General features: G+C 47.1%; 1 protein-coding gene and 1 long non-coding RNA gene across 6 annotated transcripts; one reads left to right on the forward strand and one right to left on the reverse strand.

Annotated features, from left to right (window-relative positions):
- Positions 1-9,191: 9,191 nt before the first annotated feature.
- ALDH16A1 (aldehyde dehydrogenase 16 family member A1) lies at positions 9,192-99,002 on the reverse strand. Of its 5 annotated transcripts, none has more exons than XR_013623395.1 (18): positions 98,359-98,954; positions 86,235-86,343; positions 82,817-82,943; positions 67,659-67,834; positions 67,431-67,505; positions 66,867-67,063; positions 66,303-66,449; positions 65,990-66,184; positions 65,784-65,885; positions 52,615-52,742; positions 50,686-50,749; positions 48,793-48,917; positions 48,511-48,660; positions 48,140-48,359; positions 43,405-43,525; positions 36,827-37,009; positions 36,200-36,325; positions 9,192-9,770 (listed from the first exon to the last, which is right to left on the reverse strand). XR_013623395.1 is itself a non-coding variant. In XM_078777504.1 (18 exons), the coding sequence occupies exons 4-18, from the start codon at positions 82,867-82,869 to the stop codon at positions 9,600-9,602; spliced, it is 2,112 nt and encodes a 703-aa protein (XP_078633630.1). In that variant the 5' UTR covers positions 82,870-82,943; positions 86,235-86,343; positions 86,602-86,894; positions 98,359-98,441; the 3' UTR covers positions 9,192-9,599. The 5 variants fall into 5 exon arrangements, 4 of the variants coding, with proteins under 4 accessions (XP_078633630.1, XP_067974044.2, XP_067974045.2 ...); XM_078777504.1 differs by lacking the exon at positions 43,405-43,525 and adding an exon at positions 86,602-86,894 and having other exon boundaries at positions 98,359-98,441; XM_068117943.2 differs by lacking the exon at positions 43,405-43,525 and having other exon boundaries at positions 98,359-99,002.
- Positions 99,003-102,800: 3,798 nt separating this feature from the next.
- LOC137428028 (uncharacterized) lies at positions 102,801-121,610 on the forward strand. Its single transcript, XR_010984635.2, has 4 exons — positions 102,801-102,832; positions 119,556-119,688; positions 120,906-121,048; positions 121,318-121,610. It is a non-coding gene; the product is annotated as an uncharacterized LOC137428028 (long non-coding RNA).
- The last annotated feature ends 4,430 nt before the right edge of the window (positions 121,611-126,040 follow it).

Raw genomic sequence — 126,040 nt, forward strand, 5'->3', positions numbered from 1 at the left:
CAATATTCTGGCTAAATTATAACATAGGATTATGCCAGGAGCTGAACATTTCCACCAATCAATGACATCAAATCAACAACTAAATGTCCTTGCTGTTACTTGTCACAGTTCACAGATCAAGTCTGTTTGGGGGTTTTGACAGTCTTCCACTGCGGGAGAAAACGGCTCCTGTGTGAGAGAGGCTCTTTGACCATCGCCGGTGTTGAGGGTGTGCTGCAGGTCCTCCCTGCTGGTGTGCTCACTCTCACCAAAGTCTTCTTAGCATTGCAGCCCTCAGGCTCAATGGCAGTTTTGTCTTCACTTTGCACATCCGGTCTTGTGATGCTCTGGTTGTGCCTTTCCTCCGCTAGCAAATCCGAGGGCTGTCCATTACAGGGAGGTGGTGCTGACTCAGCTACTCTCAGGTCCACGCGATTGCGGCGATACAGGGCACCCTCCACATCCACGAGATAGGAGCGTGGGGCAACCTGTTGCATGCAGGTTCCTATTTTCCAGCGACCAGTTCGGTCCTCAGGCAGTGTAGTGGTTTCATACGGATGCACTCACCAACTTTTAGCTCAGGTAGGTCTCTGGCTGACCTGTCATAGCCGAGCTTGGATATCTGCTTTTTTTGACGCAGTTTCTCCAAAACACCTGGCACCACACAAGGCTCGAGCAACTTGTCGGTCACAGGTAAAGGTGTTTTCAGCCTTCTTGACATCAAGCGCTGCGCTGCTGTCCATGCCCTCAGTTGGTGTGTTCCTCCACTGGAGTATGTAGTCAGGTGGCTTAGCAACAATTTTTAGGCGTAATGTTACAAGCCGGTCAAAAGTCCCAAATTTGGTATGGAGCTTCGTTTGGACCTATCAATTGATTTTAGCCTAGGAGCCATCCTGACCGTTTCAGATTTTCCAAGATGGCGGCCAAAATTCAAAATGCCGCCAGCAAAACTGAAATATCATATATCTCTGGCTGTAAAAGTCACAGATAGACAAATGAGGTATCAAATCAGCGGTTTTTGAGGTCAGTGAAACTGATTCAGGGAAAGGTACATTTCATATGTCACTTATTTTCAAGATGGCGTCCAAAATCCAATATGGCCGCCGAGGAAAATCATACTATAATGCAAGGACTTCAAAAGTTTGTTCGCCTAAGGCTCAGGCATCGAAGGATGGATTAACTTGACACTTTGCACACCTATAGATATCGTTTTTGACCGTGTCAATGTGGGCCGTTTTTTTCGATTTCTATCCTAATTTGGGGGGTACGGGGAAAGTAACGTTACTTTGCGGGGGTTCGGTGACCCGGATACGCGTCACACCCTCAGGTCATATGGTTTATTTACAAACACCATGCTTTGATGACGCATGACGGGTACTATCCGTCGTAGACGGGTTCTATTGCTAGTTAAAATGATGATATGAGAGTATTAACAGAAATTATCTATTTGTGTCTTTTCAGATAAATCAACATGGAGCTACCTGTAGACTTTAGTCGCTGCATTATCTGCCAACAAGAAACAGATGAACAGTTAAAATGTCCACTTCTCAGTCCTGGACCAAACGCTGATAATAAGACATCTGCCTACCAGTCATTCTTGAGTAATGTCGAACATTTCCGCGAGATTGATCAGCTCCCAACTGAACTGAAGTTTGGGAGTGATCAAAGTGTTGACGAACTTGTGAACAATTCTGCATTGTGGCATAAATCGTGTCATTTAAAATTCAACAATGAGAAACTGGCAAGAGCAAGAAAGCAAAAGAAATCCAATCCCGATGGTAGACAACAAATTAAGCGCCGGACAATAACCATGATTAGACAATGTTTGTTTTGCGAGAAAGGCGCAGATGAAGGTGACCTCCATCTGGTTTCACCATATGATATGGATGCCAGTCTAAGAGCTATGATCAACGAACTGCAAGATACCCAACTACTTGCGAGGATTGTTGGTGGAGATCTCATAGCTATGGATGCGAAGTATCATCTAAAATGTTTGACTAACCTTAGAAATCGGTATCGCAGTCACATGAGACAGTTACACCATGCAACAGTAAACATTGATGACGTAATGAATGAGTCTAGAGCATTTGTTGAACTCACCAGTTACATTACTCATGTCTGTTAATGCCGGGACTTTCATCTTCAAATTATCCGAGTTACACTCACTGTACGTGAATCGGCTTGAGGCGTTGGGCATCAAAAAGACTATCAAGAAAACCAGATTGAAGGAACAGTTACTTGAACGATTTTCTGATGCACAAGTGCAACATGATGGGCGGGGCATCGTTCTAATATTCAAAGAGGGAATGAAAGACATGATAAAAGATGTTATGAAAAAGCGTGACTTTTCAGAAGATGCCCTGATTCTGGCACGCGCGGCAAACATCGTTAGAAAAGATATCTTCCATCATGAAGGATTCAAATTCACTGGCCAGCTTCCACCAGGTTGTCAGGAGAACTCATTACCCTCTAGTCTGAAATTTCTGGTCTCCATGATTCTCAATGGTCCTAATCTGAAAGACCAAGAGAGTAATGAGTCACAAGTGTGCCTAACTATTGGGCAAAACATCATCTACAACGTCAAGAAAAGGAAACCTAATTCGCCTGTGAAAGTCCGGCACACTCTTGACCGAGAACCTCCGCTAACAATTTATATTGGCCTCAATATACATGCGCTGACTAGGAGCAAGAAAATCATCCAACAGTTACATACAATGGGTATCAGTGTTTCCTACGACAGGGTGATGCAGCTTGAAGACTGGCTCGCCACAGCTGTATGCGAGAGGTTTGAAGATGATGGTGCAGTAGCTCCGACTATTCTTCGGGAAGGTCTCTTCACTGTAGGAGCTCTTGACAATCTCGACCATAATCCGAGGTCAACCACGTCAAAGACATCTTTCCACGGCACGGGAATAAGTCTTTTCCAATTCCCAAGTGAGAGGGAACCTGGTGTGACTAGACAGCCTGTTGCTATACCACCATCTGGGTCACAGACTCATTCGCTTCCAGACAGTTATGCCTCTGTTCCTGCTGTTTCGCTGAAGAGCACCGATGTTGCTGTTCCACAGAATAATGTTCAACCCATCAAATCTGTTTTACCAGATGCAAGACGTGACGAATATGGCTGGATAGAACATGGTCTTCAACTTGTCAATGATACGGAACTGAGCAAGGATAATTCGCTTACATGGTCTGCCTATCATGCCTCTAAGCAAGAGGTGACAGTAGAGCCGTCAGCTGTATGTGCACTACTTCCTCTGTTTTATGAAAAGTCAGCCACACCTGCAATGATTAAACATGGCATGGATGTCCAAAGGCAAGCAACAGAGTACCTTAACCCAGGACAAATCCCAGTCACAACATTTGATCAGCCGTTGTTTACGCTCGCCAAGTACGTACAAATGGAAATGGCCAGATACGTATGGAGAGAAAGTGCATGTGGTTATGATGGGAGGATTGCACATTGAGATGGCTTTATGGAACACTGTTGGAGATTTGTTACAGGGCTCCGGGTGGACAGCAGCCCTTACTGAAGCTGAGGTAGCCTCATCTGGAATTGCTGATTCATTCCTGAAAACAGCTCACCTGACCAGAACTAGACACGCTCACCAAGTTACACTTTTGACCCTTAAGAAGCTTATCGTCGAGGCATTCAACCAGGATCCCAGCAGTGTGAATGATAACAACAGTTTTAATAACTGGCATGAGAGAATGTGTAAAAACTGTCCCACGTTCAAGTTCTGGGATTTGATTACGCAATATGAGATCCTCATTCTCATATTTGTAAGAGCCCACTGGGAGAGGAACTTCACACTGTACATTAGCGTTCTGGAGGAGCTCGTACCTTTGTTTTTCGCATTAGATCATGTGAACTATGCTAGGTGGCTGTCCGTCCATATCAGAGACATGAAATCTCTGCCGAAACCAATCAGAGATGAATTTGAGACTCGCCATCACTGGGTAATCTCGAAGTCAACCCACAGATATTCTGCTATACCCGTTGATCAAGCGCACGAGCAGGAAAACAAAGTTGTGAAGGGTTCTGGTGGTGCAGTAGGACTAACTGAAAATCCAGTCGCCTTCAAACGTTGGATGACCTCTGGACCAGAACTCCCCAGACTCATGAAGCAATTCGAGAATGAATATATTCTTGATGATGACCCGGAAAACCCTACGAATTTCGAGCACCATGAACAGGGACTCGCCGCACAGAAAGCGTTCCAGCAACAGGTTGATAGCCTATCTAAAGTCATACAAAAGATGGGCAATCCTTTCCTGGATGATTTTCCCGAGTTAGTAACTCTTGACAGTCGTAACTGCACGAGTGAGACCGTAGTGAATACAATCCGTACACTGGAAGACATTGGTACGAAAAAGTATCAGGACTATGTGACAACAGTCCTTGTGGATCGCACTCACTCCATACACAATCCGATGTCAAAGAATTCGCTACCCTTATTCTCGACAAAAGTCAAAGCTAAATCCAAGGACGGCAAGAAAGTGAAAGTGCTTGAGAACAATATGGCACTCTTCGGACAGTTATACATCTCCTTGCAAAATAGGGATGGTGATATCAATGACTTCTTCGCACATGAGGTTCAGTCATATCCTCCTTCCCTGTCTGACTTTGGCAAGCTGAACCTGCCAGGTACAAAATCTCAATTGTTGCAATGCATCGAGGAGCTAAACCAGACAGAGCCACCTGCATCATTTGACTGCAAAGTCCTGGACGGTGCTGTGATTGTGCACTGCTTGCCTGTAACACATGTCAGAACATTCCACGAATATGCAGACAATGTGTTCATTCCCGACCTGGAACGACAGCTAAAGACCACCAAACGACTGGACCTTGTGTGGGATACATACATACCGAACAGTTTGAAGGAGTCAACCAGGGAAAAACGAGGGAAAGGAACGTGCAGAAAGGTATCTGGTGACACCAAGCTGCCAACAAACTGGAATGACTTCCTCCGTGATCCTATCAACAAGAAAGAACTGTTTGAATTTCTTTCCTCAAAGGTGGCAGAGTTCAACTGTCCCGCAGGCAGTTCGGTATACATCACAGCTGGAGAGAATGTTATATGCATTGGAACTGAGATCGAAATGTCCATGTGCAATCAGGAGGAGGCCGACACGAGGATCGTGGTTCACGTGAAGCATGCATTGGAGAATGGTTAAAAAATTGTCCAAGTGCGCACCGTGGACACAGACATTGTTGTTGTTATTACTGGCATGTTTCATGATCTTTCACATATTAACTCAGATGTAGACCTATGGGTAGCCTACGGTGTGGGAAAGAACTACACACATTACAGTATCAATGCCATCTGTGCACGCCTCGGTGAACCTAAATCAAGGTCCCTACCCATGTTCCACGCCTTCTCAGGATGTGATACCACGTCAGCATTTCGAGGGAAGGGAAAGAAATCATTCTGGCAAGCATGGCATGCATATGATGCAATCACAAATGTTTTCGTACACCTGGCCACACATCCATTTGAGCATGTTGATTTGGAATCTGAAACATTTAAGAAGATCGAGCGACTAGTTGTCATAGTGCATGACAAAACAAGCAATTTGACCAATGTAAACAGTGCACGTATGGAGCTCTTCTCCCAGAAGAGTCAAGCTGTAGACAAAATTCCACCTACTCAGAATGCACTTCTGCAGCACACAAAGAGGGCAATGTACCAGGCTGGCATCTGGGTTACCAGCATGTTAGCACAACAAAAACTTCCAAGTCCAGCTGGATATGCTTGGAAAAAAGTCGCCGAATCTTGGGAACCTGTCTGGACAACAATTCCCGAAGCTTCTCGTGCTTGCAGAGAATTAATCAAATGCGGCTGCAAAAGAGATTGTACAGTGTGCAAATGTAGCAAGGCTAATCTCCCTTGTACATCTCTTTGCCGGTGTAAATGTTCTACCAGATCATACGGTCAGTCACAGCAAAAATACTGGTCTGATGCCATATTTGAACGAATATCATATCATTATTTTAATTTTTTTTGGCGGCCATGTTGGATTTTGGACGCCATTTTGAAAATACGTGACATATGCAATGTACCTTTCCCTGAATCGGTTTCACTGACCTCAAAAACTCCTGATTTGATACCTCATTTGTCTATCTGTGACTTCTACAGCCAGAGATATATGATATTTCAGTTTTGCTGGTGGCATTTTGAATTTTGGCCGCCATATTGGAAAATCTGAGACGGTCAGGATGGCTCCTAGGCTAAAATCAATTGATAGGTCCAAACGAAGCTCCATACCAAATTTGGGACTTTTGTCCGGATGGTAACATTAAAGTTGCTAAGCCACCGCACTAATGGCCTTCCAGGGGTCATTGCCATCACATGTAGCTTTCTTGCACAGGTTCTTTACGATTTTGACGGCAGACTCAGCTTTGCCATTGGCTTTTGGGTGTCGTGGAGAAGATGCTCGAATTCCCATTCGATGGTAAAGCGTCTGAATTGCTCGCCGGCAAATTGAGGCCCATTGTCGGAGATTACACGGTCCGGTTGACCGTGACGTGCGAATTGTGCCTTGCATCGCCGGATTGTCGTCTCAGCAGACAGGTCTGGGAGCAGCTCTAAAATTGTCCCAATTACTGCTCCAGTCACCACTCATTTTCATCGTGTCCGGGGGTGGAATGTGGGCAGCCATGTTGATCAAGGCCTATGCCCGAGGCGTTTCAGCACAGCACGTTGCGGCGGGAGATCACACTTATTCACTCACTTTTGTACACGCGGTGGTGCTTGAAGGAGTCCGCTATGGGGTAACTTGCATCAAGCCACTTCTGTCACCATGTTTCAGACGCTCGTATAAAAGGACACGGAGCGGTTAGTAGTTCGAGCAATCCATGTTCCGCGTCCGGCACTCCCGGCCCGGAGGTGACTCCGGAAGTACATGTGCACAGTACACTGGGCGGTGTTATCAACACAAGCCAACACCTGTAACACCTATCTTCCAATGGTAAAAAAAATCCTTCAAAAAATTCCTGGATCGGGAAAAATATCCTGAGGTTCACCAAAAACTAATCAACTCTTCCTTATCCCAAGGGCAATCATCCCACCAACGTTCATCCAAATCCGTTCAGAACTTTTCCAGATATCTTGTTCACAAACACACACACACACACACACACACACACACGAGTGAATGCATTACTCCCTGGCGGGAGTAAAAATGGACAGGCCTAATCCCGGCACGTCTTGCAACCAGGCCATTGAATTTATTAATTTGAATTGGAGTCAATCCCTGCATGTTGATACGGATAGGTCTAAAGAACCCTCTCTTGGAAGAACAGCCTCTGCAGTATGGATCCCGGTCCTCAGGGTGGTCAGATCAGTGTCGCTAACCAACCACCTCTTCGTTTTCACAAATGAACTTTTTGCCATAATTATGGATCTAGAAGGGGTAATTGAATTTAACCCTCTCAGTGCGGTCATCCTCTCTGATTTGCTTTCTGTGTTAAAGGCTTTGGAATCACTGCAGGATGGTGGCAGATATGACCTGGTCCTTGAAGTGCTTCACTTGTTGAACATTGCGAGGTCGAGCGGGTCAGTGATCGACCTGTGCTGGATCCCCACACATGTGGGCATTGGTGGGAATGAGCCTTGTGATCGGGTGGCAAAGCAAGTCCTTAAGAGTGAGTGATCAGGTGGCAAAGCAAGTCCTTAAGAGTGAGTGATCAGGTGGCAAAGCAAGTCCTTAAGAGTGAGTGATCAGGCGGCAAAGCAAGTCCTTGAGAGTGAGTGATCGGGTGGCAAAGCAAGTCCTTAAGAGTGAGTGATCGGGCGGCAAAGCAAGTCCTTAAGAGTGAGTGATCAGGCGGCAAAGCAAGTCCTTGAGAGTGAGTGATCGGGTGGAAAAGCAAGTCCTTAAGAGTGAGTGATCGGGCGGCAAAGCAAGTCCTTAAGAGTGAGTGATCGGGCGGCAAAGCAAGTCCTTAAGAGTGAGTGATCGGGTGGCAAAGCAAGTCCTTAAGAGTGAGTGATCGGGCGGCAAAGCAAGTCCTTAAGAGTGAGTGATCGGGCGGCAAAGCAAGTCCTTGAGAGTGAGTGATCGGGTGGCAAAGCAAGTCCTTAAGAGTGAGTGATCGGGTGGCAAAGCAAGTCCTTAAGAGTGAGTGATCGGGTGGAAAAGCAAGTCCTTAAGAGTGAGTGATCGGGTGGAAAAGCAAGTCCTTAAGAGTGAGTGATCGGGTGGAAAAGCAAGTCCTTAAGAGTGAGTGATCAGGCGGCAAAGCAAGTCCTTAAGAGTGAGTGATCAGGCGGCAAAGCAAGTCCTTAAGAGTGAGTGATCAGGCGGCAAAGCAAGTCCTTAAGAGTGAGTGATCAGGCGGCAAAGTAAGTCCTTGAGAGTGAGTGATCGGGTGGAAAAGCAAGTCCTTAAGAGTGAGTGATCGGGTGGAAAAGCAAGTCCTTAAGAGTGAGTGATCGGGCGGTAAAGCAAGTCCTTAAAGGTGAGTGATCGGGTGGCAAAGCAAGTCCTTAAGAGTGAGTGGGAAGGAGGAGGAGGAAGAAGAGGAGAGGGGGGGAGGAGGAGGAGGAGGAGAAGGAGGAGAGGGGAGGAGGAGGAGGAGGAGGAGAAGGAGAAGGAGGAGAGGAGAGGAAGAGGAAGAGGAGAGGAGAGGACAAGGAGAAGGAGGAGAGGCGAGAGAGGAGGAGGAGGAGGGAGAAACAGAAAGAGCAGAGGGTGCAAGGCCAGACAGGAGGCAGTAGAAGACAGAGATTTGTCTGCGATGGGCCCCAAGACAACTTCATTGCAGGACATTCCAATGATTTTGAAAGCCATGGTTTCCACGGCATGAAGCGACCTGGCACAAGGGCGGCGGTAACCTTACACTGTGGTTCAAAATAATATTTCGTTCGACACCACGTCGACCCAACTAAGTTTAGTCAGTTCTTGAAGCAAAAGGAAATTGGTCACAAAGGCCGAATTGGGGTCTCGAGGACGATTCCACTAGGGGGTTTACCCGACCATACCTGGGGCAGGAAGAGACAGTTGGATGAACCTTTGATCAAAATCAATTAACTGAATAATTAACTTCATGTTATCGATTATTTTATGACTATAGAATAATAACGTTTATGTTATTAAAAGTGCATTTTCCAAAGCTTTTAAATATTTATTTATCAAAAGTAAGATTTTTTTTTTTGATGATAAAAACGTCGGAATCAGAAAGCCCTGCAGTAACTAGGCCCAAAGCCTGACTGGACAGCACACTTTAATGACATTTTCAGTCATTTCCTCTGCACATAACGTCATAGTATTTCGATCCTCAAAAGATTAATCTCTCATTTGAAAATTGAAATTGGTTGGTTCATGTATAAAATAATTCATCTTTTAAAAAATCAACAGTCCTCTCTGTACTCCATGTTGAGCAAATCGTAATCATCGGTGAATCCGTGCCACGTGAGTCGGAAACCTAAAGAAAACACTTTGTGCTTTGTGAAAGGTCCAAATTAATCCATAAATACATTTATCACAATCTCCTCAATTTGTTTCATCAAGATTTGGAGAAGCAAATGTGCTTTTGTTTTTTATCAAAATCCAGAAACCCTTCCATCATCTCCCACATTTCCCAAAATCATTCATTTTAGACTTCCTTTCCACCTTCAGTTCCCAAAAAAGCCTCCACAAGGCAACACAACAGTCTTTGTGCGTGAAGCATGGTGAAGGAGCCGAGTGTGGGACAGGCGTGTATCCGGCGTCCAGGCCCAGGGACACTCCACTCCGCTCCAGATGTGTTTGGGGCCGCAGGCGGCACGCCGGACATCCATGCAGCTCTGCCCATGGAACAGGAGACAAAACGTCGGTGAGCAGAGTGTGACCAAACTTTGTGAAACATTCCAAAGGATCGAGCCAAGCATTCCTCATTGCATCGACGTGTACAGAAACTCTACGAGCAGGGTACATTTTACCCTGCCCTCCCCAAATCATATACAAAGGCTCTTCTGGCCATTATCTCTGGCACCTTTTGAGCTCGGGAGCTGATATTTGGACATGACAATGACCAAGTAATTTGGCTGCAAAGGCTATTTTTGATTTATTGATTAATCTATTAATCGATAAATTATTTAATTATTCCATTAATGACGATTAAAGAATTTTTTTAAAGCGACAGATTCAGATGAAATGGTGGTGGTTTATGGATTCCATTAGCCAATTGATAAATTATCGATTAATGAGATATTAAATTAATTTTCAAAAAGTTACAGCTTCGGATGAAGCACTGGTGGTTTAGGTAGCTATTAGCCAATTGATTAAGAAAATATTGTGTGATCTTTATTTGTTGATTTTAATTGTGTCCATATGTTTTATACCTCTCCCACTGCCCCTTCCCATGCCACCCCCCCACCCCCCCCAAAGCCTTCCGCCTCCCACAGATCTCTCGATGTCCCTGCTCTCAGATGTTGTTTGTGTTCCTCCTCCTCTCGCCCCATCTTGTCTACCGCTCCCCATGTCATATGTTTTATGTGTCGGTTTGTCTTTCTGTGTGATTAATGTTAGCTCTTTCACGAGCCTCGATCTTGTATAAAAAAAAAAAAAAAAAAAAAAAAATCTATTAATCGATAAATTATTTAATTGTTCGATTAATGACATGATTAAATAATTTTTTTAAAGCGACAGATTCAGATGAAATGGTGGTGGTTTATGGATTCCATTAGCCAATTGATAAATTATCGATTAATGAGATATTAAATTAATTTTCAAAAAGTTACAGCTTCGGATGAAGCACTGGTTGTTTAGGGAGCTATTAGCCAATTGATTAAGAAAATATTGTGTGATCTTTATTTGTTGATTTTAATTATACAATTAATCAATCAAATATTGTCCACCTTTCCCTCCTAATATAGTCTTTATGAGCTGCACGGCGGTATTGCCGGTCACTGAAGGCACCCCGGCAATGCCGCGCTGTAGGATATTTATTTATTTGGAATGGGGCCGGTGTACTTTGAATGTATCTGTACTTGTTTTGTTTGTTTTTATGTGGATTGTTTTGTATGCTACATGATTCTCAAGGCACTAATTACATTATTCATATTATCGTGATCATCGTCATAATGAGGTCCATTATCGTGACATAGGTGTTTCCATTATTGCCTGGGCATAAAAAAATAAAAAAAAATAAAATATATATATATATATATACAGTATATACAGTCACGTGAAAAAGTAAGTACAAAACCATGTAAAGTTTTGACTTTTTCAACATATTTCAACATACAGCTATTCGATCTTCATTTCAACAATATTGATAGATAAAGGTGATATAATATAACAAATATCATGAAACATTAACATTTTGTAGTCCATTGTATAATTTAAATAAACATAAATGCAAATGTCGCATGTGGAAAAAGTAAGTACACCCCTACATTTATCACTACTTCAAATACCTAAAATTAGAATCAGGTGCACCAGCTCAGGTGCACCAGCTCAGGTGCAAATGATTAGAACATCGTTAGAGAGGATCTTGGAGGAACCTGTCTTATTTAAACCTCAGACATTTCGTTTGGTTTGCTCTTTGTTGTTGAAGTGTGCGGCGTCACCATGTCTAGATCAAAAGAGCTCTCTGAGGCCTTCAGAAAGAAGGTTATAGATGCCTGGGAAGGGATTTAAAAAGATCTTCAAACAATTTGAAATCAATCATTCGACTGTGCGGAAGATCATCTACAAGTGGAGAAGATTCCAAACAACTGCCAACTTGTTCAGGCCAGGCCGCCCCAGCAAGTTCAGCCCGAAAGCAGACCGCAAGATGCTGAAAGAAGTCTCTAAGAACCCCAGAATGTATCACGGGACCCATAGGTAGCTCTTGCCACTGTCGATGTCAAAGTGCACGAGTCCACCTTGATAAAGAGGCTGCACAAATTTGATCTACATGGGAGGTGTGCCAGGAGGAAACCTTTTCTGTCCAGAAAGAACATCAGGGCAAGACTAAAGTTTGCCAATGAACACCTAGGCAAAGACCAGCACTTCTGGAACAATGTGCTCTGGACAGATGAGTCAAAGGTTGAGCTATTTGGCCACAGTACCAGAAGACATGTTTGGCGAAAACCAAAGACAGCATTTGACCACAAGAACCTGATACCAACTGTAAGGCATGGCGGTGGCGATATTATGGTTTGGGGCAGCTTTGCTGCATCAGGGCCTGGGCAGCTCACCATCATCGAATCTACTATGAATTCTTCATTGTACCAGAGGGTGCTTGAGGATAATGTGAGGCCATCTGTCGGAAAGTTGAAGCTCAACCGAAGGTCGACCTTGCAACATGACAATGACCCTAAACATACCAGTAAACCCACCAAGGCATGGCTGAAAAGAAAGAAATGGAGCGTTCTGAAATGGCCAAGTCAAAGCCCGGATCTAAATCCCATCGAGATGTTGTGGGGGGATTTGAAACGAGCTGTGCATGCAAGAAACCCCTCAAACATCGCACAGCTGAAAGAATTCTGCATGGAAGAGTGGGCAAAATTTCTCCCAGTCAATGTCAGAGACTGGTAGACGGTTATAAGAAACGCCTACTTGAGGTTGTTTCTGCCAAAGGGGGCAATACCACCTGTTGGAGCCAAGGGTGTACTTACTTTTTCCACATGCGAAATTTGTGTGTGAATGGAGTGTGTGAATGCCGGGGGCAAACAGTTTGAACATTTGAGGGATTAATATGTTTATTATTGATATGTTTATTATTGATATGTTATTATTGATATGCTTGTATAATCAATAAAATACGTTTTGTGAGCACGTTTTGTTTTTCATTACTGTATACCTATCTTTTGCAGCCCCCTGTATATCTATATTGTTGCAGATCTCCAACGTCGGCCTTCCCCTTACCAAGGGGGGATTAATCGCCTTGTCTTTTTACTAGCCGACGCGATCCGGGGCTATTACGTTCCTTCCGGTCAGCGCTGAATAGGGTGGTAGGTCGAATTGGTCCTATTACCTAAGTACCAGCGCCTTCCGGGAAGCAAGGAAATAACCCCACCCGAACCACGGTTTCAGTGGACACGCCGAGCGAATGCGAGCCGCGATTCGGGCCGTTAACGGGAACTAACCCGATTGGAGCGGTTCCTGATCGTGCCACGCTTACCCAATGGAGAAATCACTAAGACGGTCGAATTAAGAGGAAAACAGGAAGAACAAGGAATTTATTACACACTTTGTACAAAGAAGAGGAAGAAGAAGCAAAAATGTACAGTGAAGAGGAAGAAGCAGATACACAGGGCAGCCTTATACTTATCCCCTGGACATGGGCCTGTTCACACTCAGTCACACTCTAAGACTCACTCACACGGTGTTTATAGATGGTCAGGCGATGGTCCCAAGGATCTCGTTCACAGCTCGCTCCGGTCCCCGACTCGTACCGTGGAGGCGATGGTAGACGGCAGGCAAGATCCTCGCATGTCGGTGGCGTGGATCGGACAATTACATCGGGGAAAGGTAGGCTGGCTAACGGTTACGTTGTGGCTCACGGCCGCGTATGTAATAGAAGGACAGGCGCTTGATACACGCTCCCCGTAAGCCCACAGCCAAATTCCCACCGAGCCCTTGCAATCGATCAGGATAGCACGTCTCTCCCAATAGTTCACAATGGCGCTTTCCCCAGCGAGTCCTTGTAACCAACAATGCAATGCGCTCCAAACAAGTCCTTGTAACCAACAATGCAATGCGCTCCAAACCAAGTCCTCAAGTCCTTTGCCACTGCCGTATGCACGTGAGTCCTCTAGTCCTTTGCCACAGCCATATGTACGCGAGTCCTCCAGTCCTTTGCCACTGCCGTATGCACGCGAGTCCTCTCGAAGTGCTTTGCGCGCTGGGTTATATCGCGCCGCTTCAGCCAACCCTCTCGAATCTCCAGCCACACTCTTACCACGCCCTATCAGGCCATCTCACCCGAGCCCTGGTTGGTTATTGGGGTCTTACCGGCTCCGCCTTTGATGTCTGCTTGACGTGGCCACACCCCCGACCTCGCGCTCCGCCCTCTTTTCGGGCCTTACCTCATGGCATCTGGGCTGGTTCGAGCGAAAGCCCGAGAGCAGCGAACGCTACTGGCAAGCAAGGTGCAACAACTGCGAGCATCCTAATGCGAGGGGCATTGGGGTGCAGACTGGATGGTATGCAATGGAGTCGATTGGAGGGAGGGCTGCAGAATGAATGGGGCCTACTCTTATCTGTTTTACACAACGCAGATGATAACGAATGGAAATGGCCTTATCTCACATATACTCAGAAATAACTAACGTTCTAAGGTGACCTACGTGTTGCATGTGGCCCAACTATGGGGTGCAACCTTTAACCTTTAATTATGTTACCTGTGTGGGTTCTCAAAACCACAACACTGCACCCCTCCTTTGCCAGGCTCATCCCTAAGCCGAACCCACATACCAGTGAGCCCGACCGGTTCTGATGCAAGGGTCAGGACTACTTTTTAACAATTAGTGTGACACTTAGGTGTGGTTACCCTCTACATTTAACCTAACACCCTGAGTGCAACAGTTTTAAACACTAGATATGTCCCACCTACTGCGTTGTGTACTAACTAATCAGACTCACGCCCACAATTAACTGAATTACGGAATTCTTTTCAAACTACACATAAAGCCGGTGGGGAGCATATTATTTACAAGACTACTAATTATTTACAATACTACAACCCAGGACCTGTTTCTTTTAAGGGAAGAGAAGGAATTTTGAAAAGAGGAAACACAAATGCAATGCACTGCACCAATACACCATACACCAATATGCACCTAAATAAAAAATAAAAAAATGCACAATCATCACACATGCACAAAAACCATTTCATAAACCATGAGGTCTTGTGCTTGGCTGGCTGCTGGGCTGCGACATCTTCCTGCACATGTTCTTCGGTGTACCATCATCAAAACCTGAGATCTGCTTGTCCTGACACACCAAAGATTAATAAAAAGGCACAAACCGTGTCCGCTTTTTATTTCGGCCAGCAGGGCCAGCTTAGGTGGACCGACTGCATGGCATTGGGGCCACTTAAAAAAGTGGTCCGCAGGGCAAGGTAATGTTTGCCGCGATTGTCTGCCCAGGCAAAGGTGCCAGGCCACAGAACGTGTGGTCCATATGGTGTACCGGTGCAGGCAGCAGGCAGCAGGGTGCAGCGCAAAGGTGCAGCCGCACCGCTCAGGGCACCTGCACACTCCCCTCAACAAAGAAAATGGGTCCATGGGTGGGGAGGAAAGACAAAGCAGAGGTTAGCGGGGCAAGGGTGCAAGGGTACACGTCATCACAAGGTAATGCGACATGAGGGGCGTGGGCGAGCGAGCGGAGAAAGCTCGTCCCTACCCGTACGTGACCCCCCCATGTCAACCTACTCTACCCTTGCCCCTCCCCGTATTTACACAATTTACAAATTCGTCTCTACCGTCTCGTCTCCCATATCTCCCCCTAAACCAAATTCGTCCCCAATCCCTCCCAAGAAGGAAGGGATAGAATCACACACAATGTCTCACCCACGTCATGACGCGTCTTTCCATCCGAACATTTGCAAAAACCCGGTGTGGAGTTCTGTGACCTCGGTGAGTGGATGTGTATGGTGCGAAGAGATTTCATCCTAGCTATCCTTCTAATTGACATTAACTCTTTACTCTACCCGGGGTCTTGCCCTGCCAATCCAATTGGCCTCTTTACACTATGTGGTTCTAAAAACCAATTCCCATTGACCATCCTGTGGTGCCTACCAAATTTGGGGTCTCACTCCCCCATTTTTTCTATCTGTGCCCTCGCACAATTTCGGGGCTGGGTCGTGTGGCTCTACCAGCAGGTCCTACTTACCTGCGCACCTCCGCCACTGAAGTCGCCACCCGAGCTTGCCTAGCTCCTCAACTACCCTAACCTGGGGAAGGCCCTCCTGGCTCTCTCACCCCACTAATGCCCTCTCTGGCATTGGGCTACCCGGGTCCTTCCCTTGGATCCGCGGGCCCCACTGAACAACTCCCGACTACCCTAACTGGCTCCCAGAGCCTACCTGCGGCCTCACCTGGCCGACAGACTACCAGTGGCGGAGTGCTCATTTAACCATACTCACTAATTAAGCCCACACGCCCAGCCATCTCCACAGACTTATGCACCCCTCAAAGCAACAACTTGCTACTACTCACACCACAGATGTCAATATCCAACAATTTACCTACTCCCTCTCCCTAACTTAAAACTACCCACCCCAGGTATTCGTGAAGGGGTCCATCTTCCCCCATCCACTCCTTCGCACCATGCACTCCACACCACTCATTCCACACACCATTTACTCCAAACCATTTATTCCACACCATTTATTCACTTGCACCCCATGCAAGTCAATCACTCAACACACTTACACACATCCTCAATACACCACTCATACACTTTCTCCGGTCATCCCAGACCATTGCCTCATTTGCTCACTCTCACCACAAAGATTCTCATTCTCAATTCCTCATTTGCGCCTAAAGCGCATCCTCATACTCACACACACAGCATCATCTAACTATCTCCTTCCCTCTAATACTTGTGCTTTCCCCGTCTTCCCTTCCACTAAGCACATCCCTCGTCATTATCAACCAACTAATCTCTCTACGTCCCCTCTACCGGTACAAAAGTCACTACTTAAATCTCACGTTTCCTATGGTCATCTCTAAATCCCTAACAATATCCTAGCCCACCCTGGCTAGTTCACACTGCCAAACCCCATACTCTAATGCTCCTCTGCCCCAAGTGTGTGAGGAATGGTGAAACTTCCATTCCGACACGCAGAGTACCATTTCTCAACACTATTGCTATTCCAGTCCTCTATACTCGAGCCTCTCGGGGTGGAAATACATTTTCACAGCTCGGCTTCGCAAAGCCGAGCAATGCATACTGGTGGCCTGTCTCCTGTTAGTTGGGTCCGTCCGGCATTTTCGATTGTGGGGAGGAGGCATACTCGGCCCGAGGTTCCAGGCGCCATCTCGGCGCGGAGCCTTCCGGTCTCCGCCACGATGACCCAACCTCCCCCGGCCGGAGCACCGCGCCCGCCAGGGGGCGAAGGTCCGACCTGGCCGACCCCCCCTCAAACCGTGCCGTTCGCCTTTTTCGTCAAAGCGCGGCACCGACCATACAGGGCGGGGACCAGCCCAAATCGTGCACGCTGCGGCGTCAACGATCCCCGCCGGCCCCGCAGCACACAAAGAACACCACGCCCCGGGAGCTCGCGTCGGCTGTACGTCGGCCTAAACGCTGTCCCGGTCTGCGTCGATGCTCGGATCTCATTCTCACATTCACACGCGACCCTTTCTACACTTACAAAACGCGGCGCTCCAGCGCCTCCCATACATCCCACACATTGTCACCGCACTCGCTCGTGCATACCACCCAGGCACACTCATTCTACTCGCACACTCTGTTACATACTTCTCTTCCACGCACTCCTCTTGTGCACTCTCTCCCATTACATCCTCTGTAACAACCATGGGTGTGCACTCCTGCATACACCCACTCAGCGCACACCTACCCACGGGTGTGCAATCTCCTGTCACACACCCAATCACGCGCTCTGGTGTGCATTCCCGCACACGCTCCTCAATCAACTCACACTCTGTCGCACTCACTCCCACACTCCGTTTCAACACACTCTTCCCACATACACTCCGTTATACATTCACTCTCACTCTCGCACTCTCCTGTTACACACCCGCGCTTCGGTGCACACTTTTTTCTCACCCGTGCGCCATTCGCTTCCACACAGCGCACCACGGACCTTCCACAAGCGCCCGGGTGACGTCGCGATCCCAAGCGCGCGAAAAATCCTTTCGCGCCAAACCTTTTCGCGCCATACACAATCCTGCTCACCTTTGGGACCCTTTTCCGCAGCAGCGTCTGCAAATTCTCATTGGGGTTAGACAGCACGACATCATAATGCGAATGCAGACTTTGTATGCATTCCATTCCTTTCTTCGATAATTCCTCTATACCTGCCGTCTCCTGAACCCCAATTTCCACTATCATTTATTTTTCCTTATTAAGCTCGACGACCGCTGGCGCACATAAAATAAAATTTTCCAATTCAGCGGTCGTCGGCTTTTCTATTCCCCGTGTCGCGATTTCTACCCCGGTCCACTTAACTTCGCTTTGCTCCACCTCGCTTTCCCCGCATTCCTCAAGTTTCCCCACGTTCCCGCGACCGCCTTGGCTTTCCCCGTGTTCCTACCCCGTCGCATACCAATGTGCCTTTCCCGCTCGACCTGCGGTCAATGTTCTCCCCGAATTTTTTTTATGTGGCCACCCATTCGGTTTTCAAACCCCGCTAACCCGTCCTTCATTCCTTTCATTTGATTCTCTCGGGTGGCCATCCTGTTTTCCAACCCCGTCAAACCCTCGTTCATTTCTCCCATTTGGCCACCCACGTCCTCCAATTGGGCCCCCAATTTGCTTTCTAACCCCCCCAATTTGCTTTCCAAGTTATTTATGTCATTCTTTTAGGCGTCAATTATTTCCCTCTTTGATTTGTCACTCCGGGCATCCAATTTTTCTGTCAATTTACCAAATTCTTCTCCCATATACGCCCGGAGTTGCATCATAAAAAGGCCCATATCTATTGGCGCTGCGGGCTCGGCTGCCACGACCATGTGCGAGGCGCCGCCATTTTCTACACCTGCAACCACAACTGTTGCACCCTCATCAGTGTCCTCTTCCATTTCTCCCAATTGTCCCAAATCTTCCCGGGGATCCTGGGTTGACTCTAATTCCTCCTCTTCTACCCCCACCGGCATCCGACCGCCTTGGCTATCCATGGCACGATTTAATTTGAGTTTCTAATAAAATTTAGGCCGCTCGTAATTTTGAGTGCGCTAGGCGCACTTCGGGTCAAATCCCACTCCTGACACCAATTGTTGCGGATCTCCAACGTCGGCCTTCCCCTTACCAAGGGGGGATTAATCCCCTTGTCTTTTTACTAGCCGACGCGATCCGGGGCTATTACGTTCCTTCCGGTCAGCGCTGAATAGGGTGGTAGGTCGAATTGGTCCTATTACCTAAGTACCAGCGCCTTCCGGGAAGCAAGGAAATAACCCCACCCGAACCACAGTTTCAGTGGACACGCCGAGTGAAAGCGAGCCGCGATTCGGGCCGTTAACGGGAACTAACCCGAATGGAGCGGTTCCTGATCGTGCCACGCTTACCCAATGGAGAAATCACGAAGACGGTCGAATTAAGAGGAAAACAGGAAGAACAAGGAATTTATTACACACTTTGTACAAAGAAGAGGAAGAAGAAGCAGAAATGTACAGTGAAGAGGAAGAAGCAGATACACAGGGCAGCCTTATACAGTCTTATACTTATCCCCTGGACACGGGCCCGTTCACACTCAGTCACACTCTCAGACTCACTCACATGGGGTTTGTAGATGGTCAGGCGATGGTCCCAAGGATCTCTTTCACAGCTCGCTCCGGTCCCCGACTCGTACCGTGGAGGCGATGGTAGACAGCAGGCAAGATCCTCGCATGTCGGTGGCGCGGATCGGACAATTACATCGGGGAAAGGTAGGCTGGCTAACGGTTACGTTGTGGCTCACGGCCACGTATGTAATAGAAGGACCGGCGCTTGATATGCGCTCCCCGTAAGCCCACACCCAAATTCCCACCGAGCCCTTGCAATCGATCAGGATCGTGCGTCTCTCCCAATAGTTCACAATGGCGCTTTCCCCAGCGAGTCCTTGTAACCAACAATGCAATGCGCTCCAACCAAGTCCTTGTAACCAACAATGCAATGCGCTCCAAACCAAGTCCTCAAGTCCTTTGCCACTGCCGTATGCACGCGAGTCCTCTAGTCCGTTGCCACTGCCGTATGCACACGAATCCTCTAGTCCTTTGCCACTGCCGTATGCACGTGAGTCCTCTAGTCCTTTGCCGCTGCCGTATGCACGTGAGTCCTCTCGAAGGGCTTTGCGCGCTGGGTTATATCGCGCCGCTTCAGCCAACCCTCTCGAATCTCTCGCTACACCCTTACCACGCCCTATCAGGCCATCTCACCCGAGCTCTGGTTGGTTGTTGGGGTCTTACCGGCTCCGCCCTTGATGTCTGCTTGACGTGGCCACACCCCCGACCTCACGCTCCGCCCCCTTTTCGGGCCTTACCTCGTGGCATCTGGGCTGGTTCGAGCGAAAGCCCAAGAGCAGCGAACGCTACTGGCAAGCAAGGTGCAACAACTGCGAGCATCCGAATGCGAGGGGCAATGGGGTGCAGACTGGATAGTGTGCAATGGAGTCGATTGGAGGGAGGGCTGCAGAATGAACGGGGCCTACTCTTATTTGTTTTACACAACGCAGATGATAACTATTGGAAATGGCCTTATCTCACATATACGAAGAAATAACTAACGTTCTAAGGTGACCTGCATGTTGCATGTGGCCTAACTATGGGGTGCAACCTTTAATGATGTTACCTGTGTGGGTTCTCAAAACTGCAACAATATATATATATATATATATATATATATATATATATATATATATATATATATATATATATATATATATATATATACACACACACACACATATATATATATATATATATACACATATATATATATATATATATAAAGTAATGACTTGCGGTTGGGATTAAAATCAAATGAATCCATTTTTAGTTCTCCAACCTTTAATGAGCAAACAAACAACTGCGCTACGTTTCGATCAGCAACACGGATAAACATGCATCCACTGACCTTTCTCAAGAGTAAAGCAAAACAACTCTATACCCTCCCTTATACAAGGATATATACCTTATATAAGGGAAAAAGGGGTGGGGACACCGAACCACCAATCAATGCCCTTCTGGAACAACTCGTGCCATTCAAATTTAAACTGTCAATCAAAACCATTGAAACAACTGAAACCACACCTTTGGATGTTACATCAAAACAAAATGTAGCATAATTCAAATAAATCGATGAAAATAAACAAGATGATTAATTGCTTCAAGTGATGGTGGTAACTTAAACGAATTAAGCTAAACGGATACATCGCAAACCTAAAGTGAGAATATATACCCAAGTGACAGCAACAGAGGTAATAATTTATATGCTTGGTGACGCAGTTTCTCTGGTACATTTCTGCATGAGAGGGCCAAAAGCTACTGGTAAGTCCAACACTTCCTCTGTGAGCGATACAACAGACTCCTCCACATGCCATGTCTCCAAAATCCTCCTTCTTCATTTACTGGGGGTTGCACCCAAAATGCTGGCATTATCCCATAGGGGAACATGGCCAGCCTTCAGACCATGTTTGGCAATGGCAGATCTCTTTGGAAAGTTGCACTCAAAGGCCTTGAGGTGTTTATTGACCCGTTGTCTTAATGTTCTCCGTCTCATCAATATATTCAGCCCCACAAACACAGGGAACCCTGTATACCACCCCTACCTGGTCATTCCTTGGAAGTTCATCCTTAACATGCATTCGTGCCTGTTTCATGGTGAACATAGGTTTGTAACTTACCCTCACTCCTGCCAATTTTAACACTCTGCCAATCCTTTGGGACACCCCCCGGCACAAAAGGCAAAACACAATAACCTTTTGGTTGTTCCTGTCGGAAAGACCTGTTGCGAGGCTTTGCCAAGATCGCATCCCTTTTTGGTACTAATCTGTCCAGGTAGCCATTGGTCTTCAGTACATCTTGTAGATGTTTTACCTCTCTCCTTTTATCTTTGATTGTCGATGGTAAATCACGTGCTCTTTTAAGGAGGGTGTGCACAACAGCTCATTTGTGGTCCATGGGATGGCAAGAGTCAAAATCCAAGTACCGGTCAGTGTGAGTGGGTTTCCTGTACACGGTGATGTTCAAATTTCCTCTTGAACCACTTGTCACCCAGGTGTCCAGGAAAGCGATGGATACATTCCATTCCTTTTCAAGGGTGAAACTAATGGATGGAAAGGTCTTCCCAATAGCCTCATGTATGATACTAATTGACTCACTGGAATAGATGATAAACGTGTTGTCCACGTAACTATACCATACACTTGGCTGTGTTATGTGAGATGGGATGGTACATTCCTCCAACTCCTCCATCACCATGTCTGCCACCACAGCAGATACAGGAGAGCCCATGGCGGTACCAAACACCTGTTTATAATATATCCCGTTAAAAACGAAATACGTGGAGGACAGGCAAGCATTGAGAAGACGACACACATCTGTGTGATTTAACATGCCACCTGCCTGTTTCCAGGAATTGTCTTGCAATAACTGCCTCCCGGCCACCTCGACCGCCAGAGCTATGGGCACGTTAGTAAACAAAGACACCACATTGAAGGACACCATGGATTTGTGTGGTTTGATGGTCACATGCTTCACTTTCTGAGCAAAATCGGAGCTGTTGCGTAAAGTTATCTCTGTTTCTCCCACCAAATGCTTAAGAATGTTAGAAACCTGGACAAAGCATATGATGGTCCATTGATGCATGAGACAATGAGACGTAGAGGAATCCCTTCCTTGTGTACTCCCCTCATCACACAGATGTGTGCATCACACACTTGCTGGCCTTTGTGATCACCAGGTCGGTGGTATCAGCGGTAGTTTCCAATTGCTGTTCCGGTTACTTTTATTTATTGTTATAATGCATGCCGATTGTCTGGCTATGTGTGTGGTGCAGTGTCAAAAGGAACAGAGGAGAAATAGCAGAGGCAATTACATACAGGGGATTTACCATGAATCCCTAACTAATTAACATAACCCCACCCCTCGTCATGGGAACAAAGATACACTCGTACATGACATACGATCCAACGGATCCCCACTTATGGTACATGGGGTTTCTTCCTCTTCATCGTGACATTCGGCGCATGGTAATCTATACACTTCTACCTGGCCCGATGGTATTCCATTGCCTACCCCCCCACAAACGTAACAATATATATGTGTATATATGTGTATATATGTGTATATATGTGTATATATGTGTATATATGTGTATATATGTGTATATATGTGTATATATGTGTATATATTATATATATATATATATATATATATATATATATATATATTGTTACGGATCTCTACGTCGGCCTTTCCCCTTAAGAAGGGGGGATTAATCCCCTTGTCCGTGACTGACCGACATGAGTTCTGGGGGTCCCAACGCTCCTTCCGGTCAGGAGCAGCCAGGGTATTTGGTCTACAAAAAGTCCCAAGGACCTGAGTGCCACTCCTGACCGTGAAGCAAGGGAGGGACTCCCGCTCGAACCCCGGTTTTAGATGGTCTAGTTGCCGAGCGGTTTTTAGCAACCCGAAGTTCGAGTCATTAGCATTCACTAAACCCGATTCCGAAACGTTGGCCAAATCGTGCCACAGGTATTCAATGGGGAAAAGACAAAGACGACGGATGTGAAGAAGAGAAGACGAAGGCAAAAGGTTGGAAATACGACTATAATTTATTACTACTATTTACAAGACCAAAGAAACCAAGGAAGAAGGAAGGATAATAAAATAATGTAGAAAGGGGGACGGACCAGAAGGACACAGTGCAATTCTAGCTTAACTATACAGCTTAACTTATTCCCAGGGACAAGACACACAGAACAAACTCACGTACACAAAAGGATGGAAAGGCAGGGATGGTTTGGGACGGCAGAGGAGGGTCCAGGCAGATGGTAGGCGTCGAGGTCCGGCTCCAAGCGCGCGCTCCGATCCACGCTTTGGGGTCGAGGCGAAAACCCGGCAAACACAGCCTCGCGTCTCACCGACCGGCAATAGGGCCTCGAGGGTATCGGCCTATTGCCGCAATACAGGCACCCCCTCACGTCTCTCTCTCTCAGTCCTTGCTAGATCACGCCTCTCGTTCATGCCTTCTCACCGACCTTGTACCTACTTTGTCCAACTCCCATGAACCTTCAAGCAACTCCCTTCACAGAACTCTCACTTCAGAACTCCCTCTGCAGAACTGCTCGTGGGGCTCCCTCACTCATCTCAGGCGCATCTCTCTGGGGGACTCAGAACTCATCTGCTTAAGCAGTCCCTCTTGACGCATGCGCCCCCGTTTTATATCGCGCCTCCACCTCTTTCCGCGAGCTCTCTGGGCACGCCTACCGGGTCGCTACTGCAGTGCCGGTTGGCTCGCACGGCCTCTTTTGGCTCCGCCCTTGATGACGAGGGCGGCCAACGCCCTGGATTCGGCGGCTCCTCCCCCTCTTCTCCGAGCCCACCTCGTGGCTAATGGAGTCGCGGTGGAAAACCGCCCAGCAGCTGCGGCGAAAACCCAAGCCCGAAGAAACAGCGGACTGCAGCAAAACCGCGCAGAGGAATTTGTAATGCGGCTGACAAAAGGGGATTCCCATGAAGGTTCTGGGGAAATTGAAAGGGGATGCTACCTATTTGAATTCGGCTGCAATGGAGTATTAATTAATGGAAGACAAAGCATAACCTAATACACAGAATAAGGAAATAACTGTCAACAAGGAGGAAATTTATGATTGGCTAACGTGATTGTATATGACCTAACTAAGGGACGCCCTATGACCTTTATACACAACAACTGGAGGAAGGAGGGTGATATCTTACAATTTATTACACAAAAAAAAACACAATTCTCATATCCACAACAATATAATATATATATATATATATATATATATATATATATATATATATATATATATATACATATACATATATATATATACATATACATATATATATACATACATATATATATATATACATATATATATATACATATATATATATATATATATATATATATATATATATATATATATATATATATATATATATATATATATATATATATATTGTTGTAGGTGACGGGTCGCGCCTCCCGGCACGGCCGTCCCACGGGTGCAACGCCAGCTGGTTCGACACAGATCTCGGGTTACGCGCCTCTATCGCGATACCAAATTACACCTGTGCCTTGCCAGTTGGGGAGACACCCGTCGCTACAGGTTGGGTTTTGTCAGAGACCGAGCGAAGTCTGCCGCAACCTGTAGCCAGCTTGGTTTTAATTACAAATCGAGCGGATTGCTCTTCAATGCGACACAGATGAATGCAGTGCGGCAACTTCCATACGAATCAACCAGATTTAATGGGGGAACATTAGGGTACACAAAACAAGCAAGGCGTTCACGATAACATTATAATTCAACTATGAGTAATAACCCGCTCTTATCTAGGGAGCTACGATTAAGGGTTTCGCGGGGTGACCCTAACGAGATAAACCTTAGGCCTGGACAACATTCATACAAGACAGGGGGTACTTGGTGGTGTTGATGGACGAGAGGTGAAGATGTGAAAAGGGCGAATGCAGCTCGTAACAAGCCGATGTCGCCGGATTCGAAGGCCCCACTTGGGCCTGCAGTCTGCCAAATGGCGGCCCGCCCTAAGCGTCGCGAAATGGCGGCCACCGGCTCTCCTTATCGGCCACGCGATCAGCACGATTGTCGAACTCCCTTCTTCCGAGAGAGAGAGAACTCCGTTATTCTCACTCGCCTTGGTGGTTCTCGTTCTTCCGGTTGCACTCGCTTTCAACCCAACCGTTCAGCAAACACATGCACAGCTCACTCCAAGTGCCCCGTCGAACCGCCGCGTGCTTTTCAGCTGCGCGCGCAACGTCACCATATGGCGCACGCAACGTCACCAAATGGCGCCCGCGATAACCCGCCGACTCCTCCACGCGGCAGCTCAATGCTCTTTTATCGACGTGTTAACATCCACCGTCGTCCGTCGATGTTCAACGCCTCGTTCGACCACGCTATCGATGCGCGCTCGCTCCCGTTCACTCGGGCTGCAACTGCGCGAGAAGCAGCTGCTGCGCGGTCCGTTCGTTCAACACGCGCTAATGGCGCGTCTTGTTCCCTCTCTCCGCTCGATGTTCAACACCGTGTACAGTAGCGCCATCGATGCCCGGCGCTTTTCCGTTTCTCCCGCTCAACCACGCACGGAGAGAGCTCTCCGGCAGGAACCCGCCGCGAAGGCCTGTCCACACGCCATCCGCGCATGCGTATTTTCCACCTCCTCTCTCGCACGTGCTCAGCGACTACCTGGAAGCGCCGCTTCCGGTTTTTGACGGCGCTTGTCGTTTTGCTAGCAAAATCGCACTTTCTCACGTCAATCCATTGCCTCGATCATGGCATTGCAAACGAGGCCGGTCTTAATGGAACTTGCACCTTGTTTGATTGTCAAGATGTAATTAAAAGGGAACCGTCTCTTGTACACCACCAATGCACCACACAAAACAGCCTGCTACACCTTCCGACACAAAACTACCATCCCAGTACAGACGATCTATGGTAAACATACATCTAAGAGGGGACCTGAACTAATTCTATATTTAATAAACCACTAAGGGCCATTTCCGCAACACTACCCCCACCTTTCTCCCGAGGCTCTCCCGAGCCTCCACTAGGGGCAGCCCGCGGGAATGGCCCGGTCTAACGTACAGCACAAATCTCCCATTTACTCTAACCCACAACATTGCAAGCACTTAACTCCAAGAAGCAAAGTATCAGTAAGATTGGCATGTCCCTATCCTAGTGTGTCGGATCACTAATCTAACAAACACATCCACACTCTATGCACAATACTTAACATTCTAATTATGCATTTGCGCAGGAGGGCATTCAATGTTACTTTCAACACCAATATTCACATCGGAGCAAGACATTCAGAGTTTCAAAGCTTCTTGACGTGTTCGCTCCTTCACGCCTCCTCCCGGCAGTGTTGTGTCTTCACCCCAGAGGGGTTTCCTTACTTCGTGGCCTTATTGGCCTCTCACCGGGTGAGTTCATTCGGCCCAGTGGCCTAATCTCACAAAGAGTCCTTCGGCCCACTGAGCCCACAAGACGGCATGAATCTTCGGCTGCAACAGCCCGCAAAAGCACTTTGGCCTCCATGGCCCACAAAAATGCTTCGGCCCACATGGCACACAAAAATGATCCGGCCACATGGCCTACAAAATGCTCCGGCCACATGGCCCACAACCGAGTAGCAGCAGGCAACAAGCCCTGCCTTGGACAGCAGGTGGCACAGTTCTATCGATGGTAAGCAAATGCAGTCTGGAGGCATTCTTGAGGGTGCAAGTGGGGGTGATGACCTCAGCCCAGGCAAAATGAAGAGTACCCTTAACCTTCCTTGCCTGACTTATCTTGGTACGACTTGTTTTAGTATGGTCTTCTTAAAAAGTCCTTTCACTTTTTAGCTGACAGGATGGTGTGCTTCTTAATCAATTGTTATCTGTGTGCTCATGACACACTGGTGGCTTCTCTGGCACTTGGAGAGGGCGACCGAACCTGGCCCTTGTTCACAAATTTCCCATCAACACGACTCGTACCAGGTGTCACACATGAATGGTGCGGAGGAGAGTTCATCGAACCTAACCTTTTACTTGAAGCTCTAACCAATGGCACAAACCCTGCCATTGCCACAATGATCCTAATGACCCATTTTTCCCAACATGGCACACTGTTCCATTCTTTTAAACCTGGGCAAGGCCCTTATTTGTCTCTTTTTCTTCACTTGGTGGTGCCAGGCATAACTCATTGGCTGGGGAGTGTGACTACAACTAGGCCTCTTTGCCTGCTTCCAATAGGTGGTGGGGGACACCCAGCGACCTCGGGGTTCACCTGAGCGCGCCTCTGGCGCTCCTAAATAAGGGGTGGCTCTCTAGCCCCCACACTGTGCTCTCTTAGCACTCTAACCGGGTGGCTCTCTAGCCCCCGCACTGTGCTCTCTTAGCACTCTAAACCCTACTGTCTGGTGTCCCCTCCCGACTCACCAACTTCCAATACCATGTCACACTCCCAGCCAGTACCACCATACCTTGGCTGCACCTACCCCTAGCAGTCCGCCTGCACAATGGAACAGCAGCCAGAATCCACGTCAAATCCACTAAGTCCCCCTAACCTACACTCACTTGGTTAGGAGACTCCTACCAACAGGGTACATTGTTCATTCCACAGTGCCACACACCCAGTCCACAACACCATCCAACACCTTCCACTTTTTGCAGGGGTGTTTAACGCCCTGTCTGTCATGTCCCCACTATTTCTCTTTTTTTTTTTCTTTTTTTTTTTAAATAGTCACGCACATCCACTTGTGCCACTCTTGTCTCTTCTGTCAGTCTCTCAATTTGCAATCTCTCTCGATATTATTTTCAGTCAAGAATTCCTTTTTTTTTTCTTTCCAATCTGGCCTGCTTCTGTGGCTCATTGGAAAGGGAGTGAGGGAAGGAATCCCTCATTACCCCTTACATGGCCCCGCCGCCTTTCCGCCACGGCTCATAAGGGTCACGTCTCAATTGGGGTCGTGGTCCACCCCCTCCTTTTCTCCAGGGTTCGCGGAAGTCAGGTAGACCCCACTTGGGGGAGCGGCCTCCCCCTCTTCTCTTTAATTCCCTGAAGACAGGTAAACCCCATTTAGCTAGCCGAACCCCTCGTGTCCTCAGAGAGGTCCGATGACCAAGGGACACCTGGCGGTGTCGTTGCTGGGCCCCTCTTGTTCGAAAATGGGTCCAGGGAGTATGTGACGCATGCCAACGCCGCCTGCTACGCATCTGCGCTCTACCTCGAAGTTCCTGTGAAGCTGAGGGAGAAATTACAATCCCCTTTCTAAAGCCTGCTCCTGGATGCAGCACCTCTAATTCTGTAAGAACCCCTGCGGAGCTGTCCATCATGGTTTCTGTCCCCTGTGTCAAGTCCTGTCCTGGTGGAATTTCTATTTCCCCTTGCACCTCGAACCTATTTCCTACGTCACCACTCATTCCATGCTCCGCACTCACACACGTTTCGGCCTTGACAGCACACCCCGGTGCTGTAAACTGGACTATGGGCTCACAGCATTCATCCACAGGCATTCCATCCACACATTCAGGTGTCACGCATACGTGCACCCCATCGGACAGAGTCTCTTGATTAACATCAAATCCAATTGCGAACTTAAGCTCATCGTCCGCACCATGTATGCAGATGCCCACGTACCTGCTTCGTTCCAAAGTCACATCGGTCCGGTCGCTCATCATTGGTTCGCCACACTCCTCTGGGGCTGTCAGCTTCACTTGCTGGACCTGCTCAAAATGTGTTTCATGAGTCAACAACCCCGTATACTCCCTCCATGTCTCCATCACCAGGGTTTGCTCCAATTGTTGTTTCATTCGACGAGTGATGCCAATCAAGTCCTGCACCACTAACATTCCTCCCTGTGATGACGTCACACATCCTACATTATTGTGCTGCCCTACTTCCTGGCTCCATTTTCTTTCCCAGTTGAGTCGTTCTTCCTCTCTGAGCCTTTTTAGTTGTTCGTTACCTTTCCGGAGTCTTTCCATCTCTGCGGACTCCACCCTTGCTTTCTCCTTTAATTGGTCAATTTCTGATTCATATTCCTCTTGTTTCTTATGCCACCGTCTCTCTTGTGCTTCATTCTCCAATCTCGTCGTTTCTCTCAATTGATTGATTTCCTTCTCCTGCTTCATTCGTTGTTCTTTCATTACGCGTTCATCCATCTCATTCTTTGACCTTGCTTTGGCTTCTGCCTGTTCGATCTGCACAGTGTAGTTCCTTTTTAGTTGATCAATTTCAAATTCATATTCTTTTTGTTTCGTATCCCATCGTCTCTTTTGTTCTTCATTCTCCAATCTCGTCGTTTCTCTCAATTGATTGATTTCCTTCTCCTGCTTCATTCGTTGTTCTTTCATTACCCTTTCATCCATGTCATTCTTTAACCTGGCTTTGGCTTCCATCTGTTCAATCTGCACAGTGTGGTTCCTTAACATTTCACTCTCCATCCTCTCTTTTTCCTCACTTATCTCCTCTACTCTTTCGCATGCTTCCTCTCTCCTTTTGTCCATCCTCTTCCCGTATTCCTTGCTACTTTCCATTTGCCGTGCCAGTTCATTTCCTCTGTACTCTGATTCCCGAAACTGGCTTGATTTCTCAGACAATTCTTCCTTCAGTTGTTCCAATTCCAAATCGTGTTCCTCTCTTTCCTTTTTCAAGTTCTCCCGATCCCGGGAGTTTCTGCTTTGTTCTTTCTCTATTCTCTTGTTCAGTTTGCTCTTCTCTTGTTCCATGTATTCCTCCCCTCTTTTTATCTTCTGTTCTAGGCTTTCTCTTGTCTGATCACCGGATCTTACCTTTTCCTTCAGTTGTTCCAACTCATGGGTACTCCCCTCTACTTTCCTCTTTTCTCCCTGTAGTACCTGGACTTTTTCCACCAATTGATTCCGTATGCCTTCCAATTCGAGAATCCGTGCTCGTTCCCATCTGGAATCTGTGTTGTCTCGCAATGCGCCGGCCAAGGCCATTTCCGTCCAGTGAATTCGTTCCTGTGCATCGACCAATTGTTGTGACTCCCTTTGCTCCTCATTTTCCTGAACCTCACTTGCCTGTTGTAGTGCCTCATGCAATTTCGTGTGTAACTCCCCAATATAATCCTCCTTACACTCCACCTGCTCCCAGGCATCCTCCAATCGTGCATGAAGCTCGTTAATGTACGCATTGTCGTCCTGCTTATTTTGCCATGACGCATGCTGTGACCACGTGGTTTGGATCGGTGGGTGGGAGCGTTTTCTTCGTGATGTGCGGCTCGTTGCACTCTTAATACCGATTCTCTCCCACCTCGTGTCACGCTGCTGAGCCGCGCAGCCATTTTGCGACTCCATCTTCCTTTATAAATTACGAAGTTTGACACCCAATCCACTCAAAATAAAAATGAAACCAAATTTGGAATTTGCGAGCGACGTGTTTTTTTTTTTGTTTTTTTTTCTTTACGCGCCTCTCACAATCGATGTTCGGGGTGCGAAATGCACCCCAGGTCCAAATCCCACTCCTGACACCAGTGTTGTAGGTGACGGGTCGCGCCTCCCGGCACGGCCGTCCCACGGGTGCAACGCCGGCTGGTTCGACACAGATCTCGGGTTACGCGCCTCTATCGCGATACCAAATTACACCTGTGCCTTGCCAGTTGGGGAGACACCCGTCGCTACAGGTTGGGTTTTGTCAGAGACCGAGCGAAGTCTGCCGCAACCTGTAGCCACCTTGGTTTTAATTACAAATCGAGCGGATTGCTCTTCAATGCGACACAGATGAATGCAGTGCGGCAACTTCCATACGAATCAACCAGATTTAATGGGGGAACATTAGGGTACACAAAACAAGCAAGGCGTTCACGATAACATTATAATTCAACTATGAGTAATAACCCGCTCTTATCTAGGGAGCTACGATTAAGGGTTTCGCGGGGTGACCCTAACGAGATAAACCTTAGGCCTGGACAACATTCATACAAGACAGGGGGTACTTGGTGGTGTTGATGGACGAGAGGTGAAGATGTGAAAAGGGCGAATGCAGCTCGTAACAAGCCGATGTCGCCGGATTCGAAGGCCCCACTTGGGCCTGCAGTCTGCCAAATGGCGGCCCGCCCTAAGCGTCGCGAAATGGCGGCCACCCGCTCTCCTTATCGGCCACGCGATCAGCACGATTGTCGAACTCCCTTCTTCCGAGAGAGAGAGAACTCCGTTATTCTCACTCGCCTTGGTGGTTCTCGTTCTTCCGGTTGCACTCGCTTTCAACCCAACCGTTCAGCAAACACATGCACAGCTCACTCCAAGTGCCCCGTCGAACCGCCGCGTGCTTTTCAGCTGCGCGCGCAACGTCACCAAATGGCGCACGCAACGTCACCAAATGGCGCCCGCGATAACCCGCCGACTCCTCCACGCGGCAGCTCAATGCTCTTTTATCGACGTGTTAACATCCACCGTCGTCCGTCGATGTTCAACGCCTCGTTCGACCACGCTATCGATGCGCGCTCGCTCCCGTTCACTCGGGCTGCAACTGCGCGAGAAGCAGCTGCTGCGCGGTCCGTTCGTTCAACACGCGCTAATGGCGCGTCTTGTTCCCTCTCTCCGCTCGATGTTCAACACCGTGTACAGTAGCGCCATCGATGCCCGGCGCTTTTCCGTTTCTCCCGCTCAACCACGCACGGAGAGAGCTCTCCGGCAGGAACCCGCCGCGAAGGCCTGTCCACACGCCATCCGCGCATGCGTATTTTCCACCTCCTCTCTCGCACGTGCTCAGCGACTACCTGGAAGCGCCGCTTCCGGTTTTTGACGGCGCTTGTCGTTTTGCTAGCAAAATCGCGCTTTCTCACGTCAATCCATTGCCTCGATCATGGCATTGCAAACGAGGCCGGTCTTAATGGAACTTGCACCTTGTTTGATTGTCAAGATGTAATTAAAAGGGAACCGTCTCTTGTACACCACCAATGCACCACACAAAACAGCCTGCTACACCTTCCGACACAAAACTACCATCCCAGTACAGACGATCTATGGTAAACATACATCTAAGAGGGGACCTGAACTAATTCTATATTTAATAAACCACTAAGGGCCATTTCCGCAACAATATATATATATATATATATATATATATATATATATATATATATATATATATATATATATACACAAAGAATTAAGTTAAGCACCCCTACACAAAGAATTAAGTTAAGCACCCCCTAATCCTGTCCTGAACCTGAACCCCCTCGAGCACGTTTGGGACATGTTGGGACGACAAATTGCGAAGATGGTCCCTCCAATAGCCAATCTGGATGAATTGGAACGTGCATTACATCGGGAATGGAACAACCTGCCACAGCAACGCATACGACGGCTTACAGGGTCTATGAGACGTAGGGTTGAGTCAGTGATCCGATCACGTGGGTCCTACACACGTTATTGACGCAAAGATCGCTAGAGGTCTTCTCAGAACAATGACTGTACGTTAGAAAACATAAACGTCATCCACACTGTCCATGATGGACCTATAGCTCCATACTTAAATTGAGGTGAAAATATGCCTAAAATTCCCAAAAAATTTCACCTTAAATTATTCAGAATAAAATATTGAAAACGGCATGATTGTTATGTTGTTATGAGACCATAATATCACTTCTCCAGAAAATATAGCAATATCATGGGTATATTACACTGTTTTGACGACAACAAACTTGTAATGTGCGAGGTTGTAAAAAAACGGGGGGGGTGCTTAACTTAATTCTTTGTGTATATATATATATATATATATATATATATATATATATATATATATATATATATATATATATGTATGTATGTATGTATATATATATATATATTGTCACTGTTCTACGCCACCCTTCTTCCCCTTACCAAGGGAGGATTAATCCCCTTGTTCTTCCTGGGCTTGACGGAACCGAGACTTGCAACGTCCCTTCCGGGCAAACGCAAAGTAGGGTCTCGGGACCAACTCTCGCTCGTACCTAATTCCCTGCGCCGCCACGGAAGCGAGGAAACAAGCCTCGCACGAGCCACGTGTGGTTTGCGTACGCCGAGTGGATTGAGTACCACGTGGTCCGTGCAGTTTGGTAGTGGAACCCGATTCGAGCGATCCTATTCGTACCACGCTTAGCCAATGAAGAAACCACAGGAACGATCGAATGGAAGAAAGGAAGAACACAGGTTTAATTATTCCCACACATATGTACAATGATCGGGGACGCAGAGACACAGAGCAGCACTTAGTCAATCTTATCTTATCCCCCGGACTCGGGCCCGTCACACTCGCACAGGGAATTGCAGATGGGTTGATGTTCAGCCAACGCATCGACGCGGTCGTCCAGGAACGGCCACGTCCGGCTCTCCACGGTCCCAGCACGTCCCGCGAAGATGGCAGCAGGCGGTGGAAGGAACCTCGTAGCGTGTCTCCCGAACAAAGGCAGCCGATGAGGTGGAACGGCAAATGCGGGACTTTCAGCGCGGCTGGCGATTACACAGCCGTTCTCACTCGCGCATCTTAATGCACTGTATATCGATCAGCCTCCAACTCAACCGAGCGTCACTTATACAACATGCATTTTAAGGCCATGTTCCCTGCTAGAGCGGGGGTTAGCCTTGCGGTCCCCATGACAATCTTCTCCATTTTGCCCTATTTTCTGCATCTCTCCTTGTTAACCCCCTTGCCCGCATTTCTTCTTCCACCATCTTTAGCCAAGTCTTTCTCGGTCTTCCCCGTACTCTACTTCCTTCTACATTAACTTCCATCACTCTTCTCAACCAGTCACTTTCATCCTTCCTCAATACATGACCAAACCATCTCAACCTGTTCCTCTTCACAGCATCAATCACAGGCAATATTCCCATCATCTTTCGCAATTCATCATTTGTCTTCCTCTCTCTCAACGATACTCCGCACATCCATCGAACCATTCGCATTTCCACCCTTTCCAGCCTTCGTTGCTGCTCTACATTCATTACCCATGTCTCGCTCCCATAAATCATAACACTTGTCACACATGCAGCATACACCTTTCCCTTCAGCTTCAGCGACACTCTCCTCCTCATCAGCACGCCACTCAGTTCCCGAAACTTCTTCCATGCACATCTCACTTGAGCAACCGTTGCCGAGTCTGATCCACCTTCTCCATTCAGCATGTCTCCGAGGTAGCAAAATGTTTTCACACCTTCCAGCTTCACGCCGTCTCCAAGATCCAACTCAACATTTCCTCCATCTGCAGCTCCCTCTGTGCACACCTTACATTTGAATGTAGCTGCCACACTGGTTAATGACCCTCTCAGACCACTACATTTTTGATGAACCCACTCAGCGCACATTGTACACTGAATGGAGTTCACTCCGACACCCTTCCTACACACAGCACCCACTTCCCAGTTCTTTCCACCTCACCACATGCTTTACCACTTGCCATCACCTTTGTCTTTCCGATATTCACCTTCAGACCTTTTGTCTCCATACATTCCTTCCACTTGTTCATCTTTTCCTTCAGTCCATCCATACTTTCCGCAATCAACACCAGATCATCTGCATACAACAACTCCCATGGTAAACCCTCCTTTACGGTCTGAGCCAGCACCTCCATCACAGCTACAAATAGTAGTGGACTTAGTACCGACCCCTGATGCACTCCCACCTTCACCTCAAACTCACCACTGTTCCCGTCCTTCGTCCTTACAGCTGTGCGTGCTCTTTTGTACATTGCCATCACTACTCTGATCAACCATTCCTCCACTCCTAACTTCCTCAATGCCCATGTCAATACTTTGCGTGGAACCCTATCGAATGCTTTCTCCAGATCAACAAACCCAAAAAACAACTTCTTCCTCTTATCCATGTACTTCTCCTGCAACTGCCTCACAATGAAAAGCGCATCTGTCGTTCCTCTTCCTGGCATAAATCCAAACTGCATTTCGTCGATCTTCACTTTCTTCCTTATCCTCCTCTCCAACACCCTTTCCAATACCTTCATTCCATGCTCCAATAACTTTATCGCTCGGTACGAGCCACACTCCAGAGGGTCACTTATAAAAGCGCGTATTTCGGTTCATGTGCGACTTGCTTCGCCCGCGTATCTTTCACAGTTCTCTGATGCTCACAACTCCTCTTCCACGATTCCTCCACGTTGGTTAGTGCGCGCGAGTTCTCCCTGGGCAGTCCTATCGAGTCCCTTCAGGCAGCAGTCCTTTGTTCAACGAGTGTCCCGCGCTAGCCCTGCTGGGGGCTTTGCGCGATGGGTTATGTAGGTACGCCCCCTAACCTTCTGGAACCCTCTCGAACCTTCTGACCACGCCCTGTGACGCCACGCTGCCGCCACCACCCCTGAGCCCTGATTGGCGGCTCGTGCTTACCGTCAGCACTTCTGCCGCTCCGCCTTCGGCTCCGCCCAGACCCTCCTAGCCTGCCTCGTGTTAATTCGCACAAAATGAACCAAAGTTAGCGCAAAGGGGCATGAGGCTAGGGAAGCTGGAAAGTCGGTAGAAGTAGGGCCTATTCTCCTGACTCTACTCAACGCAGAACTAACAATGGAAAAGGACTAAGCTCACAAATACTAAGAGATAACTATACTATCGCGAGGCTACATGTTGCTTGTGTGACTAACTATGAGGGGGAAATTTTAACCTTTATTAAACTCGCTGTACAAACTCAAAACCGCAAATATCTATCTATCTATCTATATATATATATATATATATATATATATATATATATATATATATATATATATATATATATATCTATATCTATATATATATATATATATATATATATATATATATATATATATATATATGTGAACACACACACACACACACACACACACACACACACACACACACACACACACACACACACACACACACACACACACACACACACACACACACACACTACCTCGAGTGAACCGCAGAACCACAAATTATCCACAGCATGGTGCTGAGCCAGTTGCAAGGCCAGGGATTGACAGGGACCAGTGATGATGTTGATAATCCCAGGAGGAATATCCAAGCTCCCCATGAGCTAGAGAAGACAACGTTCCATTAAAATGATTTATGTTAACATAGAATGGCCTGTTCGCATTCCCAACTGAATACTAAGACTCTAGGTTCAAATCCCATAAACATATTTTTAAAATCCATTTTCTACTAATGTACTTGTAATTCATGTTCTAGTCATCTTGTGTCTGAAACATCTGCAGACTTCCCGACAGGTATTCCTCTCAATTTCTCGATTCTCAGATAAAACTGTGTTGCCATGTTAACGAGGCTCACACTATTAACCCAAAAGGTCAAACAGTTCAATGTCCACATCCCAAGCCAATCAACTTTTGCAAACCGATCGTTTTTGGTAATTTTACACACTCACACACACACACACACACACACACACACACACACACACACACACACACACACACACACACACACACACACACACACACACACACACACACACACACACACACACACACACACACACACACACACACACACATCTCTTTGAACGGATCCCAATTCTTACCTGACAAAACAGTAAGACCGGAAGTGGGTTGTGCTCGTTGGGAACCAGCACGACTGTGTTTCCAAGAGAGATTGCTGTGACCAAGGCAACAAGCGCCGACAGAAAGCTCGATTCAGAAAGGGATACGACAGCCAGAACTCCAAAAGGTTCCCGTAGAGTGAGTGTCAGTAAGGAGCCCAGATCCTGCAGGTAAATCATTTCATACCTGGATCATAATACGGATAACATTCGCTCATTAACCCTCATTATCCGAGAGGTCATTTGGATACTCATTTGATGAGTGATTTTGAACAAAGTGAACAAGACGACGATGATTTGCTAGTTTGATAATATTGAAGGAGCTGGGGCTCCCACGTCGATCGGAAGAATGGACGCGACAAAAAGCTGGAATTCATCCGAGTTGCTTTAATCAAATCAAACACTCAGGCACTCTGAAAACCCGTTTATCGGGCAGCAATATATATACCTATTATCCCGGAGCGTTTGCCCAGGCCCGGCGCCAGGGGGCGTGGCCCAGCGTCCTGGCTGCGGCCTGGCAAGTTGAGGGCGAGCCTGCCCGGGCATGCCCGGGCGTCCCGACCGAGGCCTGGCAAGTTGAGCGCGGGCCTGCCCGGGCGTCCTGGACGAGCCCGGCATGGTGATCGCTCCGCGTCCTTGATAGGTGCAAGGCGATTGTGAAAACCCAGCGGCAGCCGCTACACACGTCCCCCCAGAATCGACTTGCACCGGCAGGGTCAATTTGAGGGGGGTCCTGATGACCCGGCCGAAGCGACCCCTGGCGGGTCGTGGGAGGGGGTCCGGTGAGGTGGTGGGCGGTCGAGTGGGGGGCACCGTGGACGGGGGGTGGCCTCGCCACGGCGGAAGGGCCACCCGTGGTGGGTGGTCGACGTCCACGTGCGCCGGCTTGAGGCGGTCCACCGCAATCCGGTCCGACCTGCCGCCGATGTCGATGACGAACGACTTGTCGTCCCGTCGCAGCACCCGGAAGGGCCCGTCGTACGGTGGCTGGAGTGGCCACCGATGTGCGTCGTGACGCACAAAAACATACTCCGCTGTGCGGAGTGCTGGGGGGACGTAGGACTGGGGGTCACCGTGGTGGGATGTTGGCACGGGGGCAAACCGTCGGGCGGCCTCCTGGAGGTCCGAGCGCTGGTGAGCTGCGGACCAGGGACTGGTAGCGTCGGGCACGAATTCGCCCGGGACACGTAGCGCCTGGCCATAGACAAGCTCAGCGGTGGATGCCTGGAGGTCCTCCTTGGGGGCCGTGCGGAGGCCCAAAAGGACCCACGGCAGCCGGTCGGCCCAACCGCCGTCTTGAAGGCCGGCCATGAGCGCGGCCTTCATGGAGCGGTGGAATCGCTCGCACAACCCGTTTGCTTGGGGGTGGTAGGCCGTAGTACGGTGGAGCTTGACCCCCAGGTTGCGGGCGACCACGCCCCACAGCTCGGAGGTGAACTGTGGTCCGCGGTCTGACGAGATGTCCGCCGGTGCGCCGAAGCGGGCGACCCAGGTGGCGATGAAAGCCTGCGCCACGTCGGCGGTGGTGGTGGAGACGAGGGGAACGGCCTCCGGCCACCTGGTGGTCCTGTCCACCATGGTGAGCAGGTGTGTGAACCCCCGTGACGGGGGGAGGGGGCCCACCAGATCCACGTTGACGTGGTCGAAACGTCGTTCGGGCACGGTGAAAGGCGCCAGCGGGGCCTGGGTGTGTCGGTGGACCTTGGCCCGTTGGCAGGCCGTGCAGGTGCTGGTCCAATCGCGGACGTCCCGACGAAGGCCGTGCCAGACGAAACGCGCCGACACCAGCTTCTGGGAAGCTTTCCGGCCCGGGTGGGAAAGGCCGTGGAGGGAGGCGAAGATGCGGCGTTGCCAGGTGACGGGCACGATGGGGCGAGGCTGGCCTTGGGAGACGTCGCAGAGCAGGACAGTGTCCGCGCAGGGGATGTCGGCCAGGCGGAGGCCCGTGTCCGCCGCCCGGAGGGCTTGCACCGTGGTGTCGGTGGTTTGGTCCGCCGCCATAAGCGCAAAATCCACGCCCAGGTGGACCGCGTTCGCGCTGGCCCGGGAAAGACAGTCGGCCACGGCGTTGTTTTTGCCGGCGACGTGCCGGATGTCCGTGGTAAACTCCGACACGGCGGAGAGGTGGTGCTGTTGGCGGGCCGACCATGGCTCCGTGACCTTGGCCATGGCGTAAACCAACGGCTTGTGGTCGACGAACGCCGTGAAAGGTCGGCCCTCCAGGAGGTGGCGGAAATGGCGGACGGCCAGGTGTAGACCGAGGAGCTCCCGGTCAAACGTGCTGTATTTGAGCTCGTTCGGCCGGAGCTGCCGGCTGAAAAAAGCGAGTGGCTGCCAAACCCCGTTCACCCATTGCTCATGTACGGCGCCCACCGCGTAGTCGGAGGCATCCGTGGTGAGGGCGATGGGAGCGTTGAGCACCGGGTGAGCGAGCAGTGTTGCGTCGGCGAGGGCCCGCTTTGAGCGTTGGAAGGCCGCATCCATTGCTGCGGACCAGGCGATGTCGTGCTTGGCCGGCTTGCCCCGGAGGGCTTCGTAGAGGGGCCGCATGAGTTGAGCAGCGCGGGGCACGAAGCGGTGATAAAAATTCACCATTCCCAGGAATTCCTGCAGGGCCTTTATGGTGCGGGGACGCGGGAACGTGGTGATGGCCTCGACCTTGGTTGGCAGCGGCACGGCCCCGTTCTTGGTGATGTGGTGGCCCAAAAAAACCAACGGCCGTCGTGCCGAAGTGGCATTTGGCCGGGTTGACGATGAGGCCGTGCTCGCTGAGGCGCCCGAACAATGTTCGGAGGTGGAGGAGGTGCTCGGCCCGGGACGTGCTGGCGACGAGGATGTCGTCCAGGTAAACGAAAAGGAACGGCAGGTCACGCAGCACGCCGTCCATCAAGCGCTGGAACGCCTGAGCCGCGTTCTTGAGACCAAACGGCATCCGCAAGAATTCGAATAAGCCGAACGGCGTGATGACTGCCGTTTTAGGGACGTCGGCCGCCCTGACAGGTACCTGGTGATATCCCCGTATGAGATCAATTTTCGAAAAAATGACCCGTCCCGCCAGACGGGCGGAGAAGTCTTGGATATGCGGGATCGGGTACCTGTAGGGGGTGGTAGCGTCATTGAGACGGCGGTAGTCGCCACACGGGCGCCATCCACCCCCCGGCTTGGGCACGATGTGCAGTGGCGAGGCCCACGCGCTATCGGAGCGCCGCACGATGCCGAGGTGCTCCAACGCGTCGAATTCGGCCTTCGCTACGGCGAGCTTGGCTGGGTCGAGGCGGCGGGCCCTGGCGTAGACCGGCGGGCCCGTGGTTGGTATGTGGTGCTCGATCCCATGCCGTACTGCGACGGCCGAAAACGTCGGCCGCGTGAGGGCCGGGAACTCCGTGAGCAGGCGAGCAAACTCGTTTGCCGCCGGGACGGTGCATGCCAGCTCGGTCGGCGCGGAGCTGCTCAATGTGCATACCAGGGAGCTGAAGGTTTCGGCGTTGATTAAACGACGCTGTTGGACGTCCACCAGCAGTCCGTGTGTGCAGAGGAAGTCGGCGCCGAGCAGAGCCATGGGCACGTTTGCGGTTACAAACGTCCAAGCAAAGCGTTGGCCGCCGAAGCAGAGGGTGACGTTGCGCGGGCCGAAGGTGCGGATGGTCGATCCGTTGGCCGCAACCAAGGAGGGGCCGCAAACCGCGGATTGCCTGTCCTGGTCAGAGGCGGGTATGACGCTCAGTTGGGCGCCGGTGTCGCACAGGAAGCGCCGTCCGGACGCTTTATCCGTGATGAACAGTAAGTTGCCCGTGTGGCCGGCGCTCATGGCTGGTAATGAACGCCGGCCCGGCCGTTTCCCGGCCTGCCGAAGGTGCACGGGGGTCGGCATGTCCGGGCCTTCTGTCCGAACCTGGCATGATAGTAACACCACGCTTGGTCAGGTGGAGGCCCCGGTCGTCGTGCTGGAGGTGGTCGGCTCGGTGTAGCGGCCGCCAATTGCGTCGGCAGTTCAGCCGTCGACCGTGCCGGGTGCTCGGGCGCCATGGGTGTTGCGTCGGACGGCGGTGGGTCCCATGTCGCCGCTGCGACGCGCTGTCCTGCGGCGGAGATCTTGTCGGCTTCTCTGGCAAGGGCCCGGGGATCTGTGATCGTCGTGCTTGCCAGGGCGAGGCGTACCGGGTTAGGCAGCTGATGGAGGAACAGCTCCCGGAACAGGAATGCCGGAGAGTGCTCGCCGAGCAGTGAAAGCATGTAATCCATTCGCTCGGAAGGGCGCGTGTCGCCGAGCTCAGGCAGGTCGAGCAGGCGCCGTGCGCGTTCCGCCGATGGGAGGGCGAAAGCATCGAGGAGAAGCTTCTTAATCGCGCCGTATTTGTCAGCGGCTGGCGGGCTCTCGAGGAGGCTCAGGGCGCGGGCTGCGGTAGCCGAACCGAGCGCAGCTACCACATGGTGGAAGCGGGTGTCGTCGGCCGTGATGCCTCGCAGGGCGAACAGGGACTCCGCCTGTGCGAACCAAACCGCCGCGTAAGCCTCCCAGAAGGTAGGCAGTTTAAGGGCGACTGCCGTGTCCATGTCGATAGGTCACCAATGAAGGAGCTGGGGCTCCCACGTCGATCGGAAGAATGGACGCGACAAAAAGCTGGAATTCATCCGAGTTGCTTTAATCAAATCAAACACTCAGGCACTCTGAAAACCCGTTTATCGGGCAGCAATATATATACCTATTATCCCGGAGCGTTTGCCCAGGCCCGGCGCCAGGGGGCGTGGCCCAGCGTCCTGGCTGCGGCCTGGCAAGTTGAGGGCGAGCATGCCCGGGCATCCTGGACGAGCCCGGCATGGTGATCGCTCCGCGTCCTTGATAGGTGCAAGGCGATTGTGAAAACCCAGCGGCAGCCGCTACACAATCTCAATACAATCGTGATTTTACATTGTATTTTGTTACATTAATGGTATCGAATTAATTTGTGATTGGAATGGTGTTTGGAATAAAAAATATGGAGATATTTAGTTTAAAACAGAATGAGGAATGACGTACACATGAGGGGTTCCACCACTGACATTCGCCATTTGCAGTTTACCATTGACTGGGGATAGAAACATTCAGACTGGGTACGTTTTTTGTGCAAGCCATTCACGAACCGGCTGCCCATGCCTGATGTTCGAATGAAGGTGGCACAGGAATGTGGACTTTATTGGTTCAGTTTCTGCATTGTTTGTTTGCTTTTGGCTTCTCAACTGTGCATAGCACAGGTATCTCACTAGTACTGTGCGTCGTAAAGTGAACAAGTACAAAAAGTTTTAATTAAAATAAAAGCCGCGTCGATGTTACACAATGCCTAGATGCAGCTGTGCCTATAACGTCGATGTTATAGGCACAGAACATTCCTATTGATTCGATTACTTGATGTTATTTTTGTGCAAAGTGAAAATATATCTCGGCAATTTCCCGTGTGTGGCGACGAATTTTTAATATATCTCGGCATTTTCCCGTCTGTTATTTCAGGCGGTGTATGACTGACCATGCCGCGATTAAAAAAATATATATCTCAGCAATTTCCCCGTGTGGCGACACGTGAACGAAGCTATGCTCCTCTCTCCACATTATTGTGACGACGTATAAATTAAATATTTCATCGTGACGATTGTCATCAAATGGACGAATTTTTAATATATCTCGGCATTTTCCCGTCTGTTATTTCGGGCGGTGTATGACTGACCATGCCGCGATTTAAAAAAAAAATATATATCTCGGCATTTTCCCGTCTTTTATTTCGGGCGGTGTATGACTGACCATGCCGCGATTTAAAAAAAAAAATCTCAATGGACTTGAAGTTACAGGCCTTTGAGAATTCATTTCGTTCTATAAAGGGCACCTTTCATCGGATTTTCTTCCCGTTTTTTTTCAACCGAGTCTAAAACTGTTAGCGACTGTGAAAAATGAAATGATATATCGAATTTGATTTGAAATAAAACTGTGTGAGAGAGGAAGACACCACAGGCCTACAAAACAGGCCTCAAAGCTATGCGAGTTAATAAAATGGTGGATATTTGTTTATATGAAGGCTCTCCCAGAATGGGTGGAGCTATGGTTCCCAGAATGGGTGGAGCTTTGAGGTTTTGTCTTCTCTGCAAGAACAAGAACAAGAAGAACAACAACAACAACAGCAGAGGGCACTCTATGAGCAGCGTCTGCGACGCGGCTAAAATCACGAGGCAGTCGCACCAACCTAGACGTCCCATCTGCTCGTACACAATTGTGATTTAAAAAGAAAAAAAAGAAAAAAAAGAAACGGTGTCGGGTGTCGGGTGACAACGTCACAATTTCGGTCTTCGAGGCCGGCCGATAGGCAAAGTGTGACCGGAAGGGACGAGGTTCTCCTGACCACGTGGCCCTTGACTTGGACTTGGTTTGTCCACACAATGTGGGCGCTTTCAGGATGAACTTTAGCCGGGGAGCGTTAGGGTATTATCAATAATATAATATAAAATGTACAATCGTACACAATTGTGATAATGACAATGTAATTATCGGTTGGTTAAAAAAAAGCAAACAAACAAGTCATCATGTTTAAAATTACCTGCCAGGTAACTTGTAATGTGGTTGAGGTACTGGCAGACAATGGCTTTAAAAAAACCTGACCAGGGACGCTAACAGCCATCTCCACATATAATAGGCGAATGCTGTCTGTCTGTCCCACCCTGAAACACAAACACTCCTCGGAGAGAAAACCTCAAGAAAAAGTTGCTTCAAATTCATCCGAACTGACGGGAAAATTATATTTTTTTCAATCGGACCAGAAATTGAACCTGGATGGTGTATAAAGCAATGGAACGTTGCTTCGAACACTCCCGAATTTTTTTCAAAAAGAAATTTGCTGTTAAGAAATATGTCACGATATATTTGCTGTGAAGACATGTGATGATTTTGGAGTTTCACAATATTCTTTCCAGTACATTTAAAAGGTTAATACTGCATCCGTTTCCTCCTGAAACACGGAAATGATCATCGGAGACGATAAATTAGGTTGAGGTTGCTTAAAGTAAATCCAAACATACGGGAAATATATAAGTATAATACTGCCTCAATTTGGTGAATGGTAAAGAGGAAGTATTGAATTTACTTATTTACACGAAATAAGTAATTTAGTGCTTAGACAGGTGGAATGGCGGTTGGACCACGTGACTCAGCGTTCTGTCGCATTCAAAACACTTGTATTAAGACTGCGAAGCTTTGGAACGATCACGTCATGGACCTTTGTAACGGTATGGGCCTCATTCTTCAGGGAGGCCTTTGGCATCAAGTGCATTTGGAATCTATCCGAGCTATATAACTACCATGATTGATATATTATACTAGCAAAGGTACTCGTCAATGACGGGGGTGCATAAATGTCTTACCTGAAATGAGCAATTTTTTTGGAGTGTGTATTGATAGAAACTGGAATTCAGTGTAAATATTGAGTAAACAGATATTGCAATGGGTGCAGCTGGTAACCTCGACAACCTCGTTCCATTCTATCAGCTAGGATTTCCAATCCATGCTTGTACCTCAGAAGTACTGCTCAGAAGTGCTGCTCAGGAGTGAGGGTGATGTGATGAAAGCTCAGCTGGGAAACGGGTTTAGGCGTGTTTTGGGCCTACAGCCTGATGGAAGATCACCAAAGTTCTTTCCAAAGCAACCGACTACCTTCAAGCACCTATCCCTCTCCACATCATTTCTTCAGCTCCCACCTTCCTTCCCCCTCTCTCGCTATTCACCATCGCTTTGCTTTCAGCAATTTCCCACAGCATTTCATTCTGGTTTCCCATTCGATGATCCATAGATCAGTAGTTTCAGTTTCGTTTTGGGATATCAGTTTAGATTTGTCATTGCAACTTGTGAGGCGACGTGAATAGTGCACAGAAAATGGATGTAAAGGGTCGAAAGGGGTGAAGGGGTGTAAAGAGTCTAAGCTAAGGCATGTAAAGGGTCAAAGATGTCTAAAGGGGTCTAAAGGGCCAAAGGGGTGCAAGGGGTGTAATACAAAGGGGTGTATAAAGGAAGTTGCTGAGGCAGGCACCACTGGGATTTGGGGAACTTCTGAGCTGGCTATGTTACGTCCTGGCACTCCTTCACACCTGACATCCAAATGGCGGTTCAAGCCCGAGAAAACACCCCTCTGGATGCAGGGTGCTATCCGTGCCGACAGTAATTTTTCCAATTAATCCGTATGCGTATGGTCAACATTGGGGGGAAAAAATGCGGGTGCATTGAAGGAACCCAGGATGCGAGAGAGGGGAGTGGGGGTCTGGGAGGGGTGGGGGCAGGAAACGGATGGGTGTGTGGGGGCGGCGGGAAGGAGTCTGGGCGGTGTGGGGGCCAATGGGGTGTTGGGGTCTGGGATCACAAGGACAACGGTCTGGGAATGGGTGTTGAGGATCTGAGAGGGGATGAAGGGTCTGCGAGGGGTGAGAAGATCGGGGAGGGGTGGTGTGATGAGGATGGTGGAGGGGGGAGGGAGAGGGGAGAAGGGTTTGAGGCATGTCTGAGGGGGGTTCCCCACTCCCCGGTTAGTGAAATTTTGTATTCCAATATGAACCGAGGATCGGAACTTTCATTGTGTAAAATGAACTAAGGTACCAATATGAACCGTGGATCTGTACTTTTATCATGTAAAATGAACTAAGGTACCAATATGAACCGAGGATCGGTACTTTTATCATGTAAAATGAACTAACGTACCAATATGAAACGAGGATTGCTGCGATATATTTGCTGTAAAAAAATGAGTTTTTTTTTTTAGCTCTTTCAATCAGTGCAAGAATAAAAAGTGTCCTTTTTTCATTTTTCCATCATGGTATTTTACCACGGCCTTCCAACCAGTTAACGACATAATATTCCTAGCAAGAACTCCTGAAAATTCCAAGTAATGTAATATGTGACTTCAAGTCCTGAACTCCTCTGCCCCCCCCTTCACAAACCCAAATCCTCAACCTCCGCCTCAAATCCAAATCTTCAACCTCCGCCTCTCAAATCCAAATCCTCAACCTCCGCCTCCCAAATCCAAATCCTCAATCTGTGCCTCTTAAATCCAAATCCTCAACCTCCGCCTCTCAAACCCAAATCCTCAACCTACGCCTCTCAAATCCGAATCCTCAACCTGCGCCTCTCAAATCCAAATCCTCAACCTACGCCTCTGAAATCCAAATCCTCAACCTCCGTCTCTCAAATCCAAATCCTCAACCGCCACCTATTAAATCCAAATCCTCAGCCTCTCAAATCAAAATCCTCAACCTCTCAAATCCAAATCCTCAACCTCCCCCTGCCAAATCTAAATCCTCAACCTCCCCCTACCAAATCCAAATCATCAACCTCCGCCTCTCAAATCCAAATCCTCAACCTACGCCTCTGAAATCCGAATCCTCAACCTGCGCCTCTCAAATCCAAATCCTCAACCTACGCCTCTGAAATCCAAATCCTCAACCTCCGTCTCTCAAATCCTCAACCCCCACCTATTAAATCCAAATCCTCAGCCTCTCAAATCAAAATCCTCAACCTCTCAAATCCAAATCCTCAACCTCCGTCTCTCAAATCCAAATCCTCAACCCCCACCTATTAAATCCAAATCCTCAGCCTCTCAAATCAAAATCCTCAACCTCTCAAATCCAAATCCTCAACCTGCCCCTCCCAAATCCTCAACATACGCCTCTCAAATCCAAATCCTCAGCCTCTCAAATCCAAATCCTCAACCTCCGCCTCTCAAATCCAAATCCTCAACCTCCGTCTCTCAAATCCAAATCCTCAACCCCCACCTATTAAATCCAAATCCTCAGGCTCTCAAATCAAAATCCTCAACCTCTCAAATCCAAATCCTCAACCTGCCCCTCCCAAATCCTCAACATACGCCTCTCAAATCCAAATCCTCAGCCTCCGCCTCTCAAATCCAAATCCTCAACCTCCGCCTCTCAAATCCAAATCCTCAACCTCCCAACCCAAATCCAAATCTTCAACCTCATCATGACTCCAGGCTGTCAAACCCCCTCCCCACCCGTAATGGTCGCCTGTCCAACTCACAATCCTGCAAGATATGCGGAAAAGGTCTGTGACAATAAACAACTCAGTAGTTTTATAATTATGGGAAAACCTATTAGGAGGATGATTCTAATGGAGAAGATTGTCATGGGGACCGCAAGGCTAACCCCCGCTCTTGCAGGGCAAATGGCCTTAAAATGCCTGTTGTTGTTGTTGTTGTTGTTGTCTATAAGGAGGGCATGGCGATTGTGAATATGACAGTTCCAAGACGTCTTTGGCTTCGCATAGCAGGCGTAAGATTTTTCATGAAACAATAAATAATTTGAGGAGTCAGGCGAACTGTCCAATCAATGGGTGGAACAGAATGCTAAAGACACACACACACACACACGGACAAACGGCGCATTATTGTGAAGATAATATAATTGGTCACAAGAGTGTCGATCTGCGTTGGTTGACAGGTAGAACGACGGATGAAATTAACGGAATATTGGTTGAGGAAAACTAACCACCATGGGAAGCAAGGAGAAGCTCGCATTTCGGGCATTGACCTGTCACCTGAGACAAAGAGGGTGCTGAAGATGCCTGACTGGCATCGCTGGTATTACAGGTTCAAACTGAGATGAAGGTAGCAACATAAATGATTTGCATTTGAAGCCTAAATTTGATGGAGATTTAAACCTACGGAGGAAGCATAAAGGGATCGTCACCAGAACCCCGATGGCTCATCGGTGATGCTCAGGGAGGACGTAATCTGTCTGCCCCACCTGGTCTGGTGAAAGGTCCTCTGGAGTGGAAAGTGGGACGACGGTCCTGCCCAAAATCCCCGTGACCAAATGAAAACATTAAAACATCAGCTGTGGAATCACGTGACTGCATCATCAGCGTAGCCAATCATCACCGAAGCGCCGGGAACATTATTGAAAATTATTATTAACACTTTCAAAGGTGTAATGTTCGAAAGAAGGAAACTGACCACCACACTACGCGCAAATCAACAACAATGCAGGTGGGAGAAACAACACAAATTAAAAGAAAATCATACAATTACAAAGAAATAATCAACACAAGCTAAATGGTGAATACGAGAGCAAAGAAGAACACAAGGGGAGGTGAAGAATCTTCGAGAAAAGTATGGTATCATGAGGTGCGATTGCGACAGGTGAGGAGATGCAATTTAGCACCTCTTCAACCTCAGCCAGAGAGAGAAAAGAAGGAATGGACCAGGGAAGGTCGCCAAATGGCATGATCATGTACCAAGACCCAAAAGGGGAAACGTAACACATCGGTGCGTTTCATACCCGTGATCGTCCGTGCAGAGTTTTTATGATGGAGGCCCAATTACGCACAAAGGCCTCGGCCTCCTCCATATCCCTTCTGGCCTCCTGCAGCACCGTGGCCCCCAGTTGTGGGTCTTTGTGCTCGGCCAACGCAGCCGACAGGCTCACCGAATTGGAGGCCAACGATTGGGCCAACCGGTCCAACACACGGACACGGACAGAAGGGTATGCCGCCGCCCAGCTGAGTGCACAGACAATTCAGGGTTAAAGTTAACGTGTAGGCATTGGCGGAGTGGGGGTAATAAACACGAGTGCTTCATGGGAAGAAGTGTTTACATCTCGAGTGCAAACAATACCTACAAGTGTTCTGTGCACCAATCCACTCTACTTACCCTGAAAACGCCTTCACCGCAGCCTCCACAGCATTCCGAATATCCTTACGACCACCTTGTGCCACCAACGGTCCACCGGATTTTAAGAGGGGCCGCCAGCCACCCCCTTCGGGCTTACGCCATGCTCCACCCCAGAACAGATCGAATTGCCTAGGCAATCGGGGGGAGGAGGGGGGGAGGAGGGGGGGGGGGAGGGAATAATATGAACAAACCCTCAAATCTCCTGATACAATGACTTATTTCAAGCTCAATCAGCGTTACATCTCTACATTGTCGATCCACCTGTCTGGTTGTCCCGATGCGGATGGTAAGCGTTTAGGAGGCTGGTCAAGTGTTGGTAGAACATCCGAGCTAGACCCTACAGAGGGTTGTGGCTGTGAGGCTGGACGGAGAAAAGCAGAGCAAACCTTGGCAGGAGGGGGAAGAAGGAAATGAAATGGTCTCATTCATATGGAGGAGACGTTAAGCCTGCCGTCCAATCTGTAACGATCCCTCAAAATATTGTGGATATGAAGACTCCGATTCACATTTCAATTTGAAATTTTGCATTAACTATCCGACAAATCATCCCAATCACAACCTCCTTGAACTGTACCTGCCACAAGCGCCACATTATGAGGGAGCAACACAAAGTAATTACACCAGGTGTAAAACAAATGGATATATTACCAATCAATACCACTGGAGGTTTGACGAGCAAAGGGTACGATACCGAAATACCATTTTCTTTGGTTTATCAACGCATTCTTTTTATTTTTTAAATCTTCCTTTCCCCACAATTTATCAGGCCAGGCTCACATATATATATATATATACACACACACACAGTACATGCACTAGAAAAGTGTAATTGTTGATTTGTTTGTGCTTCAAAAACTACAAAACTACTGGACCAAATACAACCAGATTTTGTATGTTCCCTAAGGGTACCCCAAGTATGGTTTCTGTCCAGGTAGTATATCTGGTGGAGGGGGTTCAGGGTGGGGGCGGGGGAGGAAGACCCCAATTCTCTGAATGAAAATGTCTATCGTATAGCGCCACCTGGTGGTATCCAGTATTATCTTGTATAAAGAAAGTTTAAACAATTTGATAACACTCATAATGGTGATATTGAAATGTGAGTGACAATAACCTCAATATTGCATTTCGCTCATTCCAAGCCGAGATTCAAACCAAACCATCTGACGCGGAACTTTGCAGTGAAGCGGATGTGATTTTTGCTCGCACCACATACAGAGTGGCCACAAGGATGATTGACGAAGTTGATGTGAGCCGACTTCCAGGCAGATGGAAGATGTGGGCAAATGATAGAGAGAATAGAGCAGAATGTTTGTGAAGTAAAACACGACGTCGTCTTTTGATTAAATTCGTCAGTGAAGTGACGCGGGAGGAAACCCTCGTGTTCTTATGAAATGTTTTCTTCAAAAGGATAAATGAACACTCTATAAACTATAAAAAATACGATAAACAATATATTTTATTGATACACAATCCAAACATAATGTTAAACAACACAGCAGACAACAAGGTGGTTTATAATCTCTGAAATGGTGAACAATGAAATCAAGGCTAAATTTAAAATAGGGGCAATACACCTGGCACTCACCTGGTAGAATAACCTGTATACCGCAATGACTGAAGGTAATTTAAACCAATTTCAATGGTTTCTAGAAGACAGAACAGCAGGTACAATCATACTAACATAATCATAAGACTTTAAACAAACAAAAAAAATACCTATTTTGGGGGGCAACCCCAACCCCACACCCCCCACCTCTTCCCCCAACCCCTGTATACCTGCTCAGACCACAATTTTTCTAATGCCTTGAACAAACTTCGGTACATCATGGGTGATTAAGGTTGTGGTGACGTTTCATCAAAATAGTGTGTGGAGTTTCAGAGGAAAAAGCAAATATCTACTTTGGGGGTCAAACCCGAATCCACTTTGACCCCCGGTAAACCCCCTTCGACCCCGATTTTTTTCATGCCATGACCACACTTTAGTCACAACACAACGAATATCATTTGTGCCAAAAATGGTCACAATTCCATCAGCGGTTTCGCTGATGCTGAAGAACTTTCAAGTGTTTAGGGACGGACGGACGGACAATGACGCGCCATCGCATAAACTCCCCGGAACTGCGTTCCAGGTGAACAAAAAAAACAAAAACTCACCAGCTCTTCATCACTGATGTTCTGCCAATCAAACCCGTTAATCCACACAGTGTTTGCTCTCAACCTGAAATGGAAATTACAAACAATACCAAACATGCATCCAATCTCAGAACCTCAGCTCCGCAGGCCCACCGTGGAACCTCAAGCTGTAAAGGTTACCCGTTAGGCACCGTGGAACCTCAAGCTGTAAAGGTTACCCGTTAGGCACCCTGGAATCTCAAGCTGTAAAGGTTACCTGTTAGGCACCATGGAACCTCAAGCTGTAAAGGTTACCCGTTAGGCACCATGAAACCTCAAGCTGTAAAGGTTACCCGTTAGGCACCATGAAACCTCAAGCAGTAAAGGTTACCAGTTAGGCACCATGTAACCTCAAGCTGTAAAGGTTACCCGTTAGGCACCGTGGAACCTCAAGCAGTAAAGGTTACCTGTTAGGCACCATGGAACCTCAAGCAGTAAAGGTTACCTGTTAGGCACCATGGAAGCTCAAGCAGTAAAGGTTACCCGTTAGGCACCATGAAACCTCAAGCTGTAAAGGTTACCCGTTAGGCACCGTGGAACCTCAAGCTGTAAAGGTTACCCGTTAGGCACCGTGGAACCTCAAGCTGTAAAGGTTACCCGTTAGGCACCCTGGAATCTCAAGCTGTAAAGGTTACCTGTTAGGCACCATGGAACCTCAAGCTGTAAAGGTTACCCGTTAGGCACCATGAAACCTCAAGCTGTAAAGGTTACCCGTTAGGCACCATGAAACCTCAAGCAGTAAAGGTTACCAGTTAGGCACCATGTAACCTCAAGCTGTAAAGGTTACCCGTTAGGCACCGTGGAACCTCAAGCAGTAAAGGTTACCTGTTAGGCACCATGGAACCTCAAGCAGTAAAGGTTACCTGTTAGGCACCATGGAAGCTCAAGCAGTAAAGGTTACCTGTTAGGCACCATGGAACCTCAAGCAGTCAAGGTTACCTGTTAGGCACCATGGAAGCTCAAGCTGTAAAGGTTACCTGTTAGGCACCATGGAACCTCAAGCAGTAAAGGTTACCTGTTGGGCACCATGGAAGCTCAAGCTGTAAAGGTTACCTGTTAGGCACCATGGAACCTCAAGCTGTAAAGGTTAGCTGTTTGGCACCGTGGAACCTCAAGCTGTAAAGGTTAGCTGTTGGGCACCGTGGAACCTCAAGCTGTAAAGGTTAGCTGTTAGGCACCATGAAACCTCAACCTGTAAAGGTTAGCTGTTGGGCACCGTGGAACCTCAAGCTGTAAAGGTTACCTGTTAGGCACCGTGGAACCTCAAGCTGTAAAGGTTAGCTGTTAGGCACCATGAAACCTCAAGCAGTAAAGGTTACCTGTTAGGCACCATGGAACCTCAACCTGTAAAGGTTACCTGTTAGGCACCATGAAACCTCAAGCTGTAAAGGTTACCTGTTAGGCACCATGGAACCTCAAGCAGTAAAGGTTACCTGTTAGGCACCATGGAACCTCAAGCTGTAAAGGTTACCTGTTAAGCAACATGGAACCTCAAGCTGTAAAGGTTACCTGTTAGGCACCATGGAACCTCAAGCTGTAAAGGTTACCAGTTAGGCACCATGAAACCTCAAGCTGTAAAGGTTACCTGTTAGGCACCATGAAACCTCAAGCTGTAAAGGTTACCAGTTAGGCACCATGAAACCTCAAGCTGTAAAGGTTACCTGTTAGGCACCATGAAACCTCAAGCTGTAAAGGTTACCTGTTAGGCACCATGGAACCTCAAGCTGTAAAGGTTACCTGTTAGGCACCATGAAACCTCAAGCTGTAAAGGTTACCTGTTAGGCACCATGGAACCTCAAGCTGTAAAGGTTACCTGTTAAGCACCATGGAACCTCAAATAACTAGACAATGTGAGGCAATCTCTCTTGTTTTTGGAAATAAGTGAACAGAAGCCGAATCAGCCGGTCGTACCCCCGTGCCACCTCGAGCAGCAATCCATGGTCGTCGCCCCACACGGAGATGGGGCAGCCCCGCCGGGCAAGCGCAGTGGCCTCTCGTGCCGTACGTGCGGAAAGTAGCAGCAGCACGGGCCCACGTACCTGCACAGAGATATATGGACCAATCATACGTCATGTTAACCAATTCATTAAAATGTGTGAAAAGTGAAATTCAGAAAACATGTCAAAATGAGCGGCAAAGCACAGCTGGGCGAGGGTCTATGCACATTTGTGAAAGATGTCGTGCGTTGGTTCAATGAACGACGAGTCCTTTATCCGAGCACAGTAACGGTAACGGTAGCGGTAACGTCCGAGTTCATTCACAAATCTAATCAGTTCAAGGTCGCGTCTCACAAGGTCTAACGAGTGTAAACAAAAAACAACAACATGCATTTTAAAGGCCATTTTCCCTACTAGAGCGGGGGTTAGCCTAATAGTTAGCCTTGCGGTCCCCATGACAATCTTCTCCATTTTGCCCTATTTTCTGCATCTCCGCTTGTTAACCCCCTTGCCAACATTTCTTCTTCGACCATCTTCAGCCAAGTCTTTCTTATCTCGGTCTTCCCCGTCCTCTACTTCCTTCTACATTCATTTCCATCACACTTCTCAACCAGTCACTTTCATCCTTCCTCAACACATGACCAAACCATCTCAACCTGTTCCTCTTCACAGCATCCATCACAGGCTCTATTCCCATCATCTTTCGCAATTCATCATTTGTCTTCCTCTCTCTCAACGATACTCCACACATCCACCGAACCATTCGCATTTCCACCCTTTCCAGCCTTCGTTGCTGCTCTACATTCATGACCCATGTCTCGCTCCCATAAATCATAACACTTCTCACACATGCAGCATACACCTTTCCCTTCAGCTTCAACGACACTCCCCTCATCATCAGCACGCCACTCAGTTCCCGAAACTTCTTCCATGCACATCTCACTCGAGCAACCGTTGCCGAGTCTGATCCACCTTCTCCATTCAGCATGTCTCCAAGGTAACAAAATGTTTTCACACCTTCCAGCTTCACGCCGTCTCCAAGATCCAACTCAACATTTCCTCCATCTGCAGCTCCCTCTGTGCACACCTTACATTTGAATGTAGCTGCCACACTGGTTAATGACCCTCTCAAACCACTACATTTTTGATGAACCCACTCAGCGCACATTGTACATTGAATGGAATTCACTCCGACACCCTTCCTGCACACAGCACACGGCCACTTCCCAGTTCTTTCCACCTCACCACATGCTTTACCACTTGCCATCACCTTCGTTTTTCCGATATTCACCTTCAGACCATTTGTCTCAATACATTCCTTCCACTTGTTCATCTTCTCTTTCAGTCCATCCATACTTTCTGCAATCAACACCAGATCATCTGCATACAACAACTCCCACGGTAAACCCTCCTTTACGTTCCGAGCCAGCACCTCCATCGCAGCTACAAATAGTAGTGGACTTAGTACCGACCCCTGATGCACTCCCACCTTCACCTCAAACTCACCACTGTTCCCGTCCTTCGTCCTTATAGCTGTGCGCGCTCTCTCGTACATTGCCATCACGACTCTGATCAATCATTCCTCCACTCCTAACTTCCTCAATGCCCATGTCACGACTTCACGTGGAACCCTATTGAATGCTTTCTCCTGATCAACAAACCCAAGAAACAACTTCTTCCTCTTCTCCATGTACTTCTCCTGCAACTGCCTCACAATAAAAAGCGCATCTGTCGTTCCTCTTCCTGGCATAAATCCAAACTGCATTTCGTCAGTCTTCACTTTCTTCCTTATCCTCCTCTCCAACACCCTTTCCAATACCTTCATTCCATCCTCCAATAACTTTATCGCTCGATACGAGCCACAGTCCAGAGGGTCATCTTTCCCCTTGTATAAAGGGACGAGGGTACTCAGTTCCAAATCCACTGGAATGCGGCCTTCTTTGCCCACCAGATTGCAGATCTCTGTCATTCTCTTCACACCCCAATTTCCCGCTGCCTTCAACATATCTCCCACAACTCCCGTCGGCCCTCCTGCTTTTCTATTCTTCATTGCTTTTATCACTTAGTAGCCTGGTGTTGGGCTAGCGGCTAGGGTGCCAGCTTAGGATCCGAGGATCCTGGGTTCGAATTCCAGTTGATCGCTGAATTAATGCCACTAGGGTTGACTCAGCCTGTCATCCTTCCGAGGTCGGCTAATTGAGTACCAGTTCACTGGTAATTCCCTGTTTGTCGTAAAAGGCGACAAACAGGGTTGGCGGCAGGAAGGGCATCCGGCCGTAAAACATTGCTTCAAAAAGGGGACCAACAAAAACAACAACAACCACGGTGCCCGAAAAAGGCCAACCCCTGCTTTGCAGGGAAAATGGCCTCTAAAGGTGGTTTTTTGGGGGGTTTCTTTTGCTTTTATCACTTCCTCAACTTCCTTCTCGGTTATCTTCTCTGCCGGTCCTAAAACTGGGTTACTCTCTATGTTGCCATCCCATTCATCCTCTGCATTCAACAGTATTTCCATATATCTCTTCCATCTTCCTTTAATTCCATCTGGGTCCACAACGATTTGTCCCACTTCATCCTTCAAGCAACTCACCCCCATCACATCACACCTCTCTTTCGCTATCTGCTTTTCAATCCTGAATACCGCTCTCTGACCCTCTTCCAAATCCAAGCGTTCTCCGAACATTTTCGTACATGCCTCCTGCGCCTTTGCTACCTCTTTCTTTGCAGCCTTCTTGGCTTCCTTATAACTTTCATGCTCTGCCTTTTCTGCCCCCATACCCTTCTCCTTCTGCCACTCCTTGAACTTCTTCCTCTTCTCGTCAATCTTCTTTTCAACTTCATCATCCCACCGCCATGTTTCCGAGTGCCTCGGTGGTCCTTTTGTCCATCCACAAACCTCACCAACGGCTCCCAACAGACTATCTTTCATTGACATCCAACCACTTTCAAGCTCAACCACATCATCCTCTACCATACTCAGCCTCTCTTTTAATGCCTCCCTCACAGTCACCTCTTTTAACCTCCACACCTTCATTCTCGGTTGGTACTTCACCCGCCGAGCTCTCCTCGCACCTTTCACCCTTATGTCGCAGACAACCAAGTGGTGCTGTGAAACAGCCTCCTTCCCCGGGATCACCTTTGTGTCCCGGAGGTGCCCCCTATCTCGCCTACGCACCAGCAGGTAGTCAACGGTTGTCGTCGACCCACCTGACGTGTATGCAACAAGCTTATTATCCTCTTTCTGGAACTGAGTATTACAATTCAACAAATTAGCTCCATCAGCAAACTCCAAAATCCTTTCACCTTCTCCATTTCTCACACCATATCCGTAACCCCCATGAACTCCTTCAAAACCGTCCATACTCCTTCACACATGTCCATTTATTTCTCCTCCTACCACAACAACTTCCTCATCTTTCACGTTTTCCATGAGCTTCTCTATCGCACACCAGAACTTGTCCTTCTCTTCATCGCTCCGACCAACCTGCGGAGCATATCCCGAGATGACGTTCACCAAGAGCTTTCCAATCATCATTTTCACCATCATCAACCTTTCACTCACTCTAGTCACACTCACCACACTGTCTACAAACTCCTCAGAAAACAGGACACCAACACCATTCACGCCTTCTGGGCACCCTTGCCACACAAACTTGCATTTCTGTCCCTGCCTACCCTTCACCATTTTCACAGCACTTCCCTTCCATCTCGTCTCCTGCACACAACCATATGTCCACTCTTCTTCTGACCAATACTTCCACCACTTCTCCTGATCTCTGTCATTGTCCCTATATTCCATGTCCCAAACCTCAGAAACCGATCTCCATGTCGGGCATCAGACGTTTCATCGTCATAAATGGAGTGATTTCCACGCTTGCTTCGATCGGGTTCCCCACCATGAGTTTTGACGAGAGGGAGTGGGGTCCCCCACGGGGTACTTCGGGCTGTACCCTGCCCATGTGTAGTTGTAATTGTCATGGTTCTCTTTTTGAGGCAATGTTTTTATGGCCGGATGCCCTTCCTGACGCCAACCCTTTTAGTCGCCTCTTACGGCAGGCAGGGATACGGTGTACCTATTCTAAACTGGGGTACACACCGGGTACTACTACAAACAAATACCACATGATAAAGAAATACTACATGAAAAACAAATATTACATGAAAAACATACTACATGAAAAACATACTACATGATAAACAAATACTGCATGATAAACAAATACTACATGAAAAACAAATACTACATGACAAACAAATACTACATGAAAAACAAATTCTACATGATAAACAAATACTTCATGAAAAACAAATACTACATGACAAACAAATACTACATGAAAAACAAATACTACATGATAAACAAATACTACATGAAAAACAAATACTACATGATAAACAAATACTACATGAAAAACAAATACGACATGACAAACAAATACTACATGAAAAACAAATACTACATGATAAACAAATACTACATGAAAAACAAATACGACATGAAAAACAAATACTACATGAAAAACAAATACTACATGAAAAACAAATACTACATGATAAACAAATACTACATGATAAACAAATACTACATGAAAAACAAATACTACATGATAAACAAATACTACATGATAAACAAATACTACATGAAAAACAAATACTACATGATAAACAAATACTACATGAAAAACAAATACGACATGAAAAACAAATACGACATGAAAAACAAATACTACATGAAAAACAAATACTACATGATAAACAAATACGACATGAAAAACAAATACGACATGAAAAACAAATACTACATGAAAAACAAATACTACATGATAAACAAATACTACATGAAAAACAAATACTACATGAAAAACAAATACTACATGAAAAACAAATACGACATGAAAAACAAATACTACATGAAAAACAAATACTACATGATAAACAAATACTGCATGATAAACAAATACTGCATGAAAAACAAATACTGCATGACAAACAAATACTACATGAAAAACAAATACGACATGATAAACAAATACTACATGATAAACAAATACTACTTGATAAACAAATACTACATGAAAAACAAATACTACATGACAAACAAATACTGCATGATAAACAAATATTACATGAAAAACAAATACGACATGATAAACAAATACTACATGATAAACAAATACTACATGATAAACGAATACTACATGATAAACAAATACTACATACAACAAAACAACATGCATTTTAAGGCCAATTTCCCTACAAGCGCAGGGGCTAGCCTTGCGGTCCCCATGACGATCTTCTCCATTTTGCCCGATTTTCTGCATCTCTCCTTGTTAACCCCCTTGCCCGCATTTCTTCTTCCACCATCTTCAGCCAAGTCTTTCTCGGTCTTCCCCGTCCTCTACTTCCTTCTACATTCATTTCCATCACTCTTCTCAACCAGTCACTTTCATCCTTCCTCAACACATGACCAAACCATCTCAACCTGTTTCTCTTCACAGCATCCATCACATGCTCTATTCCCATCATCTTTCGCAATTCATCATTTGTCTTCCTTTCTCTAAACGATACTCCACACATCCACCGAACCATTCGCATTGCCACCCTTTCCAGCCTTCGTTGCTGCTCTGCGTTCATTACCCATGTCTCGCTCCCATAAATCATAACACTTCTCACACATGCAGCATACACCTTTACCTTCAGCTTCAACGACACTCCCCTCCTAGTCAGCACGCCATCAACAAATACTACATGATAAACAAATACTACTTGAAAAACAAATACTACATGAAAAACAAATACTACATGATAAACAAATACTACATGATAAACAAATACTACATGACAAACAAATACTACATGAAAAACAAATACTACATGACAAACAAATACTACATGACAAACAAATACTACATGAAAAACAAATACGACATGAAAAACAAATACTACATGATAAACAAATACTACATGATAAACAAATACTACATGACAAACAAATACTACATGAAAAACAAATACTACATGAAAAACAAATACTGCATGAAAAACAAATACTACATGAAAAACAAATACTGCATGATAAACAAATACTACATGATAAACAAATACTACATGAAAAACAAATACTACATGAAAAACAAATACTACATGAAAAACAAATACTACATGAAAAACAAATACTACATGATAAACAAATACTACATGAAAAACAAATACTACATGACAAACAAATACTACATGAAAAACAAATACTACATGAAAAACAAATACTACATGATAAACAAATACTACATGATAAACAAATACTACATGACAAACAAATACTACATGAAAAACAAATACTACATGACAAACAAATACTACATGAAAAACAAATACTACATGAAAAACAAATACTACATGACAAACAAATACTACATGACAAACAAATACTACATGATAAACAAATACTACATCACAAACAAATACTACATGATAAACAAATACTACATGATAAACAAATACTACATGATAAACAAATACTACATGATAAACAAATACTACATGAAAAACAAATACTACATGAAAAACAAATACTACATGATAAACAAATACTACATGAAAAACAAATACTACATGAAAAACAAATACTACATGATAAACAAATACTACATGACAAACAAATACTACATGAAAAACAAATACTACATGACAAACAAATACTACATGAAAAACAAATACTACATGAAAAACAAATACTACATGACAAACAAATACTACATGACAAACAAATACTACATGATAAACAAATACTACATGAAAAACAAATACTACATGATAAACAAATACTACATGATAAACAAATACTACATGACAAACAAATACTACATGATAAACAAATACTACATGATAAACAAATACTACATGATAAACAAATACTACATGATAAACAAATACTACATGAAAAACAAATACTACATGATAAACAAATACTACATGACAAACAAATACTACATGACAAACAAATACTACATGATAAACAAATACTACATGAAAAACAAATACTACATGAAAAACAAATACTACATGAAAAACAAATACTACATGAAAAACAAATACTACATGATAAACAAATACTACATGAAAAACAAATACTACATGAAAAACAAATACTACATGAAAAACAAATACGACATGATAAACAAATACTACATGATAAACAAATACTACATGACAAACAAATACTACATGATAAACAAATACTACATGAAAAACAAATACTACATGAAAAACAAATACTACATGAAAAACAAATACTACATGAAAAACAAATACTACATGAAAAACAAATACTACATGAAAAACAAATACTACATGAAAAACAAATACTACATGATAAACAAATACTACATGAAAAACAAATACTACATGAAAAACAAATACTACATGAAAAACAAATACGACATGATAAACAAATACTACATGATAAACAAATACTACATGAAAAACAAATACTACATGACAAACAAATACTACATGATAAACAAATACTACATGAAAAACAAATACGACATGATAAACAAATACTATATGACAAACAAATACTACATGATAAACAAATACTACATAACAAACAAATACATGAAAAACGGCAGCAAAGCAATGGCAAACCACCCAATGCAACCCTTGCCAATAAACTGCTTCAGCAACACGGACGCTTGTGTGCAGGTTGTTTTTGTGCAATTTTATAATAAATTTCATCATATGAGGAAGTACAAGGATAACGAGCTCAAATTGACATCAACATTCTACATGGAAACATACAAATGAGTCAGAAAGTTATTGCAGGATATGTTTTACATGTTCTAGATTCCTGCTCCAAAATGCGTTTTCTTGGATTCAAATTGCTTGACAATCACTGACACGTGACTGAAATGAGAAAATCAAACGCATTCAAACAAATCGCGGTCAGGGTGGTTGATCGTCGTTTAGAAAGACCGAGTGGCCCTGCCCAGGTGTCTGTATCTAAGCCCCACCTTTACCCCACTCCCGATGTTATTGAGGCTCCCCCATCACTTATTTATCTTTTTTATGACATTTACTCCCTGTAATGACCAATGAGAGTGACCAACGGCATGATCGTGCGGTCAGGGCAAGGACACCAGACTGGCCAAGGACATACCTGGATCAGGACATCTATAGGGCTGCATTACATACCTGGATCAGGACATCTATAGGGCTGCAGGACATGCCTGGATCAGGACATCTATAGGGCTGCAGGATATGCCTAGATCAGGACATCTATAGGGCAGCAGGACATGCCTAGATCAGGACATCTATGGGGCTGCAGAACATGCCTGGATCAAGACATCTATAGGGCTGCAGGACATGCCAGGATCAGGACATCTATAGGGCTGCAGGACATGCTTGGATCAGGACATCTATAGGGCTGCAGGACATGCCAGGATCAGGACATCTATAGGGCTGCAGGACATGCTTGGATCAGGACATCTATAGGGCTGCAGGACATGCCAGGATCAGGACATCTATAGGGCTGCAGGACATGCCTGGATCAGGACATTTATAGGGCTGCAGGACATGCCTGGATCAGGACATATATCGGGCCGCAGGACATGCCTGGATCAGGACATTTATAGGGCTGCAGGACATGCCTGGATCAGGACATCTATAGGGCTGCAGGACATGCCTGGATCAGGATATCTATAGGGCTGCAGGACATGCCTGGATCAGGACATATATAGGGCTGCAGGACATGCTTGGATCAGGACGTCTATAGGGCTGCAGGACATGCCTAGATCAGGACATCTATAGGGCTGCAAGGCATGCCTAGACCAGGACATCTATAGGGCTGCAGGACATGCCTGGATCAGGACATCTATAGGGCTGCAGGACATGCCTGCATCAGGATATCTGTAGGGCTGCAGGACATGCCTAGATCAGGACATCTATAGGGCTGCAGGACATGCTTGGATCAGGACGTCTATAGGGCTGCAGGACATGCCTAGATCAGGACATCTATAGGGCTGCACTGTTTGATGAGCAACGGGCCCTGTGAGGATTGTAAAAACACGGACAGCAAGCACTTGAGTTTGTGGTACGTGTTGTGGCATCTGTGGTGAATCTTTGCGAACTGTAGCAGTGAACGAGGCAGCAAAAGTGGTGTCTAGCCTTCCGGGTCTGCGTTCTTGTCTTGCTTCCTGCTGCCGGTCCTTGCTTCCTGCTGCCGGTCCTTGCTTCCTGCTGCCGGTCCTTGCTTCCTGCTGCCGGTCCTTGCTTCCTTCTGCCGGTCCTTGCTTCCTGCTGCCGGTCCTTGCTTCCTGCTGCCGGTCCTTGCTTCCTGCTGCCGGTCCTTGCTTCCTGCTGCCGTCTTTGCTTCCTGCTGCCGGTCCTCACTCCTTCATCTGTGGCCTGATGCTGGAGAGAGACCGGGACCTGAGATCCGCACAGAACCGCTGCATGCCCAGGCGACCATGTGGACCACAGGGTAGACAGGTTTATTTGCCCTGTCAGACAACTGACCTTAGTCCCATATTCCTCCCTGAATGAAAAAGAAGGCGGATTTGCAAGGACATTGTGGTTTCGGGACAAGTTGTTTTATTTATTTATTTATTTATTTGTGATCACTGCTGCGTGGCCATATTTTCTCCCCTTCTCTCTATTTGCTCTATTCATAAACCCCCACGTGTTGATGAAAACGTGTGGTCATCAGAAGGGGGCTCTATGACGCTTCGCAAGGTTAGCCAATAAACCTGTTAGCCAGGCAGTTTGGGTCCACGCATACACACCTGGAGTGCAGAATGTCAACAAGCTTCGCTCAGTTATTCCTGTTGGCGATTCTGGCCTGGTCGTCGCTTTCGGAGACGTCGATTTGTGCCAAATTAACCCGACAGACGCGGAGTTTTTTGTGGATCAATGGAATCCATTGGATGTAGTACAAGAAGTGCCCTCTATCAGTATTGGAACAGTGAAGTCAAATTTGATATTATTGCGATGAAGTCAAGAAATGTGGATTTGAGATCAAAAGATTAATATGAGGAAAGAGGCAGAAGGTGAGCTTTTATTTATTGGTATTTCTATGTCAATGTTTTGTATTAAAATTGTATTAAGATATCACTTTTTATGTTCAGTCCTCCCATTTTCGCTTCGCATAAGTTTTGGAACAGATTAACTTAAAGTAAATTAAAGTAGTATTATAGTTGTAATTTGGTTGCATATCCCTTGCATGCAATAACTCGAGCCTGTCACATGCATCAAAAGCCTGTCACATGCATCAAAAGCCTGTCATATGCATCAAAAGCCTGTCACATGCATCAAAAGCCTGTCACATGCATCAAAAGCCTGTCACATGCATCAAAAGCCTGTCACATGCTTCAAGCCTGTCACATGCATCAAAAGCCTGTCACATGCATCAAAAGCCTGTCACATGCATCAAAAGCCTGTCACATGCATCAAAAGCCTGTCACATGCATCAAAAGCCTGTCACATGCATCGAGCCTGTCACATGCATCAAACGCCTGTCACATGCATCAAAAGCCTGTCACATGCATCAAAAGCCTGTCACATGCATCAAAAGCCTGTCACATGCATCGAGCCTGTCACATGCATCAAACGCCTGTCACATGCATCAAAAGCCTGTCACATGCATCAAAAGCCTGTCACATGCATCAAAAGCCTGTCACATGCATCAAAAGCCTGTCACATGCATCGAGCCTGTCACATGCTTCGAGCCTGTCACATGCATCGAGCCTGTCACATGCATCAAAAGCCTGTCACATGCATCAAAAGCCTGTCACATGCATCAAAAGTCTGTCACATGCATCAAAAGCCTGTCACATGCATCAAAAGCCTGTCACATGCATCGAGCCTGTCACATGCATCGAGCCTGTCACATGCATCGAGCCTGTCACATGCATCAAAAGCCTGTCACATGCATCAAAAGCCTGTCACATGCATCAAAAGCCTGTCACATGCATCAAAAGCCTGTCACATGCATCGAGCCTGTCACATGCATCGAGCCTGTCACATGCATCGAGCCTGTCACATGCATCGAGCCTGTCACATGCATCGAGCTGCCACATGCATCGAGCCTGCCACATGCATCAAAAGCCTGCCACATGCATCAAAAGCCTGCCACATGCATCAAAAGCCTGCCACATGCATCAAAAGCCTGCCACATGTCGAGCCTGTCACATTCACCGAGCCTGTCACATGCATCAAAAGCCTGTCACATGCATCAAAAGCCTGTCACATGCATCAAAAGTCTGTCACATGCATCAAAAGCCTGTCACATGCATCAAAAGCCTGCCACATGCTTCAAGCCTGTCACATGTCGAGCCTGCCACATGCATCGAGCCTGCCACATGCATCAAAAGCCTGCCACATGCTTCAAGCCTGTCACATTTCGAGCCTGCCACATGCATCGAGCCTGCCACATGCATCAAAAGCCTGCCACATGTCGAGCCTGTCACATGCATCGAGCCTGTCACATGCATCGAGCCTGTCACATGCATCGAGCCTGTCACATGCATCGAGACTGTCACATGCATCAAAAGCCTGTCACATGCATCAAAAGCCTGTCACATGCATCAAAAGCCTGGCATATGCATCAAAAGCCTGTCACATGCATCAAAAGCCTGTCACATGCATCAAAAGCCTGTCACATGCATCAAAAGCCTGTCACATGCATCAAAAGCCTGTCACATGCATCAAAAGCCTGTCACATGCATCAAAAGCCTGTCACATGCATCGAGCGTGTTACATGTCGAGCCTGTCACATGCATCAAAAGCCTGTCACATGCATCAAAAGCCTGTCACATGCATCAAAAGCCTGTCACATGTCGAGCCTGCCACATGCATTGCACCTGTCACATGTCGAGCCCATCACATGTCGAGCCTGTCACATGCATCAAAAGCCTGTCACATGCATCCAGCCTGTCACATGCATCGGGCCTGTCACATGTATCGGGCCTGTCACATGCATCGGGCCTGTCACATGCATCGGGCCTGTCACATGCATCGGGCCTGTCACATGCATCGAGCCTGTGACCCATTCACATCACCAAACTCTCGGTATCTTCCTTTGAGATGTTTCGCGAAACCTTTACCGGAGCCATATTCAGTTGTTTGTTTTGGGGATTTCTGACTTCAGTCTCCTCTTCAGGAAGTGAAATTCATGCTCCATTGGATTGGAAATCCTTTGTTGCGTTGTCAGTGTGTTTGGGTCATTGTCTTGCTGCATGATGAAGAGCCACCCAATAAGTTTGGAGCATTTTCTTGTACACAGGCAGACAAAATGTTTCTGTTCATTTCAGAATTCATTCTGCTGCTGCCATCATTAGTTACATCATCAATAAAGATGAGTGAGCCAGTTCCGGAGGCAGACATGCAAGCCCAAGCCATGACACTACCTCCACCATGCTTCACAGATGAGGTAATATGATTTAGATCACATGCAGTTCCTTCCTTTCTCCACACATTTATCTTTTCATCACTTTGATAAAGGTTTATCTTGGTTTCATCTGTTTATAAAACTTTGTTCCAGAACTCTCCTGTCTCACATTTGAACTTCTTCAAAAATTCTAATCTGGCTTTTCTATTTTTGGTGCTAATGAGAGGTTCACATGTTGCGGTGCAGCCTTTGTAATTCTACTGTCAAAGTATTCTACAAATTGTTTTTGTCTGGTTTGGCCATGTACCTCGAAGGGTGGAAGATTAACCCATTAAGAAAGTAACTTTTGAGGCAAATGGAACAAAATACTGAGAGGCCAAAAAAAAAAACATGGCAGGAATGTGTGAACAACGACATGGAATTATTTGTTCTGAAGGAAGAAGATGCAAATGAAGGAACGAAATGGAGATATTCCATAAATCCTCCAACACCATAAATAGGGGAAAAGGTTGTTAAACTAATATGACGAGGACAACGATAGAGTTACAGACATGATGGGCCAAATGGCCTCCACCCGTATATCTTCCCAACGACAAGGTGCGTTTTACATCGCTCAGCTCTAAAAACAAAAAGCTTATGTATGCGACTCGAAGGGCTCAGCGATGACACATTGAAGGGTTTTCCGTACAGACATCAAATTGTGACATCACAGCGACACTTGTACAAGTTATGTTGACGAGTGAAAATGCAGAGCTTGTTACCGGGTGAGATACAACGGGGCAGGATGTATCGACATTGGAGAGGAGAGTCGGAGGAACCCAATCCTTCTGTGCAAATTCCATCGGGACTGGAGCTTGAGACATCTAATAATATGTGGAGAACATGCGGACGCAAGGATAATCAGGAAGGGATGTTAAAGCGACACAGTATCCACAGCAACCTGATGAAAAATAAATATCCATCATACCTTAGCCCCCTCTGCCACTGCCATATCTAGTGCTTCCTTGACCGCCGCACCTTGCTCTGAAGCCAAGGCCGAGCCAGACCAATCGACGTTTTTGTCAAGGGGGAGGCCCAGTCTCAGGAGCGCAAGACGAGAGGTGATACGAGACTCAAGCAAAGGGGCAAGCGAGTCCAACGCGATTATTGTGGCTCCACAGGCCTGGAATGTGAGTGGGGGAGGGGACGAAAAGATGTGCAAAGAGGTGGGAAAACTGCAAACCATTTTTGATCAAACCAGCCAATCACGAACGATACTTAGAGCGGGTGGACGACCGCACCTGCTGGCTCATCCAGGCAGCTCGAATGGCCGTGTCGGCTGCAGCATGGACATCTGCTCCATCAAGCACGAGGATAGAAGGATGGGTAAGACATGGCAAGGTCCAAACAGGTGGCCCCCTCACATTGGCAGCAGCTTCTCGCACTTCCTATCACACAGCAAGAAAATAACAGTCACACCAAGAAATATCTAAAATCCCAACAATTACTATTATACTCATTGACCGAAGCTCTTCTTATTGGATACTGTCCAAAACACTCTAAACCCCCATCTTGTTTACCTCCTTCTCCACTTTGCCCCCCTCCTTCGACCTCCTTCACCCCATCATATGAGCAACCCAGCAAAGTTGAATACCTTCAAGCAGAGCAGGTACTATATGACTAACCAGGACGACACAGTCATTTACAAAGTGAAATCATTCGAATCCAACCACTTGGTGAAAACAATGAATGCGTGGAGAGATTGTAGAATGCCTTTGGTTTCAGATTGCAATCACACTGCCCCCTTCACCCCCACACCAATGATACAGGAATGGAGTGAAAAAGGTCAATTTATATGGATATACTTTGGTAGTTTCATCACAGAAGACAGCTGATACACCAGGCTGGGCAAGTAGCTTCTCGAACACGTCTGCACCAACTCCATCCATTCCCGGAAGCAAAGATAGTACCCCAGCAGGAAGGCCGGCTGCACTACATAGCTCAGCAAACAGGGCGGTCGACAACCATGCACCATGCAACGACCACAACACCACGGCATTACCTGTTGTGCCACAAAATACCCATGGATCACCACACAGTGTCTACCTTCAAGGCACCAGCAAGAAATAGGCATTCAACTTCCCCTGCCCCCCCCCCCACACAAACTGCCCGACCATTAGCCCCTCCCCCCCCCCCAACATCTGCCTCCATACTCCCTGATCATTACCCCCTCCTTGCCCCCCTCCCTCCCCTTTATAAATACTTTGTGGACAACCATCAACATTTCTCATTTATCAACTGACTTCCTTTATTGAGGATCACTCCAATCAATGTCTATGAGGAACACTCTCTATTCGATTCCAAGAGTTGAAGAAACATCGATCAACAAACAAACACCAAAGGAGTGTTTGACCTTGTGGTGACCATACCAGCGGCCAACGCAGGGCAGACAAGTTTATAAAGATGCACGAGTGGGCAGGTCCCCACAACCACCACAACCACACCTGAAAACACCACCAACAACAAACTCTATTAAAACGATCACCACATGAGTATTATTAAAGTAGTGTTTCCTGTATCAGTTTCAAAGTGAAGACAGGAATATGCCAACACGTGATAATGTTCCTCAAGCACGATCAGAGGGAAAGGTAACTTACCATGGCCTTGCCAGTCTTTAAATTCAGACGATGTGAGACTCAAATGAATTGCGAAGTTACTGAGGATCTCACGTAGGTTTTGCACTTCGCCCTGCGCGGCCTTTACTGCATAGCCGTTCTCCAAGGAGTCGAGGACAGCCAGCAGAGAGCCCGATCGCTCTACCTCCTTTGCCAACCTGGAAGTGCCGCCATTGGGATTATTAACCCAAGCCACTGACATCTCGTCATGCACACGGCAAGAGGAAACACTCGGTGGTGAAAGAGAGAGAGAGAAAGAGAGAAAGAGAGAAAGAGAGAAAGAGAGAAAGAGAGAAAGAGAGAGAAAGAGAGAGAAAGAGAGAAAGAGGGAGAAAGAGAGAAAGAAGGAGAAAGAGAGAAAGAGGGAGAAAGAGAGAGAAAGAGAGAAAGAGAGAGAGAAGAGAGAGAAGAGAGAGAAAGAGAGAAAGAGAGAAAGAGAGATAAAGAGAAAGAGAGATAAAGAGAAAGAGAGTGAGAGCGAGAGCGAGAGCGAGAGAGAGAGAGAGAGAGAGAGAGAGAGAGAGAGAAACTTTGACTTTTAGGTCCTTTTATTACAAAAGTATAAAAAATGTGTATGAGTGTATCATTATATATACATACATATATATAATGGGAGAAAATAGAAGAGAAAGAAAGAGAACCATATACACGAGAAAAAAAAGGACCATCAAGAAGAAAATAATCACTACATTGTGATAACACAAACCATGTTACAAAAAAATTAAAATGTTTTCTTGAATTTCACAAATTCCTTCAAAACACCAGGTATCAATAATTTTTTCAAGTTCGCTTGCACCCTGAGCAACATTAAATTCAAGTTTTAACCGAAACCAAAGCACTGAAAAAAACCCATAACATTGCACTGTTCCAAGGGCTTGCCACCCAGCTTTGCCTTCCATGACAAGTACACAGCAAGCTCGGCAGTGGCTAGTAAAAAAATAAGTAATGTAGATACACAATCATGTTTTACAGGAAAACCAAAAATGAAAGCTTTCAAAGAAAAGGTGACGTGCAATTTACGGAAAGTATAGTTTAACCAATGAAAGAAAGGAGAGAGTCTTTCGCAATTAACAAAAACATGAAACAAGTCTTCCCCATTCTGGACAAAAAGGACAACAACCAGGAATAGGAGAAAGAAAAAAAAGAATAACAGCATTTGACGGAACAATCCAGTGGACTAACCGCCACTGGAGATCACCAGTTCTTTTGGACGTAGGTCCTGCATACATTGCTCCCAAACAGCTTCAGAGGGGGGTCCCTGAGGTAAGAGTCCTTTCCACCAAGCAACCCCGTTTAAAAGTGGATCCTCAAGGAGCATCTTAACACAAACCCTGTAGAAGTTCTTACCACTCATCGACTGGAAAAGGTTCAACCCCACACGCATGGGAGAGGGGTCATTTGTGGCGAATTCTACAATTAGTTTTGGCACAATTATTTCCTGTGGTACTACTTGCACCCCCTGAGTCCACTGTAGGCCTAGCTGATCTGTTTGGATCACTGCTCTCAGTACCCTCCCAAATTGTTCTCCTCAACCAAACTCCTGTTAGGGCCACCAACTCATTTGTGGACTTCCAGCCGCATCCTGAGTCATGCCGGAGATGCCACACTTTTAAAATGTCTGCTGCTAAAAAATGTTGGCAGAAAACCCGACTTGATGGAATACCGGGAAAAAGATTATTAAAAAATAAAAGCTCGTGTGCGAACATTTTTAGGTTGTTTGCATCAGATTGGCGGCTTACGGAGAGGCTCTGTCAGGCATTTAAGAGACTCGGGTAAAAGATGGGGAGGAGCGATACATCAACGTGTTGAAGATTTGTCAAAAACAATTCATAACCACATCCGAGCCTCCCCGTTCGACGCAAGATGAGACAAGCCAAGAGCCTGCCTGGTGGGTGTTCTGCATATAGCAGCCGTTGAATAGAACAGAGCCTGAAATCCAACAAGCGGCATTTCACATCGATGAGGCTCTGCTCACCTTCTGCTGAGGGACGACATTTGACGGGAGCCAGTGATGGCCACCCCAAAAAAAATGCACCAGTTTGGTCTGAATTGCTCTGAGCAAAACTTCCGGTGGTTGCAGGCAGATAAATCGATGCCACAAAAGGGTAGTGACCAAATTGTTTATGATTAACACACGGCCTTTATAGGAGGTGGGGTAGAGCCCTTTTCCATCGACTCAACCGTTTCTCCACCTGATCAATTGTCCCTTCCCAATTTTTTTGGACATACTGTGGAGATTCCTAAAAAAAACACCCAATTATTTCATGCCATCATTTCCCCACTCTAACTCTCCAGGAAGGGAGGGTGGCAGCAATGGCAATGACTCAGGCAAGCGATTATTGAGAGAGGGGAACCATAATGCCTTATTTTCTTCCAATTACATTATAGAGAAGAAGCAAGGTTAAATTCCATCGAGCACTTAACAAGAGCATTAATACACGTTTTTTAAAAAAAAAAAATGAAAATACAGACATCATTAGCATAGGTAGATGGGGTTAAGGGAGGACTTCCGGGAGAAAGAATGATTCCAGAAACATTTTTTCTTAGTGCAATAAGAAAGGTTTCCAAAGTAAGAGAAAATACTAATCCAGAAACAGGACAACCTTGCCTTACCCCTCCCTGAACCTTTATGGGTGGACAAAGCTCGTTGTTGATTTTGATGAAGCTAAATGTGTTGGTATACAACAAGGCAATGTAGGCTCCAAACCTTACACCAAGGCCACATACACTTGTGGTCAATGCTATCGAAAGCTTTTCGAGATCAAGACAGACCATTTCAAAATCCTCTTTAACACATTGACCATCTATCAGGTCTCTGATTACCTTCGCAAAAGCGGAAGGTTATGTTTTGATCGCTGTGTATTTATTTGTATGTCTGTGTGTGTGTGTGTGTGTATGTTATTCGCATAACTCAAAAAGTATTCAACCGAATTGCATGAAATTTGGTGGGATGATTGGTTATTATACGGGACACATTTGATTAGATTTTGGGAGCAATCGGGTCAAAGGTCAAGGTCAAGGTCACGAAAAGGTCAAAATCGTATTTTTACCATAGCGCGGTCAATTTTTATCCAATTGGCATGCAACTAATGCCAAAATGTTCAGAATTCAATGCCCGATCTTGTTTGTCATAACTCGGTCAATTCTTATCCGATTTGCATGAAATCAGCACCAAACTGTTCACTGTTCTGTTCCCTACACTCCCATGCCAAGTACAGAACAGTAGCTGCGGCGAAGGTATGCGCTCTACCGAGTGCCCGTTCTAGTTAAAAATATGTTGTCGTAGATGGATCTAGTAATGTAGGTACACAGGGGAAAGGGAGGGGGGAAGGGAGGAGGAGGAAAGGGAGATGGGGAAAGGGAGGGGGGAAGGGAGGAGGAGGAAAGGGAGAGGGGGGAAAGGGAAGGGGGGAAAGGGGGGAAATGGAGGGGGGAAAAGGGAGGGGGGAAAGGGAGGGGGGGAAGGGAGGGGGGAAAGGGAGGGGGGAAAGGGAGGGGGGAAAGGGAGGGGGGAAAGGGAGGGGGGAAAGGGAGGGGGGAAGGGAGGGGGGAAGGGAGGGGGGAAGGGAGGGGGGAAGGGAGGGGGGAAGGGAGGGGGGGAAAGGGAGGGGGGAAGGGAGGGGGGAAAGGGAGGGGGGAAGGAGGGGGGTGAAAGGAGGGGGGTGAAAGGAGAGCGGAAAGGAAAGGATGGGGGGGGGGGAAGAGGGGAGGAAAAAAGGGAGGAGGGGAAGCGAAGGGGAGAAGACAAAACCAACACGAGCACAGAGCTACAACACCCAAACACGCCATCTTGCCACGCCCAGCCCAACACACACACACACGGAGAGAGAGAGAGACAGAGACAGAGACAGACTCATGTCTCTCTCTCAGCAGTGGGGTCCTCCTGGGTCTCCTACCATAGGACCCCCTTTCATCGAGTTGGTGACGGATGGTGCGAGTTGAAACTGTCATACCTTGTGTCTGAAGATCAGCTTGAATCTGTTTGGCAGTTGAATGAGATGCTTTCTCCACCATTCAAACAATCCTTTGCTGCAATCTTCGATCAAGCATTCTCTTGCGGCCACGCCCAGGGAGGTTGGCTACAGTGCCATGGGCCTTAAACTTCCTGATAACATTGCGTACGGTGGACACAGGAACATCAAGGTCTCTGGAGATGAACTTGTAGCCTTGAGATTGTCCATGCTTGGCAACAATCTTGTGTCTGACCTCCTCAGACAATTCTCTGGTTTTCTTTCTTTTCTCCATGCTCATTGTTAGAAGTGGAGGAATGGTTGATCAGAGTAGTGATGGCAATGTACAAAAGAGCGCGCACAGCTGTAAGGACGAAGGACAGGAACAGTGGTGAGTTTGAGGTGAAGGTGGGAGTGCATCAGGGGTCGGTACTAAGTCCACTACTATTTGTAGCTGTGATGGAGGTGCTGGCTCAGAACGAAAAGGAGGGTTCACCGTGTGAGTTGTTGTATGCAGATGATCTGGTGTTGATTGCGGAAAGTATGGATGGACTGAAGGAAAAGATGAACAAGTGGAAGGAATGTATGGAGACAAAAGGTCTGAAGGTGAATATCGGAAAGAAGAAGGTGATGGCAAGTGGTAAAGCATGTGGTGAGGTGGAAAGAATTGGGAAGTGGCCATGTGCTGTGTGCAGGAAGGGTGTCGGAGTGAACGCCATTCAATGTACAATGTGCGCTGAGTGGGTTCATCAAAAATGTAGTGGTTTGAGAGGGTCATTTACCAGTGTGGCAGCTACATTCAAATGTAAGGTGTGCACAGAGGGAGCTGCAGATGGAGGAAATGTTGAGTTGGATCTTGGAGACAGCGTGAAGCTGGAAGGTGTGAAAACATTTTGCTACCTCGGAGACGTGCTGAATGGAGAAGGTGGATCATACTCAGCAACGGTTGCTAGAGTGAGATGTGCATGGAAGAAGTTTTGGGAACCGAGTGGCGTGCTGATGAGGAGGGAAGTGTCGTTGAAGCTGAAGGGAAAGGTGTATGCTGCATTGCTGCATGTGTGAGAAGTGTTATGATTTATGGGAGCGAGACATGGGTCATGAATGTAGAGCAGCAACGAAGGCTGGAAAGGGTGGAAATGCGAATGGTTCAGTGGATGTGCGGCGTATCGTTGAGAGAGAGGAAGACAAAAGATGTTTGCGAAAGATGATGGGAATAGAGCCTGTGCTTGATGTTGTGAATAGGAACAGGTTGAGACGGTTTGGTCATGTGTTGAGGAAGGATGAAAGTGACTGGTTGAGAAGAGTGATGGAAATGAATGAAGAAGGAAGTAGAGGACGGGGAAGACCGAGAAAGACTTGGCTAAAGATGGTGGAAGAAGAAATGTGGGCAAGGGGGTTAACAAGGAGAGATGCAGAAAATAGGACAAAATGGAGAAGATTGTCATGGGGACCGCAAGGCTAACCTCCGCTCTAGCAGGGAAAATGGCCTTAAAATGTATGTTGTTGTGTGTTGTTGTCTACATGCTCATTGTGGTACACACAGTGACACAAAACAGCAGAATAACTCCTTTTCTCCATTCAAACTGGTTGAATGAGTGATTTTTATATTGCAGGCACCTGCAAATCACCACAGGTGAGTTCAATTCCGTAGGTAAAGGAGAATCACCTGCTTGAAATCTAATTATTTCTAACAACTTCGAAAAGGTTCCAATAATATTGTCCGGGCCATTTTAGTATTTCTGTGTGGAATAAGCTCCAATTTAGTAATTCTTTCAGCTATTTCGATAAAACTTTACCACAACCTTCATAACCAGTGATGTACCAAAGTTTGTTCATGGCATTAAAATAATCTGCCCCTTTGGGTGTCCACAGGGGGTAAAAGTGGGTCCAGGTTTGACCCCCCAAAACAGGTATTTACTCTCTTCTCTGAAATTACACACACAATTTAAATGAAACTTGACCACAACCTTCATCACCTGTGATGTAACAAAGTTTGATCACGGCATTTAAAAAAAAATCTACCCATATGGGGATCTAAGGGGGGTTTGTCCCCAAAATAGGTATTTGATTTATTATTATTATTATTACTAGCCGAAACCCGTGGAACATCCACAGAAGGGAGGATGTGGTGTATGGATAGAGTGTACCATTATGGATGGCATAGGGGAGCGCTCATGGGATCTTCTTCTTCCGTTAAGCTCCAATTTTTTCTCTTTAAGTTAAGTCCAATCAGTCCTCTCTGCTCGAAGTGCTCAGGCCATGCCTTCCCGCTCTCATACTTTTATTTCCGTTCGGTGTAGAAAGAGATTGACATATCGTTCGTCTGTTTTCAGTTCGTTATCTTTAAGCTTCCTTACGTCTCGCCACCTGCTACACCTCTCTGAGTTACGAGGATTTATGCAACGCACCCCGAGTATCGCAACGTCACTCCATTTAACTTTATTAAAATGACGATAAAGACGTTTCCTTATATATCCTAATTTAAAATGTTCAAGGGAATAAAAAGACCATTTGGTTCACACCACCCATGTTCACACCACTCGACTGTCCTATCGGCGTACGGCTCACTTCGCCTTCGCCCAGCAGACGCCAATACGATGGCGTCGTAAGATGGCGTCGTATCGGCAGTTAATCGGCTGCTTTTGGGCCCCAACGTCGGCTAATTCAGATTTTTCGAGTATGGCTGTACGTGATAAACAAAGAGCGCGGTTCGTAGATCGTAAATTCATTAGTGCCGTAGGCATCGGGTCACTGGGTGCGGCGTAAAAGGGATAACAAAGTCGAGTCCTTACGCTATTATTATATAGATTATTATTATTTTTTGTATACAGGATCGAGGCTCGTGAAAGAGCTAACATTTATCACAAAAAAAATCAAACAGACCCATGAAACAGTCGCTCCATTCCTCATCCCTCAGATCGGCAGTCTGCAGCCTCCTCACTCTCTGCAGACCTGGACAAAATCACAGACTGGGCAAACAAATGGAACATGTCTTTCAATCCTGATAAATCTCACACTCTTACGATGTCTCTCCGAAAAGACCGACTGGAAAACCCTCCCATCCACTTTCTGAATAATCCTCTCCAAGAAGTTCTGTCACTCAAGCTTTTGGGTCTCACTATTTGCCATGATCTTTCCTGGGAAAACCACATTTCAAATCTGGCCTCCAAAGCCAGTCGCCGACTGGGCATCCTCCGTCGTGCGAAGTCCTTCCTTGGCACACCTGAGCTCCTCACCACATACAAGGCTTTCATCCGCAGCTCTATGGAATACTGCTCTCCCCTCTGGTCTGGTGCTCCTGCCTCACACCTAGCCCGTCTTCACGCTGTTGAAACCAAAGCGTTCAGAATCATTGGAATCTCCCGCGATGAAGCTAACTCCAAGGGCCTTTCACTCACTCACCGCAGGCAGGTTGGTGGTCTTTCCGTCTTCTACCGACTCCTCTCTGGCCTTGCCCCCCCAGCCCTCTCTGGGCTCTGTCCCTCAAATATTCCTACAGGTCGCACAAGATCTGCCTGCAACCCTCTTATGGTTAAACTGCCAAAATCAAGACTTTCTGCTCACCTTCACTCCTTCATTCCTCTTTTCTCCCACCTCTGGAACAAACTCCCTCACTCTCTTCAATCCCACTCCACCCTCCAGGTCTTTAAAACAGCTGTTCACCACCATCCTTATCCTCCCCCATCCAAAACCTTGATCTTTTCTACCCCCGCTAATTTCGGTCCCCTTGTGTTTTATACCTCCCCCCCCCTCCCCCTTCCCACGCCTCCTGCCCCCAAGCCCTCTCCCTCCCACACTTCTCCCTGCTCTCAAATGTTGTGGTTGTGTGCTTCCCCTTCTCTCCCCATCTTGTCTTCCGCTCCCTCTTTTTGTATATTTTGTTTGTCTGGTTGATTTGTTTGTGAAATAAATGTTAGCTCTTTCACGAGCCTCGATTGAGTATACAAAAAAAAAAAAAAAAAAAAAAAAAAAAACATATAATAAGGGGAGCGGTAGACAAGATGGGGAGAGAAGGGGAAGCACACAAACACAGCATTTAAGAGCAGGGACATCGGGATGTATGTGGGAGGGAGAGGGCTTGGGGGGAAGGAGGCATGGGAAAGGGGGAGGGGGGTGGGAGAGGTATAAAACACATGGACAATGCAAGGACTTCCAGGAAAGAAGTTGGTATTTCGAAAAAGTGTATCTGGGGTGAAATTAGCAAGGGGTAGAAAAGATCAAGGTTTTGGATGGGGGAAGATAAGAGATGGTGGTGAACAGCTGTTTTAAAGACCTGGAGGGAGGAGTGGGATTGAATAGAGTGAGGGAGTTTGTTCCAGAGGCGGGAGAAAAGAGGAATGAAAGAGTGAAGGTGAGCAGAGAGTCTTGATTTTGGCAGTTTAACCATAAGAGGGTTGCTGGCAGATCTTGTGCGACCTGTAGGAATATTTGAAGGACAGAGCCCAGAGAGAGCTGGGGAAGCAAGGCCAGAGAGGAGTTTGTAGAAGACAGAAAGACCACCAACATGCCTGCGGTGAGTAAGTGAAAGGCCCTCGGAGTTAGCTTCATCGCGGGAGATTCCAATGATTCTGAAAGCTTTGGTATTAACAGCGTGAAGCCAAGCTAGGTGTGAGGCAGGAGCACCGACCCCGAGGGGAGAGCAGTACTCCATTGAGCTGCGGGTGAAAGCCTTGTATGTGGTGAGGAGCTCAGGTGTGCCAAGGAAGGACTTCGCACGACGGAGGATGCCCAGTCGGTGACTGGATTTGGAGGCCACATTGGAAATGTGGTTTTCCCAGGAAAGATCATGGCACATAGTGAGACCCAAAAGCTTGAGTGACAGAACTTCTAGGAGAGGATTGTTCAGAAAATAGATGGGAGGGTTGTCCAGTCAGTCTTTTCGGAGAGACATAGTAAGAGTGTGAGATTTGTCAGGATTGAAAGACATGTTCCACTTGTTTGACCAGTCTGTGATTTTGTCCAGGTCTGCAGAGAGTGAGGAGCGATGAGGAATGGAGTGGCAGAGAGTGGAGTCATCAGCAAAGAGATAGAGAGGATTTTCAAGAGAGTCAGAGAGATCATTGATGAAGACCAGAAAAAGCACAGGGCCCAGAACACTGCCTTGGGGAACTCCAGCCTGAACAGGAAGGGGAGATGAGAGAAACCCATTTAGGGCCACACGTTGACTATGACTAGAGAGGAAGTCCGCCAACCATACGTGGAGATTTCCATGGATACCATAGGAGGAGAGTTGGGAGAGCAGAGTGGGGTGCCAGACCATATCAAAGGCACGTGATATGTCAAGGGAAAAAGAAAGAAAGAAAAAAACACCTTTAGAGGCCATTTTTCCCCGCGAAGCGGGGGTTGGCCTTTTTCGGGCACCGTGGTTGTTGTCGTTTTTTTTTGGTCCCATTTTTGAAGCAATGTTTTACGGCCGGATGCCCTTCCTGCCGCCAACCCTGTTTGTCGCCTTTTACGACAAACAGGGAATTACCAGTGAACTGGTACTCAATTAGCCGATCTCGGAAGGATGACAGGCTGAGTCAACCCCCCTGGCGTTAATTCAGCGATCGACCGGGATTCGAACCCAGGATCCTAGGATCCTAAGCTGGCACCCTAGCCGCTAAGCCAACACCAGGCTGATATGTCAAGGGAGACAGCTGTAATTTCCTGTTTGGCATTGAGGTCCTCCATCCATTGTCGAGACAGCAGAAGCAAGACGTCCAGAGTAGAGTGACCTGGTCTGAAACCAAATTGATGATCAGAGATCAAGCCATTGGAGAAGAGGAAAGATTTGATATCCGAAGCAATGATGGCGTCCATGACTTTGCTGATGATTGGGAGAAGGCTGATTGGCCTGTCGTTGCTAGGATCTGTTTTTGCACATTTTTTTGTGTAAAGCGGTGATGTTGGCCGATTTAGGCTATGAGCCAAGGGGGTTGGTCGGTACCATACAGATGGAGTAAGGCTCATTGTGATTTTTAGCAAGATATATGTCCCTAGATATGAAAAAAAAGTGATAGCAGTGTATAACTCTCGGCCATCTCTGTGTTATCACCCGAAATATTATTATACGCCCGCTTCGCTTCGCCAAAAAATGTGATATTTGCTAAAATTGGAATAAATATGTTTTTAAGGACCACAGAGTGCCAATAATTTGCATACTGGATGCCAACTAATATAGTAATAGAAATATAGAACATTTGTGGGGGTTATTTATCAAATTTGTGATATAATGACAAAAAATATGTTAAATTTCGTGAAAAAGTGGTCGAAATCGCTTCGAGTTCAGAATTCACAGTGTACATTTTTGTCAATATTTCAAAAATGAAAACTCCCAGAGTAACATTTGACCCCTAAAAATCTTCGCAAGGAACCACTGCATTGGAATATATCATTACTTTGTAATATGGTGGTTGTTTGGGGCACATATTTTGGCAAAGTTCAAAATATGTTCAACCATACCCCCTAATTTTGATATTTTGGAACGAAACATAGCTTTTGAACATTTTAGGTTTATTCGTCTACTACTTTTGGTATCTCAGTGTAATTTTTGGTATTAGCTAGTATCCTAAAGTAGGTTTGTAACATCAGCTACATTATGTTTCACAATGCATGCAAACGTCCTCCACACTCTCGGTTTATCATGATCTCTCGAACAAATACGCCTTGTTATTATACAGTATTATTACCAATCAATTTTTAACCCAATTGACACAGATTACAGGCATTTAAAACACATACTAAATAATGCTTATAAATTGAACCTATCCTTTTATACATCGGGCTACTTTAAATTACAATGAACATCATACATATTATACTTAAATCACTTAACAGAAAATAAATGTCTGAAATGACATCACGAAAGTGTCCCTCCCTTTAGATGCGCAGCATATTTGGCTCAGAATCCGTATTCTTGCTCCTTGTCAGATGGATCATCCTCATCGAGGCTGTCGTCGTCTGGCTCGACAGACAATGGCTGATTGTCGCAGGCGGCAAGTTTACACATGTCTGTACATTTCAGTCCATTGGCAATGCAGACACAACTTGTGGTCCTTAAAAACATATTTATTCCAATTTTAGCAAATATCACATTTTTTGGCGAAGCGAAGCGGGCGTATAATAATATTTCGGGTGATAACACAGAGATGGCCGAGAGTTATACACTGCTATCACTTTTTTTTCATATCTAGGGACATATATCTTGCTAAAAATCACAATGAGCCTTACTCCATCTGTATGGTACCAACTGGTCAATTTGGGGGGTCTGGCTCATAGCATAATTTCCAAGCTGATGGCAGATGACCTTGAGCAAAAAGAGAGGGTGAAGAGAACAGAGAGAGGGAGTGAAAGAGCGGCAGAGCAGGATTTTAGGAACCGTGGGCTGATGCCGTCTGGTCCAGTTGCAGAATCAGAGTCGAGGATTGACAGAAACTTCTCCACCTTGTCAGGAGAGAAGGACAGAGAGTCCAGTAGCAGCTGGGTACGACTGGGTACGGTGGGTACAGAGAGGGGTGGGATTGGGACGCAAGATTTAGAGGCAAACACAGAGTTGAGGCATTCAGCTTGAGTCAGCTGTGTCGCCGTTTGAGGTAAGGGAAGGGATGGAGGGGGAACAAACACCAGAAACAGATTTGACCAGACGCCACCAGGATTTGGAAGCGGGAGACAAGTTTGAGAGTTCGGTCTTGAGAGTGGAGAGATATTGTTTCCTGGCTCTCCTGAGGGTGGACACACACTTGTTTCGGGCTTTGTGAAAGGAAATGAGATTTCCTTCCGTTGGATTTGCTTTCCAGGAGGCGAAGGCAAGTTGTTTCTGGGCAACTGCCTCACCATAAGATTCCATGTACCATGGACGGGAAGAAGGGTATGACAAATGAAGACGAGAGGGGATAAATCTGTGCACGAGAGAGAGCAATTTACTTTGGAAGAATTCCCAGGATGAGTTGATGTCAGAGGTGGTAGAGATGGGAGACCAGTCCAGATGATTGATAGCTGCTTGAAAACCGTGCCAGTTGGCCTGAGTGAAATGCCAGACTCGTCTACATTGAGGAAGCTCTTTGAGAATGGTCAGAGAGATGTCCACTTTAACAAGCACATGATCAGATGAGCCAATTGGAGCAGAAGAAGAGCAGCAGACATTTGCAGGGAAGTTAGTCATAACCAAGTCTAGAAGAGAAGATGCTCCGTTGACAGATTTGTCTGAGATCCGGGCTGGGAAATTGACAGATTGTGTCAGTCCCAATGAGTCGCAGAAGTCCTTTGCTGAGGAGCCATGGCTGGTGAGAGAGGTACCCACACCCAGCCAACTGGCATGGTGACAATTGAAATCACCACATATGAGGAAGGGAGACTTGGGATGGGGAGATAGAAGTTGGTCCATATTATCAGACAGCGAGATGTGGATGCAGTCATCACTGTTTGGTGGATGGTACAACACACATATGAACAAAAGGTGGGAGCGAAGGGGAAGCCGTAGCCAAAGGTATTCCTGGGGGTGAGGTGGAGAGAGGGCAGTGCAGGGCGAGTGAGGAAGAGAGTTTTTTATAAAGATAGCAACCCCACCTCCAGGACGAGGCTCAGGTCTATCATACATCATACCGGAGGAGGGAGTAACCCGGGAGAGATATTGAGGAATCAGAGACATCATGAAGGAGGAAAGTTTCTGTTAAGCAGATCAGGTCTGGTTTGTCAGAAGCAACCTGTATGGAGAGATCAGTCAAGTTTGAGCGAAGGCCCTGGATGTTTGAGGTCCATTCCATTAATGAAGAGGAAGGGGGAGCATCGGATACAGAACAGGGGGGGGAGGTGGAGGGAGGGGTAGGGTAAGATGTGGAAGAGGTGGAAGAGGTAGGGAGAGCTGGTGAAAGTGTGTCAGAGATTTCAGAATAGCTAGGAGAAAGGGAAGTATGGGGCGGACAAAAGGTTTGATGGTGATTGGGTGAGGCACAGTGAGGTGTTGTTTGAGGGGGGGGCAGAGTGGGGAAGAAGGTTGGGGGAGATGGAGGTGAGAGTTGGAAGGGAGAAGAAGTGGGGAGGATGCTTTGAGGAGGAGGGCTGAGAGGGGGGAATTGGAGAAAAAAAGGAGGGTAGGGAGATTTGAAGGGGAGGGGAGAGGGGGGAGTTTGGGATGGGAGGGGTGAGGGGGGAGTTTAGGAGGGGAGGGGCGAGGGGGGAGATTACGAGGAGAGGGTTAGGGTAGGATTGAAGGATACAAAGGGATATAAAGGCTGAAGGGATATAAAGGGTCTTAAAACGTCTAAATAAGTGTCTCGGGGTCAAAGGGGTCTACAGGGTATTAAAAGATCTGAAAGATCAATGGGGTCTATAGGGTATTAAAAGATCTGAAAGATCAATGGGGTCTACAGGGTATTAAAAGATCTGAAAGATCAATGGGGTATATAGGGTATTAAAAGATCTGAAAGATCAATGGGGTCTACAGGGTATTAAAAGATCTGAAAGATCAATGGGGCCTATTGGGTATTAAAAGATCTGAAAGATAAAAGGGGTCTACAGGGTATTAAAAGATCTGAAAGATCAATAGGGTCTATAGGGTATTAAAATATTTGAAAGATCAATGGGGTCTATAGGGTATTAAAAGATCTGAAAGATCAATGGGGTCTATAGGGTATTAAAATATTTGAAAGATCAATGGGGTCTATAGGGTATTAAAAGATCTGAAAGATCAATGGGGTCTACAGGGTATTAAAAGATCCGAAAGATCAATGGGGTCTACAGGGCATTAAAAGATCCGAAAGATTAATGGGGTCTACAGGGTATTAAAAGACCTGAAAGATCAATGGGGTCTACAGGGTATTAAAAGATCTGAAAGATCAATGGGGTCCACAGGGTATTAAAAGATCCGAAAGATCAATGGGGTCTACAGGCTATTAAAAGATCCGAAAGATCAATGGGGTCTACGGGGTATTAAAAGATCTGAAAGATAAAAGGGGTCTACAGGGTATTAAAAGATCTGAAAGATCAATGGGGTCTACAGGGTATTAAAAGATCTGAAGGATCAATGGGGTCTACAGGGTATTAAAAGATCTGAAAGATCAATGGGGTCTACAGGGTATTAAAAGATCTGAAAGATCAATGGGGTCCACAGGGTATTAAAAGATCCGAAAGATCAATGGGGTCTACAGGGTATTAAAAGATCCGAAAGATCAATGGGGTCTACGGGGTATTAAAAGATCCGAAAGATCAATGGGGTCTACGGGGTATTAAAAGGTCTGAAAGATAAAAGGGTCTACAGGGTATTAAAAGATCTGAAAGATCAATGGGGTCTACAGGGTATTAAAAGATCTGAAGGATCAATGGGGTCTATAGGGTATTAAAAGATCCGAAAGATCAATGGGGTCTACAGGGTATTAAAAGATCTGAAAGATAAAAGGGGTCTACAGGGTATTAAAAGACCTGAAAGATCAATGGGGTCTACAGGGTATTAAAAGATCTGAAAGATCAATGGGGTCCACAGGGTATTAAAAGATCCGAAAGATCAATGGGGTCTACAGGGTATTAAAAGACCTGAAAGATCAATGGGGTCTACAGGGTATTAAAAGATCTGAAAGATCAATGGGGTCCACAGGGTATTAAAAGATCCGAAAGATCAATGGGGTCTACAGGGTATTAAAAGATCCGAAAGATCAATGGGGTCTACGGGGTATTAAAAGATCTGAAAGATAAAAGGGGTCTACAGGGTATTAAAAGATCTGAAAGATCAATGGGGTCTACAGGGTATTAAAAGATCTGAAGGATCAATGGGGTCTACAGGCTATTAAAAGATCCGAAAGATCAATGGGGTCTACAGGGTATTAAAAGATCTGAAAGATAAAAGGGGTCTACAGGGTATTAAAAGATCTGAAAGATCAATGGGGTCTACCAGGTATTAAAACCGAAAACCAAGATGATCAAAAAGTGTTGTTACTTCCAACCAAGTCACAGATGTCCTTTTAATTTAGTTTACAACCATTGTCACTAATTTCTGTCACTCATTTCCGTCACTCATTTCCAAGTGCCGATTTGTTATGGCTTTGAGACTTTTTGAAAAGGGAAAATTTATTTGACTCTCCGTTGTGCGTAAGTAAAAGATATACGATGATAAAGCCAAAAACATACATCTCCAACAGTGTGCCCTTTTTGGTGGTTGGGCAATGAGAGGGGTTTTTCAATAATGAGTTTGTGGGAATGAAGATCGTGAAGCCTAACCTCCGCAAGTGATCCGCACGAGAGACGACACCGGCTCCATTCCATGTCTCCATTGCTCTGTGAGCCGCATCCAAAGCTGCCTTCAGTGTCCCGGGTTCGGAAAAAGCCACCCTCGCCAGGAACCTCTCTGTACCGAGATACACGTGGGGAAAAGGGAGGGTGGACCGAGGGTGAAGATACAAAATTATCATGTCCCTTGAGCACGACCCTTTTAACACCATTTAACATTGCACACTCGCACGCCTATGCCAGTTAATCAAACTTAGACATTTACAAACTAGATGGTATTCATAGAATACTTACCCTGCGCAGTCAACTTGTTGCGAGCCAACTCTTGTTTTTGAACATTGTTTTTCTTTGATCCAATATGGCTGCCAGACCACGTGAGCGATGACATCACAAATTTATATTCTCTAATATAATTGTTGCACAGATCACGTTCAATACATTTCAAACTGATCAGACTGAGCGTTGTCCGTCGAATTATGACGTCATAATTATGGCAACAATTACGTCATCGTTACAACACCTATTCCCTATATGGAGTTCTTTACAATGAGCCACGTTTCAATTTTTTCCCATACAGCGGTTTTGGAGATATGGAGGTGCAACATTTTTCGTTTTTTCCAAGATCGCACCTGTACCACATGACCTACGACGTCATGATTATAATTAAAATAATCTAATTGAGGAGGCGCTCCTATGGTGAAAATTTCGTGTCCATCAAACCAACAGTTGGTAAAAAAAAATTTTTAAATAATGATCGGATGGATAATTGTTGTATTTGTCGAATTATGACATCATAACGAAGGCACTGACGACATCATTAACATATCTTATTCCCCATGGGGAGTAGTTGGCAATGAGCCAGGTCTCAATTCTTTCCATGGAGTGGTTTCAGAGATATAAAGGTGAGAAGTTTTTCCAAGATGGCGCCTGTACGACGTGACCTATGACGTCATAATATTTACTAAAATATTCTACAGGAGGAGGCCCTCATATAGCGAAAATTTCATGTCAAACGGCCCAACGATTGCCGAGAAAATGAATTTTTAAAATGCAGACACAACACACACGTACGTACGTACGTACCTGAATGCTTAACCCCACTTTTCGCTTTACGAGCGCAGGGTAATTAGACATGAACAGCAACATTTGACAAGAAATATGAAAAATACATCAATGTGCATCATGTCGGCAACGGAGCACCGTGTGCGTCATGTGAGCAACTGAGCAAGGAGTGTGTCGTGTGGGCAACCGAGCAAGGAGCATGTCATGTGGGCAACTGAGCAAAGAGCATGTCATGTGGGAAACTGAGCAAGGAGCATGTCATGTGGGCAACTGAGCAAGGAGCATGTCATGTGGGAAACTGAGCAAGGAGCATGTCATGTGGGAAACTGAGCAAGGAGCATGTCATGTGGGCAACTGAGCAAGGAGCATGTCATGTGGGCAACTGAGCAAGGAGCATGTCATGTGGGCAACTGAGCAAGGAGCATGTCATGTGGGCAACTGAGCAAGGAGCATGTCATGTGGGCAAATGAGCAAGGAGCATGTCATGTGGGCAAATGAGCAAGGAGCATGTCATGTGGGCAAATGAGCAAGGAGCATGTCATGTGGGCAAATGAGCAAGGAGCATGTCATGTGGGCAACCGAGCAAGGAGTGTGTCGTGTGGGCAACCGAGCAAGGAGCGCGTCGTGTAGGCAACCGAGCAAGGAGCATGTCATGTGGGCAACTGAGCAAGGAGCATGTCATGTGGGCAACTGAGCAAGGAGCATGTCATGTGGGCAACTGAGCAAGGAGCATGTCATGTGGGCAACTGAGCAAGGAGCATGTCATGTGGGCAACTGAGCAAGGAGCATGTCATGTGGGCAACTGAGCAAGGAGCATGTCATGTGGGCAACTGAGCAAGGAGCATGTCATGTGGGCAAATGAGCAAGGAGCATGTCATGTGGGCAACTGAGCAAGGAGCATGTCATGTGGGCAACTGAGCAAGGAGCATGTCATATGGGCAACTGAGCAAGGGGCATGTCATGTGGGCAACTGAGCAAGGAGCATGTCATGTGGGCAACTGAGCAAGGAGCATGTCATGTGGGCAACTGAGCAAGGAGCATGTCACGTGGGCAACTGAGCAAGGAGCATGTCATGGGGGCAACTGAGCAAGGAGCATGTCATGTGGGCAACTGAGCAAGGAGCATGTCATGTGGGCAACTGAGCAAGGAGCATGTCATGTGGGCAGTAAGCTGCTTTTTCATTTAATTTCGTCTGATGGCGCACTTGTTCTGTACTAAGTTTGTTGTGATTGGTATTGAGAATGAGCTCCTACATCTTGGTTGGTATTACTCAGGACCATTCAAGGTAAGTTGGATATTACAGAGTGGTGAAGAGTGAAAAAATTTCACATCGAAGAAACAAAAGGTGTTTCTAAACTCTGGATTATTTTTACTAGGGCGTGCCCGTACGTGGGTGCAAAAAAACATGCGTGCAAACAACAACAACAAAAAAAAACTTTGAAACCACGTGGCAGTAACGACCACAGAACCCCCCCCCCCCTCTATTTACATGAAATGGTTTGGTCCATTCGCAAAGCCAAAGCGAACGGCTTGCGAGTACGGTAGAACCCCCCTTCTATTTACATGAAATGGTTTGGTCCATTCGCAAAGCCAAAGCGAACGGCTTGCGAGTACGGTGACCATACCTTGGGAACCACTTGTCCGATTAATTTCAAACCTTGAAAAGGCACATCCTCGGGTCCCCAGCAATATACCTGGCAAGTTTCAAGTATATCGGACCCGTGGTTGTCGAGAAACAGCGGTCACAGACAAACACACACACACACACACACACACACACACACACACACACACACACACACACACACACACACACACACACACACACACACAGACATACACACATACACACAGAGATTACTGGAATTATAGATAGATATCCATAGGTGAATTTCTGGCTTGGGGCGGCAAGGAAAGGGCAGCGAGGGACGGGCGATGAGGCAAGGGGCAGGCGAGGCACGGGGTGACGAGGCGAGGGGCAGCGAGGCACGGGGTGACGAGGAAAGGGGCAGCGAGGCACGGGACGATGAGGAAAGGGGCAGCAAGACACGGGGCGACGAGGAAAGGGGCAGCGAGGCACGGGGCGACGAGGAAAGGGGCAGCGAGGCACGGGGCGACGAGGAAAGGGGCAGCGAGGCACGGGGCGACGAGGAAAGCGGCAGCGAGGAACGGGGCGACGAGGAAAGGGGCAGCGAGGCACGGGGAAATGAAGAACGGGGCGGCAAGGAACAGGGAGGTGAGGCGCGGGCTAGGCAAGAGATAGGAAAGTGAGGGACAGGGCAGCAGGGAACAGGCCGGTGAGAAAGGCCATGATCACATGTGTTCGGCAGCGACATGTGAGAGTTACCGCTGTTGCGATCATATATTCTGTGGCCTGTTTCCACTCCCGCATCAACTTTGTCCCAGGATCCACCAATGTATGCACCAAAATAGCGTCCATGGGAATCCAGCCAAACCTGAAAACAAACAAGTACAGATACATTCAAAGTACACCGCCCCCATTCCAAATAAATAAAGAACATCCTCGAGCGCATAGAGATTGTATTGGGAGGCAGAGGTGTGCAATAATTGATTGATCAATTGCTTAATTAAAATAAATAAATAATGATCATAAAATATTTTCTTAATCAATAGGCTAATAGCACACCTAAACCACCAGTCTCCCTTGACATATCACATGCCTTCGATATGGTCTGGCACCCCGCTCTGCTCACCAAACTCTCTTCCTATGGTATCCATGGAAATCTCCACGCATGGCTTGCGGATTTCCTCACCGGTCACAGTCAACGTGTGGCCCTGAATGGATTTCTCTCATCTCCCCCTTCCTGTTCAGGCTGGAGTTCCCCAAGGCAGTGTTCTGGGCCCTGTGCTTTTTCTGGTCTGCATCAATGATCTCTCCGACTCTCTTGAAAATCCTCTCTATCTCTTTGCTGATGACTCCACTCTCTGCCGCTCCATTACTCATCCCTCAGGTCGGCAGTCTGCAGCCTCCTCACTCTCTGCAGACCTGGACAAAATCACAGACTGGTCAAACAAGTGGAACATGTCTTTCAATCCCGACAAATCTCACACTCTCACTATGTCTCTCCGAAAAGACTGACTAGACAACCCTCCCATCCACTTTCTGAATAATCCTCTCCAAGAAGTTCTGTCACTCAAGCTTTTGGGTCTCACTATCTGCCATGATCTTTCCTGGGAAAACCACATTTCCAAGCTGGCCTCCAAAGCTAGTCGCCGACTGGGCATCCTCCGTCGTGCGAAGTCCTTCCTTGGCACACCTGAGCTCCTCACCACATACAAGGCTTTCATCCGCAGCTCAATGGAATACTGCTCTCCCCTCTGGGCTGGTGCTCCTGCCTCTGGGCCCAATTTCACCCCAGATCCACTTTTTTTTAAATACCAACTTCTTTCCTGGAAGTCCTTGTACTGCTTCCGGTCCCTCGAGCGAAGGGGCTTGCTTTGATCTCTCCACGGCATCAAAGTTCGAGTGTTTTCCCGTTTGTTTCTTTGTCAAATTTCCGCTGCGTATTTTGTTGTGTATGTGTTATTGTGTGTTTCTATTTGGTTTTGGTTTTGTAGTTGTTGCAAATTTGTGTGTAATCAGTCATTTCTTTGTCCGCGCCTCGTGCGGCCTGGTGTCTCGTGCGGCCTCCTCGTCTCGACTTGTGCCCCGCCCCCTATATTCTCGTTTGTTCTTTCACCTCTGCTCCTGCTTTCTCAAATCCACGTTCTCACTTAGAGACTTTTCCCGGATTGTTTTCATGGTTTTGTTTAAATATTTATTGAAATATGTTTAAACCGCAGCGGTGATCCCCCCCCCCCCCCCAGGATTTCCATGTTTTAAACGTTTCCCAGTGTGTACCCTGGATAAGAATAGGTACGCCGTATCCCTGCATGTCGTAGGAGGCGACTAAGAGGGTTGGCGTCAGGAAGGGCATCCGGCCATAAAAAACATTGCCTCAAAAAGAGAACCATGACAATTACAACTACATGTGGGCAGGGTACAGCCCGAAGTGGAGATCGGTTTCTGAGGTTTGGGACATGGAATGTAGGGACAATGACAGGGAGATAAGGAGAAGTGGTGGAAGTATTGGTCAGAAGAAGAGTGGACATATGTTGTGTGCAAGAGACGAGATGGAAGGGAAGTGGTGTGAGAATGGTGAAGGGTAGGCAGGGACAGAAATACAAGTTTGTGTGGCAAGGGTGCCTGGAGGGCGTGAATGGTGTTGGTGTCCTGTTTTCTGAGGAGTTTGTAGACAGTGTGGTGAGTGTGACTAGAGTGAGTGATAGGTTGATGATGGTGAAAATGATGATTGGAAAGCTCTTGGTGAACGTCATCTCGGGATATGCTCCGCAGGTTGGTCGGAGCGATGAAGAGAAGGACAAGTTCTGGTGTGCGATAGAGAAGCTGATGGAAAACGTGAAAGATGAGGAAGTTGTTGTGGTAGGAGGAGACCTAAATGGACATGTGGGAAGGAGTATGGATGGTTTTGACGGAGTTCATGAGGGTTACGGATATGGTGTGAGAAATGGAGAAGGTGAAAGGATTTTGGAGTTTGCTGATGGAGCTGATTTGTTGATTTGTAATACTCAGTTCCAGAAAGGGGATAATACGCTTGTTACATACACATCAGGTGGGTCGACGACAACCATTGACTAGCTGATGGTGCGTAGGCGAGATAGGGGGCACCTCCGAGACACAAAGGTGATCCCGGGGGAGGAGGCTGTTTCACAGCACCACTTGGTTGTCTGCGACGTCAGGGTGAAAGGTGCGAGGAGAGCTCGGCGGGTGAAGTACCAACCGAGAATGAAGGTGTGGAGGTTGAAAGAGGTGACAGTAAGGGAGGCATTAAAAGAGAGGCTGAGTAAGGTCGAGGATGATGTGGTTGAGCTTGAAAGTGGTTGGATGTCAATGAAAGCTAGTCTTTTGGGAGCTGTTGGTGAGGTATGTGGATGGACAAAAGGACCACCGAGGCACTCGGAAATATGGTGGTGGGATGATGAAGTTGGAAAGAGGATTGACGAGAAGAGGAAGAAGTTCAAGGAGTGGCAGAAGGCGAAGGGTACGGGAGCAGAAACAGCAGAGCATGAAAGTTATAAGGCAGCCAGGAAGGCTGCAAAGAAAGAGGTAGCAAAGGCGCAGGAGGCATGTAGGAAAATGTTCGGAGAACGCTTGGATTCGGAAGAGGGTCAGAAAGCAGTATTCAGGATTGCAAAGCAGATAGCGAAAGAGAGGTGTGATGTGATGGGGGTGAGCTGCTTGAAGGATGAAGTGGGACAAATCGTTGTCGACCCAGATGGAATTAAAGGAAGATGGAAAAGATATATGGAAATGCTGTTGAATACAGAGAATGAATGGGATGGCAACATAGAGAGTAACCCAGTTTTAGGACCGGCAGAGAAGATAACTGAGAAGGAAGTTGAGGAAGCGATAAAAGCAATGAAGGGTAGAAAAGCGGGAGGGCCGACGGGAGTTGTGGGAGATATGTTGAAGGCAGCAGGAAGTTGGGGTGTGAAGAGAATGACAGAGATCTGTAATCTGGTGGTGAAAGAAGGCCGCATTCCAGTGGATTGGGAACTGAGTACCCTCGTCCCTCTATACAAGGGGAAAGGTGACCCTCTGGAGTGTGGCTCGTACCGAGCGATAAAGTTATTGGAGCATGGAATGAAGGTATTGGAAAGGGTGTTGGAGAGGAGGATAAGGAAGAAAGTGAAGATCGACGAAATGCAGTTTGGATTTATGCCAGGAAGAGGAACGACAGACGCACTTTTCATTGTGAGGCAGTTGCAGGAGAAGTACATGGAGAAGAGGAAGAAGTTGTTTCTTGGGTTTGTTGATCTGGAGAAAGCATTCGATCGGGTTCCACGCAAAGTATTGACATGGGCATTGAGGAAGTTAGGAGTGGAGGAATGGTTGATCAGAGTAGTGATGGCAATGTACAAAAGAGCGCGCACAGCTGTAAGGACAAAGGACGGGAACAGTGGTGAGTTTGAGGTGAAGGTGGGAGTGCATCAGGGGTCGGTACCAAGTCCACTACTATTTGTAGCTGCGATGGAGGTGCTGGCTCAGAACGTAAAGGAGGGTTTACCGTGGGAGTTGTTGTATGCAGATGATCTGGTGTTGATTGCGGAAAGTATGGATGGACTGAAGGAAAAGATGAACACGTGGAAGGAATGTATGGAGACAAAAGGTCTGAAGGTGAATATCGGAAAGACGAAGGTGATGGCAAGTGGTAAAGCATGTGGTGAGGTGGAAAGAACTGGGAAGTGGCCCTGTGCTGTGTGTAGGAAGGGTGTCGGAGTGAACTCCATTCAGTGTACAATGTGCGCTGAGTGGGTTCATCAAAAATGTAGTGGTCTGAGAGGGTCATTAACCAGTGTGGCAGCTACATTCAAATGTAAGGTGTGCACAGAGGGAGCTGCAGATGGAGGAAATGTTGAGTTGGATCTTGGAGACGGCGTGAAGCTGGAAGGTGTGAAAACATTTTGCTCCCTCGGAGACATGCTGAATGGAGAAGGTGGATCGGACTCGGCAACGGTTGCTCGAGTGAGATGTGCATGGAAGAAGTTTCGGGAATTGAGTGGCGTGCTGATGATGAGGGGAGTGTCGTTGAAGCTGAAGGGAAAGGTGTATGCTGCATGTGTGAGAAGTGTTATGATTTATGGGAGCGAGACATGGGTAATGAACGTAGAGCAGCAACGAAGGTTGGAAAGGGTGGAAATGCGAATGGTTCGACGGATGTGCGGAGTATCGTTGAGAGAGAGGAAGACAAATGATGAATTGCGAAAGATGATGGGAATAGAGCCTGTGATTGATGCTGTTGTTGCGGATATGGGATTTGCATCCACCCATATCCGCTTGTAAATAGTCCCCTATTTCCTCAATACTTCCCAACTATCCCCAATCCCCCATTCCCTAGTCCCATTTTCTGTAAACAACACTCTGTAGACCCGACCTCCCCCTATTTCCCCCATTAAATGTCGCATCCAGGTCCACCGCATCTCATGTAGACAACTATAGGACATCTTGCTAGTTATTCTTAGTCTATGTCAGTTAAGGACTCGTTTCCATTAATTCTGACCCTTCGTTGCACCAGAATGTGATTGTATGGCACCGTTAGGAAGTTTAGGACCTCCCAATACCTCCCCGCAGCTCTTCCTCACGGTTCAGCAACAACAACAGCAACGGCGTGCACAGGGAGTGCGCGTCCTCACTCCGGCTTGGTTGGTAGGGGGTGTTGGGAGGGCATGAGGCCTTCCCAACGAGCTGCCATCGAACATGTGCTCGACGGGGTTACCAAATAGGGGCTCCCTGTCAGCTCCTCGTCAAGGGCGGAGCCCGGTAACCCCCGCACCCAATGGAAGCGGTGGACCGGGCCCCAGTGGGGCGGAGCCAACCAGCCAAGGGCGTGTCACTCCCCGCTGAGCATGCGCAGGGAGAGGGAGGTGACGTCAGATGCGTGCTGAGCTTGGAGCAAGCAAGACGTACCCTCCGAGCGCTCTGAGGCCTCCCCGCATCTCTGGACTGGACCGTGCTTTATCCTGTCCCCGAGCCGAGGTGCACCTTGTGCTATCGACTACCTGTCCCTTCCTGCCATCAATCCCTGTGTAAGTCAGCCTTGTTCCGTTTGTCTGTGGTCTGTCTGGGATTTGATAAGACGGTAATTAAGTGCCCATCTCTTCTGTGTCTTTTACCTCACTCTGCCGTGTAATCTACCCCCTTTTCTCCACCACTGTAATTATACCCTCCTCCGGAGGTCTTGAGAACTGTACCCCTTGCGTCGTTTCATCTTTCCCAGTCGTTGTGTCCTTTCCATCATTGATTTAGCATAGCGCGATTTGGTCAACGTCTGGGTGGAATCGGGGTCTAGTCGGGGAATAACTGTTCGGTCGCGGTCATACCAACCGCTCGGTCAAAATAACATCTAAACCGCGTCCGTAACACTGTGAAGAGGAACAGGTTGAGATGGTTTGGTCATGTGTTGAGGAAGGATGAAAGTGACTGGTTGAGAAGAGTGATGGAAATGAATGTAGAAGGAAGTAGAAGACGGGGAAGACCGAGAAAGACTTGGCTAAAGATGGTGGAAGAAGAAATGCGGGCAAGGGGGTTAACAAGGAGAGATGCAGAAAATAGGGCAAAATGGAGAAGATTGTCATGGGGACCGCAAGGCTAACCCCCGCTCTAGCAGGGAAAATGGCCTTAATATGCATGTTGTTGTGTTGTTGTTGTTTCCTGGAAGTCCTTGCAGTGTCCTTGTGTTTTATACCTCCCCCACCCCCCACTCCCCCTTCCCATGCCTCCTCCCCCCAAGCCCTCTCCCTCCCACAGATCTCTCGATGTCCCTGCTCTCAAATGTTGTGTTTATGTGCTTCCCCATCTCTCCCCATCTTGTCTACCGCTGCCCTTATATGTTTTATGTGTCGGTTTGACTTTTTTTGTCATTAATGTTAGCTCTTTCACGAGGCTCGATCTTGTATACAAAAAAAAATAAAAAAATAAAAATAATAATAATAATAATAATAATAATAATAAACTTTCCCTCTAAAGTACAATTACTGGAGGAAATGATCTGGCTGATGCGTAGTCTCGGGGTCTTTAGGACACTATCATGTCTGAGGACACTCTGAGGACACTATCGTGTCCTCCTACAGGTGTGGTCTGAGTAGCAATTTAATTAGACAAATAGGAATAGTTAATTATTGTTTTCAGAAAAGCAGGTGTGTGAGCCGGGATCAATAGTGACAAGATGTCGCAAACTTACAAATCAAAGCCGTGTCACAAAACGTACAAACAATCCAGGGAAGGTGGTATGGAAAAGGTGGAATCGGTATGAAAATCAAGGAATAAGCTCCAATAAAGCAGGTGAAGAATATGGCATTCCAAAGTAGAACGGAACTCGGTAGGCTGAACAGTTTATGTTTTGTGCACTGGCAGGTCGGATATGGATCCGGACCCTGAACCAAAATCGAATTGCTTGGGTTCTTCTTGCCTAACCAACTCATCCACTTGGTTTCGTCACAACTCGTGATCGTTTTGGCCCCATCTCTCAATGGTGAAGAATCACTTAAAAATAAAATAATAATTTAGCTCTTACACGAGCCTCGATCTTGTATACAACAAACAAAACAACAACAACAACAACAACAACAACAACAAAAAAACCCGTAGCTGGATCTTCACCAAAATCTAATCAATTCTTCCTTGCCACACACCCAACCTGTCCACCAAGTTTAGTCTGAATCCATCAATAACTCTTGAGAAGGTGGAATGGGACAGACAGACAGACAGACAGACAGACAGACAGACAGACAGAGGCATGCAGACAGAGATAGACAGGGGTGAAAACAACAGACAGGCCAACTTCGGTGGCACAGGTAAAAATGTAATTTCCAAACACCACATCGATTCAGATGAGATCTCAAGGTGGACAGACGATGTTAAGTGTTGTGGAGGATCACCGTGTCATCAAGAGGATCCACACCTGTATTAGCTGGGATTTCCTATTAGATGGAGCTGGAAAGGTATATTGTGAAGACCCTGTATGTTAATAACGTGGCATTGAAAAGAGAACCTTCAAATTCGTCATGTGTGTGCGTCTGTGTGTGTGTGTGTGTCCGCAGCATAGCTACCTGATGATATCATCCGATGTTGATGAAACTTGGGTGGGAGGTTGATATCATGATCTAGTTGTGTCCTGCCTCGAGTGGGCGTATTGCGCCCATTGTGGGCGGAGCCACGCCCGAAAAAGATGTCTTTTTGGGGGTAATCGAGTTCAAGCTACATCTTCTCCGAGGGAGTTGGTGGAATCTGACCTGTAGGGGTTTCGGTATTTGGTGAGGCCAATGTCATGTGTCTAGCCCCACGGAGCTCGATTTTTCATTTTCGCCCCAAGGTCAAGGTCACAAGGTCACGAAATTTAGAAACGTCGATTTTTGATGGTTTTATTACATTGTTCGCTTCCTGATGGGGTGAAATGTCATACATGATCTTATATTATCACATACATCATGAAATACAAGTTTTCCAACAAATTTCAGAATCTTCGACCTTTGACCTTTGAAGGTCACAAAGGTCAAATTTTCAAAGTTGTCGGAATCAAACCGAATTTTCGGTATTGTGTAGCTAACTAACCTCATAACTGATTATACATTATTTTATATCTCATTTCAACGTCAGTAACCTTCGTTTTGACATTTCCGGGCCTGGCCTGTCCAGGCCTGTTTTGGTTACAGTCCGTCCTATTGTCATTGAATACCGCTCGCTCATGAACCATCGTTGTCTCCTGACTTGTTAATGAGAAGATTGGATAGATATGTGGGGATAGAGGGTTATATGTGGGGATAGAGGGGTATATGTGGGGATAGAGGGTTATATGTGGGGATAGAGGGTTATATGTGGGGATAGAGGGTTATATGTGGGGATAGAGGGGTATATGTGGGGATAGAGGGGTATATGTGGGGATAGAGGGGTATATGTGGGGATAGAGGGGTATATGTGTGGATAGAGGGGTATATGTGGGGATAGAGGGGTATATGTGGGGATAGAGGGGTATATGTGGGGATAGAGGGGTATATGTGGGGATAGAGAGGTATATGTGGGGATAGAGGGTTATATGTGGGGAAAGAGGGTTATATGTGGGGATAGAGGGTTATATGTGGGGATAGAGGGGTATATGTGGGGATAGAGGGGTATATGTGGAGATAGAGGGGTATATGTGGGGATAGAGGGGTATATGTGGGGATAGAGCGGTATATGTGGGGATAGAGCGGTATATGTGGGGATAGAGCGGTATATGTGGGGATAGAGGGGTATATGTGGGGATAGAGGGGTATATGTGGGGATAGAGGGGTATATGTGGGGATAGAGTGGTATATGTGGGGATAGAGTGGTATATGTGAAGATGGAGTGGTATTTGTGGGGATAGAGTGGTATTTGTGGGGATAGAGGAGTATATGTGGGGATAGAGCAGTATATGTGGGGATAGAGGAGTGTATGGACATTGGCAAAACAGAAAGAAGTTGGGTTGTGGTTACATTGTTAATGTGTCGTATATGAGGGTTTCATGTAAAGGTGAATGTGCAGTTCATACACATTTATGTGTAAATATAAACAAGTCAGGAGACGACGATGGTTCACAAGCGAGCGGTGTTCAATGACAAAAGGACGGACTGTAACCGAAACGGGCCCGGACAGGCCAGGCCCGGAAATGTCAAAACGAAGGTTACTGACCTTGGAATGAGATAGAAAATAATGTATAATCAGTTATGAGGTTAGTTAGCTACACAATACCGAAAATTCGGTGAAAAATGAAATGGAAAGAAAGAAATAAATAAATAAAAATAATGAAAAAAAAAAAATTAAAAATCGAGCTCCGTGGGGCTAGAAACGTGACATTGGCCGAACCAAATACCGAAACCCCTGTCAGATTCCACCAAACCCCTCGGAGAGGATGGAGCTTGAACTCGATTACCCCCAAAAAGACATCTTTTTCGGGCGCGGCTCCGCCCACAATGGGCGCAATACGCCCAATCTCGGCAGGACACAACTCGATCATGATATCAACCTCCCACCCAAATTTCATCAAGATCGGATGATATCATCGGGTAGTTTATGCTGCGGACAGACAGACACACACACACACACACACACACACACACACACACACACACACACACACACACACACACACACACACACACACACACACACACACACACACACACACACACGACGAATATCGCGGTCACTTGACAACTCGTGAACCAATAATATCAGATATGCTACCAATAATAATATTGCTTCAGATATGAAATCTTTCCTCTTCTCCAATGGCTTGATCTCTGTTCATCAATTTGGTTTCAGACCTGGACACTCTACTCTGGACATGCTGATTCTGCTTTCTCAACAATGGATGGAGGTCCTCAATGCCAAACAGGAAATTAGAGCTGTCTCCCTTGACATATCACGTGCCTTCGATACGGTCTGGCACCCCGCTCTGCTCACCAAACTCTCCTCTTTTGGTATCCATGGAAATCTCCACGCATGGCTGGCGGACTTCCTCTCTAGTCGTAGTCAACGTGTGGCCCTGAATGGGTTTCTCTCATCTCCTCTTCCTGTTCAGGCTGGATTTCCCCAAGGAAGTGTTCTGGGCCCTTTGCTTTTTCTGGTCTTCATCAATGATCTCTTAATTGGGCCAACAACAATAATTAAGCCAACAAAAGGGTGGAAATGCGAATGGTTCGACGGATGTGCGGAGTATCGTTGAGAGAGAGGAAGACAAATGATGAATTGCGAAAGATGATGGGAATAGAGCCTGTGATTGATGCTGTGAAGAGGAACAGGTTGGGATGGTTTGGTCATGTGTTGAGGAAGGATGAAAGTGACTGGTTGAGAAGAGTGATGGACATGAATGTAGAAGGAAGTAGAAGACGGGGAAGACCGAGAAAGACTTGGCTAAACATGGTGGAAGAAGAAATGCGGGCAAGGGGGTTAACAAGGAGAGATGCAGAAAATAGGGCAAAATGGAGAAGATTGTCATGGGGACCGCAAGGCTAACCCCCGCTCTAGCAGGGAAAATGGCCTTTAAAATGCATGTTGTTGTGTTGTTGTATCAATGATCTCTCTGACTCTCTTGAAAATCCTCTCCATCTCTTTGCTGATGACTCCACTCTCTGTCGCTCCATTCCTCAACCCTCAGATCGGCAGTCTGCAGCCTCCTCACTCTCTGCAGACCTGGACAAAATCACAGACTGGGCAAACAAGTGGAACATGTCTTTCAATCCTGACAAATCTCACACTGTTAGGATGTCTCTCCGAAAAGATGGACTGGACAACCCTCCCATCCACTTTCTGAATAATCCTCTCCAAGAAGTTCTGTCACTCAAACTGTTGGGTCTCACTATCTGCCATGATCTTTCCTGGGAAAACCACATTTCAAATCTGGCCTCCAAAGCCAGTCGCCGACTGGGCATCCTCCGTCGTGCGAAGTCCTTCCTTGGCACACCTGAGCTCCTCACCACATACAAGGCTTTCATCCGCAGCTCAATGGAATACTGCTCTCGCCTCTGGGCCGGTGCTCCTGCCTCACACCTAGCTCGTCTTCACGCTGTTGAAACCAAAGCGTTCAGAATCATTGGAATCTCCCGCGATGAAGCTAACTCCGAAGGCCTCTCACTCACTCACCGCAGGCAGGTTGGTGGTCTTTCCGTCTTCTTCCGACTCCTCTCTGGCCTTGCCCCCCCAGCTCTCTCTGGGCTCTGTCCCCCAAATATTCCTACAGGTCGCACATGATCTGCCTGCAACCCTCTTGTGGTTAAACTGCCAAAATCAAGACTCTCTGCTCACCTTCACTCCTTCATTCCTCTTTTCTCCCACCTCTGGAACAAACTCCCTCACTCTCTTCAATCCCACTCCACCCTCCAGGTCTTTAAAACAGCTGTTCAACACCATCTCTTATCTTCCCCCATCCAAAACCTTGATCTTTTCTACCCCCGCTAATTTCACCACAATTCCACTTTTTTGAAATACCAACTTCTTTCCTGGAAGTCCTTGGTGTCCTTGTGTTTTATACTTCTCCCAACCCTCCTCTCCCCCCCCCCCCACCCCTTCCCACGCCTCCTCCCCCCAAGCCCTCTCCCTCCCACACTGCTCCCTGCTCTCAAATGTTGTGTTTGTGTGCTTCCCCTTCTCTCCCCATCTTGTCTTCCGCTCCCTCTTTTTATATATTTTGTTTGTCTGGTTGATTTGTTTGTGAAGTAAATGTTAGCTCTTTCACGAGCCTCGATCCCCCCAAAAAAAAAAAAAAAAAAAAAAAAACATCAGTTGATATCCCTGTGAGTGACTGCCTCTGCTCCTGCTCTTACTCTTACTCTGGTCCTGCTCTTACTCTGCTACTGCTCTTACTCTGCTACTCCTCTTACTCTGCTACTGCTCATTGTCTGCTACTCCTCTTACTCTGCTACTCCTCTTACTCTGCTACTGCTCTTACTCTGCTACTGCTCTTTCTCTGCTCCTGCTCTTACTCTGCTACTCCTCTTACTCTGCTACTGCTCTTTCTCTGCTACTGCTCTTACTCTGCTACTGCTCTTACTCTGCTCCTGCGGCACCTCCTCTGCTCTTGCTCTTCGTCTGCTCCTGCACCTCCTGTGCTCCCGCACCTCCGCCTCTCCCACTCACCCCCCCCCCTTCCTTCCCTTCCTTGCCCTCCTGCACTACACCCACCCCACCCATTATGTGTTATTAAGTAAAATTGGATCGTCTACCTGTGGATAGCGAAGGCACGATGGGACAAATCACATCCATCTGTGTTGCACTTCCTTGTCTTATCCGTCCTCGTGAATTGCGTCCATGTGGACCCACGTGATACCTCACACAACCACGTTTATATATTACATCGGCCCCAAGAAAAATAACTTCGGGAAAGGAACTCGTGGTGTGGTACATGTACACACGATTTGTACACCAAACAAACCTGTGCGAACGAATCTTCCTCCATGACAGGGCCGTACTTGAAGTTGAACGAATCGAAAGGTTCGCTCGAGGCTGGAACCGCCATATCGAGTCCATGCGCATGCGCAATGACCGCCGTGAAATGTTGCAATTGCAGCTGTCAGAGAGATGGACTTCGGATACAATATGCACCAACCACGTGACCTGGTGTTGGGTTAACAGTTCAGGTATCTGTCTGTCTTCAGGGTCCTTCGTTCAAGCCCCTGTTGCCGTTCAATTAACACCAGGTGGGTTGACTCAGCCTGTCATCTTCTTCTTTTTTGAGGTTTAATGGCGCTTTCAGAGCCGCGAGGCTCTATATACGCCACGCACCCTAACATCCAAACAAACCAACCGGGAGGTTAACACGAGAAAGACTAGAGCCTCACACTGCTAACCCCGTCTCGTTGATAAACTTTAAAACTGTTCTACAAAACCCAGGATGTTTCAGATCCAGCCAGCAAAAGGCTTCCTGCAGACCTGACCACGTGATCCCCATTCCGCGGACAGAAAGCTGAAGACGAGATCTGGCGTTATTATAACGCGGACAAAAGGAAAAAACATGGTCCAGATCTTCGGGAACCTTACACCGATCGCACCACCCCGAGGGATGGCACCCGATCCTGTGAAGATAAAAATTGAGAAAACAATGTCCAATTATTAGTCGAGATAAGATAGACTGCTCCCTGCGAGGGGGTCGGGGAGACGCCCCAAGGACGCGATCGATGGATGCACCTTGTGACACCACCTCCCCTTAGGGGAGGAGTCCCTCTGAATTTGCCATATAACATTAATTTTCTGTTTAATTAAATTAGAGAGGTCTGCCTGGCCTAGCGGAACCGGGGTTTCGAAGTCCAGATTGAGGGCGCGTTTGGCCGCCTGATCACACACTTCGTTGCCTGCAATGCCCACACGGGCCGGGACCCAGCATAGATCGACGACCGTGCCCCTCCAATGGGCCAAACTTACGAGATGAATTACCTCAAGAACCAATTCGTTCCTACTGCCAGGCTGGAACGACCTAAGCGCTATCAGAGCCGAGAGGGAGTCGGAAAATATGACCGCGCTGATGGGATAAAAGTCTATAATCCATTCAAGAGCCAAAACAATTGCATGAAGTTCTGCCGAAAATACCGACAGGTGGTCTGAAAGCCTGAAAGCCTTGGTCACCTTCACATCGGGGATGCAGAAGGCAGCCGCAGTGCGGCCAAGACCCGGATCTTTGGAGCCATCTGTATAAGCATGGAGAGATTGACTCCAGAACTTGTGGATGAATTCCACAGCCATGTTACTTGTCGCGACGGGATTGTCCCTGTCTGTCATACTCTGTAAATCCAAGTGAATTCTTGGAACCACGAGGGTCCAAGGCGGCCATAGGGACACTTTATTGGCTGAGTTAACCGGGGGGGAGATCCAACCCCAACCCTTTAACCGCCCTAACACACTTGAGACCAAAAGGAGGAAGCCGACGGAAATTACCGAGAGCATGATACTCCCAGCAATCCAGGAACAGAGAACTGCCAGGATGATTTACCCCGAAGGAAATGCATTTGGACCAATATTTCAGAATAGACACTTCCCATCGAAATGACAAAGGCAGCTCACCCGCTTCAACCAGGAGAGCGCACACTGGAGAGCTTTTAAAGGCACCAAGACATATGCGGAGAGCTTTGGACTGAACTCCTTCCAACCTCCTCCGGATGGACAGGGACATGTCCCAAAAGGCTTGACACCCGTAATCAAAGTGCGAACGTATTAGAGCTCTGTACAAGATAAGGAGGCTATCCTGGTGGGCACCCCAAGAAGTACCCGAGATACAACGGAGAAGGTTGAGACCCTTCGAGCACTTAGCTACAAGTTTGGCACAATGGGTATTCCAGGTTAAGCCCTTATCAAAGATCACCCCCAAAAAGGGGACCACCAGAGAGACTTTTAGGGCCATGCCATTGACTGTTAATCTGACGTCCTCAACCTTTCTCTTGAGAGTAAAGATTCCAAGCTTAGACTTAGGCCCAGAGATGGCAAAACCCCATTTTGCAGCCCACTGCTCAATACTGACAACATCAGCCTGAAGGTGCTTGGAGATGAACGCACAGTTCCTGCCCCGAACCCAGATAGCTATATCATCGGCAAACAAAGACAAATTGCCCTGCACCCCTGGAAGAGAGGCAACATCATTTATCATTATGTTGAAAAGGGTGGGACTAATACAACTACCCTGAGGAATACCCTTTTTAGTGAGAAACACGGAGGACAGAGCAGCACCAACACGCACTTGAAAAGATCTGCCAGACAGGAAATCACGGACCCACCAGAAAAGTCTGCCCCTGATGCCTAACTGGTGAATCTTAAACAGAAGACCGTCCCTCCAGACAGAATCATAGGCCTTCTGAATATCAAGGAAAACCCCCAGCACCGACTCGCGGCCGATGAAAGCCTTCCTAATGTCATTCGCCAGAGAGACTATATGATCTCCAGAGGACCGACCCCTCCTGAATCCACTCTGACATCTATTAAGCAGATTATTCTTTTCTAAGTAAAATATCAGGCTTTAGAACAGGAATGATTATGGAATGCTTCCACGCACCAGGGAGCCTACCTGAAGCCCAGACCTTATTGATCAACACCTGAAACACTTCCAAGACACTATCATCCATGTGCTTGAACATAGAGTGAGTGAGCGAATCAGGGCCAGGAGCACTATTCTGGGACTTGGAAATGACATGCTTTAATTCACCCAGAGAGAAATCCATGTTAAGCGTGGAGTTATCCGGGCTCACATCACAGAGAATGCCTTTGTGCTGGGAGACAAACTGACGCTTGGCCTCACCTGACTCTGAATCGACAGGATCATCCCCTGACTGATCTGAAAAGAAGGACGCGAAAGCAGAGGCCTTCTCCTGGCTTGAATAAACAGGGGCGTTATTGCTGACCAACCAAGCTATCGACCACCCTCCACCATTCCTACCATACATACTTCTAACCCTACACCAAACAGAACTAATGGAGGTGTCCGGATTAATAGACGCACAAAATGCTCGCCAAGACTCTGACTTGGCACGTTTAATTACCCGCTGAGCTTGAGCTCTTCTTCTCTTGAACTCAATAGCATCTTGAAGCAGCAAGGATTTCCTAACTTTTTTAAAGGAAGACTTTCTGGCCTTAATGGCCCTCGCGCATTCCTCATTCCACCAGGGAACTTTAATTCTCTGACCGATCTGGCCTTTACAAGTGGGGATAGACTCGAGAGCACTGCGATAAACTCCTTTGACTAAACTATTACTGAAGATATCAGGATTCTCATTAAATAATTCAGGCTTGACCACCTCGGAGCAACGTCTGGAAAACTTACCCCAATTAGCCCTGGAGAGACTCCAAGAGGGAGGCCTAACCAACCCCTCCAGATCTCTCTCCAATTTAAGGTGAGTGGACACCGGAAGGTGGTCACTACCCAGACTATCTGGAAGAACCCTCCATTCACACCTTGCTGCAAGCGAGGCAGAGACTATCGTGAGGTCAAGAGGGGAAGACCGACCAGAGCCAGGATTTATGAAAGTTCCACTACCATCATTCAGTATTACGAGGTCAAGGTCGTCCATCACCTTCTCCACACAAGAACCATTACTGTCCATGAGCTTAGAGCCCCATAGAGTGTTGTGGCTGTTGAAGTCACCGCACCAAAAGATTGACCCTTCGCACTTGCATAAAACCTCTTTAAGCGCAAGAACATTCAAAGAGAGACACGGATTATAAAAGTTAACCACTGAGAAGGTCTCACTAGGGCTAGGAAATAAAACCACATTACACTCCAACTCCACGTGACAATCAATAACCCTATGAGGAACTCCTGACCTCACAAAAACCCCACATCCCCCCCCCACTGCCCCTAGCTCTATCCCTGCGAATTAACAAATAATTTGGAATCCTATATGAAATGTGGCTCTTTAACCAAGTTTCTTGGATACATATTATATCTGGTTTTACTATGAGATCACTTAAAAATTTAATAAACTCTGAACCGTGAGCAGGTAAACTTTTCGCATTCCATTGAAGGAGCCTCAGTCCTCAAGAAAGGGGGGGGGGGGGGGGTCTTTCTGAGGCCTGGACTTTGACCCGCTCCTCTTGTGCCCCAACAGAGCGTGGATCTGACCAATGGAAAATTCCTCCCAACCCAGATGCTTAGCCACGGCGACCGACACGGCCCGGATTTTGCCCGTTCGACTAGACGCTACTGCAGAGCAGTTGATAGATTCGGAAATAAACGCAATAAACGCGTCTTTAGAAATATTTAAATCTGACTCGGATTTGGCTCTCTCTGATCGACACTCGACTCGCTCAGTTTCAGTCTGGACTCCTACTGTTTTGGTAGCGACCTTCACCGAGCCAATGGGATTAGAGTTACGCACACCTGCATACGAGGCAGGTTTAGTCCCAGAAACGTTCGAAGCGGCTTCAGCGTAAGTTAACTTTTCCTTTACCTTTACCTGCTGAATTAGCGCTGCTTTTTGAAAAACCGGCAGCCTCGGAAAGCAGAGCTGTGCGCCCCACCACAATTCCCACAATGCATTTGCTCACTCGGGCAAGCGCTACGCTCATGATCGCCATTGCATCTGCTGCAGTGAACCTTGCCCCGACAAGCTGAGGCCGTATGCCCAAACCTCTGACACTTGTAGCATCTAAGAGGAGCCGGTATGTAATCTCTTACCGTGAAGGCCAAATAGCCGAGCACTACCTTTGATGGAAGGGAAGAACCACTAGCCTGTCATCATTCCGTGGTCGGATAGATGAGTCCCTGCCTTTACTGGGATCAATGAACCATTTGAGTGTCCTGCGTCGGAGTGGCGACTCAGGAGTGGTCGTCATTATCATCAATCATCATCATCATCATCATCATCATCATCACACCAGCTATTACGGCTTTACACGAGAGTACACACACGAGGATAGATACACGATGATAGATACACGAGGGTGCATACACCAGGATGCCTACACGAGGGTGCGGACACGAGGATAGATACACGATGATAGATACACGAGGGTGCATACACCAGGATGCCTACACGAGGGTGCGTACACGAGGATAGATACACGATGATAGATACACGAGGGTGCATACACCAGGATGCCTACACGAGGGTGCGGACACGAGGATAGATACACGATGATAGATACACGAGGGTGCATACACCAGGATGCCTACACGAGGGTGCGTACACGAGGATAGATACACGATGATAGATACACGAGGGTGCATACACCAGGATGCCTACACGAGGGTGCGTACACGAGGATAGATACACGAGGGTGCATACACCAGGATGCCTACACGAGGGTGCGTACACGAGGATAGATACACGAGGGTACATACACCAGGATGCCTACAACAGGTTGCCTACACGAGGGTGAGTACACGAGGATAGATACACGATGATAGATACACGAGGGTGCATACACCAGAATGCCTACACGAGGGTGCGTACACGAGGATAGATACACGATGATAGATACACGAGGGTGCATACACCAGGATGCCTACACGAGGGTGCGTACACGAGGATAGATACACGAGGGTGCATACACCAGGATGCCTACACGAGGGTGCGTACACGAGGATAGATACACGAGGGTACATACACCAGGATGCCTACAACAGGTTGCCTACACGAGGGTGAGTACACGAGGGTGCGTACACGAAGGATAGCTTCATCGAGGGCATAGCGTCGAGCTACCATAGAGGTGGTCGTTGAAAGGTGGCCAAGAAAATGGTCCACTCCAGTTATCATAAGATTCAACACGCAGAGCTGCCATGGAGCAAGGATCAGATGTCAGATCAGGTCACATGATGAGGTTATGACGATCCATGGAGCAAGGACCAAATCAGTCCAATCAGGTCACGTGACGAGGTTATGACGAGCCATGGAGCAAGGATCAGATTAGTCGGATCAGATTAGTCAGATCGGGTCACGTGACGAGGTTATGACGAGCCATGGAGCAAGGATCAGATTAGTCGGATCAGATTAGTCAGATCGGGTCACGTGACGAGGTTATGACGAGCCATGGAGCAAGGATCAGATTAGTCGGATCAGATTAGTCAGATCAGGTCACGTGACGAGGTTGTTCTGTTTTGTTTGTATATTTATGATGAAAATGCTAATTGCACTTTGGTCACATGAGGGCGTTTCACTATCGGATATGGTATTGATGAAGAAGAAGAATGAGTTGTTGTTTTTTTGCATACAAGACCGAGGCAGAAGAAGAGCAGAGAGGTATGTAGTATGGGGCGATTGAATTAAGCCGGTTGTCTGTACTCCTGTGGTCCGGACCTGATTCTTCTCAAACACGAACTTATTACATAAATATATGGGAGGAAAATAAAATTCCATTCAATAAAAAAAATACTTATTTGCTTTCAAAACTTATTACTCTTTGTCATATCACGTGACTCAATTTTGAACATTACTTTCCTCTTCTTCAAAATTCATTTGAAAAATTCCATAATAAAATATCGACACTGAGATAAACACGTTTAAAGCTTCGCTCACGATTTATGAGCGCGGATCACATGGAATTTCAAAAGGAACGATTGATTTTGAGAACATCATGAGAAAAAGATTTTGTTTGTATACAATTTGGTGATGCACTGTACACAATTTGGCCATGCACTGTACACAATTTGGTGATGCACTGTACACAATTTGGTGATGCACTGCACACAATTTGGTGATGCACTGTACACAATTTGGTCATGCACTGTACACAATTTGGTCATGCACTGCACACAATTTCGTGATGCACTGCACACAATCCGGTGATGCACTGTACACAATTTGGTCATGCACTGTACACAATTTGGTGATGCACTGTACACAATTTGGGCATACACTATACACAATTTGGGCATACACTGCACACAATCTGGTGATGCACTGTACACAATTTGGTGATGCACTGCACACAATTTGGTGATGCACTGCACACAATCTGGTGATGCACTGTACACAATTTGGTGATGCACTGCACACAATTTGGTGATGCACTCCACACAATTTGGTGATGCACTGCACACAATTTGGTGATGCACTGCACACAATCTAGTGATGCACTGCACACAATTTGGTGATGCACTGTACACAATTTGGTGATGCACTGCACACAATCTGGTGATGCACTGCACACAATTTGGTGATGCACTGTACACAATTTGGTGATGCACTGCACACAATCAGGTGATGCACTGTACACAATTTGGTCATGCACTGTACACAATTTGGGCATACACTATACACAATTTGGGCATACACTATACACAATTTGGGCATACACTGCACACAATCTGGTGATGCACTGCACACAATTTGGTGATGCACTGCACACAATTTGGTGATGCACTGTACACAATTTGGTGATGCACTGTACACAATTTGGTGATGCACTGTACACAATTTGGTGATACACTGCACACAATTTGGTGATGCACTGTACACAATTTGGTTATGCACTGCACACAATTTGGTGATGCACTGCACACAATTTGGTGATGCACTGTACACAATTTGGTGATGCACTGTACACAATTTGGGCATACACTATACACAATTTGGGCATACACTGCACACAATCTGGTGATGCACTGTACACAATTTGGTGATGCACTGTACACAATTTGGTGATGCACTGTACACAATTTGGTGATGCTCAGTACACAATTTGGTGATGCTCAGTACACAATCTGGTGATGCACTGTACACAATTTGGTGATGCACTGTACGCAATTTGGTGATGCTCAGTACACAATCTGGTGATGCTCAGTACACAATTTGGTGATGCTCAGTACACAATCTGGTGATGCTCAGTACACAATTTGGTGATACTCAGTACACAATCTGGTGATGCTCAGTACACAATCTGGTGATGCTCAGTACACAATTTGGTGATGCTCAGTACACAATCTGGTGATGCTCAGTACACAATTTGGTGATGCTCAGTACACAATCTGGTGATGCTCAGTACACATTCTGGTGATGCTCAGTACACAATTTGGTGATGCTCAGTACACAATTTGGTGATGCTCAGTCCACAATTTGGTGATGCTCAGTACACAATCTGGTGATGCTCAGTACACAATTTGGTGATGCTCAGTACACAATCTGGTGATGCTCAGTACACAATTTGGTGATGCTCAGTCCACAATTTGGTGATGCTCAGTACACAATTTGGTGATGCTCAGTACACAATTTGGTGATGCTCAGTACACAATTTGGTGATGCTCAGTACACAATTTGGTGATGCTCAGTACACAATTTGGTGAGGCACTGTACACAATTTGGTCATGCACTGTACACAATTTGGTCATGCACTTTACACAATTTGGTCATGCACTGTACACAATCTAGAATAGTTGGTTAAGATTAGTGGCACCGTACAGTACTCTTAACATGATTAGTGGCACTGTACAGTACTCTTCACATGATTCGTGGCACCGTACAGTAGGCCTACTATTGACATGATTAGTGGCACCGCACAGTACTCTTGACATTAGTGGCACTGATGTACAGTACTCTTTACATGATCAGTGGCACCGGACAATACTCTTGACATGATTAGTGGCACCGGACAATACTCTTGACATGATTAGTGGCACCGGACAATACTCTTGACATGATTAGTGGCACCGGACAATACTCTTGACATGATTAGTGGCACCGTACAGTACTTATGACATGATTAGTGGCACCGTACAGTACTTATGACATGATTAGTGGCACCGTACAGTACTCTTGACATGATGAGGGGCACCGTACAGTACTCTTGGCATGATGAGTGGCACCGTACAGTACTCTTGACATGATTTGTGTTGCCGTACAGTACTCTTGACATGATGAGTGGCACCGGACAATACTCTTGACATGATTAGTGGCACCGTACAGTACTCTTTACATGATTAGTGGCACCGGACAATACTCTTCACATGATTCGTGGCACCGTACAGTAGGCCTACTATTGACATGATTAGTGGCACTGTACAGTACTCTTGACATGATGAGGGGCACTGTACAGTACTCTTGACATGATTAGTGGCACCATACAGTACTCTTGACATGATTAGTGTTGCCGTACAGTACTCTTGACATGATGAGTGGCACCGTACAGTACTTGACATTATTAGTACCTGTGCAAGCTGTGCCTTTGTTTCTAAGCCGACACGGGTAGATCACAGGTATTTGCACTGCCGAAGGATGAATTTACCCATACCTATTTGCTTTCACACCTCCTTGCTGTCATCTCGAGTGTGGTTGATGAACACGCACAGGTACTTGAAAGATGTTACACGGGGTATTGGTATCAGGCGGTATGTGATGGTGTTGTAATCCATTGTTGGCTGGACAACCATGTATTCCGTCATGCCAGGATGGATATCTGATACCTGATGTATTGTCAGGTGTGTGTAAATGACATTTCTTGTGCTGATGATTTGAGTTTACTGGCTCCTTCTATGTGTTTTTCTTCCGGATGTTATTGGAAATTGTGAACAGAAAACCGCAAAGCCTGATATTGTATGTAATAGGTATGCAGGTGCCTAAATAGGTATGCAGGTGTTTCAGACTTGACAGGTTAGGTTTTTTTTTTTTTTTTTTTTTTTTTTGTATACAAGATCGAGGCTCGTGAAAGAGCGAACATTAATCACACAGAAAGACAAACAGACACATAAAACAAATAACATCGGGAGCGGTAGACAAGATGGGGAGAGAGGGTGAAGGACACAAACACAACATTGGAGAGCAGGGACCGAGAGACATGGAGACATCGAGAGATCTGTGGGAGGGAGAGGGCTTTGGGGGGAGGCATGTGAAGGGGGGGGGGGGTGGGAGAGGTATAAACATATGGACACTGCCAGGATTTCCAGGAAAGAAGTTGGAATTTCAAACAAGGTGGATCTGGGGTGAATTAGTGGGGGTAGAAAAGATCAAGGTTTTGGATGGGGGAAGATAAGAGATGGTGGTGAACAGCTGTTTTAAAGACCTGGAGGGAGGAGAGGGATTGAAGGGAGTGTGGGAGTTTGTTCCAGAGGCGGGAGAAAAGAGGAATGAAAGAGTGAAGGTGAGCAGAGAGCCGAGATTTCGGCAGTTTAACCATCAGAGGGTTGCTGGCAGATCTTGTGCGACCTGTAGGAATATTTGGGGGACAGAGCACAGAGAGAGCTGGGGGAGCAAGGCCGGAGAGGAGTCAGTAGAAGACAGAAAGACCACAGAAAGACCAATATCAGTGTAGTCTTGTATAAATGATGCTCCCTACCGGCTGTATGTTTAGTTTGAGGATGCTTTCCGCGATTCGGTTATCCTGTGGGTGTGTTTCTGTTAGGAGAAGGGTGCAACGTCGCAGGGGGACATATTTACTCATTTGTGAACATCTGTAAAACTGTCGCACTCAGGGTTGAGTTAATAGTAGAGGGAACTACATCTGAGTGCCACACTAAAGTAGGTAAAAATTTATCGGGTCGGGCCGCCCCGAGGTTGAGAAGGGTGCAGTGTTGTGGATATGGGATTTGCATCCATCCATATCCGCTTGTAAATATTCCCCTATTTCCTCAATACTTCCCAACTCTCCCCAATCCCCCATTCCCTAGTCCCATTTTCTGTAAACAACGCTCTGTAGACCCGACCTCCCCCTATTTCCCCCATTAAATGTCGCATCCGGGTCCACCGCATCTCAGTTAGACAACTATAGGACATCTTGCTAGTTATTCTTAGTCTATGTCAGGTAAGGATTCGTTTCCATTAATTCTGACCCTTCGTTGCACCAGAATGTGATTGTATGGCACCGTTAGGAAGTTTAGGACCTCCCAATACCTCCCCGCAGCTCTTCCTCACAGTTCTCTTCAACAACAACAACAACAACAACAACAACGAGCGCAGGGAGTGCGTGTCCTCACTCCGGCTTGGTTGGTAGGAGTGGTGGGAGGGCACCAGGCCTTCCCAACGAGCCGCCATCGGACATGTGCTCGACGGGGTTACCCAACAGGGGCGGAACGTGGCTCCCTGTCGGCTCCTCGTCAAGGGCGGAGCCCGGTAACCCCCGCACCCATTGGAAGCGGCGGACCGGCCCCAGTTGGGGCGGAACCAACCAGCCGAGGGCGTGTCACTCCCCGCTGAGCATGCGCAGTGAGAGAGAGGTGACGTGAGATGCGCGCTGAGCTTGGAGCAAGCAAGACCACCTCCGAGCGCTGTGAGACCTCCCTGCATCTTTGAACCATGCTTTATCCTGTCCCCGAGCCAAGGTGCACCTTGTGCCAGCGACCTACCTGTCCATTCCTGCCATCAATCCCCGTGTGAGTCTACCTTGTCCGTTTGTCCGTGATCTGTCTGGGATTTGATAAGACTGTATTTAAGTGCCCATCTCTTCTGTGTCTTTACCTCACTCTGCCTTGTAATCTACCCCCTTTTCTCCACCACTGTAATTATACCCTCCTCCGGAGGTCTTGAGAACTGTACCCCCCTTGCGTCGTTTCATCTTTCCCAGTCGTCGTGTCCTTTCTATCATTGATTTGGCATAGCGCGATTTGGCCAACGTCTGGGTGAATCGGGTGAGTCGGGAAGAAACGGGGAACAACTGTTCGGCCGCGGTTACCTCCGCTCGGTAAATAACATCCAATCCGCGGACCGTAACAAGGTTTGACCACTTACCTGATTTTTACTTGTGTGGTAACCTATTGAATATGCTGACAGGTACACATACCTTGGTGACATCATGAGTAATGCCATGCGTGATGGTCACGACATTAAACGACATTACTCCCGCTGTGCGTGAACAACGATGATGCTTCCTAGGTGTTTCTTCTGTTCTGATACCAAGTGTCGTTTGTTTAAATCCTATTGTTACAATTGTGCATTGTTCAACTTTGTGGAGTAATTTTGTTCAGTGATCCATGCGGAAAATCACTGTCGGCTATAGCAATGCCCTCCGATGGTCGTTGGGCCTTGCTAGCCGGCAGAGCGCTTCTCATGCAGATTGGAGTCCCCAAAGTGGGCAGATGTCGCACCGACAGGTGACCATTTGACCGATCAAATAAGGCCGAGTAAACCTTGGTCACATGATGCCATCTTTTCTACCAGCCAATCGACCTTAACATGTTTAATCAAGCCACCAGGTGAAGCTACCAGAACAAACGGACTTCACCCAGATACCGAGTCAGGTACCCGTCCTCCAGTGACAGGAAGGTAGAGATAGATAGTAGATGACTTCCCTTCCAAAGAACTTCAACACAGAATGAGACCATTTGGCCCTTCAAACCTGCGCAATGTTTGCCAACCCATGACAGTATTTTGTACATACAGTCAAGGCTCATGGAAGAGCTAGTACTTGTACATGAAATGGATCAGGACGTAACAGGACAAAAAGAACGGTAGAGGGAGTGGAGGTGGGACAGCGACAGCAGAGTTGAAGGTCAAGACAGAGGAGGGCAGACAAACAATGGGTGTGGGAAGGAATGGGGGCAGGATGGAGTGGACCAGATGGATGTAGAAGGAAACTCTCAGGAGGGAAAACTGCAAATTTGGACATTAAGAAGGTATTTGATAAGGTACCACGTAGGAGGCTGTTAGTCAAGGTGAATGCTTGTAGAGTGGCTGGTCGGGTAGCTAACTGGATTCGTGATAGGAAGCAAAGAGTGCCTGTGAGTGGGACGATGTCTATCTGGGAGGATGTAATATATAGCAAACCTCAAGGGATCAGTACTAGGAACATTATTATTTTTCATAATTTACAACAACGATTTGGATAGTGGGGTTAAGAGTCGGGTTTCCAAATTTGCAGGTGATATAAAGTTTGGAGGTAAGGTAGATAGTAAAGGGGGTAGTGATCAGATTCAGGAAAATCAAAGCTCCACTCTGATTGTGCAACTGGACCAGACGGCATCAGCCCACTGGTCCGAAAATCCTGCTCTGTAGCTCTATCTCACCCTCTCTCTGTTCTCTTCACCCTCTCTTTTGCTCAAGGTCATCTGCCATCTGCTTGGAAATCAGCAAACATTATCGCTTTACACAAAAAAGGTGCAAAAACAGATCCTTGCAACTACAAACCAATCAGCCTGCTCCAAATTATCAGCAGAGTCATGGAATCCATCATCACATCTGACATCAAATCCTTCCTCTTCTCCAATGGCTTGATCTCCGATCATCAATTTGGATTCAGACCAGGTCATTCTACTCTGGACATGTTGCTTCTGCTGTCTCAACAATGGATGGAGGTCCTCTATGTCAAACAGCAAATTAGAGCTGTCTCCCTTGACATATCACGTGCCTTCGATACGGTCTGGCACCCCGCTCTGCTCACCAAACTCTCCTCCTATGGTATCCATGGAAATCTCCATGCATGGCTTGTGGACTTCCTCTCTAGTCGTAGTCAACGTGTGGCCCTGAATGGAATTCTCGAAGCTCCCCTTCCTGTTCAGGCTGGAGTTCCCCAAGGCAGTGTTCTGGGGCCTGTGCTTTTTCTGGTCTTCATCACTGATCTCTCCGACTCTCTGGAAAATCCTCTCTATCTCTTTGCTGATGACTCCACTATCTGCTGCTCTATTCCTCATCCCTCAGATCGGCAGTCTGCAGCCTCCTCACTCTCTGCAGACCTGGACAAAATCACAGACTGGTGAAACAAGTGGAACATGTCTTTCAATCCTGACAAATCTCACACTCTTATGATGTCTCTCCGAAAAGACCAACTGGACAACCCTCCCATCTACTTTCTCAACAATCCTCTCCAAGAAGTTCTGTCACTCCAGATTTTGGGTCTCACTATCTGCCATGATCTTTCCTGGGAAAACCACATTTCCAAGCTGGCCTCCAAAGCCAGTCGCCGACTGAGCATCCTCCGTCGTGCGAAGTCCTTCCTTGGCACACCTGAGCTCCTCACCACATACAAGGCTTTCTTCTGCAGCTCAATGGAATACTGCTCTCCCCTCTGGGCTGGTGCTCCTGCCTCACACCTAGCTCAGCTTCACACTGTTGAAACCAAAGCTTTCAGAACCATTTGGAATTTTCCGCGATGAAGCTATCTCCGAGGGCCTTTCACTCACTCACCGCAGGCAGGTTGGTGGTCTTTCTGTCTTCTACCGACTCCTCTCTGGCCTTGCTCCCCCAGCTCTCTCTGTGCTCTGTCCCGCAAATATTCCTACGGGTCGCACAAGATCTGCCAGCAACCCTGTTATGGTTAAACTGCCAAAATCTAGGCTCTCTGCTCACCTTCACTCTTTCATTCCTCTTTTCTCCCGCCTCTGGAACAAACTCCCACACTCTCTTCAATCCCACTCCTCCCTCCAGGTCTTTAAAACAGCTGTTCACCACCATCTCTTATCTTCCCCCATCCAAAACCTTGATCTTTTCTACCCCCGTTAATGCACCCCAAAACCACATCTTTCAAACTCCGTTTTCTTTCCTGAAATCCCCTGTATTGTCCATCTTGTTTATCCCATGTACCTCGGAATTATTGAATGAGACCATTTACTACCTGAACAAAGTATCCTCGTTGCTTCGTCCATGTTTCCGAAATTCCAACTTCTACCCACCGCATCCGTCCGTAGGTCAATGATCTATTTTCTTTGTCTTCCGAGTCCACTCAAGGTCTGTGCAGGTGACTGTCTGGTTCATAACCTTCCTTTATTACGAGGAAACCACGTGTGTGTCACCCCAGCCCTCTCCTTTCCACAGATCTCCTGATGTCCCTGTTCCTTACTGTAGTTGTGCTTCTCTCCTCCCCCCCCCCCCCCCGCCCTCTTCCCCCCCGCTCCTCCCTTCCTCCATCCCGCCCCTCCTCCCTTCCTCCACCCCGCCCCCTTATGTCTCCCGCTCTACTTATTGTGTATTCTGTTAGCTTTTATATGAGCCTCGACTAAGTCTACAAAAATCTAGATAATTTAATAGATTAGGTAAATATTGGTCGATGTAGTTTTACCTGAACAAGTGCAAGGTGATGGAGATGGGTAAGAATAATGAAAATAGCGATCACATGATGCAAGGGGCAATCCTCGTAGGGGATACATTAAAAATCAAAAGAGGTGGTTTTAACACTCCATGTGAATTTAGTGAGGCCTCATCTACGTATTGTGCTCAGGTTTGTTCACCACACCTGAAGTAGGACATGGCTGCCAAAGAGAAGGTTCCCACCGCATGAACTTTGCCCAAACCGAATTGACCCCTCGATGGTCGCCCAAACCCAACTCGCCACTTGATGTCTGTCTGTACCAAACTCGATGAAGGATTTTTGCCCCAACTAAAACCATCGCCCTGTGACAACCTCATGATGTTCAGCGATGTTCCCCCAACTTAACCCACCGATCCGATGTTCCCCCAACTTAACCCACCGATCCGATGTTCCCCCAACTTAACCCACCGATCGATGTTCCCCCAACTTAACCCACGGATCCGATGTTCCCCCAATTTAACCCACCGATGCGATGTTCCCCCAATTTAACCCACCGATCCGATGTTCCCCCAACTTAACCCACCGATCGATATTCCCCCAACTTAACCCACGGATCCGATGTTCCCCCAATTTAACCCACCGATGCGATGTTCGCCCAACTTAACCCACCGATCCGATGTTCCCCCAATTTAACCCACCGATGCGATGTTCCCCCAACTTAACCCACCGATCCGATGTTCCCCCAACTTAACCCACCGATCCGATGTTCCCCCAACTTAACCCACCGATCCGATGTTCCCCCAACTTAACCCACCGATCCGATGTTCCCCCAACTTAACCCACCGATCGATGTTCCCCCAACTTAACCCACGGATCCGATGTTCCCCCAATTTAACCCACCGATGCGATGTTCCCCCAACTTAACCCACCGATGCGATGTTCCCCCAACTTAACCCACCGATCCGATGTTCCCCCAATTTAACCCACCGATGCGATGTTCCCCCAACTTAACCCACCGATGCGATGTTCCCCCAACTTAACCCACCGATCCGATGTTCCCCCAACTTAACCCACCGATCCGATGTTCCCCCAACTTAACCCACCGATCCGATGTTCCCCCAACTTAACCCACCAATCCGATGTTCCCCCAATTTAACCCACCGATCCGATGTTCCCCCAATTTAACCCACCGATGCGATGTTCCCCCAATTTAACCCACCGATCCGATGTTCCCCCAACTTAACTCACCGATCCGATGTTCCCCCAATTTAACCCACCGATCCGATGTTCCCCCAACTTAACCCACCGATGCGATGTTCCCCCAACTTAACCCACCGATCCGATGTTCCCCCAACTTAACCCACCGATCCGATTTCCCCCAACTTAACCCACCGATGCGATGTTCCCCCAACTTAACCCACCGATCCGATGTTCCCCCAACTTAACCCACCGATGCGATGTTCCCCCAACTTAACCCACCGATCCGATGTTCCCCCATCTTAACTTAACTCTCGCTTCCTTCGGACACTGGTTCGAAATTTCAGTTCTGCACAATTTTTCGTGTCGGAATGCGAGGTTCGACCTTTTGACCTCAGATGGGCATTTCCCAATTTCTACATATGAAGCATTTTCCATGGCAGAAGCCAAACTGAGTGAATACCTTTTCTAGTGGACAATTCCAAGATTCTCGTCCTACACTTGGATATATGGGGTTTGTCGTCACCTCTGCCAAGATAAAAGCTACGCTCCCTCACTTTGTTGGGAGGGAGTAAGAAACATCACATTCCCAGAGGCAGCTGTTGATAAGGTAAGATAGTTATTCCTCGGGATGGGATGTTCATTTCATCACAATAATATAACCATTCCTCCTTACTGTTTACAACGAAAAAGACACAATGAAGTGAAGAGAACCAGACTCTGTGGTGTCATGGTTGGAGCGTCCACTCCGGGTCAGGAGCATTCACTCCGGGTCATGAGCGTCCCCTCAGGGTCATGAGCATTCATTCCGGGTCATGAGCATTCACTCCGGGTCATGAGCGTCCCCTCAGGGTCATGAGCATTCATTCCGGGTCATGAGCATTCACTCCGGGTCAGGAGCATTCACTCCGGGTCAGGAGCGTTCCCTCAGGGTCAGGAGCATCCACTCTGGGTGAGGAGCGTCCCCTCAGGGTCAGGAGCGTCCCCTCAGGGTCAGGAGCATCCACTCAGGGTCAGGAGCGTCCCCTCAGGGTCAGGAGCGTCCCCTCAGTGTCATGAGCATTCACTCCGGGTCATGAGCGTCCCCTCAGGGTCAGGAGCATCCACTCAGGGTCAGGAGCGTCCCCTCAGGGTCAGGAGCGTCCCCTCAGTGTCATGAGCATTCACTCCGGGTCATGAGCGTCCCCTCAGGGTCAGGAGCGTCCCCTCAGGGTCAGGGGCGTCCCCTCAGGGTCAGGGGCGTCCCCTCAGGGTCAGGAGCGTCCCCTCAGGGTCAGGGGCGTCCCCTCAGGGTCAGGAGCGTCCCCTCAGTGTCATGAGCATTCACTCCAGGTCATGAGCGTCCCCTCAGGGTCAGGAGCGTCCCCTCAGGGTCAGGGGCGTCCCCTCAGGGTCAGGAGCGTCCCCTCAGGGTCAGGGGCGTCCCCTCAGGGTCAGGAGCGTCCCCTCAGTGTCATGAGCATTCACTCCAGGTCATGAGCGTCCCCTCAGGGTCAGGAGCGTCTCCTCAGGGTCAGGAGCGTCCCCTCAGGGTCATGAGCATTCACTCCGGGTCATGAGCATTCACTCCGGGTCATGAGCATTCACTCCGGGTCATGAGCATCCCCTCAGGGTCAGCAGCGTCCCCTCAGGGTCAGGAGCATCCATTCCGGGTCATGAGCGTCCCCTCAGGGTTAGGAGCATCCACTCAGGGTCAGGAGCGTCCCCTCAGGGTCAGGAGCGTCCCCTCAGGGCCAGGAGCGTCCCCTCAGGGCCAGGAGCGTCCCCTCAGGGTCATGAGCATCCCCTCCAGGACATGAGCATCCACTCCGGGTCATGAGCATCCACTCCGGGTCATGAGCATCCCCTCCAGGACATGAGCGTCCACTCCGGGTCATGAGCATCCCCTCCAGGACATGAGCATGCACTCCAGGACATGAGCATCCACTCCGGGTCATGAGCATCCCCTCCAGGACATGAGCATCCACTCCGGGTCAGGGGTCGGTGGTTCAAACTCCAGCCGAGTCACACCAAAGACTCCAAAATGGTATGTTCTGCTTCCTTGGTGACGGTCTGTAATTAGAGGCCAAACAACCATAGGTTTGCAATCACTGTGCAGACTTAATGGGCCTCATGGCCTCGTCCTGTGTTGAAGTTTCCTTTTAGGGGAATTGATATGAAGTTACGATCTGAGGTGTGCCAACACTCTGCTGGTGATAGGAGGAGGTGGTGGAGTGTGAGAGCAGAAACCCCATTGGGGTTAAAAAGCACAAATAGAGAAATATCAAAACAACGAAAGTACAATTGGACGGAGGTTTCCCAGGGTTCAGTTGTTAGAGAGTTCTTCTGGAACTGGGATTTGATTAGGAATTCAGAGGTAATGAGCCTGCTGGTTGCATCAATATGAGGTGTTTGTAGCTGTGCCACACATGCAGTGCCTCTGTCAGGAAGTGCAATCATTTGTTATTTGTTCAGTGCTGCCAGGACCTCATCTTGTCCATGCAAAGAACACCTGGAATCTTTAACTTCCATCAAAGCAATGTTTGCAGGTGGGACTATGATGATGTCATCGGTGATGATGTCATCGGTTTATTAATTTTTTTGTATACTGAATCGAGGCTCGTGAAAGAGCTAACATTTACTTCACAAACAAATCAACCAGACAAACAAAATATATAAAAAGAGGGAGCGGAAGACAAGATGGGGAGAGAAGGGGAAGCACACAAACACAACATTTGAGAGCAGGGAGATGTGTGGAAGGGAGAGGGCTTGGGGGGAGGAGGCGTGGGAAGGGGGGGGGGGGGGAAGTATAAAACACAAGGACACCAAGGACTTCCAGGACAGAAGTTGGTATTTCAAAAAAGTGGAATTTGGGTGAAATTAGCGGGGGTAGAAAAGATCAAGGTTTTGGATGGGGGAAGATAAGAGATGGTGGTGAACAGCTGTTTTAAAGACCTGGAGGGTGGAGTGGGATTGAAGAGAGTGAGGGAGTTTGTTCCAGAGGTGGGAGAAAAGAGGAATGAAGGAGTGAAGGTGAGCAGAGAGTCTTGATTTTGGCAATTTGACCATAAGAGGGTTGCAGGCAGATCTTGTGCGACCTGTAGGAATATTTGCAGGACAGAGCCCAGAGAGAGCTGGGGGGGCAAGGCCAGAGAGGAGTCGGTAGAAGACGGAAAGACCACCAACCTGCCTGCGGTGAGTGAGTGAGAGGCCCTTGGAGTTAGCTTCATCGCGGGAGATTCCAATGATTCTGAACGCTTTGGTTTCAACAGCGTGAAGACGAGCTAGGTGTGAGGCAGGAGCACCAGCCCAGAGGGGAGAGCAGTATTCCATTGAGCTGCGGATGAAAGCCTTGTATGTGGTGAGGAGCTCAGGTGTGCCAAGGAAGGACTTCGCACGACGGAGGATGCCCAGTCGGCGACTGGCTTTGGAGGCCAGATTTGAAATGTGGTTTTCCCAGGAAAGATCATGGCAGATAGTGAGACCCAAAAGCTTGAGTGACAGAACTTCTTGGAGAGGATTATTCAGAAAGTGGATGGGAGGGTTGTCCAGTCGGTCTTTTCGGAGAGACATCGTAACAGTGTGAGATTTGTCAGGATTGAAAGACATGTTCCACTTGTTTGCCCAGTCTGTGATTTTGTCCAGGTCTGCAGAGAGTGAGGAGGCTGCAGACTGCCGATCTGAGGGATGAAGAATGGAGCGACAGAGAGTAGAGTCATCAGCAAAGTGATACAGAGGATTTTCAAGAGAGTCAGAGAGATCATTGATGAAGATCAGAAAAAGCATAGGACCCAGAACACTGCCTTGGGGAACTCCAGCCTGAACAGGAAGAGGAGATGAGAGAAACCCATTCAGGGCCACACGTTGACTACGACTAGAGAGGAAGTCCGCCAGCCACGCGTGGAGATTTCCATGGATACCATAGGAGGAGAGTTTGGTGAGCAGAGCGGGGTGCCAGACCGTATCGAAGGCACGTGATATGTCAAGGGAGACTGCTCTAATTTCCTGTTTGGCATTGAGGACCTCCATCCATTGTTGAGAAAGCAGAAGCAGCATGTCCAGAGTAGAGTGACCAGGTCTGAAACCAAATTGATGATCAGAGATCAAGCCATTGGAGAAGAGGAAAGATTTCATATCTGAAGCAATGATGGATTCCATGACTTTGCTGATAATTGGGAGAAGGCTGATTGGTCTATAGTTGCTCGGATCTGTTTTTGCACCTTTTTTGTGCAAAGCGGTGATGTTGGCAGATTTCCAAGCAGATGGAAGATGACCTTGAGCAAAAGAGAGGGTGAAGAGAACAGAGAGAGGGAGTGAAAGAGCAGAACAAGTGCCTTAGTTATGACGTCATAATTCGACAAATACAACACTTATCCTTCCGATCATTCTTAATTTTTTTTCAGCAACTGTTTTGGTCTGATGGACACGAAATTTTCACCATAAGAGCGCCTCCTCCTTTATAATATTTTAATGATAATCATGACGTCATAGGTCATGTGGTACAGGCGCCATCTTGGAAAAACCGAAAAACGTTGCACCTCTATATCTCCAAAACCGCTGCATGGAAAAAATTGAAACGTGGCTCATTGTAAATAACTACATATGGGGAATAGGTGTTGTTAACGATGACGTCATTGGTGCCATAATTACGACGTCATAATTCGACAGGGACAACCCTTAGTCTGATCAGCTTGAAATGTATTGAGCATGATCTATGCAACAATTATTTACAGAATATAAATTTATGATGTCATCGCTAAAGTGGTCTGGCAGCCATATTGGATCAAAGAAAAACAATGTTCAAAAACAGAAGAGTTGGCTCGCACCAAGTTGACTGCGCAAGGTAAGTATTCTATGAATAGCATCTAATTTTTAATGGCGAAGGCTCCAGTCAAGGACTACATAGTCCTCATCAAGGCCAGGTCTCATCAATCCTCATCAAGACTAAACAAAAAAACCTCTATTTGGGTTGTGTAAGATTTTTTTACAAGGGCAAATGACACAGCGGAGGATTCGATGGAGAGACGTCTCACCTTGTTCTCTCCCCCCTCCACCCCCCCCCACCACCCATTTTTCCTCATTGGAAAGGTTTCTATAATCCTCCTGTACCGCCATGACATGGCGACCTCCATTGGAGACTTGTACACTGGATCCTCCCTTATAACCACTTGCTGCACTTCTAACCACTTTTCAAATCTCCTGGCAGATGAATGTCCTTTTTGTAAGAAATCTGAAAATCTTTTCCATAATGTATGTTGAATGTCAACGGTTGGCTCCATTATTTACTTTTCTTCAGAATTGTTTTGTTAGGATTGGTTTGGTTTTCAACACTTGTGTTTTCATTTATGGCTTGGACATTTCACACAAAAATTCGAATGATGTGTTGGCTAATTTCCAGCTTGCTCAGGCCAAAATGGCAGTATATAAATCAAGAAAAAGGAAAGTTGATGGTCTCGGAGTTCATGAGGAAAATGCTTTGTTCTTGTTTAAGAATCTTGTGACAAGCCATGTAAAGTTGGACTTGGCTTTTTTCTCAATAACAGGAAAGCTGCCACAGTTTGAGGCCAAATGGTGCGTGAAAGAAGTCATTTGTAAAATTCTGGAGAAACGTTTATTGTTTTTTTTTTTTTTTTTTTTTTTTTTTTTTGTATACAAGATCGAAGCTCGTGAAAGAGCGAACATTAATCACACAGAAAGACAAACAGACACATAAAACAAATAACATCGGGAACGGTAGACAAGATGGGGAGAGAGGGGGAAGGACACAAACACAACATTTGAGAGCAGGGACCGAGAGACATGGAGACATCGAGAGATCTGTGGGAGGGAGAGGGCTTTGGGGGGGAGGCATGTGAAGGGGGGGAGGCATGTGAAGGGGGGGGGGTGGGTGGGAGAGGTATAAACATATGGACACTGCCAGGATTTCTAGGAAAGAAGTTGGAATTTCAAACAAGGTGGATCTGGGGTGAATTAGTGGGGGTAGAAAAGATCAAGGTTATGGATGGGGGAAGATAAGAGATGGTGGTGAACAGCTGTTTTAAAGACCTGGAGGGAGGAGAGGGATTGAAGGGAGTGTGGGAGTTTGTTCCACAGGCGGGAGAAAAGAGGAATGAAAGAGTGAAGGTGAGCAGAGAGCCGAGATTTCGGCAGTTTAACCATCAGAGGGTTGCTGGCAGATCTTGTGCGACCTGTAGGAATATTTGGGGGACAGAGCACAGAGAGAGCTGGGGGATCCACTTTGATTATGTTTTGCACATAATCCACTGTATTAACCCTTTGTTTTCTGTTTTTCTCCTTGAAATGAGAATGTGACCCATATTTGGGGGTTTTCTTTTCTATTTTTATAATAAAAAGATACAAAAGTCAAAAGTCTCTTTGTCTGTCTCTTTGTCTCTCTGTCTCTCTGTCTAACTCTGTCGTGGCCCTGACTTCATGAAGGTGGGAGTACACCATCCTAGATGTGGGGGATCTCTGGGTCACTCCTGGGAGATCAATCGGCTATCTCCGTGCTGCGGACTTGTTCAGAGAACTGTTTCGGGCTATACAATAACAACAACAACAACACCTCCAATGGACCGGACGTGAGTTTCGCAGGCTGGGCCTGCAAATATCGATTTTCTTTAAGTAACTAAGTCTGAGCAAAAAAATTATGGTTTGAGAATAAATAGCAACTGCTGAGGGTTTGAGAGCAAATATTTTTCTTCTACTCATCATTAAGACATTTTTACAAAATGAAAAACAAGTATAAAATTATTAGACAAACTTGGGGGATAATAGTTCTCGTATAAAATCTGAACATTTTGATATGCAATGTATTAATATGAAAATTTGATGCAATGTCATACATCAGGCATGCATGAATACTCCGTGTGCTCATATAAAGCTCCGATAACAGCACGTGGTGTATTGCGATCGCGAAGTTCCGAAGGCATCTCTGGGCCCAGCACGCTCAACACGGCTAACATCCACCGGACAACCACAGAACAGGTGCCATATAGTATGTATGAAAGAGGAACATTGGGAAGAAAAAGCGGATTTTTGTTGATTTCTTCAATCGCATATACCATGGCTAAGACCCAGCCAAATCCATTCATGTTAAAACTGCCAATGAAATTCAACATGTCAATAAACATGTCAACATCACATTGTATTGAGCGGTGACTGCAATGGAGGATAAGCCAGCAAATGTTTAACAATGAAGTATTGGGTTTATACACAGTGCACATTACATCCGATGCAACAAATAAAATCTGAAGGTAAAATAAAATAAATAAATAAAATTAACATGTCGGCTTTAATTACATTTGCCCAACCGTGGAAATGCGGCTCGAAAGAAGCTTTCTTAACCTCGATTCCCAAGTGAACTTTAAATATTCCAGCAAGGACTATGTTTTCTTTCATCGAGTCACCTTGGTGGGTATATTCTCCAACCTGGCAAAGAGCTTCAGTGGTGCAACAGAGAATTGCATCCACAATGCCAAAGCAAAAACCAAAGAAAAAAAATGAAGCCCCGGAAATACAAAGGATGTTGTCAAATGTGTGGAATTATGTCTCTGTTAACAAATTAACAACAATAATTCCACAATAATAATTAACAACAATTAAAATTAACAACAACAAATTAACCAAACAATCTCAAAATTATTTTCTGCATTTATCACAATTGCACAATGTACAACTAGAACAACTAGAAAGAGAACAATGTACAACTAAAACAACGAGAAAGAGAACAATGTACAACTAGAACAAATAGAAAGAGAATAATGTACAACTAAACACGAATGTGTTGGTTTGGCGGATGTGTTGGTTTGGCGGATGTGTTGGTTTGGCGGATGTGTTGGTTTGGCGGATGTAATGGTTTGGCAGAAATGTTGGTTTGGCGCTTGTGTTACTTTGGCGAATGTGTTGGTTTGGCGCATGTCTTAGTTTGGCGAATGTGTTGGTTCGTCACACGTGTTAGTTTGGCGAAAGTGTTAGTTTGGCGCATGTGTTAGTTTGGCGCATGTGTTAGTTTGGCGAATGTGTTGGTTCGTCACACGTGTTAGTTTGGCGAATGTGTTAGTTTGGCGCATGTGTTAGTTTCACGCATGTGTTAGTTTGGTGAATGTGTTGGTTTGGCGCATGTGTTAGTTTGGCGAATGTGTTAGTTTGGCGCATGTGTTAGTTTGGCGCATGTGTTGGTTTGGCGCATGTGTTAGTTTGGCGAATGTGTTAGTTTGGCGCATGTGTTAGTTTGGCGCATGTGTTAGTTTGGCGAATGTGTTAGTTTGGCGAATGTGTTGGTTCGGCACACGTGTTATTTTGGCGAATGTGTTGGTTTGGCGCATGTGTTAGTTTGGCGCATGTGTTAGTTTGGCGAATGTGTTGGTTCGTCACACGTGTTAGTTTGGCGAATGTGTTAGTTTGGCGCATGTGTTAGTTTGGCGAATGTGTTGATTTGGCGCATGTGTTAGTTTGGCGCATGTGTTAGTTTGGCGAATGTGTTGGTTCGTCACACGTGTTAGTTTGGCGCATGTGTTAGTTTGGCGCATGTGTTGGTTTGGCGCATGTGTTAGTTTGGCGAATGTGTTGGTTCGGCACACGTGTTATTTTGGCGAATGTGTTGGTTTGGCGCATGTGTTAGTTTGGCGCATGTGTTAGTTTGGCGAATGTGTTGATTTGGCGCATGTGTTAGTTTGGCGAATGTGTTGGTTTGGCGAATTCGACAAGTACAAAACTTCATCCAATCAAGATGAAATTTATTGAGCGTCATGTCGGCATAAACTGGTGGAGAAAAAAAAAGTGATGACGTCATAGGTCACCTGGTTCGGCCGCCAGCATGGAATAACCGAAAAACGTTGCACCTCTATATCTCCGAATGTCATGCGCGGTGAATGTCATGGGCAAGTTCCCCGATGGTCTCCTGGGGCTGGCGTTTTCGCTGAGCAAGCTGAGCTTTAACAAGCTCTCTTTGCTGTTCAATGCCGAAACGATTAATTAAGGCTGTGCGGAGGGCCGGCAGGGTGAGACCACCCTGTGGTAAAGCTGTCAGCACCCCCGCCGCCACGCCGCGCAGTGCCCCCACAAGGTGTGCTCCACCTTCATCCGGATTCCAACCGTTGCCTCTACATACATATTCAAACTGCGCCAGGTACGCCCTCAGATCACTCTTGCCGTCATACGGCGTGAGAGGGACCTTGTGGGTGCCCGACGGCCGGACCCCGTGCGTCGCTCCTTGCGGGGCTAGCGCGGGGCCGAACCGTTCGGGCCCCCACAGTACACTATTCCCGGGGGGCTTTCGTGCATCCCCCCGTCCCTCTGAACACTACCCCTGTCGGTGTCGATGCCTGGGGTGCCCATCCGCATCCCGCTACCCACTCCATACCCACACACCCTTGCTCACCAATACCTCTCGCACTCCCCATGGTCGGACATCCTTGCACGCATCCTCTTTCCGCGCACTCTGCACCAGTCGCACAACTCACCAGCGGCCTCTCATGAATGCCCGGGTCTAGACCAACACCCAAGCTCGCTGAATCTCCCCTCACACCATATACATTTCCGAGCATATCGCCACTCACCTTGGCGCCTCTTCTCCTTCGCTCCTCCTCCGCCACCTGCAAACTCTTTATTTGGTCAGTAAGCACATCATCACGCTGTGAGCACAGACCTTGCACCAATTCCATCACTTCCTCCTTTATCTCTTTCTTAGTCTCCCTCCATCTCTTCTTTATTTCACTTACTCCCTCTTCCACTTCCTCTAATTTTTGTTTCATCTCATTTATTTCCCGGTGCGCCCCTTCAATTTCTTCCTCTAGCGCTACCTTGGTCGTTTCTATATGTTTCCTGACTTCCCGTTCTTTCGTCTCCATTGTCTCTACCACCTCCTCTAACCTCTTCGTCAGTCCCTCGTGTACCGTCCGACATTCTTTCTTCGTCGCTATTAGTTCTTGCTTTATCTCCTTCTGTGTCGCTTTCAGCCCCCCTATTACGGCTGTGTTCTTTTCTACCTGCTCCCCTAACTCCTTTTGTCCCACTGTCAGCTGCTCTACTCCGCGTGTCAGATCTTCTATGCCCCCCTGTAACCTCGCCGTGCTGTTCCTCACCTCCCTCTCCATGCGCTCCTCATCCCGCCTTACCTCGTCGCGTACTCCCGCGACTTCTTCGCCCACACCTCGCCTTATCTCCTCCCCCATCTCTGCTATTTCCTTGGTGGATGCTGCCCTCATCTGTTCCAGCTCCCCCTTGTGGGTGTCCAATTTGGTTTCTAGCCCGATTTTTACCTCCTTTATCTGCTCCCCCATTTGTTTGATTTCCCGGGCGGATTGCTCCCCTATTTCCCTCAATTTGCCTTCCATATTGTTTTCTAACCCCGCTAACCCATTCTTCACCCCTTCCAGTTGGTTCTCCTGGGTGGCTATCCTATTTTGCCAATCCCGTTAACCCATCCTTCATTTCCCCAATTTGGTTACCCACGTCCTCCAATTGGCCCCCTAATTTGCCTTCTAGCCCCCCAATTTGGCTTTCTAATCGCTCCCCCATTCTATCTTCCAAATTACTCAACCAGTCTCTCAATCCCCCAATTTGGTTTTCTAATCCCCCAAATTTGACTTCTAGGCCCCCAATTTGGCTTCCCATATTATTTTTTAATTCCTCATTCCCCATTCGTATGGCTGCATAGATCTGCGCCATGAGGTCCTGCACATTCATTCCTCCCAATTGCGCAGCGAGCGCAGCCCCTGCCGCCATGTGCGAGGCACCATTTTGTGCTCCTGCAACCCCCTCTACCGCACCTTCATTATCCTCCTCTTCCATCTCCCCCATCTCCTCCCTGGGGTCCTGGGTCGACTCTACCTCCTCTTCTATCTCCCCCACCGGCATCCGACCGCCTTGATCATCCATGTCACGATTCAAATTTAGATGTTAATAAAAATTTCGGCCGCTCCAAATTTTGACCAATTTTTTTAGATGTTAAAAATTTGGTTCGGGTCCAATCCCACACTCCTGACACAAATTGTTACGGATCCGGGGGACGGCACTCCCGTTAGCAAGGGGGGGTTAATCCCCTTGTTCTGTTAAGCTGGCCGTCCGCCGGTCCTGGAAGTATGACGTCACTTCCGGTCGGTAGTGAGTAGGGTTGTAAGCCCAATCCGTCTTACTACCTAATTACCACCACCGGCCGTAAGCGAGGAGATACTCCCACCCGGGCCGCAGCGTGATTGGATGCGCCGAGCGAAGCGAGCTTCGACTCGGGCCGTTAACAAAAGACTAAACCCGATTCCGAGCGTTGGCCGAATCGTGCCACAGGCACTCAATTGGAAGAAAAGACGGAGGCGATCGAATGAGAGGAAACCAGAGCAAGGGAAGAACAAAGAGTGGGTTTATTAATTATATACAAAAACCCAAAAGAAGAGGAAATGAAAGCAATATACAGAGCAAAAGGACACAGGGCAAGCTTAACTATACAGTCTTACTTACAACCCTGGACAAACAAACACACTTACACGAATAGGGAATGGCAGGAAGGAATGGCTGGAAGGGGGAGAAGGTCCAAGCAGATGGCAGGGCAGGAAGGTCCGGGCAGATGCACAGCG

The sequence above is a fragment of the Myxine glutinosa genome, chromosome 5 (assembly GCF_964187855.1).
Source record: "Myxine glutinosa chromosome 5, kmMyxGlut1.1, whole genome shotgun sequence".
In the NCBI taxonomy this organism is placed as follows: Eukaryota; Metazoa; Chordata; class Myxini; order Myxiniformes; family Myxinidae; genus Myxine; species Myxine glutinosa.

Coding starts and splice junctions, on each gene's coding strand:
- ALDH16A1 (XM_068117943.2), bottom strand. CDS start 98,442: ATGGCGGTTCCAGCCTCGAGCGAACCTTTCGATTCGTTCAACTTCAAG. Junction 86,344..98,358: donor AGGAAGATTCGTTCGCACAG/GTTTGTTTGGTG, acceptor GTTTGTTTTCAG/GTTTGGCTGGATTCCCATGG. Junction 52,743..65,783: donor GCCCCGTTGTATCTCACCCG/GTAACAAGCTCT, acceptor ATCTCTGTGCAG/GTACGTGGGCCCGTGCTGCT.